The sequence below is a fragment of the Pinus tabuliformis genome, chromosome 5_2 (assembly GCF_031772625.1).
Source record: "Pinus tabuliformis cultivar Carrire ecotype Pingquan chromosome 5_2, CPIR1, whole genome shotgun sequence".
NCBI lineage: Eukaryota > Viridiplantae > Streptophyta > Pinopsida > Pinales > Pinaceae > Pinus > Pinus tabuliformis.
The window spans coordinates 602,612,216-602,756,394 of NC_142306.1; positions in this window are offsets into that span (position 1 = coordinate 602,612,216).

Below are 144,179 nucleotides of genomic sequence, written 5' to 3' on the forward strand. Positions count from 1 at the left end.
AATCTAAGAGTCACTAAAAGGTGTCCATCAGAATGCACAAGTTAACATTTTCTAGCTAAATACATCATGATTTTTAAAGACTTAAGTTTCTCTTAACGTCCAAATTTTATAAAGCAAAAAAAATTGATGTCACACGGTTATTTCTAATATAAATGCATGCACGTGGAATATCATTCAAAATCCATGCGGTTGAAGAAAATGATGACTCAACGATTCAATACTGCTCCATACACTTGGGGCCGATTCTTTGACATGAGCTTAGTCTAGTACAATCGAATTCGAGTCACCCTGAAGATATGCAACCCTGAATGGAATCATCTTGTCCTTCTCATGTGTCATTATCATGCAAGAACCAAGAGGGGGAATATGGATTCAAAACATTCTATATAAGCAGGCCATGGGAGAGCCAAAATATGAGACATTTTTATGCTGGCCAAATTTCTATCAGAGCAAACCACCATTCCATTGTTGAAGGCAAAGAAAGGAAGAGCACTAGCATCTTAAAAACATTCCTTCTAATCAATCCATCATCCTAGTGGGAAAAGAGGAATCCACCATTGGAGACTCTTCATACTTGTTTGAGAGATAGGAGAAACTTGCAAATAGATTGAGGAAAAGAAACCCCCTTGCTGAGGATATTTGGTCACCATAGCTCAAAGAATTCTCTCCGAGTTTATAAGTTTCATCTATTGTATTCAACCTTTGCTACCAACAGTCAATATAGGGAGATTTTTCCATTATTTTATTGAGTTGTTTGCTTCATTTGAGCATTGTTTGTGTATCTACCTCTTTGTTTAGTTTATGTTTAAGTAGCATTGTTTCCACTATTTATAATGTTGTGTTTATTTAAGTTTGTCCACTAACAACACCAATTTTTCCTGTGATATTTTGTAGGGAACAATCAATTGCTAAGGAGGCATCTTTTGGTACACCATTGCCACAAAACCACTACCACACATAGTAAGAGAAGAAAGTACATTACATAACTTCCAATTACCTAACCATTTAACAACTATTTTCATTACAAATGAAGTAATTGTCATTACATTGCTTTATTAGTAATACTTTTTTGTGTGCCTAAATCATAATTAATAGGTCTAATTTTTAATTATGATTGTATTTATATCACCCTTTTATAATGGTCGTTTTACATGTTTTCTTCCAATAGCAAAAAATAAAATCTTTGAATAAGAAAGATGTTTGTAGCCTACTCCAAGATAAGGTATTCATCCAGTCATTAGAAAGTATCACCTTTTGGATAATGACAATTCACTCACTGAGAGACACCAACAACTCCACACAGCTATCTCCTCCTCACACTAATGGAATACAATTTTTCTGAGATGAATTCACCTTTTTGATGGCCCACTTTGACATTGACTCTTCTTCTATTCTTAGCCACAACAATTCCCTTATTTTTATTAGATCTAAGAATTTTGTGATCCATATTGTGAACAAATGTCTTCCGGATTAATCACATCATTAGGATTTGATCGATGTTTTGAACCAACCAATGTGGTTCATCCTTGGGACAAGGATAAAAAGTCAATCGATCTTCAAGAATAAATAGCATGGATGCATCATTGCCTAGAGTTATATGTTGAAAATAAAGCGTTAGTGAATTAGTTATTAAGGTAAATAAAATAATATTATAAATTGGCGGTTAGGATTTATCTATTAAAATGTTATAGATTTAGTTATAAAGTAGCTGTTAGGAATTTATTTATCATAATTATATCTAGTAGTTTTTAATATAGTAATAATAATTCTTAAATTAATTAAAATAATACTACAAGGGTTAAGAATTGGTTACAAAATATTATATATTTATAAAGTAGTTGCTATGAGTTCATTTATTTTAATTATATTAAATAAAATAATTTATAATAGTACAAAAATTAAATAATAAAAAATTATCCCTTATTTATTCCCAGGTATTCACTCCTTTTTCTCTTTTTTTTACTAATTTCCACACACACACCTTATCTGATATGATACCAGATTGCAATACAAAAAAGACTTACTTATCTTCATCATCAATATGTCTCACGTTTTTCCAGCTGTGTGTGTGAGTGGAGTCCCTCAACACCTTCTTGATCGCAATGATCCTTCAACTCCTTCACCCACTCCCTTGGCTTATCCTTACTATGCCTTTGATAACATGTGAGTTTTACACACATAAATCATGGCCAAGAATACACATAAATATGATAAATATTGAATTGATTCATTCATTATTAGGTGATGCATGCCTCATTACATAGAAGGAGAAGAAGAGTAAGCTATGTAGCTCCCAAATACCTACCATTTAAATACTACATTAAAAAAATCATCATTACATCAATTAATCAATAAGACTTTATTATATGCCTAAATCCTAATTCATAGGTCTATGTATGACCATTATCTCTAACAATAGTGATGAGCCCTAGTAGTTCAACAAGAATGTTGCAACTCCCAAGGTTACCAACTTAAATTATCAACCCGGGGTTTCTACAAACTTAATAGGGGTCAAAAATATATGTGCAACAAACACCTTCCACTTCCTAGTCTAGCTCCATTTGATGCAAGTGAAAGAAGACAATGAAACAACTTCAAATGAGAAAATATCTAGGCAAGACGCCAATCCTAAGTTGCAAAAGGTAAATAACAATAAGGAAATCTATTCTACTTTTGCTTGAATGTAAATCTAAACTAATTGCATAAATCAACATTCAAGAAGCAAACAATGAAAGAGATAAATGATGACCTAACCAAGCCTCAACTCAACCAAAGTGGTCTCGTAACATTCTTAAGCTATAAATCTATTTCTACTATGAATTTGGAGAGAATATGGGAAAGGAAGATCTTGAAAACAAACTGCTACATGATTGTTGTTTCTCGAGTTAACTTTCCAAATGCCCAAAAAAATCAAATGAAAATGATATGGGGTATTTTTTTTTATTAATTAGGATGTACTAGGACTGAAATCCAAGTGGAACCACTCAAAAAATACCCTTGCTAACATGTGCTAAAAAATAGCAGAGAATTATTACTCTAAAAATCGGAAATTCTAAAATTAGTGAGCTAGTTAACCTACAATGCCTAACTTGACCAAGTGAAAATGCTATCGGGTACATTTTTTTATTAATTATGATGATTTTAGGACTCAATACAAGTGGAATAAAATCAAAAGAACTTCGTTAAAACATCTTAAAATTCAGCAGAAAATTATTACTAAAACCAGAAATTTCAGAGCAATGAACTAGTGAGCTAATCCAAGTACCCAGATGCCTAAGCTAATCAAGTGCAAATTTTGTGGGGTGTTTTTTTTTCTTTATTAATTTGAATGCTTTTAAGATTCAATAAAAATGGAATCAACTTGAAATAATCTCATTAACATGTGATAAAATTTAGCATAAAATTACTACTATTTTGCTACATGATACTTCCATAAATTCTAGAATTGTGAACTAGTAAACCAATGCAAGTAGCACAATCATGAATATGATTTTGAAAAACTGATATAAACATGCATAATATTGAATAAATGGTTTTAAAAACCAATTATTTCAATAATTTAACCAATATAACCTACAACAAATGAAACATCAATATTAAGTGCAGAAATAGGAAATGCAAGTGAATAAGAAGTGCAAATAAGATAAAGAAATTGTACAAATGGGCTCTGAGGCTCCTAGGGTGTCCAAGCCTGAGGATAATTAGAGTACTATGAAGGAAACCAATATTTTGAAGCCAAAAATGGAACCAAACTTCATTATTAGAGTTAATCAAAGTACATCCTTGCTAGAAATGAAAGTAGACCTACTAAATGATAAGTTTTCTTCACAAGAAGATTAAGAAAATCATGCCCCTAGAGGAAATTTCGACAAGTGAAAGTTTGAGGGATTTTAGGAGCTTAAAAAATTATTAATTATTGACTATTCAATGACCACAACCAATGATGAGTTCCATTCCACAACCCCATGGGGTTACTAACTTCAAACACGAATATCTCTTAAACCATGAAGCATACGTGGTGTGCCATATATCAATGAAAACATCGCGATGAGTAGAATCCATCTAGAAGATATTTGACTCATAATAGAGTAAGTTGTCAAGTCAAAATTCCCGTGCAAGATCGGGGTAAACCCTGGTGTTGCTTAGGTTGACATCAATGACAACCACTTATCAACAATATTCCCCTTTGGCATTGATGGCAACACAAGTACTCCCCCTACGATCATGACATCTCTTACTATTGCCTTCTCTCCCCCTTTGTCATCAATGGAAAATGGTAACTCCCCCTGAAAAACTATCATCCTCCAAACCTGTACACACCTCCACACACCCCTTTCTACTTAGTTAGATAAGAGAAAGAGTCTAATGAGAACTTGTGAGAATTCCAAGATTTTGACAAAGATACTCAAATGCTTCACAAGGTAATAGTTTGGTAAATATGTCAGCAATTTGTTCCTTTGTGCTAACATATTCAAGATTGATATTCTTTTCTACAACCTACTCTCTAACGAAATGATATTTTATAAAAATGTGATTTGTTTTGGATTGAATCACAAGATTCTTGGAGATACTGATGGAACTGTTGTTATTGCAGAAGATGGGAATAGGCTCATCAAACTTGAATTGAATATATTGCAAAGTTTGCTTCATCTGGAGAGCTTGAGTACAACAAGCTGCCGTCGCGATATATTCTTCTTTCGCTGTGGATAACGCGATTGAAGACTGATTTTTACTTAACCATGAAACAAGGAAACGACCTAGATAGAATCATGCTCCACTGGTACTCTTTCGATCATCAACACTTCCAGCCCAATCTGCATCTGCATAAGATTGGATAATTAGATCATTTCCTTTGGGATACCATAAACCATATTCTGTTGTGCCCTTAAGATATTGAAGAATTTTTTTGACGGCAATAATATGAGATTCTTTTGGTGCTGCTTGAAATCTTGCTACTTGTCCATTCCTTAAATTGTAGCATCTATATGTCTTTCTTTTGCGTGAATAACCAACGAAAATACCTTCGTCAAAACAGGAATTGAACTTGCCCAATTTTTGGTCTTCTCTTTTGATGTAGCATTTACTTCCAAATATTTTGAATTATTTGACGTTAGCCGGTCTTCCCTTCCATAGTTCGTATGGATTCATGTTACAATTGTTCCCGAGTAGACCTCTATTTATAATGAATATGGCTGTATCAATTGCTTGAACCTAGAATTTATCATCCCATTTTGAGTCATTTAACATTGTTCTAGCCATTTCCTATACTGTTCTGTTTTTTTCTTTCAGCAACTCCATTCTGCTGTGGTGTTCTCGCTGTTGAGAATTTCCTTCTTATTCCATTTTCGTCACAGTATTTCTGAAACCATTTGGAAGTGAATTATTCACCATTATCTGATCTCAGACTTTTTCTTTGAGAAGTTGACGACTGTCATTCTGGTGTAATCATCTATCATTAGCATCAAGTATAATTTACCGTCGAAACCTTTTGTTCTCATAGGAGCACATAGATAAATATGTATTAATTCCAATTGGCGTGATGCTAAGTGTACCTTTGTCTTGAACTCAACTTTTTTCTATTTTCCGTGCCAACAAGATTCACATATTGTATTGGTAGGTTTCGAAATTTTAGGCATTTCTCTTACTACTTCCTTTTTGATGATCTTAACAAAATTCTCGAAATTTATATGTCCCATTCGTTTGTGCCATAGCCAACTTTCATATTCTTTTGCCAAAAAGCACCCTTTAGGTGATTCATTCGAAATTTATATGTCATTTGGAGCTCTGCTTGCTGTAGGCACAATTTTTCCAAATTTTCCTTTCCTGATTTCACATTTATTAGAGTTGAATAACATCATGTGTCGTTAATCACACATATATCCAACACTGAGTAGATTGTGATTCATATTTTCAACCAACAACACATCGTTTGCTAATGCATCCTTACTTCCAAGTGTGACCATACCTTCTCCTATAACGTTCGAAGACCTGTCATTTCCAAAAGACACTATTCCATCCTTCTTTTCTTTCAAGGATATGAACTTATTTTTATCTCCAGTCATATGCGTTGAGCAACCATTGTCAACATACGAAACATTTATGTTGCTTTGAGCCTTGAGAGTGATAACACATTTTTCAGTCTTCTTTTTCCATTATAATTTTTCATTCTATTTTTGCGATAATTCCCTTGAAGAGGTTCCAAATCTGCAATCTTTAGCCAAATGTCCAAAATTGTTACATTTGTAACATTCGACATCATCTCTCAAATAAACAAATATGTTAATATTCTACTCAATTTTGGAATATCCATTTCTGAAAGATCTCCTGGAACTATATTCATTCCAAACATACATGTGACATTCTACAGCTCTATGTCCAAACCTTCCACATAAATAACAATGACCATAAAAGATAGTTTTATACCTGGGAAGAAATCTTCTTCGAGGAATTGTTTTCCATGGTTCTTCCTGCGAGTCTTGATCTCTTGATTTCACTGAGAGATCTACCTGCTTCGTATATTTTGCATATCCATCTTCTTTTGTTGTCATAAAAGGACTTAACTCCTTTTTGGATTTTTCTTTATAATCAAGACCACTCTTGTCACTGCATGATCACTGATTTTTTATGAGTTCTTCCAATGTCTTTGAGATTTTGGCGTAATTTTGATGAGCTTTCCCATTTTTTACTTCCTTTCGTAGAGAGAATATTTCAGCTTCCAATGCCTCTCTTTCCTTGTTGCTTTCCTTTAATTACTTCTTGAGCGATTCTTCAATTCGTTGGTATTCTTCAACCTTGATTTTTTGATTTAGGACATGTCCCCTTTCTATCTTTAATTCATCTTCAAGAGTGTTGACATGCTTCTCTTCAACCTTGAACTTTTTGATAACCTTGAACACTTTGTTTTGAAATTCAACCTCAGTCATCTCTTCTTCTCCTTCTTCATTAGATGCCTCTTGCTTATTGTGCTTGGACATAAACAATACTCTTCCATTGATTTCTTCTTCATTATCACTGCCTTCATTAGATGATGAGTTATCTTCTTCGAAGAAGAAACTCTTCTTAAACCATTTCTTCTTGCCTTGCTTTTTGTACTTCCTAGGACCTTTCTTTCCCTTCGTAATGGCCTAATTTTTGTGAGGACACTTGGCTGCAAAATGCCCAACCTCACCACAATCAAAACATATTAATGGATTTTTACCTTTAAATTTTCTCATACATGTTCTCATTTTCCGCGTGAAGTAGGCAATTCTTTATCTGAAAATTCTTCTTCATCTTCTTCCTTTTATTCATCCTTATAGCTCCAAGTTTTTGCTTTCGGAGTCTATTTGTCCTTACTAGTCTTCTTTGATGTGGAAAATGTTGTTTCTAAGTGAGATGTGTCATCCTCTTCTTCAATCCTCATTTCATATGACGTAAGAATTCCATGCAATTCATCTATGCTAAGATTGGTTAGATTCGATCTATCTTCCAAGACAGATACTTTTGTGTTGAATCTTGTTGGTAAGCATCTAAGGATCTTTCAAAAAATAATTTTTTTGTTGATAGGTTCTCCCAAACCTTCCAATGTATTTTCTACTTCATCAACATGATGAAAGTATGCAGCAATATCTTCATCTTTCTTCATTCTCAGTTGCTTAGAATTTTCCCTGACAATTTGAAGATTTTCTTCTTTCACCTATGAGTCACCTGCATACATATTCTCAAGATTTCCCCATACCTCTTTCGATGTTTTGCAATTCAATACCTTAAGATAGACATACTCGATAAGCCCATTGATAATAAGATCTTTAACCTTTGCATCATATACATATTTTCTTACCTTGTTCATCCAGGGTCAATGTGAAGCCTTTTTTCAACGATTTCACATACTTTGTATCCTTGTGCTGACAAATGAACCTCCATTCTTCCACTCCAAAGTGCATAGCTATTTACATTGAACAAAGGAACTCTATTCTTGGTGTATTCCATGATCTCCTTCTAGTTATTAGACTGCTATTGAAGGAACCAAGATCTGATTCCAATTGTTGGAAATACTAAGAGGGGAGGCAAATCAGTACTCCTTAGAAATTGGCACTTTTAAATATTTTCAGAGCATTAGTTAATCTTCAATTATTATTAATATTTATCCAGTAACAATAGTAAACAAAAGAACACAATAGGCACAAGAATCTTAGGTGGAAAACCCCCTCCAGTTCAAAAACCACCGAATGCTTTTCTAATAAATTCTTTAATGTTTATCCCCAACTGAAATGAAAGTTACAACTTCCTAGAATTCTAGAAAAGCATTCTTCTCCAAATCCCTTTAGAAGGATGCCCTAACGCCTTGGTTTCTTCAGTAGTCAACTGAATGGATGCTCCAACATCCTAGACCAACCTACCACCCTGAAGTGTTCACAGGATCCAACCTGTAGGCGACTTCATGCACCTACCTAGCATCTACCTACCACCCTATAATGATCAAAAGTGAGACAAGAGTGTGGAATCACGTACCATGGACAATGATACACAATAAAATATGATTTACAATTATTTTACTATACTTGATTGAATACCCAATCAAACTATGAATTGCAACCCAACCATGACATCATCCCAACAGTGACCCATATACTCGACACTTGGCAGATTGACTCTTTTACAATGATGACTCTTTTACAACATTGAATTTTTGACAAGACCTGACACTTGACTTGACATTGCTTATTGGATCACTTGCAATTGCTGAGGTACTATTGTGCTTTCTTCAAGTAATGGTACTTTGGTGCTACATGTCCTTCTAGTATGTGTCTGAGTTGTCCTGAAGTGCCATCCTTCCTGCACATGCATTAACAAGCAAGACCCAAACAAATACAAACAATATACTTAAGTTGTCTTGCAAAAACATATGTCTGAGATGATACTCAAAATTAAAATGCAAACACTAATCATACTTACCTTTCTGTAGCATACTTACCCTTGACTGTTGTTGTGTGGTCCTTACTACAGTGATCCTTGAATGCATACTTTTTCTTGCCTTCTAGGAGCTCAATATTGAATTTGTTGTATATATGTAATTTAGAATCTCCAAGATATGAAATTTAGTCCTTTGGTAGCCCTATGAATCCTCTTTACAACCCCACATGTTTGATCGAGATTGGAATCTTCAAGAAACAGCTATGCCCAATCTCCCATGATGACCTGATTATAGAATGATTCAGTAGAGCGAAATTGTACGAAGTGCCACGTGTAATTGTTTCAACTTTTAGTCCTAAAAATAATATGCAACAAACTACATTTTATCCTCTTTCTGTCAATTTTTACAAAATTTTAATCTAATGCTCAGAGATACGGTTATGATTATTTTCCCGAGGTCACTTGTTTGACATGGAATTCAGGAGCCTGCAAAAACCCTAACTTCCTCATATCATATCTCCGAAAATATAGAGAACCAGGATCTGAAATTAGGTCACGAGGTTCATCAATATTTATGCTCAAATGGGTTTTAATTTACGCTTCCAAAGCTTCTTAGAAAAAATTTATATTGAAAATTCCATGATGACTTGTTTGAAGCAACGAAATCCTAGATTCCAAGGCTCTAAACATGCTTCAAAACCATCCTTCAAACTTGATCATAATTTTGTGCCCTAATCAGATCTCAACAAAGCCTTAAACTCCCTAATATAGATCCTGCATTTGAAGTTGATGAGGGCGAAAAATTTATAGAGGTCTTCTCACATGATAGTTCGTTAAAAGTGCTTACATGAGGAGGATATGAGGGTCACAATTTATAGAAATGACTTGAATTGAGAGGGGCTTCAACAAGTGAATGTTGGAGGGATTTTAGGATATTAAAACATTATTAATTATTGACTATTAAATGACCAAAACCAATGATGAGTTCTAGGCACAACCCCATGGGGTTTTAGCCCAATAATTTGGTTACTAACTTCCAACACAAATATCTCTCAAACCGTGAAGAATTACCTGGCCTACCATATATCAATGGAAACATATCAACTAGTATAATCCATCTAGAGGATCCTTGACATAGAATAGAGTAAGTTTTCAAGTAAAAATGTCCATGCAATATTAGGGTAGCCCGTGGTGCTTCTTTGGTTGAAATCATCGACAACCACTGATCAACAACTTGAGCCTCATTACCATTACCTTGGTTGATTCTTTGGCTACTGGAAGGCGTTTCCAGTTCTTTTAGGGAATTTCCATAGGACACCTCAAAAGAAATATTCGCAAGGCCGCCTGACTTTGAGAGTGGTAAGGATGATTAGGTCTACATAGGATCTTTCATCATATGCAAAAAAAAAAAACCTTTTTCTTGGTTGCTTGATCACATAGCTTAATTGTAAGAGGAAAATAACCATTTATATTTTCACTTTTTTTATGTATGTGATATTATTGCATTGATACTTACCTCTTTCCCTCACCATACAAAGAGTATCACACACTCTAATCAACACCATAGAGGATCCCATGGTTCCCTATTTATCTAGACACTTTTTAAACCTCCCCCCATTACCAGGAGGTGTGTCAGGACTCTCACCATTTAGGCATAGAGGACGTCATGCAGACACCATTATTGGATCTTCCTTTATTGGTGCATCATTGCTCGGGACCCCTCCTCATAAAAGTACACCCTTCACCACCCCAGAAGCATCCCCATATCCTACCCCCTTAGGGAGCCCACATACCACTCCTCCAGAAAGTCCCCGAGACACCCATCGAGGTAGTTCTCCTACAACTTCCCCATAGAGGACCCCTTTGCATATAGTTATCCAAAATCATTTCATGATGGTAGGTAGCTCACAGATCCCATTTTTAATATCATTAAATCTCCCCGATTTAAGCAAGATAACCAATGAACCAATCTCCCATGGCTAGAATTGGCTTGAAATGCCCACCAAGATCCCTCCAGACGTTCCAAAGTTCAAAGGGAAATAGGGTGAAGAACTAGGAAACCATGTCATGAATTTTCACCTGTGGTGTTTTTTCTAATAATATCATTGATGATACTATTACATTACGACTATTTTAATGCACCCTAACTGGGCCTGCAGTGAAATTGTATGTTGAGCATCCTTCGACATCACACAGAAACTTTATCTCTCTAGCTACATCTTTCCTCACCTTCTTCCATCTCTCGTTTCGCCATGATTTGGGTCTGGAACTCCTCACCCACTTCAAACAAGAACCCACTACCCACATCTTGGATCATCTAGATGAATGGCAAAAATGTTGTAGCCTGTGTAAAACCCACTTTGAAGATAAAGTCCTGTTGGACTTATTCGTGAGATCCCTCATATCTTAAATCTCTAAGGACGTGGAAAATTCATCCACGAAGACCTAGGAACAAGCCATTAGTAAATCCAACAGTTGGATCTTATTTACACCTAGTCTGGGTACATTTATCATGCTCTTCTGGATGCCCCTTTCTTGCAAACTTATAAAGAAATCCTAGGCGCATTCAGTGCTACTAATGGATTAATTGGGTCCATAACCCAAAATCAGCACAAAAATAACTACCAATACCCTAGATATTCATTCAATGGCCATGAATTTGATGCTACACAAAATGCACCACCATTGCAACATACATGATATTATCCTGATCAACCCACACCTATGTATAATATGATCAACAGGTTTAACCAATATCAACCCCCTTAAGGGGACTCATATCCTCTCCCACAAGGAAACCAATACTCCTCTAGGAATAAATACATAATGTCCTTTTCCCATAATCCATACATTAATTAGGGACAAGGAAACCATTATTCTGCTTTCCCCGCACAACAACAGAATAACCCACCAACGCAAAATAATGCAAGGGTGAATCTAGTGCAACCTTCTCTTGCTTCACATTAGCAGTCGGAGGAACAACTAAATCCAGCTAATCCTTTGAATGTTGCTAAGAAAAAAAATAAAAAGTAAGCCAAAGGGAGAACCCGAACAGGTGGGAAAGAACCAACAACAACCCCCACTAGCACTAGGAAGGGGCAACCCCAACCATAATCAAAACCATGGATTGACCAACAATAACCCACCAAAACAAGGCAATAACAAAATTCCACAAACTAATCATTCATGTGTTACCTGTGGGGATTACAATCATTATACTGACCATTGTCCTCAACTTCCTCACGTAAAAAGGATACAAGACAGTAGGGGAAAAGAAGGTCAATGAAAGGCAGTAATGCAAGACCCCTTCGCTCATTAGGGAGGGGTTAACACTCAACAACAATCACCCTACTCTCATCCATTTGGAGGTAACCCCATAAAAATCCTAATCATGATATTTTCATGACACGAGAGGATATCCTCTTGCAAACATGGAATCGAAGTTATGAAGCTCCCCTAGAGCCCAATCCATCCACCTCGACCACAATAATACCTATAGGGTCGTTGACCATTCCTCAACCTTCTATAAAATATACACCCAAAATGGTCAAAGGACCTTTACGATATGTAGGACACAACTCAGAAGCTGCTCATAGCTACAACATACTCAAAGACTTAACACAATCACCATAAGGCATATCAGCATTAGAAGTCTTGCAAACATGCCCAACCCAATGGAAAGCCTTACTTTTCACTCTAGGTGCAATCAACGCATCCACTTCTTGCCTAATGGTCTTCGACTTGGATAAAGACTCCATGGCTAGCATCAAATGTTTGTTTCCAAATTCTAGTCTCAGTCCAAAAAATTAATCTTCATCATTGCATCATCGATGAAGGGGCCTCCACATGTATCATGTCCAAATATGTTTGGAAGAAACTAGGATGCCCCAAACTCAAGCCTTCTGACATTATGCTTAAAGCATACGACGAGCGCCCTTCTGCTCCCGTTGGCCTATACCCTAGCGTGTTAGTTAAGTTGGCTGGGAAAACAGTGTTAATCGACATCGAAGTACTAGATTCCTAGTTGGAATACAACATCCTACTAGGCCGAAGCTATATGTATGAGATGCTAGCAGTCACCTAATTAGTGTTTAGAATAATTATGTTCCCCCACGATGGAAAAATCATTACTATCGATCAACTCACATACTATGAGAAGGCAACCTTGCCCACACCCAACAATGTGCTACCCTTAGTCTCATATTCCCATGAGTTTCTCACTACTTACACTAAGATCATCCCTCACCAATTTAAACCATCAACACTCCTAGGGACATTCCCAGGAGACCCTTCAGTGCTACAAGAACTTTTCCCACACACCAGAGCTCCGGTGTGGATGATGACCTCATCAAACTCCACCCAAAGTTAGGAACCAGTTTCGGATGCTAGCAACTATGTTGTTACTAATCTTAAATTCCTACCTAATTCCATCACTAATTTTCCCTTCTTATATTCTGACCTTGATTTGTCTCACACCAAGTCATCAAAACACTTTTTTTCTTGATATAGCTCTCACAATACCGGTCTGCCATTTGGCCCCCATAGGCCACACCAGTAATCACATGTGTCATTACAATAGGGGTCGGCCCTATTACTCCTACGGAGAATGAAACACCCCAAAAAATGACTACTCAGGTAGCGTTCACACCACAAGTAGTGCTTGCACTGACACCAGTTGATGTAAATACAAGAGATAATAAAAAAGGTAAAAGGGAAGATGCTTCAAACACTCCATCCCTTAGGGTCCCTCAAACTTGCGCATTTTTTGAAACAATAGGGCACAACACCAACAAGTTCGTTGAGTTAAAAGAGCTCAAAGCTCTTCTACATGCCCCAAAAGAGCTAGTGAACCCTCCTCCCCTTGTTGGGAAAAATAACACACCCACACATCTTAAGTCATTATGCACCAAACACGCATTCACCATCTGTGCAAAGTATGAGAATTATACCCATCATTTCCCCAAAATTACTTCATATCGGGATGTATTAAGTGTTCTCACACAATCTAATACTCCATTACTCTCCATAGAGGATGGCTCCAAAATTTTTTTTTACATCGTAACAGAAGAAGCTTTTTGCTCTTATCCCCCATCTGGTTCATCAACCTCTCACCATGATCGAAGGCAACCTGAACCAACAACCACCTTACCATCACCCACTTATGCATTTTGCAGCACACAAGATCATTTGATCAACCAATGCCCTTAATTAATGGAATTTAATCGATTATATCCGATACCCCATGTCACCCAAAGCACAAGACCCAGTTACAGGCATCACAATTGTCATATTTGTGTAGGAAATCACCATGTGCGACACTATCCCCATATTTCTTGATTCCATTCTTTATTAGGATTCATGCGGTGATTCATCACTGAGAATTCTGATTTAGTCAGATCATATATTGAACCATCAAATCATTCACCACCCTGTCAGAATGAACCATCTAGTTAAGTTCTATGTGTGTTTGAGGAGAAATGATAGCCAACAACTAGGTAGGGCCCCCGTCATTTCATCTCTCATCACCACCATCAATATAGATGGAATATTCCATCTTGTAACGAGGTATCAACATCTGATACTATGAGAAGTACCACTTCCCATACTATCTACTCAGTTAGTTCCAGACCGGTATGTGGAATCTGTACCGATACTGCTCATAACACTGAGGCATGCCCCATGTTACACACATTTCAGTAACTTAGGATTCACCGTCAGCATCCTATTGAATAAGATACCTTTTACCCTTGTACACTGATAAGAGCGCAAGAGCTTCCTCCCAGACAACCCCAACCCACCATAATCAGAATTCTGCCACCACCCAATGTTGACGACATGCAACATCATATGTGATTCATTTCCTCATCTGTAGGAACCATGATTCGTGTTGTCTCCTCATAATTTTTTGGTGTCGAGACCTTAAAATCCACCTAAGCAGTGGCGTTAACACCCTAAAATTGTACACATGTTGGCACAATCTAGAAGACACTAAAAGATGTCCAGCAAAATGCACAAGTGAACATTTTCTAGCTAAATACATATGAAATTTAAAGAATTAAATTTATCCTAAGTTCTAAAGTTTATAAATTCAAAAAAAATGATGTTGTGTGTCTATTTCTTTGAAAAACGAGCGCGCATGGAATATCCTTCAAAAGTTGTATGATTGCAGTAAAGGATGACTCAGCAATTCAAGACCACTCCACATTCCTGGGGCCGATTCTCTGACACGAGCTCAGTCTAGTACAACCGAATTCGAGCGGCCATGAAGATATGCACCCCTCGATGGAATTATCTTTAACTACTCACGTGTCATTATCATGCATGAACCAAGAGGGGAAACACGGATTCAATTTTTTTTATATAAACAAGCCATGGGAGAGCCAAAATATGAGACATTTTTCTACTGGCCAAATTTCCATTAGAGAAAACCACCATTCCATTTTTTAAGTCCACTATTGGAGAATCTTCTTACTTCTTTGAGAGAGAGGAGAAGCTTGCAAAGAGATTGAGGAAAAGAAACCCCCCTGCTGAGGATTTTTTAGCACCATAGATCAAATAATTCTCTTCAAGTGTCTAAGATTCATCTATTGTATTCAACTTCTACTACCAACACTCAATAAAGTGATCTTCTTCCATTGATTTATTGATTTGTTTGCTCCATTTTAGAATTGTTTGTGTATTTACCTGGTTGTTTAGTTTATGTTATGCATTGTTTCCACTATTTACAATGTTGTGTTTGTTTAAGTTTGTCCACTAACAACACCATTTCTGCATATGATCCTTTGCAGGCAACAATCAACTACTAAGGAGGTGTCTTTTGGTACACCATTTCCACAAAAACACTACCACAGGAATGGCGACCATATTAGTGTCTTTTCATTAAATCTAAAGATTGTTTTTGTAGGACTTTCTCTTCGCACAACCCTCCTATAGGGTGCTCAACACCTCTCTAGAATTTAGAGAACTTAGAGACTTGTTCTGAGCCTACAAAAGTGAAAATTTTCTTTTCATTTCTCGCCCGCATGAATTTTTCTTTGATAGATGTGAGGGGGCGTCTATGTGTGTCTAAATACTCGTGATCACCAAAAGATGAAAAGGAGCCTTGTATTTTCTCTTTTCTCATGTGATGACGGCCTTTAGTTAATTTCCTTCACCTCTCCATTCTACATTTTCTATTTATTATGCCTGGTTTCTTTACTAACCTCAATTGGTGGAGAAATTAGAGTAGTTTTCATGTTGTATTTGCAATACACACATAACTTAATTAGGCAGAAAATTAAGTGGCCAAATTCCAGATATATTTTTCAAACTAATTTGCTAAATTTTTCTACAAATCACATAGCTCAACTAGTAAAGGATTAAGTGGCCCATCAACCACAAATATTACTATGGACCAACACTTTTATTTCTCCATTTTTGGGACTAAGAGAAAATGTTATTAGATAAAGTAAGTAATCTAGATGAACCTGGGCTTGAATATGAAAAATATCTCAAAATCATTTGAATTTCCATCTCCTTTGTTAAACTCCACATAGTTTAAAGGGAAAATATTAAGTTGCCCATAATCCTCAATATATTTCCTTTGCAATGCAAGGAAAAATCAACACTTAGTGTAATTAGAAGGAAATTGTAAAGAATCACCGCATATTCACATCTTATCACACTTTGTATGCTCACTTGCATCACACACTTTAGTTTCCATATGCTTTGTACTCAAGCGCATCCATTTTCCGGAGCTTTGGGTACTTAGTCTATTTTGGCTTACAACCTCACTCCATAAGTGAATTAATACTCCTTAAAAACAATCATAACTTGAACCAACTAAGTTTCCCAACAACGGCCACTAAAAATGTATAGTTTAGGTTAGAACCATTGGGGCTAGGAATCCCATAGGCCTCCATGGTCACGTTACACATTAGAAACATAGTTGTTGAATTTCTAGGGAGCTTAAAATCCTTCAATCATCCCATGTAAAAGAATACCCAAGCATGGGAGAGACCCGATTCAGAGGGACTTTGGCTTAGTTCTAGTGCCTGCAGTATTCTTTGGGGTTACCTGATCCATCTAGTGCTTAGTACTAGTAACTAACTACCAAGAAGATAAAGACTCGAATGCTTACATGGGACGAAGGTACTTTAGTGACCAAAATATAGGGCATCCTTTCCCTATAGGTGACAGTGTAGGCAACACTTGAGCCTCATTACCTTTACCTTGGTTGATTCTTCGGTTGTTGGAAGGTGTCACCAGTTCTTTCAGGACGTTTCCCCAGAACCCATCAGAAGAAATATTCGCAAGGCCCACTTACTTTGAGAGTGGTAAGGACGATTAGGTATACATAGGATTTTTTTCATACGCAACAAACAAAAAACCTTTTTCTTGTTTGCTTGATCACATAGATTAATTTTAAAAGGAAAAAAACCATTTATATTTTCACTTTGTTTTATGTATGTGATCTTATTGCATTGATACTTATCTCCTTCCCTCGCCATACAGAAAGTAGTATACACTCTAGTCAAAACCATAGTGGACCCCATGACTCCCCATCAATCTAGATGTTTTCTAAACCTCCCCGTCAATCTAGATGTTTTCTAAACCATAGGGGACTCCTGCCATTTAGGCATCGAGGACATCATGCAGCCACCATTAGTGTATCTTTCTTTATTGGCACATGTTTTCTTGGGACACCTCCTCATCAAAGTACACCCTTCACCACTCCAAAAGGGTCCCTATGTGCTACCCCCTTGCGGAACCCACATACCACTCCTTTGGACAGTCTGTAAGACACACATCGAGGTTGTTCACGTGCAACGTCCCCACAGAGGACCCCTTTGCATATAGCTATCGAAAATCATTTAATGATGGCAAATAGCTCGTATATCTCATTTTTAGCTTCGTTAAACCTGCTAGATTTAAGCAAGCTAACCAATGATCTGATCGACCATGACCAGAATTAGCGAGCTATGCCAACCAAGCTCCCTTTAGACATTCCAAAATTTGAAGGGAAATGGGCGAACACCGAGGAAACCATGTCATGAATTTTCACCTATGGTTTTAGTCTAATAGTACATCAACGATACTATTAGATTACAACTATTTCAATGCACCTTGACTGGGCCTGCAATGAAATGGTATGTTGACCAGCCTTCTGCATCACATGGAAACTTTAGCTCTCTAGCTACAACTTTCCTCACCTTCTTCCAAATCCCAATCCACCATGATTCGGATATGGAACTCCTCACCTATTTTAAAAAATACCTGCTACCCACATCTCGGATCATATCCATGAATGGCGAAATTTCCATAGCCTGTGTAAAACCCAATTTGAAGATAAAGTCCTCTCTTACTTATTCTTGAGATCCCTCACATATGAAATCTCAAAGAATGTGGAAAATTCATCCCCAAATATCGAGGAAGAAGCTATCAGTAAATCTCAACAATTGGAGCTTATTTACACCCAGTCTGAGTACATTTATCACGTGCTTCTAGAAGCCCCGCACCTACAAACTTATAAAGAGATCCTAGGTGCATTTAGTGTTGTTAATGGATTAATTGGGTCCATAACCCAAAATCAACACAACAATAAATACAAGTACCTTGGATATTCGTTCAATTACCAAGCATTTGATGCTATGAAAAACACACCACCATTATAACAAACATTATATTATCTCGATCAACCCACACCTATTCAGAATACGGTCAATAGGGTTAACCAGTATTAGCCCCCTCAGGGGGGCTCATATCCTCCCCCATAAGCAAACCAATACTCTTCTCTAGGAATAAATACATGATGTTCTCTTCCCAAAATCCATACATTAATCAAGGAGAAGGAAACTAGTATTCTAATGCAAAATAATGAAAGGGTGAATCTAGTGCAACCTTCTCTCACTTCACATCAACAGTTGGAAGAACAACTTAATCCAGCTAATCCTTCGAATGTTCCTAAGAAAAAACTAAAAATAAAGCCAAAGGGAGAACCCAAACATGGGGGAAACAACCAACAGCAACCCCCATGGGAACCGAGAAGGGGCAACCCCAACTGGAATCAAAACAAGGGATCGAACAATAATAACCCACAGAAAGAAAGGAAGAACACATGTCTATGAACTAATCATTCATGTGTTATCTGTGGGGAATAGAGTCATTATACCCATCCTTGTCCTTAGCTTCATGACTTAAAAAGGATACAAGGAAATAAGGGACATTTATGTTAACAAACAACAGTAATGCAAGACCCCTTCTGTCATTGGGGAGTGGCTAACACTCATTAACAAACACCTCACTCTCATCCATCTAGAAGGAAGCCCCATAACAATCCTAATCATGATATTTTCATGACAGGAGAGGATATGCTCCTGCAAACATGGAATCAAAGTTATGAAGCTCCCCTAGATCACAATCCATCCACCTCGACCACAACAATACCTACAAAGTCGTTCACCATTCCTCAACCTTCTATAGAATCCATGCCAAAAATGGTAAAATCATCTTTACAGCGCATAGGACACAACTGGAAAGTTTCTCATAGCTACAACATAGTCAATGACTTAGCTCAATCAACGTTAACCATTTCATCATTAGAAGTCCTGCAAACATGCCCAACCCAAAAAAAGACCTAGTTTCCTTTCTAGGCATTGACCTACCCATCCAATTCTCGCCTAATGGTCTTCAACATGGATAAAGCTACTCCATGACTACCATTAACTGTTTCTTTCCAAATTCTAGCATCAGTCCGAAAATTAAAATTCACCATTGCATTGTCAACGAAGGGGCCTCCACATGTATCATGTGAAAATCCATTTGGAAGAAACTAGGATCACACGAAAAAAAGCCTTCTAACATTATTCTTAGAGTGTACATCGGGTGCCCTTCACCTCCCACTGGCTTATACCCTAGCATGCCAGTTAAGTTGGCTAGGAAAGCTATGTTAATAGACATCGATGTACTAGACACTCATTTGGATTACAACATCCTACTAGGCTGAATCTATATGTAGGAGATGCTTGCAGTCACCTCATCGGTGTTTAAAATAATCATTTTCCCCCACAAAGGAAAAATCATTACTATCGATCAAATCACATACTATGAGAAGGGAAACTTACCCACACCTAATGGTGTGTTTCAACTAGTCTCATATTCTCATAAGTTGATCACTACTTAAACTGAGTTTAACACTAGCTAGTTTAAGCCATCAACACTCCTAAGGACATTCTGAGGAGACCCTCTGGTGCTACAAGAAATTTTCCCACACATCGGAGCACTGGGGTGCATGATGACCTCATCAAACAAACACACCCAAACTTAGGAACCAGTTCTTGACACTACACACTCTGAAACTATTGAATCAATGTCCTTACCTCATATCATTACATAGACACCTGTTTTGTGCCCCACACTCGACTTTTTATTGCGTTAAGTTATGGAAACCCTTATGTTACCAAATATGGCTATTGCGATATTGGTTTGGTATTTGGTTCCAATGACCATGTCGACTGATCCAAGACATATCCTGATAGGTAGTCTTCCCATGCCTCCAACTCAGGAAACCATCCCTACTCGAAACATTCCTGCACTGACACTAGTCGGGGCCGACAAGAAGGCCAAAAAAAAGGTAAAAGAGGGGAAACCTCAAACTCCTCCAAGGCTCTACAACCTTGCGTGTTATGTGAATAATTTGGGCACTTGACTCACATAGGCCCCGAGTTATATGAGTTAAAAACCCTTATGCATGCTTCCAAAACATCATTAACCCCACCTCCACCAAAAGGATCAAAGGCTATACCTTTACGTAGTAAAGAATTGTGTACCAATCATCCATGCGCTATTTGTGAAAAACATGGGAACTGCACTCATCATTGTCCTAACATTCCTTGATATTGAGAGACATTAAGCACACTCGTTCAAGCCATCATTAATCATCCAATAGTACGGGCCAAGACCCAAGTGGATGATGGATGCAAAAAAATGTTCTACATTCAAGAGGAACCAACTTCATGCTCTAGAAAACCATCCCACAACACACGAAGGCAACATGAACAACCAATCCCCTCCCTCGAATTACAATGTGCTCTATGCGATGACGCAACTCATCCAGTTAACCTTTTCCCTGAATTATGGACATTTAACAAAAACTACCCAATCACCCAGGTCGCTCACAGTAGCAAATCTAGATGTAGAAACCATACATGCACTATCTGTATGGGAAACCATCATAACACAAGGTACCCCCACCTTCCCAGATTCCATAAATCTTTGCATTTTGTACATCAATTCATGAATGAAAAACTCTTCTCTACTAGACTCAGATATTGAGTCCATAAAACCCATTCCCCCACCAGTGGAAGATGAAACCCTAGATGTCTTATGTGTGTTTGAGGAGGAACAGTAGCCAGAAACAAAGCAGGGCCCCTTCATTACATCTCCCATCACCACCATCCATCTAGATCGGAAATAAAATGATCCAAAACCACCTGCCAAAGAAAATCACCCATCACATGCGCCCTATGTGATAAACCCAACCATTTGTTAAATAAATGTCGTGAACTGAGTAAGTTTTTATCTTAGTGGTCCAAATTCCACACAAGTGTCTCTCCACCCAAGATAAAATCACACATTGTTATTGTCACATTTTCTCTTAATTCCACTACATAAGGAATTGTCAATATCTTCCATGTTTTCACACAACAAGAGCAACGCTAAAGCCACTCCATACAAGGAAGCCACATCACACCAATACCACAACCTAGAGATGGATACCACCATAGGATATTCCATCTTATGACATCAATGAGGCATCAAGATACCATACTATGACAAATACTACCTCCCATACAATATACTCAGTTAGTTCCAGACCCGTATGTGGAATTTGTACCAATACCTCTCATAGCACTGAAACTGCCCCTATGACACACATATTTGGCACAACAATCCCTCAAGAATAATGAAGCACACAAAAACAAGGTCAAAGCCTGATTCAATAGCCACATCACCCCTCAGACATTTACCGAGGGGGAGTTAGTCCTCCGCTATGATGTTGCCCAAGAAGCGGTAGGACCTAGAAAGTTTGAAACCTTGTGGAAGGGCCCATACATCATCAAACACTGCCTCCTCAAGGGGGCATACATATTGTTAGAACTCGATGGGACTTTCCTGGAAAATCCCATCAATGGTCTCTACCTCAAAAAATTCCACCCATAAAGTGCTAGAGTAGACATATATACACTCTGACTTATTTTTTATTATGATCACCACATCATGGATTCACTCTAAATATCATTCTCTAATCATGTGTCAGTAGATGGATCCTCTACCAGCTTATCATCATGGGTTTACTGATGGTGCATCTCGATGGTCAGAAAACCTCAAAGCAATAGCCTAGGCCATATACTCTCCTAATCGGATAGCTTGTCTCTTTAATGGAATTTGTATCAGATCATCAACCACCAAAAATCAAGTAGAATACGACATAGTCATAGCCTCTTGTCCAATGCCCACCACCTCAGTATCCATCACTTGCATGTATTCGTTGATTCCCAACTAGTTTTATCATAGTTAAACAATACCTTTCAAGCCCGCGATACACACCTTTTCTAGAAGTATTTGCATGCACAAACATTAGCTAAACATTTTGATCATATCACGTTTACACATATGCCAAGGGATCAAATTCAAATAGCTAATTGGATCGCTAATCAAATCCTAGACTGGCATGCATCACATATATATAATCATCAAGAAACATCAACAAGATACATCTCAAACAAAATGTAGAAATACATCAAAAAGTATAGGCGCATGTGACATATCATGAGAGTCGTAAAAAAATAATCTCATATATACATAAAAAAATATCACATAGTCTACTGGCCCACGACCAAGAAGAAATATGTCAACAAAATATAGGGGAGCATCCTCATAATGGGTGCTTTCCTTGGTACATACATAATCACATCCAAAAAAATCAAGACCATCTAGTCTATCTAGGGCCCTGGTGGCCCAATGTTTACATCTGGAGCCAAAATCAGACCAACTATAGCCATCACCATGGCTATACAACGTAAAACTAGTTGGTGTGCTCACTCTAGTGACATCATCATCTCTACGATGACCTCCACCAGCCCTACCCATCCATCGATAGGAAACCCTCTAGTCAGGGTATCCACCCTACCCCAGGTGTCTCGATAAATTTGCATCCCATCTTATGTAGTTTCCAATATTTCCGTTGTGGCCTTAGCACGCTCAAGCCATCGCTTTGCATCCTCACATGCCGCTGCACTCTTAATCTCTCCAGAGGTCCCTCCAATATTTAACTGGCACCTTTGTGCCAGTTTCTCAGGCCCACCCCAACGCCCAACCGGTGGCCTCACCACCCTCCATCTCTATGGTACGGGGGCATCCCATGCAATGCCCATATCCCTAGGATTGTGGCCTACCAATAGGCCAATGGTCTCCCCCATGGCCCTGCATATGCAAGTAAACAAGAATGGTATCAACATCATCATAAATAAAACATCATAATGATACATGCAAGAAAATATATGTATACAAATGCAGAAATCAAAATATACCTGTCAATCCCCAGGAATCACTCGGATGAAGCCCCATATCTAGATCTACTCGAATGTCCACACCATGGTAGGGATACTCCTGAAGCAACTGAGGATTGGAGTTAAACCAATCCTCTACAATGGCGTGCCAATATCACCCTTCCTCACTAGCCCCAGCTTATGGCATTGTAGCTGCCCAATGGCGTATAAGTAGGTCCCTGGCAGGCCCCGCTAGCACTGCTAATATCAGACGAAGCATAACCGTCCGCTCATACATGATATTGCAAAGTACACCCCCATAGAAAAAACTCCTAAGTGCATCGCGTTTCACCTGCGTCAGCTGAGATAGCATCCCCTGATGCAATAACCGAGACCAATAATAAAAGTGCCCCACTTGTAGCTGTTGAAGAATTGCTATATGGGGCCTCGATGCTCTGTTGGGGGATGCTGATCCCGCCACCCTCATAATCATAGTCAGCGTTGCTATCTTGGCAAGTTCCAACACAACTGAAATATTAATGCAACCCTCCTCATAAGGGTTAGGCCCATAGTGAGCCTCACCTTCTGCCTTTGCCGATCGATGAATTCCATGTTCCTAGCTGGTAGTGGCTAAGGAAAATCCTCCCCATGGGGCAGTAGGCTGGTAACAAAATAAATATCAGTATGAACTGATATTGGGAGATTTGTGAGACGGATAACCATAACCTGTCTGGCGACCTCAAAAGGGGGTTCTGAAGAAACTTCAGAAGTCCACACTGCACTAGCAATGAGCTAGTCGTTGGATCTCCCGCCACATCTGCATGTAGATGCTGTCAATTTCTATCCATTCAAATAATCCTTCCTGTATGGATACCATGTGTCAATTATATAGCCCCTAGGCTATTAAAGAAAGAGAAGAAAAGAGAAAAAATCCCTTTTCTCATCATTGTGTGCCTGTGAGCTTGACAAACGTAATGTCACATGCCTATCTTCCCAACAAATGCGTCGACGCGCATCTTTCATGTCCTTAAGTTGTGGTGTTGAAAGCATTGAAGGTTGTGTGCCTCTTTTTCAAACAAGTGCATGGTCCACACATCTATGTTTTGCACAGACATGCGGCCAACACGCACTCCAACGACCATGCCATGGTGACCCTCATAGGGTTTCGCCAAGACATTTCTGACCTTAGATGCATGAAATGCGAGTCTGAGGATGAGCTTTGTGCAATGTTGCCACACAAAACCCTAAGTTTTTCACAGTGACCGTGCGACTCCAAAAGAATCATTCGCGTGACCCAAAAATTTCAAGCTTAATAGGCCATATAGGGGACCCTTGTATGGCTTGTCTACCCTAAGACTACCAAAATGACAAAGAATAAGGTACAGGCCCTTACCTGGATCTCCCCATGTGCATACTAGGTGCTCTGGTTGACTGCAACGACAATAACTACTCCAAAATCTCACTCTCATGTCAAGAGCTCAACGGTGCAAATGAAGTGATGTTTGGCCCCCTTAGCCCTATCTATCACCCTTTCAAACATTTTTAAGAGTCCATTATAGAAGCCCGGGACATTCATTGACAAAACTGAAGAGATGCAAGGATCATTACCACATCATTTTCATCATGGAACCCTCCATTCCAATGCCCAAACTCATTTTTTGGGCCCGTCGCACACTCAGAAATTCATGTCAAGTTCTCCTCTAGTTCTTTGATTCATAGAATTTAATCAGTCGCAAATTATATGTATGTGTTAAAAAAATTATTTCATTTGGGGTATTGTTCATACATATTGAAGGTACATTACATGTGATTCACTTCAACCAACACCCCGACAGTCAAACAATAGAGCACATACCATTCTCCACTTAGCAAGATAAGGTTCCTCCTAAGCTTTGCATATCCTGATATCATTTCCCAAAAATGCACCATAGGGTCCATCATATCGACCATTTTTATCATCATCTCGCCTTCGCATATGATAAACATTTATGTTGGTCGATATAACACCCCCACACTCATGGCTCACTTCATGTTTGTAGACCCCTCTTCACTGTGAAGAGCCATGACCACTTACCAGCCTGGGAACCACCCCACTTACATGCCTTGAAGTTCAACCTCATTATGTTACACTCATCGCACATGCACCCCATTTCCTGGGCCATCCTTGGTACCTTACAATGGATCAAGACGAATGCACCTCCGCAACCTACATTTTGCCTATCATTCACCCATATTGTGCATAGCCCATCTGTATTGCTTCATCTGCCTCACCAAGCCACCATGGATGCCAACCAATGGGGACCCCAACCTCTACAGAAACAACCACACCTCCATACATATCTCCATCATTATGGGCCACTCATCTCCATGGATATACATCCAAATCACCCTCATATTCTTTTGGAAAGTGTACAAAGATTTTTTTTTATGAAAGAGACTCCCACCCACATTTTTTTCTATTTATGTTTTTTACTTGGGGGAAGCTTCTAGTCACCATTGTTTGAAGCTTGCACCTCACCAACAATCATTTTCAATTTTCACACCAGTCAGAACATACTCACACCCATCCTAGAAATCCTACCAACTCTAGGGTCAACACCACCAGTAAACATGTTTTGTCTATTGTCATTTTCACAAAAGCTTTGACCTTAGGCCAGTTGTCCATATCCTCTTATATCGTCAACTCTCACTCTCATCCATTATCTAACCCACATCATTATAGTCTGTTTACATCTCATCTTAATTCCTCAACCCAGCATGTCGAGCAATTAACGCTCCTTTCCTTTCGATTTAAACATTTGTATTCCAGGATAGGGGCAGTACCTTGGATTGTCCCTCTTTGTAGGGATATCCTTGGGCGGCACAATGGGAATCACTATTTCCCACTGATGTCATCGATCCCCTTAACATTCGACACCAACAGAAGCTTTCATTCCAAGGTGGTGTCGTACTTAACTACCATTGCAGTTCTGTCATGTAGTCGAAGACCCTTGCATCCTTAAGCACCTCATCCAACAGGGCTTACACCATGATATTGGGGAGGTACACGAAGTCAAAGACCCAAGCATATTGAAGCACCTCATTCAGTCGTGCTTCACCTCTTTTATGCATGGGGGAACCCAATTCTGTCTATTTGACCAAGAAGGGCCCTTGAGGGCGTCAACATTTATCATCATCAGTTATCAGCATGTCAACCACCATAAGGTTGACTGGATAGGACCATTCTTTGTCTGATTGTAATAATTTAAGGTTAGTTATCATAATGAGCATGGGACACACCCGCCTCGTATATAAACATTTTTTTCATTCTTTAGGTTTTCACTAGAGCATGGTTACGATTTATACTCAGTTAAGGGGTTTCTCTACTCATCTCCATAAAAAATTATCCTCTCTCTCGAAAATTTGATCAGAGCCTCCATCAAAAAATAAAACATGATGTATTTTGGCTATATGTTTTCTCCCAACCTCATACATAAGGGGCCAACTTTTAACACCAGAAAACTGTACATATGGTGGCACAATCTAGAAGACAATAAAAGGTGTCCAACAGAATGCGCAATTGAATATTTTCTAGCTAAATACATCATGAAGTTTATAGAATTAAATTTCTCCTAAGGTCCAAAGTTTATAAAGTCAAAAACAATTGATGTCACATGGCTATTTATTTGATAAACATGCGTGCATGGAATATCCTTCAAAAGAGGTGCAATTGTAGAAAAGAATGACTTAAAAATTTGGGACCACTGCACAAACTTGGGGCTAATTATTTGACATGAGATCATTCCAGTATAGTAAAATTCAAGTCACTAAGAAGATATGAAGCCATCAATGGAATTATCTTGTCCTACTCATGTGTCATTATCATGCATGAACCAAGAGGGGGAAGATGGATTCAAAAAATTCTATATAAACAGGCCATGGGAGAGCCAAAATATGAGACATTGTTATGCTGGCTAAATTGCTATTAGAGAAAACGACCATTCCATTGTTGAAGCCAAAGAAGGGATGAGCACTAGCATGTTGGCCATATTGCTTCTAAGAAATCCATCATCCTAGTGAGAAAATAGGAATCCACCATTAGAGAGTCTTCTTAGATCTTTAAGAGAGAGGAGGAACTTGCAAAGAGATTGAGGAAAATAAACCCCCTTTCTGAGGAGTTTTGAGCACGATAGCTCAAAGAATTCTCTTCAAGTGTCTAAGATTCATCTATTGTACTCAACCTCTACTACCAACAGTCAATAAAGGCATATTTTTCCATTGTCTTATTGATGTTTTTGCTCTATTTGAGCATTGTTTGTGTATCTACCTATTTGTTTAGTTTACATTTATGTATGCATTATTTCCACTATTTACAATGCTATGTTTGTTTAAGTCTGTCCACCAACATCACCAATTTTTCCTGTGATCCTTTGCAGGGAACAATCAATTGTTACAGAGGTGTCTTTTGGTACACCATTGCCACAAAAACACTACTTCATGTGGTAACATCACCTATAGTGCAGAACCATCTGATTTTCACTTTGTCAATCTCTCTTGGTTCTATGACATCAACCAACGAATCATATTCTTGCTTGTTGACTTGCACAACTAGGCCTACACCTCAGCTTCAAGACCTAACATAACCTAATTCAACACTAGATAACCTTTTTCACTCAGATGAAGATATTCTAGAATCCATGACGGAACCTGAATGTCCTTTGGGATGCCATGAACCATCATTCATTTTTTCTAGCTTAAAAAATATTTGTTCCCAACTATGCACAAACACATGATATTTGTGTCATTGAATCAAAAGATTTCCTCCAGCCCAAGAAAGTCGATTGTTTCAAAAATCCTATACCAACACCAGATGCATTTGAGGAAGCAAATATGTCCAACATTTCACCTATCATCAAGGTGAATATTTCAAACAAAACTGGAAAATTTGAAGAGGTCTCCTTGGGGCCAACATTCTCTCCACAAGAAGTAACTGAATATACATCCTTGTTCCAAGAATATAGGGATATTTTTGCATGGGATTACTAAAAAATGCCAAGTATCAGTCCCACCATAGTGGAACATCACATTGACACATGGTCTGATGCCCATCCCATTCGGCAAAAAAAATGTTAATTACACTCTTCTAAGGCATCAAAAATAAACAATAAATAAATAAACTTCACAAAGTTGGGTTCATTTTCCCGATTACTTACACGTCTTGGGTTTCCAACCCTATACTCATCATGAAAAATTAGGGCACCTATTGTAGATTTTTCTAAGGGATTTTGAGTATTATCTAAGGGATTTTTGTTGCACACCATATGTCATGTGATTTGGAAACATATAATTTAGGGGCTTGGCTCAATAGTCCTTCATCAAGGTAAAACCAAGCAAATACATAAATCTAAATACTCAGGGGTAAATATGGCTAATATCAAAGATAAGTTTCTTGGTTCTAGTGGACGACACACAACAATAGGTAGCTTAATATTGGCTTTGTAGTAAAAATGAAGAGGAGGAAAGAAAGGAGGGAGTTTGATGCAGAGGGCTAGATACAACACAAAATCCTAAGCAACAAGTTCTAGTAGAAGTATAGTAGAATGAAGAGGTGAAAATTCATAAATAGTGGAGTGAAAATTAAGGTCTCATTCTCTATGCCTCATGGACACATTTATCACCAAACAACAATTAGTAAATCCGTGTACACACAGGCGCTGAATGCTATAAACTATCACATGTAAATATGTCATTTGCATAGGTATTGTTCACTACTTAGCCTCACCCTCTGCCTCTACCCATTAATGAATATCCACGCAGCCAAACAGAAGTGGATAAGACAAAGCCCCCCACGAGGCAGCCGACTGGTAACAAAATAAATTTCAGGACGAACCGATATCGGTAAACCCGTCAAATGGATAACCATAACCTGCCGGTCCACATCCTAGAATCTAATCAAAAAGTGTAGGAACTTGTCCTGCAACCTCAAAAGGGGGTTCTGAAGAAACTTTAGAAGCCCTCACTACACTAGCAACTGCCTATCCATTGGATCTCCCACCGCATTTGCACGGAGATGCTCCTAATCTCTCTCCCTCAAAATCATCTTTTCAGCCAGGATATCATGTGTCAATTATATATCCCCCCAAGCTATCAAAGAAATACAAAAACAAAGAGAAAACCCTTTTTTCTCACACCCACGTACCTGTGAGCTTGACAGATGCGATGTCATGTACCTAATTTACCAACAGATGTGCGGACATGCATATGTTAAGCCCATAAGATGATATTTCCAACATGCTGAAAGTCGTGCACCTGTTTTCAAATAGGCACACAGTCCACGTGTCTATGTTTCACATAGACACATAGCCATCATGCACTCCACTTTCCAAGCCATGATGACCCCCGCAGAGTTTTCCTGTGACATTTCTCACTTTAGATGCATGAAACATGTGTCTGAGGATGAGTTTTATGTGGAGTCACTGCCCAAAACCCTCAGTTTTGCGTGACGACAACGTGAATCCAAAAGAGTCACATGCATGACCAAGAAAAATTCAACCTTAATAGGTTGTACATGAGATCCATGTATGGCTTGTACTCTAAGGCTACCAAAATGAAAAATAGTAAGGTACAAGCCCTTACTTGGCTCTCGCCACATGCATCCTAGGTGCTATAAATGACTACAACAACAAGAAATGCTCCAAAACCTCACTCTGACCTCTACAGCTCAGCAATGCAAATGAAGTGATATTTCCCCCCTTACCCCTATCTATCACCCTTCTCGCCATTTTTTTGAGTCCATTACAGAAGCTTGAGACATCCATTTAAAACACTGAAAAAGATGCAAGGATCAGTACCACATCATCTTCCTCATAGAACCCCCCATTCCGGTACATGCCAAAACTCATTTTTTGGGCCCATCGCACACTCATAGATTCATGTCAGGTACTCCTCTAGTTCTTTAATTCATAGCATTCAATCAGTGATAGATTATACGTATGTTTCAAACAAATGCTTTCACTTAGGGTATTGGTCATACATATTGCAGGTACATCACACACGATTAGCTTCGACCAACATCTCGACAAGCAAACAATAGAGCATGTATCATTCTCCACTTAGTATGATAGGCTTCCTCCTAAGATTTTCATATCCTAATATTATTTCTCTAAAATACACCATAGGTTCCATCATCTCTACCACGTTTATCACCATCTCAACGTCACATATGATAAAAATCTACGTCGGTCAATAGAACCCCCCCCCCCCCTCGCTGCCCCACACTGATGGCTAACTTCATGTTCTTAGACCCCTCTTCTAACAGGAGACATGAAAACTTACTCTATCCATGGAACCACCCCACTTACATGCCTTGAAGTTTAGCCTCATTATGCCACACTCATTACACGTGCACCCCATTTCCTGGGCCATCCCTGGCACTTTACGATATATCAAGATAGATGAACCTTTGTGTCCTACATTTGGCCTATCATTCACCCATCTAGTGCATATCCCATCTGTATCACTTCATCCACCTCACCAACCCACTAGGGGGACCAACCAATGGGGCCCTCGCCCTCCATAAAAGTTAGAACAACTCTGTACAGCTCATCATCATTATGGTTAACCTATCTTCGTGTTTGTATATCCAAATCACCCTCATATTATATTGGCAAGTGTACAAAGATTTTTTTTAGGAAGGAGACTCCCACCCACATTTTTTTCTATTTATGTCTTTTACCCGACGGTAATTTCTAGTCACCCCTGGTCGGAGCTTGCACCTCACCAAAAATCATTTTTGATTTTCACACCAGTTAGAACATACTCACACCCGTCCTAGAAATCCTACTGACTTTAGGGCCATCACCACTAGTGAACATGTTTTGTCTGCCACCATTTGCACAAAAGCTCCGACCTCAGGCCAGTTGTCCATATCCTCTTGTATCTTCAACTCTTACTATCATGCCTTATCTGACCCACATCATTATAGTCTGTTTACATCTCATATTGATTCTCTGATCGAACATGTTGAGTGGTTAATTCTCCTTTCATGTCAACTTCAACATTTGTATTCCAGGATAGGGGAAATACCTTGGACCAGGGAAAATTTTAAGGATGGAAACTTATCTTAAAGTTTAGAAACCTTGGCAATTCTTACTTTTCTCAACTATAAAATGTTTAGCGATATGTTTGTAAAAATATTCAAATTTCTAATTATTTTATATGGCCATTATAAAAATTTTGCGATTTAAAGGTAAGTAAATTTTATGATATAAAATTTGGACAAATAATTTTTAGGAAAAATGGAAATTGGCGAATCTTTTTTTTGAAAATCATAGAAAACTAGCCCACCTACGAATATTTTCCCCTAAAATTTTCCATGCCTTGGATACTCCCCCCTTGTAGCGATATCCTCGGGTGGCACAATGGGAATCACTATTTCTGACTAATGTAATCGATCCCCTTGACATTTGACACCAACCCAAGATTTCATGTCAAGGTGGTGTCGTACTTACCTACCATTGCAATTCTATCATTAGTTGAAGACCCCTGCATCCTTAAGAACCTCATCCTATAGGGCTTACACCATAATATGGGGGAACTTCTAGAAGTCGAAGACCCATGCATACTGCAACACCTCATTCAATAATGCTTCACCTCTGTTATGCATAGGGGAACCAAATTCAGTTTATTGACCAGGAAGCACCCTTGAGAGCATCAACAATTATCATCATCAACTATCAACACATCCACCACCATAACATTGAATGGACAGGATCGATCCTTGTCCGATTGTAATAATTTAAGATTAGTTATCATAATGAGCATGGGACATGCTCACTTCGTATAGACACATTTTTTCACTCTCTAGGTTTTCACCGTAGCATGGTTACCATTTATACTCAGTTAAGGGGTTTCTCTACTCATCTCCATAACAAGCTATCCTCTCTCTTGACAATTTGATCAAACTCTCTATTAGAAAAGAAAACATGATTTATTTTAGCGATATATTTTCTCCTAACCTCATACATCAGGGGGTAACTGTTAACACTAGAAAATTGTACACATGTTGGCACAATCTAAGAGACACTAAAAGGTGTCCATCAGAATGCACAAGTGAACATTTTCCAGCTAAATACATCATGATTTTTAAAGACTTAAATTTCTCTTAACGTCCAAATTTTATAAAGTAAAAAAAAAATTGATGCCACACGGTTATTTCTAATATAAACGCATGTGCGTGGAATATCATTCAAAATACATGCGGTTGAAGAAAATGATGACTCAACGATTCAATACCGCTCCACACACTTGGGGCTGATTCTTTGACATGATCTTAGTCTAGTACAATCGAATTCGAGTCACCCTGAAGATATGCAACCCTGAATGGAATCATCTTGTCCTTCTCATGTGTCATTATCATGCAAGAACCAAGAGGGGGAAGATGGATTCAAAACATTCTATATAAGCAGGCCATGGGAGAGCCAAAATATGAGACATTTTTATGCTGGCCAAATTTCTATCAGAGCAAACCACCATTCCATTGTTGAAGGCAAAGAAAGGAAGAGCACTAGCATCTTAAAAACATTCCTTCTAATGAATCCATCATCCTAGTGAGAAAAGAGGAATCCACCATTGGAGACTCTTCATACTTGTTTGAGAGATAGGAGAAACTTGCAAATAGATTGAGGAAAAGAAACCCCCTTGCTGAGGATATTTGGTCACCATAGCTCAAAGAATTCTCTCCGAGTTTATAAGTTTCATCTATTGTATTCAACCTTTGCTACCAAGAGTCAATATAGGGAGATTTTTCCATTATTTTATTGAGTTGTTTGCTGCATATGAGCATTGTTTGTGTATCTACCTCTTTGTTTAGTTTATGTTTAAGTAGCAATGTTTCCACTATTTATAATGTTGTGTTTATTTAAGTTTGCCCACTAACAACACCAATTTTTCCTGTGATCCTTTGTAGGGAACAATCAATTGCTAAGGAGGCGTCTTTTGGTACACCATTGCCACAAAACCACTACCACACATAGTAAGAGAAGAAAGTACATTACATAACTTCCAAATACCTAACCATTTAACAACTATTTTCATTACAAATGAAGTAATTGTCATTACATTGCTTTATTAGTAAGACTTTTTTGTGTGCCTAAATCATAATTAATAGGTCTATTTTTTAATTATGATTGTATTTATATCACCCTTTTATAATGGTCGTTTTACATGTTTTCTTCCAATAGCAAAAAATAAAATCTTTGAATAAGCAAGATGTTTGTAGCCTACTCCAAGATAAGGTCTTCATCTAGTCATTAGAAAGTATCACCTTTTGGATACTGAAAATTCACTCACTGAGAGACACCAACAACTCCACACAGCTATCTCCTCCTCACACTAATGGAATACAATTTTCTGAGATGAATTCACCTTTTTGATGGCCCACTTCGACATTGACTCTTCTTCTATTCTCAGCCACAACAATTCCCTTATTTTTATTAGATCTAAGAATTTTGTGATCCATATTGTGAACAAATGTCTTCCGTATTAATCACATCATTAGGATTTGATCGATGTTTTGAACCAAACAATGTGGTTCATCCTTGGGACAAGGATAGAAAATCAATCGATCTTCAACAATAAATAGCATGGATGCATCATTGCCTAGAGTTAGATGTTGAAAATAAAGCTTTAGTGAATTAGTTATTAAGGTAAATAAAATAATATTATAAATTGGCTATTAGGATTTATCTATTAAAATATTATAGATTTAGTTATAAAGTAGCTGTTAGGAATTTATTTATCATAATTATATCTAGTAGTTTTTAATATAGTAATAATAATTCTTAAATTAATTAAAATAACACTACAAGGGTTAAGAATTGGTTACAAAATATTATATATTTATAAAGTAGTTGCTATGAGTTTATTTATTTTAATTATATTAAATAAAATAATTTATAATAGTACAAAAATTAAATAATAAAAAATTATCCCTTATTTATTCCCAGGTATTCACTCCTTTTTCTCTTTTTTTTACTAATTTCCACACACACACCTTATCTGATATGATACCAGATTGCAATACAAAAAAGACTTACTTATCTTCATCATCAATATGTCTCACGTTTTTCCAGCTGTGTGTGTGAGTGGAGTCCCTCAACACCTTCTTGATCGCAATGATCCTTCAACTCCTTCACCCACTCCCTTGGCTTATCCTTACTATGCCCTTGATAAATGTGAGTTTTACACACATAAATCATGGCCAAGAATACACATAAATATGATAAATATTGAATTGATTCATTCATTATTAGGTGATGCATGCCTCATTACATAGAAGGAGAAGAAGAGTAAGCTATGTAGCTCCCAAATACCTACCATTTAAATACTACATTAAAAAAATCATCATTACATCAATTAATCAATAAGACTTTATTATATGCCTAAATCCTAATTAATAGGTCTATGTATGACCATTATCTCTAACAATAGTGATGAGCCCTAATAGTTCAACAAGAATGTTGCAACTCCCAAGGTTACCAACTTAAATTATCAACCCGGGGTTTCTACAAACTTAATAGGGGTCAAAAATATATGTGCAACAAACACCTTCCTCTTCCTAGTCTAGCTCCATTTGATGCAAGTGAAAGAAGACAATGAAACAACTTCAAATGAGAAAATATCTAGGCAAGCCGCCAATTCTAAGTTGCAAAAGGTAAATAACAATAAGGAAATCTATTCTACTTTTGCTAGAATGTAAATCTAAACTAATTGCATAAATCAACATTCAAGAAGCAAACAATGAAAGAGATAAATGATGACCTAACCAAGCCTCGACTCAACCAAAGTGGTCTCATAACATTCTTAAGCTATAAATCTATTTCTACTATGAATTTGGAGAGAATATGGGAAAAGAATATCTCGAAAACAAACTGCTACATGATTGTTGTTTCTCGAGTTAACTTTCCAAATGCCCAAAAAAATCAAATGAAAATGATATGGGGTAGTTTTTTTTATTAATTAGGATGTACTAGGATTGCAATCCAAGTGGAACCACTCAAAAAATACCCTTGCTAACATGTGCTAAAAAATAGCAGACAATTATTACTCTAAAAATCAGAAATTCTAAAATTAGTGAGCTAGTTAACCTACAATGCCTAACTTGACCAAGTGAAAATGCTATCAAGTACATTTTTTTATTAATTATGATGATTTCAGGACTCAATAAAAGTGGAATAAAATCAAAAGAACTTCGTTAAAACATCTTAAAATTCAGCAGAAAATTATTACTAAAACCAAAAATTTCAGAGCAATGAACTAGTGAGCTAATCCAAGTACCCAAATGCCTAAGCTAATAAAGTGCAAATTTTGTGGGGTGTTTTTTTTATTATTAATTTGAATTTTTTTAAGATTAAATAAAAATGGAATCAACTTGAAATAATATCATTAACATGTGATAAAATTTAGCATAAAATTACTACTATTTTGCTACATGATACTTCCATAAATTCTAGAATTGTGAACTAGTAAACCAATGCAAGTAGCACAATCATGAATATGATTTTGAAAAACTGATATAAATATGCATCATATTGAATAAATGGTTTAAAAAACCAATTATTTCAATAATTTAACCAATATAACCTACAACAAATGAAACATCAATATTAAGTGCAGAAATAGGAAATGCAAGTGAATAAGAAGTGCAAATAAGATAAAGAAATTGTACAAATGGGCTCTGAGGCTCCTGGGGTGTCCAAGACTGAGGATAATTAGAGTACTATGAAGGAAACCAAGGTTTTGAAGCCAAAAATGGAACCAAACTTCATTATTAGAGTTAATCAAAGTACATCCTTGCTATAAATGAAAGAAGACCTACTAAATGATAAGTTTTCTTCACAAGAAGATTAAGAAAATCATGCCCCTAGAGGAAATTTCAAATTGATACTTATACGAATTGATGGGAAAGCATTCTCCTTGAAAGGAGGTAGCTTTCCCCTCCAAAATCCCTCAAAAAGTGGATATAGTTCCCAATAGTAGGAATCTTCATTAAATGGTAGGGAGGACATCCAAGATTTTCTCAATCACTAGAGCTCCAAAATTTGTTCAATAATTTCATAATATCTTGTTCATTTATTATCCAATATTGGTCCATCCTATAGAAGGGAGAAACCCCCTATATTATCTCAGTTAGAATTTACTCAATATTCTCTCCATATTCTGCAAAAATAAATAATATTAGCCACATAATATGCAATTATCTCCACACTTTCATAATGAACACATTATAGCTAAAAAACATGTCATCAAATGCAAAGAGAGAGGTTCAATGTACTGAAGGATGGTCAAATGGGCCTTAAATTGTATCTAATTTGAAGGCCCAACAAATAACATCCTGAGTTTTCACTGGATTATATTGTTATTTTCTTTACATTCATGGAATGGTGTTATCGGGAAATCTAGTGTCCACTCGGATCTGCTAGTCCCACTAAGACTGGTAGCTATCTTAGAAACAAACAAACTAAAACCACTTTCGTTTTCCTTTATGAGAAGTAGATAAGAGGGGAATGAAGGACACCAACTTCAGTCTCGCGCTTGGTTCCTTGCTCGGTTCCTCTCCCTTCTGACAGATCTTTGCCACTTCTCCTTCGTCTACCCAGCTTCAAAGAGCACCTATGGAATCAAAGCAACACAATACTATCGAAGAACAGAGATCTACAATCATAGACAATATAGGACCAGATATATACTGACCACACAAATGCATATATCATCAAACATACAAAAATGTGGAGGAAAACTTAGATATCTTTATTAATAATCAAGAATAGCAGAGAGGATTACAACCAATTGTTCTGACCCAGCGTCATGCTCTAGCATGAAAGCCCTTCTTTCACCTCATGAAAAGCTTAGATCACCCAACAATATGATATTCCAACAAGAAACCAAGAACACTTCCTTACAAGATATATAATTCCAGGCTCTGGATCTCTGGGATGAGGGATCCATCTATAGATGATTGCAGGGGGGTGAGTCAGCTTCTGGGATTTTGATTAGTGTCCTCTCTCTGATAGTTCTTGATTCCACTTGGAGATTGATGATCTCTTACTCATCCCTGGGTGAATTCAGAGAGGCAAGTGTCACAGGATGGATGAAACTAGATTCGAGGTCTTCAAACTCGTTCAATCTTCACTCGGAGTACAAGTCGATCCATGTGAAAGATGTTCTGGAGTCGAACATGGAAAGACATCATCTGATTACCAGCTAATGATGTAAGCTGTTAACAGGCGCGAGAGGAATCACCGATAATGATGATGACCCTCAAGGTACTACAGTACAATTCTCATGGTGTGAATAAGGGACTTGGAATCGAGAACCACGCAAAATCTTTCGGTCGAAGGCCATTGATGTAAACCTGTCGCCGGAAGTGAGAAACTTGCCATTAAGGCATGCAAGCTTCAAAGTACTGAAGGGGTTGTTCCTAAGTCGACTTCTTGGATAATGAGCTGATGTCGACAAGAAGCGACCTGCCGTAGGAGGGCCTTAATGAATCCCACATCTACGACACGGAATGGAGTAAATGATTTTGGAGGTGAAAACGATCTGATGATATAGGGTTCAGGGTGACGGTCATGAAAGAATGGAGCGTGAATGTATTGCAGCAGATGAGACACAGGTGAATTCTCTGAGCGAATTCTCTTGAACATACTGGCGACACTGACATGATGGATTGGTAGCGTTAACCCCAAATGTGGATGGTGTGATGGACCAATGGTGATATGACCAGTGAACGGAACAACCCAACCCAACTTGGATGCGGAGTGAAAGTGTCATGTTCAAGAGCAACTTGCTACCAATAAAGTTTCTTCAAGTTTTCTTCCCAATTTTTCCCCAGTCATTGCTGACCAGTACCTCTTTATTTTTGTCAAGATTGAGGAGGATAACATATGCTTGTTCTACAATTTTCCCTTCGGGCGAACCCGTCACTATATTTTAACGAGCTTAGTGGCAATGAAACTCGTTCTCGTCTATACGGACAAGTTTGTTGCTATTCAGTTTTAACGAGTTTAACGACAAAGATAACTTGGTCCTTTTCAATTTTAGAGAGTCTGAAAAGGGATGTAAAGGAAACTCCAATAATCCTTTTTCGTCATGTAATCCCTTAAAGTTCGAAAAAGTATAAAATAATATGAAAGGGATGAATTTTCGGTAATTTTTATGATCCAAACAAGACAAGCGCTCGATCTTTTTGTGTAATAATCCCTCAAGTCGAAAAAGATTAAAATCTAGAAGAGGGATAGCACTTCCGGTCACTTTAACGAGCTGGAAAGGCCAATCGCTCGACAATCTTTTCATATTTTATGAATCAGGTGAAAAGAGCTTAAAGGAGACTCGTTTTTGAAGAACGAGTGATAATTTTAGGTAGCAACTGATTCCAGGTAAGGTTTGGAATTTTCCAATCACGGCAGTGTCACAAGGATGGCTAACAGGATTACACTTTGCAGTGGTTCCTCAAAAGGGGTAAAAAATCAAATGGAGGTGAATGATTGGCTAAAACAGAGTGGAGGTGATGATGAGAACACGACCAAGGCTCAAAAGCATATGAAAATGCATTCACAATGGTTATTTACCAGAAATTGGTTCATTTTTTAATGAGCTTAAACTCTGGGGGAACATTTGCTCATTCCTTATGTTTAATTTTTAACGAGCTTGAACTCCACGTAAAAACTGCTCGTGCCAGTTGTATAATAAGGATGTCTCATCTAAGATGCCATTTTTTATGGAGCTTGCACCTTACAAAGCTTTGCCCTGGATCCTTTCTTTATGCAAGTTAGGAACGACCAATCCCACGAGTTTAAAGGGTTGAGAAACTACAAACTAAGAAAATAAATGGTCGCTCTTTGCTTGCATGCAAAAAGGTTTGCATGCCCCCAAGTATAGCGAAAAATTTCTAGGCTACCATATCAAAGCCCTCCATCTGCATTGCAGACAAAATGCTTCCTTAGCGAAGTCTACCGAAATAGACAAAGGTGAGTGGCGCAGTCGCCTCTACTCACATAAATTTGACGAGGGAATCTTATTCCAGTCTAATCCCATTTTCCTAAACGGATGGGTGTGTCAAACTATTCATATATCCTCCGCGGAAACCTATCCTATACCCAAGGTTTTCCTGCCGAAACAGACTAGGGTGCATGCCCCCTGGGTTTCAGTCATGTCCTCCCAAATCACTTGTGCTCATCAGGTGGACGGGCTGGAGATTGATGAGACATTCCTTGCGTGAAAAGACCATTTAGGGACGGTATTTGACTATTTGCTATGTGTGAACCGGGAAACGACAGCTGGTCTACAAGCTTGACCACTCTGCCTTCATGCGGAAAACACATTACTCTAAAGAGTGAGGAGACAATGGCTCCCATGCAATAAATATAGTCATGCCCAAGGAGTAGATTATAATCCAGAGGTCCTTGGACTACCATTACGTTCATGTGAATGGTTTTCCTTCTCAATGTTATCGGCACATTGGGAAGGATCCCTAACGGTCGACTGGTTCCTTTGTCAAAGCCTGTCAAATTTCTCATCTCAGGTAGAAGCGATGGGGAACCAAGCGCTTTCCAAGTAGTTGAGGAAAGGATACTCACAGAAGTCCCTTCATCTACGATGGTACCGGCCATGAAATTCTGTATATTTGTGTAATGATTCGGAATGGTACACTAGCCAGTAAATGGGGTCTACCTAGTAGGTTCCAATCGAAGGAAACAACTAGGTTGCTTGGAGGTGGGACTGAATAGACAGTCGGATATGACTCTGACGAACTTCCTTCCTGCGGTAAAGGAACGGGTAGACTGCCCTCATGTTCATCGGAGTCTGTGTTTATGAAAAGAATTTGGATGGTGTCATTCTCATTCTCTTCAATGATTGTGTCATGTAAAGATGGACCTTTCGAAGACAAGACTGGGTCGACTGCCACCTCAACCTTTTGACTTTCGTCTGGTGTGGGTTCAGTGGGTTTATCTTCAATGACAGATGCTTCGACCAAACATAATGGCGTGTCAGTTGGATTTTCAACCAGTGATGGACTTGATAAGAGTTTATTATATCCAGGAGGAAGCCGTAACGATGAAACCGGACGGTCATCCAAAACTCTTTTAGCTTCATCCAGGAAGGGACAACAGTGGAGGGCATGATTGCCTTCACACAATCTACAAGGAAATCTACATTTTCCTTTTTGTCCAGGTGCTTCATTTTCACTAGTTGATGGTGTACTTTCAACATGATCATCAGAGGTTGATGACACCGGATTGTGCAAATGAGGAGACCAGTCCCTTAAGATCCGAGGGATGCAGGGACAATCTCGGTGGTAGTGGTCTCCTTTGCAAATGACACATGGTGATTTAGGCCTAGACGGTGCAGTGTGTGGATTTTTGCCAGATGATGCATGGTTGCCCCCTTTCATCTTTGGCTCCTTCGTCTTCTTCTCTTTCTTCTTCTCCTTCGTCTTCTTAGTTACTTGGTTTTGCACCTTACCAGCTTTATCAAGCAAAGAGGAAGGAGGAGAGGGAGAATTGGATGAAGTAGAAGGTTGGGGGGTAAATTTAGTATCATATAGTTGCTGACTCGATTGTTCAGGAATCGCGGTATTCTGAACGACGGAGGTTGAGAAGAGCCATACGGGCAAGCCAATTGTCAATCCCGGAATCGACAATGTGGCCATATGGGGTGCACCAACATCTCCCCAAGAGGAGAAAGGACTAGGATTTCCTCCAAGGGGAATTCCTTGGTTGGTGGACTCCATTTTCCTCAACCTAAGACCAATGCGGGAATGGTGATATTACTCCAATTAAAATAAATTTTAAACGCTTTGGCACAACTTGTTTTTTCAAATTTTAAGAGTCGAGAAAAAACAAAAGATGACTCTAGTTGCCCTCGATTTTTAATGAGCCTGAAGTGACAAGTGCTCAGATGGACCTTTTCCTTTAAGGAGTCTGAAAAGGAATGAAAGAGACTACTCTAGAAATCTAGACAGAGGGATTACCAAACCAATCGCAAAACTGCAGAATACGTTTTACGGTACGGCAGTCAATCTTCCCGAATGCTGTGTTCAGTGCATTACAATCGATAGGGCAGCAGACACGACTTCCTATGGATAAAGGAAATAGCCTATTTTGGTCTCCCAATATATACTCAACGGTACGTGGGAGCACAAGTCCGTACTGGCACTTGTTGTCTCAAAGAGGAGGAATCACCCAACCAACAGTGAAAGCGACAGTTACCAGGCTTTACGATGCCGGAATACGTCTCTAGCCTAGACTTCTAGATGTTGTGTGTTAGGTTCCAAAGCATTTTTAGGTTCATTAAATTTATTTTACAGTTGATCTTTCTTAAGAAATTTTCCTTTCAGGTTCACCGCGTGATGTAGATGTACAATTCTTAAAATGCAATCTAAGATGATAAACAATCGTTTAATCTTCTTTTTGCAATGAAAATCCTAGCTACTAAAGAAAGAGAGATGATATTCTTTCAACATAGAGCAGAGAGCACACACTAGATGCACTGTCCTAAATCAAACCAACAAGCAGTCTAAATGCAAATGCACATGCATGTATTTGTTTTCAACTTTCTTAATGTGTGAATGACAAGAAGAATGCTAAGTACAAATCTGAATTATCTTTCAAAGTGACAGTAGTAACAAATTTCTTTTCAAAACGAAAGGAAGATAATGATGACACTTTACTATTTTGAATTGAAAGCTGCTTTCGACACTTGAAAAACTACTAATTCAAATCAAATACAAGAGTAACTGTATAATCGACCATCAAGAACAATGGAATTCTTTTCTTTGACTGAAAAAGACACTTGCGATACTTTCACATCAAAAGATGACAGTTCGACTATGTTACTACTTTGTAAAAGAGAACTGAGAATGGCGTAAAATACATAAAACATTCACAGTTCTTTGCACAATGGAGGCGGAATGATGGAAAGGAAGGGGGTTTCCACAGTGGTATACTGATCACAGACAACAAAACTCCATAATAGAGCTGAAAAGAGTGAAGAAAAAACCAAGACCTGGAGGCAAAATTAGTCTTTTCTGATCATCACACCTATTACACAGGGAAACAAGGATGCATCCCACCTACTGCACATGGGAAGTGTGATGCATCCAGATTTCCTTGAAGAGAGGGTGCGATGGTACCAGGACGAGACTTTACTTGGCTCTTGGTCACAGTTTGCAGCTCAATTCAGGGATTTAGGCTGAGCAAATGATGTACAGTAAATAGAAATCATAGGGGCTGATCTAATGAGGTTACTAGAGCCACCACTACGGCAATTAGAAGGTTTGAAAATCAATTGTTCAGTTCATAAACAAAACCCGGCGATAGACTGAAGCAGCATTGATTTACTTTGCACTTGCATAGAAAATGCAGTTCGAAGGCTAGCTGGCTTGACTTCAGGCTCCATATGTAAGTTTATAAAACAAACAAATATAGACAAACAAACAATCTATTCGCTCCCCAGCGAAGTTTCCATTTTGTTATTGGGAAATCTAGTGTCCACTCAGATCTGCTAGTCCCACTAAGACTGGTAGCTATCTTAGAAACAAACAAACTAAAACCACTTTCGTTTTCCTTTATGAGAAGTAGATAAGAGGGGAATGAAGGACACCAACCTCAATCTTGCGCTTGGTTCCTTGCTCAGTTCCTCTCCCTTCTGACAGATCTTTGTTGCTTCTCCTTCGTCTACCCATCTTCAAAGAGCACCTGTGAAATCAAAGCTGCATAATACTATCGAAGAACAGAGATCGACAATCATAAAAAATATAGGACCAGATATATATTGACCACACAAATGCATATATCATCAAACATACAGGAATGTGGAGGAAAACTTGAATAACTTTATTAATCAAGAATAGCAGAGAGGATTACAACCAATTGTTCTGACCCAGTGTCATCCTGCAGCATGAAATCCCTTCTTTCACCTCATGAAAAGCTTAGATCACCCAACACTATCATATTCCAACAAGAATCCAACAGCAATTCCTTACAAGATACAAAATTCCAGCCTCTGGATCTTTGGGATGAGGGATCCATATATAGATGATTGCAGGGGGGTGAGTCAGCTTTTGGGATTCTGATTAGTGTCCTCTCTCTGATAGTTCTTGATTCCACTTGGAGATTGATGAGCTATTACTCATCCCTGGGCAAATTCAGAGAAGCAAGTGTCATAGGAGAAGTTTCTGGAAGATTCCATGATCATCCACCTCGCAAATTGACTCTGCCATTTATCCACTCTCGCCCATCGCACCCCATAGAAGGGATTTTCAGTATGCATCGCACCTCCCATGTGCATTAGGTGGGATGCATCGCACTTTGACCATGGAGCAGGTGAGATGGTCCAGTTTTGACCAGTTTTGAGCAGTTTTTCATGGAGAACTTCTGGGAGATGATGTAATCAGCTGACCTTGTTCTTTTAGGGTATGGAACAACACTTTTAGGGACTTAGGAGGCCTTGGTTTATGGACATGTTTGATTGGGGTTGCAATGCCCAAAAATGTCTATAACAGTTGCCCCCTAAAGCATGAGGTCGTTAATCTTTGATGTCGGGTGAAATGCTTTATGAGGATCCAAAGTTTTCTCAAGCTGGAAGGCGACCTGTAATAAGATACAATACAATACATTATCTTCATAATATCTTTCATGATCTAGCTGAGGCAAGCATTCCCATGCTCAGCTTTATAAATTCATTTTCATGTACATAAGACAGACAACCGTCTGTGCGGGAGACTGATGATTCTAATAGAGTCATCATCCTTTGATTCGGATGATCATCTGTGCAGTAGCAATGTACATTTGATGTCTTTATTTTCTTGAATATATCGTAGCCCGGATGGATGAAACTAGATCTGGGGTCTTCAAACTTGTTCAATATTCATTTGGAGTACAAGTCGATCCATGTGAAAGATGTTCTAGAGTCGAACATGGAAAGACATTGTCTGATTACCAGCCAATGATGTAAGCTGTTAACAGGCGCAAGAGGAATCACCGATAATGATGATGACCCTCAAGGTACTACAGTACAATTCTCGTGGTGTGAATAAGGGACTTGGCATCGAACACCACGCAAAATCTTTTGATCGAAGGCCATTGATGTAAACCTGTCACCGGAAGTGAGAAACTTGCCATTGAGGCATGCAAGCTTCAAAGTATTGAAGGGGTTGTTCCTAAGTTGACTTCTTGGATAATGAGCTGATGTCGACAAGAAGCGACCCGCCGTAGGAGGGCCTTAATGAATCCCACATCTACGACACGGAACGGAGTAAATTATTTTGGAGGTGAAAACGATCTGATGATATAGGGTTCAGGGTGGCGGTCATGAAAGAATGGAGCGTGAATGTATTGCAACAAATGAGACACAGGTGAATTCTCTGAGTGACTTCTCTTGAACATACCGGCGACACTAGCATGATGGATTGGTAGCGTTAACCCCAAATGTGGATGGTGTGATGGACCAATTTATCTGTATTTGAAACTACTTGAAATTTGTTTGCAAGGTATTCAATTCAGAATTAAACATGTTTAAAAGATTTCCATGTCTTGCAGAAAGAAAACACATGAAATTTTCAGCTGTTTATGACCCATTTAAGCATAGCAGAGTTATTTCCTTTTATTGCTTAACACATTAAAATGAATTTGTTCTGCAAAATAAATCAACCACAAATGTAAAAGAAGTTGATAAAGCAGTTCACCCCCTCGAGGGCTACGTCTGCTGGGTCCAAAGCTCCCAACCGGGCTTGTCCTTGTTTTTATTAAATGCTCAAATTGAAAATACAGCTGAATAGAAGCATCTTCAGGAGAAATAGATGGTAAAAATGGATTCAGAACACTTGAATCCTTCAGAATTGACTATTGGATCACCTCCAATGGATACCTGCAACCCTATCCAGTCTTCACAAAACTGGGCCCTGGTGGCTCCTAGAACTTTCACGGCTCCAAAACCTCTACAAATGACCTCAGATGGCTGTAAGACCTGCACCAATGGCTTTTGAAGGTCAAAAATACCCAAAATAAAAAAAAAATTTGTCCAAAACCGACTTTCCTAGCCAAAGTTATGGCCATTTAAAGTTTCTCCAGTTTGCCCCTAGAAAAACTCCAGCTAACTTTAGTTAACTCCAGTTAGCTTCGCCAATTATGGCGGGTCTGCCAAATTTGGCGCTCCTGCCAAAATTCCGCCAACTTAACTGCAGTTACATTTAATGTTTGGTGGTTGCCTCGGATTTCGTGCCCGGCAGAATATTCCTTTTTTAATTTTTTTTTGAAAAATTAAAATTTCTAATGTTATGGACAAATTCTTCTTTTTGCCATAACTTCCTCATACGGCGACCGTTTTTCGAACCGTTTACGGCACTGGAATCGGGAAGATGAGCACTTTCCATTCATTCAACTTTGAACCAGTTCCAAGCACTTTAAATTTTGAGCATTTTACGACACTTAGGACATGAGCACCTGATCACGCCTCCCCATTGGGAAGCTTTTGGACCCCAAAAGCCTTCAACTACCTGTTAAAGAGGTGAGGGTACAGCTCCCTCACTCTATCCACCTCCATCCACTTTGCCTTGTTCAGTTTGCTGCCTTTGAAACCAACCCGAACATAATCTACACTGCCCCTTCTTGAAGTGCGTGTCCTTCTGTCAAGGATTGTATCTTCTTTCAGCTCATCTAAGAATTCTGGCAAGAAATATTCTATAAATGGTAGCTGAATAGCACTTTCATGATCAGAAATCAAAGGAGGTTCATACAAACGTAAGTTCTCCACATTGACAACATAATACATTTGCATGTAGGAAGGCAAATCTAATTGAAAAGCATTATTTCCAACCTTCTTGAGGATTTTGAATGGACCATAACGAATAGGCTTCAACTTTTTACCTTCTCCTTGCATCCTTTCCTTACTAATGTACAGCCATACCTCATCTCCTTCTTGAAACTTGTGATCGACTCTATGCTTGTTGTGTCTTTCCTTGTACTTGCCTTGACTCTTCTCAAGTTGTTCTTGAATTTGCTGATGTATTTGCTAAATTCTTTCAATGAATGAACGAGCTTTGTCAATGTCACTATGTCCCTCAATGGCAACATCTTTCTCAAGAATGAAATCAAGAGGTGATTTTGGCAAGTAACCAAAACAAGCTTCAAACGGTGAGGTGTTTGTGGAAGAGTGCTTAGCACGATTGTAAGCATGCTGTATGTAGTGCAAATGTTCATCCCAAAGCTTGGGATGCTTGCTACAATAACCTCTCAAGAGGTGCACAATGGTTTTGTTCACAACTTCGGTTTGTCCATCTGTTTGCGGATGGAAAGCAGTACTTTTCTTCAACTTTGTGTCCATCATCTCCCATAGGTTGGACCAAAAATTCCCCACAAATCTGGAATCCCTGTCACTAATAATGGAAGTAGGCAAACCAAAGTGAATCCATACATGATGAAAAAATAATTCAGCAGTTTGTTCAGCAGTTATAGTTTTCTTACAAGGCATAAGTATACACATTTTGCTGAAACGATCAACTACTACATATAAATAATCATGCTGCTTTCGAGATTTTGGCAAACCTCCTACAAAATCCATAGAGATGCTCTCCCATGGTCTAGAAGGTACCGGCAAAGGAGTATACAAACCAAGCTTTCTGTTGCTAGGCTTGCTTGTAGCACATAATGAACAACCTCTTATGAACCTTGAAACATAATCTACCATGCGAGGCCAATAGCAATACCTCTGTAGATGTGCAACTGTTTTGCTCACACCAAAATGGCCAGCAATAAGGGAAGAATGAGCTTCTCTTATGACATTTATCCTCTCCCCCTGTGGTATACACAACTTGCCCAAATGAAACAGCAAATTGTTATGCATGTGATAGTCATTTTCCTCTACATGATTTCCTTTACTCAAGTTAGCATACACATCTTTAAAGTCATCATTAGATGCATATTGTTCTATGTAACTATCATGTACAATGGAATCATTCTTAAGTAAAGTAACAGCACCAATAATAGGCCTTGAAAGCATATCAGCAACCTTATTCAAAATACCTTTCTTATACCTTATTACCAAATGGAACTGTTGCAAGAAGCCCATCCATCTGAAGTGTCGTGACTGTTGTAACTTGCTTTGTGATTGCAAGTACTGTAAGGGCTGATGGTCGATATGTATAACTGTTTCTTTGCCCATCAAGTAGTGTTTCCACTTTTTGATGCTTTGTACCAACGCATACAACTCCTTATCATATGTAGGATAATTTACAACAACACCATTAAAAGTTTCAGAATGAAAATCAATAGGCTTACCATGCTGTAGAAGAACTGCACCCATAGCATAATCACTAGCATCAGTTTGTATCTCAAATGGTTGTCTCAAATCCGGTAATGCAAGGACTGGAGCTGAACTAATCTTCTCTTTCAAAGATTCGAAAGCTTTTTGCTGCTTGCCTCCCCATTGGAAAGCATGCTTCACACTTGTCACTGCATGCATAGGAGTTGCTATAGAAGAGAAGTTAGGGATAAACTTCCTCCAATATTGAGCTGCACCCAAAAAACTTCTTACCTCTGTTATGGATTTGGGAGTAGGCCACTTCACAATAGCCTCAATCTTAGCAGGATCAATTCTCAAAGCACCTCCTCCTACTATGTGTCCCAAATAAACCAAAGAAGTCTTTCCAAATTCACACTTTGACATTTTAAGAAATAACTAATTCTTCTTCAAAACATCAAGTACTTTTCTAACATGCATGACATGATCTTCTCTAGACTTGCTGAAAATTAAGATGTCATCTAAGTAGACAATAACGAAATCATCAATAAAAGGACGCAAGACATCATCCATTACCCACATGAAAGTTGTAGGTGCATTGCACAAACTAAACGACATCACAAGCCACTCAAAGAGTCCTTGTTTGGTTTTAAAGGCTGTCTTCCAAATGTCACTTTCTTCAATTCTTACTTGATGATATCCACTTCACAAGTCTAGCTTAGTGAAATATCGAGCATCTTTCAGCTGGTCTAGCAAATCATCTATCCTTGGGAGTGGGTAACGATTCTTTACCGTTATCTTGTTCAAGGCCCTGAAATCAACACACATACGCCAAGTGCCATCTTTTTTTGGAATCAATACAATTAGTGACCCACATGGCGAAGTACTTGGCCTTATGAAACCCTTGTCCAACAAGTCCTTGATTTGCTTCTTTATTTTAGCATTCTCCATAATAGACATGCGGTACATGCCTATGTTTGGAAGAGGACAATTTGGATGCAAATGGATTTCATGCTGAATCTCCCTCTTAGGAGGCAAACCTGTAGGCTCCTGAAACATCTCATGATATGCATCAACTACATCATACAGATCTAATTTAAGTTTTGGATCACAATTGTCAAATGACTCATGATTCACATCAACCTTGGGCTTAATCATAATAAGAACAAAATTCTTACTTGAATTGACCAGCCTTTTCACCTGTCCTGCATTCAGCATCGCTATATTTGTATTCTTGCGATGAGCTCTAACAATGAACTCCTTGCCATCTTTGAACAGATGATATTTGTTTTCATGGCGATGAAAGATAGCTTTCCTATCAAACAAGTAAGGACTTCCCAAAACAATTCCTGCTATATCAAAAGGTACCACATCAAGTTCAACTGTGTCAATAAAATGTGCAGTAATTGCAAAGCGCAATGTGCACTTTCTTGAAACTTGTAAATTTGCATCCTTGCAAATCCATCCAAGTGGATATGGCTTCAGATGTGGAACGGTCTCAAGTTTAAGCTGCTTGACCAAGTCCTCTAATATAAGGTTTGCTTGTGACCCACTATCAAAAAGTGTGTCAATTTTAGTATGTTTTGAAATCACCCTCACATGAAACAGTTCAATTCTTTCTTCCTCATTAGGAGCTTGTACATGGCAGTTTGAGGTACTAGTGCTGGCTTGAGTTTCAATTTCTTTTTCCTTCAAATTTTTCAAACCCATGGCTGTAATTTTGGTTTCATCACCTGAATCTTCCCCTAAATCTTGTGGTGTAGATGTAGTAGCAACAGTTTTCTGTTTCCCTTTAGATTTGTTAAATTGAGTCTTCTTTTAGGATATAATTTCCAACAGTTTTTCTCCTCATGGCCTAGTTTAGAACAGTGTTTACAGATCACTTTCTCACTCTCCTGTTTGACAGATGCATTCTTTTTGCTCTTTCCCTTGGAGGTTTTCTCTTTGTTTTTACCCTTGGGGGGCTTGTTTCTACCCTCTTCAATTGTGTTTTTTCCCCTTGCCTCTAAATGGGTAGCTTGGACACAAACCTCGTCCAGGCTAGTAGGGTTAAACATCAAGATGGTGTGTCTAAGGTAGCTATGCAAGCCACCGATGTATTTCAGCAAGGTTTCTTGGGTCTGTAAATCTACCCCTAACAAGAGAGCTCTTCTCCTGAATTCTTGGGTGTAGTCTTGGACACTCTAACCCTTAAGTTGTCTAAAATTTTGCCAATTCATAATGGCTTTCTACATGTGAGCAAGAGGATAAAACTGTTTTTTAATGGCTAATAGAAATTCAGGCCATGTTAAGGTGACCTTACCAAATTTCTTGATCTCCTCTTTAGTCTTAGCCTCCCACCAGACCAATGCTGCTCCATCCATTCTCAAAGAAGCCAACTGAATCTTTGTGGCATCATCATGCATATTTTGGATCCTCAAGTAAACTTCCAACTGCCTAATCCAGTTGTCAAGCTTTTCTACATTCACTTCACCATTAAACATAGGTAATTCGAATTTTACTTCAAGCTTCAAAAAAGGACTTTTTCCAGAGGATCTATGCTTATGAATAGAAGAAGACGAGGATGAAGAGGAAGAAGGTGAAGATGGGGGTGGTGGATCACCATTTCCTCCATGTCCTTTCTTGGAATGATCATCATCCTTCTTACCTCCTGAAGAGCCCTCTCCTTCATGTGGATGTTTGGACCCTTCTCCAGCCAATTTCTCATTTCTTTCTTGGTACAATATCCTCACCATTTCAGTGAGGTCCAAGAAAGCCTTTCTGAAGACTCTTTCTTCTTCTCTTGGATTTGTCTCTGTAGGAATTTCTCCTTCATGTGTAGACATTCTTGAAGCTTCTGCTGAGACTCTTGAGGGTGAAATTGAAGGTGGAGGTGATGGCTCTCTGGCTTTCCTTGACTGAGGATTCTCTCGTTCTCTAGTCAACTGCCCTTCCCCTCTTTTGAGTTTCAACCTGGTAAGCATCAATAGTTTGCAAGATAGTTAGAAGATCTTTGCACAAAACCCTGTGCTCTGATACCAACTTGATCTGTATTTGAAACTACTTGAAATTTGTTTGCAAGGTATTCAATTCAGAATTAAACATGTTTAAAAGATTTCCATGTCTTGCAGAAAGAAAACACATGAAATTTTCAGCTGTTTATGACCCATTTAAGCATAGCAGAGTTATTTCCTTTTACTGTTTAACACATTAAGACGAATTTTTTCTGCAAAATAAATCAACCACAAATGCAAAAGAAGTTGATAAAGCAGTTCACCCCCTCCAGGGCTACGTCTGCTGGGTCCAAAGCTCCCAACCGGGCTTGTCCTTGTTTTTATTAAATGCTCAAATTGAAAATACAGCTGAATAGAAGCATCTATAGAAGAAATAGATGGTAAAAATGGATTCATAACACTTGAATCCTTCAAGATTGACTATTGGATCACCTCCAATGGATACCTGCAACCCTATCCAGTCTTCACAAAACTGGGCCCTGGTGGCTCCTAGAACTTTCACAGCTCCAGAACCTCTACAAATGACCTCAGATGGCTGTAAGACCTACACCAATGGCTTCAGAAGGTCGAAAATACCCAAAATCAAAAAAAAAATCGTCCAAAACCAACTTTCCTAGCCAAGTTATGGCCATTTAAAGTTTCTCCAGTTTGCCCCTAGAAAAACTCTAGCTAACTTTAGTTAACTCCAGTTAGCTCCGCCAATTATGGCGGGTCTGCCAAATTTGGTGCTCCTGCCAAAATTCCGCCAACTTAACTGTAGTTACATTTAATGTTTGGTGGTTGCCTCGGATTTCGTGCCCGACGGAATATTCCTTTTTTAATTTTTTTTTGAAAAATTAAAATTTCTAATGTTATGGACAAATTCTTCTTTTTGCCATAAATTCCTCATACGGCGACCGTTTTTCGAACCGTTTGCGGTGCCGGAATCGGGAAGACAAGCAATTTCTAGTCATTCAACTTTGAACCAGTTCTAAGCACTTTAAATTTTGAGCATTTTACGACACTTAGGACATGACCACCTGATCACCAATGGTGATATGACCAGTGAATGGAACAACCCAACCCGACTCGGATGGGGAGTGAAAGTGTCATGTTCAAGAGCGACTTGCTACCAATAAAGTTTCTTCAAGTTTTCTTCCCAATTTTTACCCAGTCATTGCTGACCAGTACCTCTTTATTTTTGTCAAGCTTGAGGAGGATAACATATGTGTGTTCTATAATTTGCCCTTCGGGAAAACCCGTCACTATATTTTAACGAGCTTAGCGGCAGTGAAACTCGTTCTCATCTGTACGGACAAGTTTGTCGCTATTCGGTTTTAACGAGTTTAATGACAAAGATAACTTGGTCCTTTTCAATTTTAGAGAGTCTGAAAAGGGACGTAAAGGAAACTCCAATAATCCTTTTTCGTCATGTAATCCCTTAAGTTCGAAAAAGTATAAAATAATACGAAAGGGATGAATTTTTGGTAATTTTAACAAGCCGAACAAGACAAGTGCTCGATCTTTTTGTGTAATAATCCCTCTGGTCCAAAAAGATTAAAATCTAGAAGAGGGATAGCACTTCCAGTCACTTTAACGAGCTAAAAAGGCCAAGCGCTCGACAATCTTTTCATATTTTATGAGTCAGGTGAAAAGGGCTTAAAGGAGACTCGTTTTTTAGGAACGAGTTATAATTTCAGGTAGCAATTGATTCCAGGTAAGGTTTGGAATTTTCCAATCACGGCAGTGTCACAAGAATGGCTAATAGGATTACTCTTCGCAGTTATTCCTCAAAAGGGGTAAACAATCAAATGGAGGTGAATGATCAGCTAAACCAGAGTGGAGGTGATGATGAGAACATGACCAAGGCTCAAAAGTTGATGATAATGCATTCACAATGGTTATTTACCGGAAATTGGTTCATTTTTTAATGAGATTAAACTCTGGGGGAACGTTTGCTCATTGCTTATGTTTAATTTTTAACGAGCTTGAACTCCACATAAAAACTGCTCGTGCCAATCATATAATAAGGATGTCTTATCTAAGATGCCATTTTTTATGGAGCTTGCACCTTACAAAGTTTTTCCCCAGATCCTTTCTTTATGCAAGTTATGAATGACCAATCCTACGAGTTTAAAGGGTTGAGAAACTACAAACTAAGAAAATAAATGGTCGCTCTTCGCTTACATGAAAAAAGGTTTGCATGCCCCCAAGTATAGTGAAAAATTTCCAGGCTACCATATCAAAGCCCTCCATCCACGTTGCAGACAAAATGCTTCCTTGGCGATGTCTACCGTAATAGACAAAGGTGAGTGGCGTAGTCGCCTCCACTCACATAACTTTGATGAGGGAATCTTATTCCAGTCTAATCCCATTTTCCTAAACAGACGTGTGTGTCAGACTAGTCATATATCCTCCGTGGAAACCTACCCTATACTCAAGGTTTTCCTGCCGAAACAGACCAGGGTGCATGCCCCCTGGGTTTCAGTCATGTCCTCCCAAATCACTCGCGCTCATCAGGTGGACGGACTGGAGATTGATGAGACATTCCTTGCGTGAAAAGACCATTTAGGGACGTTATTTAACTATTTGCTATGTGTGAGCCGGGAAACGACAGCTGGTCTACGAGCTTGACCACTCTGCCTTCATGCGGAAAATACATTACTCTAAAGGCCTTGAGTGGGCTCACAACACTAGGAAAAATGCCCTCCTTTTAAATATTGGTTTTGATAGTCTATCATAGAATCAAATTGGACTCCATCATTTGCATGTTATATTGGTTGGGATTTGGCTCTATGTACCATTAGTTTATGGAGACAATATTCTAGTGATATTCTGATTGATTCAATGTGAACAATGTGCTATTATGAGAGTTTGTGGTAATGCAACAGTCCATCCAACAAGGGTGTATGTTGGCAACGTATCTCTATGAGATTGCAGTGAATGTTATTGGTTACTTATGGGAAGTAGAAACAATACAAAGGAAAATAATAGGTATCTACGTACCAGATGATAACCAACTCCTTGTTGTCCATTTTGTTGAGGACTAGGATCTCAAACCTAAATTGACCCAATAGTGCATGGAGGGTATGAAGTTATACTTGGATAATTTTTGAAAAATATGTTGCAGTAGTTGCTAGTGAGGAGAATCAGAAAATATTTTTTTATTGGGAAAGAGGATCCCCTGCACTTATTAATCTTGAAGTGGTAGTGTATCAAACCTATGGTGATCATTTTATATTTGGGCATACCCTTTAACATCCAAGTTTTTTTATGAATCAACAAAGAGGGATTACGGGAAAATTTGAAAAGAAGCTTTTGGCTTGGTCTATTCTCAACTTTATCTTACTTGTTGAATCTCAATTTTCATCAAAAAAATTGCATAAGGAGATTTGTATTCCTCCTCACATCTCTTTCCTTCTCACTCAAGCTATAATGTTTTGGAGCATGTACCAAGAAACCTATTATATCTATGAAACTAAGCATCTTTATGAGTTGGCTATGAACCCTTCTAATTTGGTTCTTATTCAATAAAAGTTGGAGGTTTGAAGTTATGATGGAGTGTTGGCTAAGGAGGTGTCAATCCATTTGGAAGGATCATGTCTCCTTGAAACATATAAACTTTGTGGGGTTACTACTTCATCAATGTTTGGTTGTGAAGATTTAGTATCATAAAGTTGACATTACCAATGTGTGCATTGTGTGATAAGTACAAAACAATTCTAGACTCAAGGGATAACGTGATAGGTTGGTTGGCAGAATATCTTGTGTGAAATTTCAAGGTCTTAAAATCAAATCTCATGGAGCCCCTTGGGGTTACTAGCCAGTAATTTAGTTGGTGGCTACTACAATGCTCCATCCGATCCAGATTGGATCATTATATTGTTTTTCAGTCATCATGATTATATTAGAATTATGACACATATGTTGTCCTTGATGGAAACCTACTTATTAAATATGTCAACATGATGGTAGAAAGATGAGTATTCAGACCAGTATAGATGTGACATAAATATTGGACAAAGGAATATCAAGTTAGAGATAGAGGAATGATACAGATGAAGTTTGAGGAAATATATGTGGGTTCTATGAAGCAAAGTTGCATACATACACACGTTTGATGAATAAAAATCACGTATGGTTTCCACACCATAGTATTCTCAATACCAGGGGTCTTTACCATGGTATTGTCCCATAGTAATGAGTACGAAAATGGATATTTAATCCCATCAAAGAATACCATCAACATAACTATGGAATTGGCCTAAGGTATTGGCTAAGGCCTAAGCTATATAAGGAGATGGAGATCAAAGTGTTAAGTGTGCATGATATGGGTTATTGATGAATTGTTTGATTTGAAATAAGTGTGCACCTATGAGTGTGATGTTGGATAAGATATTATAGATCTAAAATGACTACACATTGAATAATCTACTTATGGGTTGACATCTTTTTGATGATGATGTTATGATGCATGTCTTTTACAGTATGTATCGAGAATTGGGTTTGAATAATGATATATTGTGCAATGAAGGTATTATTCAGTAGTTACAGATCTATACGTAGTTTTTCTTCAGAAAGTTTTTGTACATACGCGAATCAATTTTTGGGTAGTTACGTATCAATTCTGCAATATGGATAGATTTATACGTGGGTATGCTTCTTGAAAAGTGCGTACATACATGGAAGTGTCTTATAAGGGATCCGTACCTATGACAGGTTTTTGCTGAATATGATGTCTGATTAGTTTTGTTGTGTTTGATGTTGTCTGTCGATGAAGTCTTTCATGATGATCTGTGTTTGACAATGTTGATTGAGGTTGAACTGATTATATTATAAAATGTTGAATTGTAATGATGCGGCTATGAGATGATTTGTATTTGTCTCAAAGATATATGACAAGGTCAATATGTGTTTAAGTGATTGATTTTGGTACTGCAATGATTCAGTTTCATGGTTTAGCGTTTTTAGATTTTTATGTGGGTTATCTAAATAGAAAGCGCATATATATGCAAGTATTGTAGTGCTAGGATCTAGTTTCTATGATGAACAGTAGGTGGTCTGACATTCTCATGAAGAATATACAGTAAATTGAAATGATATAGCTACTTTGGTTGTTTGATGATTTGGTGATTAAATTAGTTTAGTGATTTGATACAACTATTGGTTTCAGTATTGTTGTTTGATAATTGGAATACATCTAGTTTGAAATATTCTGAAAAGTGATCCACAAAGAAAAAAAGATAAGGGGGCTGCATCTCCCTTCTAGTAGAAGATAGAAAATGAGAGAAGGTTCTAGCCTTCTATAGGTGGGTTCCTGTGTACTGGTTTGAGTTTGTGTTAGTACAAGCATTTTAAGAAATTTCTCTTTATAATAAAGGAAGAAGACAGAGATGACAACAACGGTGGTTTTTCCCCACATTGGGTTTCCACCTAAAAATCCTGGTGTTCATGTGTTCCTTGTGTGTGATGACTTATTTTGTTCTTACTGCACATGATCACTATTTAATTAATGTTTAATGAAGTACTAATATACTAGTTCAAGTTAAATATATGATGAATTAACTGAAATATTTAGTGAAATGGATATATTCTACTTGTCTTCATCAAAGTCATGTACATATGCAAGTTTGCTTCATAATAGTCGTGTACATAAATATGAATAATAAAAGAAAAGTTTATGTAGTTTAAAACACTAATTCAGCCCCCACTCCCCCCCCCCACCTCTCAGCATTTTTATAACAATTGGTATCAAAGCAAGTCCCTCAGAAGAAGCTTGATCACTTGAAGGAAGATCCATCAAGATGAGCAACCAAGAAGGATCAACATCTATCAGGCCACCATTATTCAATGGATCTCTGGTTTTCTAGAAAGTTAGAACGAGAGATTACTTACAATCACTTGGAGAAGATGTTTGGGGAATCGTTGAAGGAAACTAACAATATCCATCCTATATTCCCACAAATGAAGCATAAAAGAAAAAATGTGAGACCAATGAAAAAGTTGTCAATGCTCTATTATGAAGCTTGGTAGAATCAAAATTTGTCAAAGTCATGCAACTGAATACTGCAAAGGCTATATGGGACAAGATCATCCAAAGTTATGAAGGTCACACTAAGGTAAAAAGTGCCAAACTTCAAACTCTTATAATTCAATATGAAACTCTCAAAATGCATAATGATGAAAGTATTGCAAGTTTATTTCTTAGGGTAGATGAGATCATGAATTCTATGAGAAATATTGGTGATGAAATAAAAGAATCATCACTGGTTGATAAAATCTTAAGATCTCTAACTCCAAAATTTGATTTGAAAGTCTTTGCCATTGAAGAAATGCAGGATTTGAAGAGTCTTACTATTGAACAACTTCATGGCATTTTAATAGCCTATAAAATGAGAAGAGTGGGCCCCTAAGATATCATATAAGCTACATTCAAATCTAATTCTAAAGGAAAAGAAAAGGAGGACCTCAAGGAATCATGTTATGTATCAAATGAAGAAGAGGAAAATTTCGTAAAGAAACTCCAAGTAGGTACTGGCAGATTTAGAGGTAAGCTTCCTTTCAAATGTTTTGCTTGTGGAAGAGTTGGTCATTATGCTGCTAAATGCCCTTATAGAGAAAACCATGAGAAAGGAAAGGATGATACAAAAATGAAGGTTAGAAGAAGGTTCAAAAACAAGAGAAGCTTCTACACACATGAAGATAGTGATGGTCTTTCAAATGGAGAAGAAGGTGAGTATGATCAAGAATATCAACTACTTATGGAATTTGAAGATAAATGTATTGATGAATATGATGATGTTTTTATGGATTCCTTAGAAGAAAAGGATAATATCATAGAAGAAATAACTTAGCTTAATTTGTTTTAGAAGAATCTAAATTAATATAAGATGCTCTGAAGAAACAAATTCTAAAAAAGAAGAGGCATAATGAAAAGTTAGAACTAGAAGTTGTAAGTCTAAGGAAGGAACTTGAAAAAGAAAGAAAGTTTAAACCTTAGATTTTCTAAAGGATCTGATACCTTAGAATATAAAAATACAACTCTCTCCTCTTATAAAAATAGGTCTCGGATATAGTGGAGAATCATCAAATACTATAAAATCTTCTAAAACAGGTACAAGTTGCTATCTCAAGGCAGTAAAAGGAAGCAGTCAACAAAATTGCAGCTCTCATTAAAGGAGTAAGGGATCAAATGTTTCTTAGGTAAATCATCCTTATCATAATCAAAGGGAAAGCTACAAAATAATGTATTACACTCCCAAGAACTTTTACTTTAATGGTCAATGCTTCACTTGTCACAATTTTGGTCATAAGGTTGCTTAGTGCGTTGTTTATAAAACTATCATGACTAGAGAAGTAAGAAAACAAAAGAATGAGATTGTGCTAAAGAAATACTCTTACAATACCTTCTCACCTCTTCAAGATGAATACGAATGTTCCTTTTGCAATAAATTTTAGCATAGAAAAGTTGAGTGCAAAAGAAAAATATGATCTACTCTTCATAATGAACACAAAGGAACAACATCTAAGATATGGAAAGATAAAACCATAGAATCTGAGAATTGTGGTTTAGATTTTTATGTAGGAGATCAAGAAAATTTGTGGTACGTTGATAGTGGATGTTCAAAACACATGACAGGTCATAAAGAAAAGTTGACGTCCTTTAATGAAACAAATAAAGAAAAGAATCTAACATTTGGAAATAATTCACCTGCTGCTATCAAAGGAAAATGAACTGTTTTGTTGAAAGAAAAAGTTAAAGATGGAAACGTTTTGTTTTTGATGGATTAAAACATAATTTATTGAGTGTTAGTCATATGTGTGATCAAGGGAATGAGGTGGTTTTCAGATCAAAGAATTGTGTGGTACGAAATATCGATATAGGTAAAATCATAATAAAAGGAATGAGAACTCCAGGTAATGTTTATGTCTTGGAAGATGGTTTAGAACATTTTTACTTGAGAAAATCAGAATAAAGTTGGCTCTGGCACATAAGTTTGGGACATATAAGCTTCAATCAACTACATAAGTCAAACATAATGGGAGTAGTTCACGACTTGCATAACATCTATCTACCATAAAGTACCATATGTAAATCATGTCAATTCGGTAAGCAAACCATGGTGCAATTTAATGCCAAATAAGGTACTTCAAGTAAGCCACTTGAACTTGTTCATACTTATTTGTGTGGCCCTATGAGAAAGAAGTCTCCTTGGGGGGAACAATACTTCATATTATTCATTGATGATTTTACTCACATGTATTGGATTGGCTTATTAAAACATAAAGATGAAGCATTTAATAAATTTAAAGTCTTAAAATCTCTAGTAGAAAATGAGTTAGATTTGAAAATCAAATGTCTTAGATCTGATAGAGGAGGATAATTTATATTAGATGAGTTTTTTGACTTTTGTGAATAAAATGGCATCAATAGGTAGTTTTCTATAGCTAAAACTCCTCAACAAAATAAAGTGGTAGAAAGAATGAATAGAACAATCCAATAAATGGCATGTGTGAGGCTTGATGAGTCTAGAAAACCTCATACCTTATGGGGGGAATAAATACATACAACACTAAATATTCTCAACAACGCTTATATTCAGGTAAATAGTGACAAAACTCCTCATGAACTGTGGTTTGGTAAACCTCCAACTGTTAAGCATTTTAGAGTTTTTGGAAAAAAATGTTACAGAGAAAATAATGATGATAAACTTGGAAAGTTTGAAGCTAGAACTAATGAATGAATTCTCCTTGGATAATCCTCTAGAAGAAAATTATATAAACGCTAAAATAAAAGACTTCAAAGTATTGTTGAATGCATTTATTTTGTGATTGATGAAGCATCCACAGGTACAAAAAGGAAGGACCAGTAGATGACGAATATACTCCTACAACAAGCCAAAATAATGTTGGAGAAGGAATCAATGTAGCACCAGAAGGAGGAATTGACAATACAGAAGCATCAGAAAAGACTCCATCAAGTTATGTTTAGAAAAATCATCCATAATCTCAAATTCTAAATGATAAGGAATCTGGAGTAAAAACTAGAATAGCTCTTGTTGGAACTTCTAGTTACCTAGCCTTACTATCCACAATTGAACCACAAAATCTAAATCAAGATAGGAAAGATGAATGTTGGGTTAAGGCTATGGATGAATAACTTGACCAAATAGAAAAGAACCATACATGGGAATTAGTACCAAGACCTCATGATAAAAATCTTATTTGGACATAATGGGTATTCAATAACAAAGTAAATGAAAATGGAGAGGTAATTAGAAATAAAGCAAGACTTGTATACAAAGGCCATGTGCATCAAGAAGGGATAGACTTTGAAGAAACATTCACACCTATAGCTAGACTTAAATCCATATGAATGTTCCTTGTATTTTAAATCTTCCATAACTTTAAAGTATATCAAATGAATGTTAAATTTTCATTTCTGAATGGGGATCTAGAAGAAGAAGTTTATATTGAACAACCTAAAGGGTTCATTCTAGGAAATGATAAAAAAATTGTTTGCAAACTCAAGAAGGCATTATATGGGCTAAAAAAATCTCATCGTGCATGATATTATCACCTTGATAAGTATATTGAACAACAAGATTTCACTATGGGATCTGCAGATAGAAATCTATATATAAAAATGGATGATGGTAAACTTTTAATAGTTGTTGTTTACGTATATGACATCATATTTGGAAGCAATGAATATTCTATGAGTCCAATTTTTTTCCTCAGTTATGCACCAAGAATTTTAAATGTCATTACTTGGTGAACTAACATACTTTCTTGGTCTTCAAGTTCAGCAAGCAAAGAATGGTATATTTCTCTCACAAACTAATTACCTCAAAAAGATTTTAAAGAAGCATGGAATGGAAGACTGCAAACCTGTATGCACACCAATGGTAACAGGTTGTAACCTCAGTTCACATGATGATTCTCCCTTAGTAAATCAACCAAAATACAAATCTATGATCAAGAGCTTACTCTATCTTACAGGCATAAGACCAGACATAGTGCATGCAGTTGGGATTGTTAGACGATTTCAAGAAAATCCTAAAGAAACTCATCTCTATGTAGTCAAGAGAATATTCAAGTACCTATAATGCACTCAATATTATGGTCTAAGGTATCCCAAACATACAAATTTTTCTCTTCATGCTTACATAGATGCAGATTGGGCAGGTAATGTTGATGATCAGAAAAGTACTAGTGGAGGAGCATTCTATTTGGGACCCCGCTTGGTATCATGGTTCAGCAAAAAAAAAAGCTCCATTTCTTTATCTACTACTGAATAAAAATATGTTGTTGTTGCATATTGATGTACTCAACTTCTATGGATGATGCAAACATTACACGATATTCAAATATCTTGTCCTCAACCTATACCTATTTTGTGTGATAATACTAGTGCCATCTGTATTTTTAAAAATCTTATCATGCACTAAAAAATAAAGCATATTGCAATAAAATCTCACTTTCTGAGAAAAAAGGTACATAATAAAAGGTCAAAATGGAGTATGTTGTAATATCCCTCCCCTTAATAATAAATAATAAATAATAATAAATAATAAATAATAAAATAATAAATAATGCAAAAATAATAATTAATAATAATAACTAAATCACTTAATAATAAATAATAAAAATAATAAAGATAATAAATCATAAATGTTAAATAATAAATGATATTAAAAATATATACAAGAAAATAAATAAAAATAAGAAAAATAAAAATAGTAATAACCATACTAAAACTCTAAATAAGAATAAATAGAAATAAAACAAGAAAACTATCAAAAAGAAGGAAATAAAACAAGAAAGCTAAAAATCAAAAGAAAAGTAAAGAAATAAAACAAGAAAGCTAAAAATCAAAAGAAAGTTGCAATGTAGACACATGGAGTGTGTGCATGTGGTACCCCTTCCAATGTTTTTCTATTTAATAGATGGTGAGGAAGATGAGAGGCATGTACCCCTTCCAATGTTTTTCTATTTAATAGATGGTGAGGAAGATGAGAGGCATTCCTGCGTTCCATCATTCCAAGATTCTATCTTTCATTCTCTTGGGAGAATGGTGTTTAAGACTTAGGAGTCACTGGCAGTGGTACGTTGATTGAGGGCTCAGGGGTGGCCAGTTGTAGCAAGACTTTGGGCAATTGAGCCTACGGTTTGGTGGAGAGTCGTCCCCAAAACCTTGTTGCGGTAAGCCTACTTCTATCACAGGTAAATAGGTAAGCGCTATTCATTAAATTTGAATTTAGTTAATTAATTACATGTTTATTTGGCTAGGTAAGTGCCACTCTTATTTTAAATTTAATAAGTTAATTAGATATTTATTTTGGGCTGTTACATATGGTATCAGAGCAAGGTTCAAACACTTAGGGCCTATGGGCATTTTAATGTAGAGAATTTTGATTATTTCTTGATATTTATTACTTTCATGAAAAATTTTATGGAGAAAAATCATATTATCATTTTCTTTTATTATTGTTTACAATAATTATCAATAATGTTATTTTATTGAAAAAATAAAATCAAAGATTCATAAAAATATTTTAATTGAAAAGCCAAATCCAAAGCAGAGCTTAAATCTCAGTTGAATCTATATACAACAGTAGGATATATAATAAACCCTTGGTTTTGCATAAATAATTGATTTTTTAGGAACTTCTTTAAAAAAAACCGATTTTTTTTGGTGTCCGAATTTCTGGAACCCATTTGCAAATCTTCTAAAGTAAAAATCGAATTTCTGAAACCGTTTTCAAATTTCTGGGAGCCCTCGTCAGATTTTATGCCTATATGATTCTTCCTTGGACGTCCAACAATTGAAGCAAGAACCCTTTTACAGAGATCGGATTTGTTTTGAAGGGATTCAAGTTTTTTTTTCTGGTTCGCTCTTGGAAGAAATCGATTTTAAGTCCTGCAAAATTCAGATATATTTTTGGGAAGCCGTCCTCATTTTCCTTTGAGCAGAATCGTTTTCTTTGGTAAGTCGTCTTCAATCTTGAGCCTGCACAAAAAAATCTCTAACCCGCAGTAAAGCGAAATTCCTTAAATTTGAATCGAAATTGTATTTTGGAGGGCCTAATCAATTTCAGAGAGAAATTCATAATCGATTGGTTACTTAGGACCTGGAAAAAAAAAACTTCAGATACATAATTTTGATTAAAGCCATGAGCATCAACGAGGTTTTCTGGGCCATCTGGCATATTTGACGTGAAAAATCGTTGAAATTTTCTGAAGTCATCCTAGTGGAAGCCGCAATCTAAAATCCTTTTGCAAGGAACATTTAATTTTTCACCCAACAGTTTGACCCACAGTTTGTGGATAGTATCCCTAGTTTCTCTGATCTACGGTAATATGAATTGGGCCCCTGGCTGCAATGAAATCCAACATTGGCACACAACAAATCAAAACATCTAAAGTATTTCTAACAAATTACAATACAATAGATTATTTCTCACCAGTCAGCCTACAGGCGTATAGTAATGATGTAATTGATATTTAGAAATTCCATATTTTTCAAGAAATTGCTTGTTTTTAGTGAGGGCACTGCTGGACCATGTGCTCAAGGATAGTTTGTTTCTTTTTTTTGGCATTGAACCGTAAATCGTAGATCATTTTTAAAGCGATTTTATTCACAGGATGTGCTTCCATGTCATTAAAAACATACTTCTACTGACAAATCATAATACATGTCAAGAGGTACTTAGTTACTTAGTTGCTCTAACTAACCCTTTTCATAAAATGCAGTGAGCATATTTAGAAGATATATATGAACACATTTTTGGCCCTTTTCTAATGCAATCTTTTCAGATTCTGTGTAAAATCAGTTTATTCACAAAATTATCGTTGTGATGATCATCTCAAAACCACAAGTCACATTTTCAAGAAGGCCACGTCATTTTTTTAATGGTATTCATGCTGATTTATTAGGTTCGTTATTATGGCTGAAATTATTACTGGGACAATGTTAAAGTTGTAATTTATGAAAGAGACCATATGTTATTAAGATGAATAAAGTTGCCTTTAAAAGAGCCTAGGAAGACTGTAATTTAGTGGATAAGACAGGTTCAGAGTCAGTTTTGTTTTTTTAAGAATAGATATATGTCCATAGTGCCTGAAAAGGTGGAACAATGTAAATTCGATTTCACAATGGAAATACTGAATATAAATATTAAAGACCTTTTTAAACTGGTTGTCACCAATGTGTCTGGACATTTGGCTGCTTCTACGCCAGCAAGTGCCCAGTTCAAACTTCAAATCCCTTTAATGAGGTGCACTAATCCACATCCTCAGGTTTGCTAGGGGAGCTATAGGTTGCACATTAAATAAAGCGACTTGTTTTTTTTTAGCTTATTTTAAGCATTAGTCGGTATCCTTGAATAATGAATGCAGTCCTTGTCAAGATTTTCTGTTTATCTTTGCTTAATTCATCAGGGCTTGCATTAAGGTTATTGTCCTACTCTTCAATTGATAACCAAACATGCAGAAAAGTTTTAATTGACAACCAAAAAGAGGCTCTTTTGTGAGTACCCTTTGTTGTCATTGCCTCTAATATTCCTATCATGCAGGTACCCCTTGTTTTACATAAGATAAGAACAAAATTAATCCTAAGTAATCATTCAATTCAATTCTATAGCGAGAGTTCTTATTTTTCTCTATGAGTGGGCGCACAAGTGTCAAGGCATCAATCCAAGTAGGGTAGTAGGTTCCAACCGCACCGCATTGGGCACAGATGTTGGCATTATGATTCAAGTGTTGTCCTTGATGGCAACTCACTCAGAGGTTGGCACAGATGCTCAGAAGTTGGTACAGGTGATGGCAACTTACTCAGAAGACAGATCCTAGTACAGCTTGCCAAGGAAGTTCATACACGCAGGTTTGTTAAGCCCAAGTCGCGTGTACACGCAGGTTGGCTTCAGAAAAAGCGCGTGTATGTGGAAAAGCACCTTTGGTCCATGGCGGTTAGTCCTTGGAAGTTGTGCCTATGGTTTCGGACCATTGTGTCTCGACGGGCGTGTCGATCCCTAGTTTTGAAGTTGATGGTATTGTGTTTCTATGGTTTTGGCTCTTGGTATTGAACAAGGCCTAAGGCTATATAAGGAGAAGATCACTAGGCAAAGGGTATGCGTGTGGGTGTCTGACGCAGTGAGAGGATCTGGTATTGCTGGTTATCTGTTCGGGACGCTTGACAAGGGTCGGATCTGACAGCAAAGGCAGAAGTAATCATTTCTAGATCTGCACGCGGGTTGCCTTTGGAGAAAGCGCGTATACACGCGGTTTTGGTACAGTGAAGTAGCGTATGCATGATAAGGGTTGATATTTCAGGTTGTTGCTGATTCTGGTGGTTGTTGCAGAGTTCTAGATTCTGGTTTGGGTTCTGTGTTCTTGATGACAGGGTTTCAGTGATTCGGTATTGGGTTGTTTAATGAATTATGATGCAAGTATAAGTTGATGATTGTATTGCGGTAATGTTTGCTTTGTACTCTTGGATCCAGTCTGAAAATTGATGAAACGTGGTCCCTGAAGGTTGTAGGGTCAGCACCTACGTACTAGTAAATGGATCAGCTAGTACAAGAGCTGAGGGGGTTGTAGTTCCCTTCCAGAAGTAGTTGGAAAACGAAAGAGAGGGTTGTAGCCCTCTGCAGGTTGTAGCCTGCATACTGGTAAAGGACTGCACCAGTATATTGTAAAAGAAGTTTCTCATTAAAGAAGAAAGAGACGAATTGCAGCAGGTGGTTTTCACCCACATTGGGTTTCCACCTTATATCATGGTGTTCATGTGTGTGGCTCTTGTGTGATGTTCTGTTCTGTTATACTGCACCTGTTTACTGTTAAATTGCTTAATAATGTTCTGATGCATTTACTGAAGATAAGATTAACTGAATCATAAGATATCTGCATATACGCTAGTTGCTTTAGACACAGTCGCGTGTACACGCGGATTCACTTAACTGAAGTCGCGTATATGTTTCTGAGTATGAAATTGAAAAGGTTTTGTTGATCTGATAATACTGATTCACCCCCCCCTCTCAGTATTATTTCCAACAAAAGACGACTAGCTCCACTGCACAAGCTCTCTCTTAGATTATAATAATATTTCTCAGACACTTCATAGTTTTTCAATATTCTTCAGTCTTGAGATCTCGTTCGCAACGATTTTAGAAGTTCTCTTTGAAATTGATGACCACGTCACACAGGTCTCGAATATCAACAGCTAAACAAAAGTCATGAAAGAGTATATGAAGTTTCCATGGATAGAAAGATAACAAATACTCATGAACCTTGAGACCTCTGCTGTCGAATACAAAGCCGATCAATTAACTTTCACAAGGCGGCACAATGCATAATGTGCAATGCTGATTGGGGGTTGGGTTTCTGTAAACATGCAGGCAATTTAATGTCTTATCCGGGAAATTAATATGGCTAAATGTATTGTAATTTAAGGGTTTTGACATGGTGTTGCCTTTGCAGGTGCGCTTGCAGGCAGGCCATCCTATTAATAAAATGATTTTATTTTGTGTTTTGGGGAAGGATAACCTTCCCAGTCATCCGATCTAGTTCTGGGTCGGGTGGCGGTGTCTCTTCTTTATGGTGTGGAATAATTCCTTGGTTATTTGATTTCTTAAATTCCTTAGAGTAATCGTTTAATAGCCATAAGAATCTCAAGATACATTCAATAAATTTGTTTAAACGATTTATTTTGTTAAAAGCAGTCCATTTAGTTCTTCTAACATAAGTTATGATTGCTTAAACAGATACTTAAATATTTCACTTTACAACCCAAAATTTCAATCCTTAAAAATCATGAATTTGTAGAATTAATATTGGTGTGACATATAATGATGAATAAATTTTCTTTCGAAGAGCAAAGTACCTTTTTAACACAATAATGCCACCAACATTGAGACAATTCTCTAAGTTTTATTCTGACATAATAGACCGGAGAGTTGTGTAAAATTAAGAGTCACTGGCAGTAGTACATTGATTGAGGGCTCGGGGGTGGCCAGTTGTAGCAAGACTTTGTGCAATTGAGCTTATGGTTGGGTGGAGAGTCGTCCCCAAAACCTTGTTGTGATAAGCCTACTTCTATCACAGGTAAACAGGTAAGCGCTATTCATTAAATTTGAATTTAGTTAATTAATTACATGTTTATTTGGCTAGGTAAGTGCCACTCTTATTTAAATTTAATAAGTTAATTAGATATTTATTTTGGGCCGTTGCATATGTTCCCTCAAAGGAACAAGTTTCAAATATATTTACAAAGCCTCTTCCACGTGATTCCTTTGAATATCTCAGACATAAACTAGGAGTGATCTATAATTCATCACTACATTAATTATTCTAACAGATCAGGGGAAATACATATGTTGTATTGATGATGTCTCCCATGATTGTTCTGATGTTAATTTTACTTATATTACTGACAATACATCTGATGTAGTAACAATGAACATATGCAGACAGTACAGGCTCAGGGGGAGTTGTGGTTATGAAAAATTCAACATTTTTCCTTTTGTATGTGGATATTATGAAGGACAGTCACATATATACACGAATTATGATATAGAAGGTCATGTATGTCTATCTATGTTGAAGAAACAAGGGGACAGACTCAGGAAACGACTCTTACATGCTTAAGACAATTATTATTTGGCATTCTGGTCCTGATATTAATTGGTGATGCTTAAAATTTCATGGGGAGCCATGCTTCTAATAGTACATTTCTTACATTATTATTTCTTTAGCATAATGGATAGTTATATATGATGGATGATGTTGCTAAGGACACATATGTTGCTAAAGTGGTTGTTGTCACACTTAATGCCTATGGTTGAGATTACATATGGTGTATGATAGTTGTTGATGACAAGCACGATTTTATTGAGGTGTTTTGTTTCGGTTATAAATTCCATATTTGTCTCTTGATGTAAAGGTCATGTAAAGACCAATGTTATAAATCATTCTAAAATTAATGTATAGATTATTGTGGTCAAGTCATGTAATCCCATATTTTTGGGCATGTGATGTAATGTCGAGTCAAATATGTAACCCCACTGTGATGGGTGATCAATGTTAGCATAAGTCATTGGTGATAGGAAAGGTTATGTCTAGTTAAATCATAGAGTCATGTACTCCTTTGTATATATTCATAAACTTTAGCATGTGCTCAGGGGGAGCATGGTCAACATTCAATGTTCATACTCAACAGATCAATTCTACAGTGCTCATGTCAACAAAGGGAGAGAAACCTTCATTCAACATTGGTCAGCCCTTTTCCCTTGATGTCAAAGGGGGAGATAAGCTTGGTGTTTAGAGAATGCTTGGTGACTTGTTATATCTACAAATGTGTTTACAGGTGGTGGTGACCAAACACCAATGTGGTTTCCATCAAGTCCAAATGGGGAGATTTTTGTCATTATGACACATATGTTGTCCTTGATGAAAACCTACTTAATAAAGATGTCAACATGATGGTAGTATGATGAGTATTCAAGCCATTATAGATGTGACAGAAAGATTGGACAAAGGAATATCAAGTCAGAGACAGAGGAATGATAAAAATGAAGTTTGAGGAAATATATGCAGGTTATGTGAAGAAAAGTTGCGTACATACACACATTTGGTGAAGAAAAGTCACGCACAGTTTTTGCACCATAGTATTCTCAATACCAATAGTCTTTACCATGGTATTGGCCCATAGTAATGAGTGCAACAACATATATTTGATCTTGTCAAAGAATAGCATTGGCATAACTATAGAAGTTGCTAAGGTATTGGCTAAGGCCTAAGATATATAAGTGGATGAAGATCAAAATGATAAGTGTGCATGATATGGGTTATTGATGAATTGTTTCATCTAAAATAAGTGTGCACCCAGGACTGTGATGATGGATCAGATCTTATAGATTTGAAATGACTACACATTGAATAATCTACTTATGGGTTGATAGATTTGTGATGATGTGTGTCTTTTACAATATGTGTCGAGATTTAGGTTTGATTGATGATCTATTGTCCAAATGAAGGTATTATTCAGTAGTTATAGATATATAACAATTTTCTTCAGAAATTTCGTGTACATATGTGGATCAATTTTTGGGTAGTCACATATTCATTCTGCAGTATGGATAGATCTATACGTGGGTATGGTTATTGAAAAGTTCATACATATGTGGAAGTGTCTTATAGGAGACGCATACATATGCCAGGGTTTTAATGAATATGATGTCTGATCAGTCTTGTTGTGTTTGATGTTGTCTGTTGATGAAGTCTTCCATGGTGGTATATGTTTGACAGTGTTGATTTAGGTTGAACTAATTATATTATGAAATTTTTAATTGTAATGATGCTGCTATGATATGATCTATATTTGGCTCAAAGATCTGTGACAAGGTCAATATGTGTTTATGTGATTAATTTCAGTACTGTAGTGATTCAGTTTCAGGGTTCAGTGTTTTGAGATCTGTACACAGGTTATCTGAAGAGAAATCATATATATACACAGGTATGTCTCATAATAATATCATATATATTCTTACATAAGTTTGACTATGGTTTGCGGTGGCAGAATCTTGTTTTTGTGATGAACAATAGGTGGTCTGACATTCTGATGAACAATATACAATAAATTGAAATGATCTAGCTCCTTTGGCTGTTTGATGATTTGGTGATTAAATTAGTTCAATGATTTGATACAAGTGTTGGTTTCAGTATTGTTGTTTGATATTTGCAATATATCCAATTTGAAATATTTTGAAAAGTGATCCATAAAGAACAGAGGATAAGGGGGTTGTAGCTCTCTTCTAGTAGAAGATAGAAAATGAAAGAAGGTTGTAGCCTTTTGTAGGTGGGTGCCTGTGTACTGGTATGAGTCTGTGCCAGTACAAGTATTGTAAGAAATTTCTCTTTATAATAAAATAAGAAGACAAAACAACAACAATGATGGTTTTTTCCCACATTGGGTTTCCACCTAAAAATCTTGGTGTTCATGTGTTGCTTGTGTGTGATGACTTATTATGTTCTTACTACACATGATTATTGTTTAATTAATGTTTAATGAAGTATTGATAAACTGGTTTAAGTTAAATAAATGATGAATTAACTGAGATAGTTATTGAACTCGATGTACACTACTTGTCTTCAGCACAATCACGTACATACACAGGTTTTCTTCATAACATTCACATACATAAATCAAAATAAGAAAATAAAAGTTTAAGTACTTTAAAATACTGATTCACCTCCCCTCTCAGTATTTTTCTAACAGATTATACTATTTATATTAAGTTAACCTTATTGAATTGGATACTTCATGTTATCACGTGAGCCCCTATGTTGGCTCTAGGAGGTTGGTGCTCCAAGGGCCTATTGGCCCTTTTTATGGCTTGGAGGATGCCTGGATCTCTCGAGTAGCATCACCACTGGGTTAGACCTTGGAACTTTCATCACACATTCAAATTTGGTTTAATTTTTATCGAAGGATTCTTATATGTGTCTTCGAAGTAAGACCCATGATAGCTCTTGATGCCAAATTAGTGATCAATATACCTTCACGTAACAATGCACATTATATAAATCAAATAAAAACATTACTAGCATGTCATTGTGGATTGGAAAAATTAATGAACCCATGATTAGATATAGTCTTGTTGGGCGCGGGATTCCCCAAGCTAAGTTTTAGGGCTTAAAGCCCAAGTCTTTACTAAGTCTGATGAAAAGACTCCACAATTTGTGGGTGCAAAGCGCAAAGTTGTAATTGAGTCATAGGGTTGTCTGCCCTTACTTTTGTAATGTAATGTTGTCTTGAAAGATCTACCCATGGTTTGCAAACCATGGGATTGTATAAATAGAGTGAGGCTCTAAGTGTAAAGAGACAGTAAAGAGACATCTAAGATCAAATAATCTAAGAGATGATGAAGCATTGAGTCTAAGTGTAATGGCGAGTCTTTGGGTCGTAGAGTAGGACAAGGCTCTGTAGTTGAGTGCGCAGAGGCCTAGTAGTCCGCAGATGAGTGTGCAGGGCAGGTTGAGTCTGTACTCGATTGAAGCATTAATAGAGGAGTTTTACATCAATTATGTGTATCTTTTATTGTTTTCTACATTGAATGTATTGGGTATAATTTCCATTTCTGTTGTTTATATGATGCATGAACTTATATGAATGTGTTGGTAACGCAAACGTAAGATAAAGTATCTGTTTACGCAAAGATAACTAAATGTTATAAGAAGATAAGTAAGATCCATGTGTAACTTGGGGAAATAACGTAGATCACTGCTTTAGTAGCGCGAAAGCACCTCAGCCCCTAGCTAGGGCTGCACAAAGGTGAGTATAACAAAGCGCAAAAGCCTCACAGGTCAGGATAGTGAGCGAAGTAATCTGCACGAAGGTATTCAAAGTTGGACTAAACCGACCCCTCAGACATCTCAAGGGTGTGGAAAATTGGTTCCAACATCCCCCCATACTTCTTCAAGTGAGACCTCAGTCTGCGCTTTGCGGGCTATTGCCGAAAGGGCCCATAGTACAAGGATTTGTTTGGCTAAATAAATTTGAACCTAGGTCAAGCCCCATCAAGCCAAAAAATGGTTCTGTTGCTAGGACTAGAATCTGCATAGAGATGTCTGATGTCGTATCATTGGAATCCAACTAAGAAGTAAATTTAAGGTTGGTTGGATAAGAGAATTCACAAGTTCGTGGCACAGGAGAACAAGAATCCACGACTGACAAAAGAAGAGTGGTTCAACTGCTACCTGTACACAAAGATCCATGAAATTTTCTTTGCATCTTTTCCTATTAAGCTGTACGAGTGGATCACGAAGCTAGAAGATAGCCAAGGAAGGTGGAAGCTCGAAAATCCTATTGTGTGGACACCAAAGTTGGTGTACAGACTAGAAGCATTGGAGGATAAGATCGCGTGCACTATTGATCACTGGCTCGATCGGATTATAGGAGGATTCATTACTAAGTTCGTAGTAGATACTTTAGTTAGCTATAGCGAGGCTGAGCTACACTTTCTCAAAGGATTGTGAGGTAAGTACGTAAAGTCTCTGAATACTTAGACTAAAATTTTATTGCATGAAAATAGGGTTATGCAATTACCTTGATGTTTGGAGCCACGCGAAGTGGAAAAACCTATAGAAACGAAGGTGTAAGAGATCGGAGAATAGCCCTTTGCTTTCACCTCCCCGAGGGGACAAGGAAGAGCTCGCGAAGGTCTCGTCGTGAAGTGCGATCAATTTGATAAGGAAGAGGATTCCGCACATACCACCCCCACCCACACCACCACCATCTTCACTGCCTTCACCTCCATCTTCGCCCGTACCACCTCTGCCACCACCGCGAGTTAATATGGCAAGTGCGATAAACTATGTTCAAGGGAGTAGGAAATGAAGATCCAGACCAATTTTGGTTTGTGATAAGAGCCATATGGGAAGTGTAGGAGGTTACAGATGATAATATAAAGAAAATGACGTTGGTCAGTGCTCTGCAGGATCACGCGTTGACCTGGTATACTAAGAATTCTAATGACAATCCAAATGCGGGGATCGTAGATATCCAAATTGCGCTGAATAGAGAATTTAGCGGGCTGAAGTCAGAGGCGCAGTCGATCATTGGATTCAAAGAGATCAAAATGCTACCAGGTGAGATGCATTTGGAGTTGGATCAGAGACTGAAGTACACAATTTGTGAAGCTAATATGACTTTGACGGATGGACAACACCGCGAATGGTTTGTAGCATCACTAATGCCGCATTTGAGGAACGCGTTGTCACAATAGAGGTTAACAACACAAGAAGAGGCCTTGGAGATCGTGATGAGGCTGCATGAGACCCTGATACAGGATCCTAACATGGGATTTCAGCAGATCCATGTGCAATTGAAAAACTTATGCCTTGAGATGTAGAGTCTGAAACAGGTTAGGAGGACCCGACCAGAAGTGCGCGAAGAGGTATGATGCGTTAAATGTAAGGGTCGGGGTCATGACAAGGACCACTACCCGGTTTTCGTGAATTACCTTGCGGGAGGACAACCGATGCCGTTAAGACCGAAAGCACAAGCATGACCTAGTGTTGCGCCTTCTTTGTGGTGCGTGATTTGTCAAATAGGAAGAAAGCATGCTATAGACAACTACCATTTGTTACAGAAGTACACACAAAATTTGCAAAAGTTTTCTATAATTTTTGTAGATCGGTTGGACACGATGAGCACACTTGTAGAAGCTATGAGCTAATGATGGATAGAACTGCCACCTACAAAGTTCGGGCCGAATCGCAGCTCCTTGACTAGAACGCAGGAGTGGTGCGAATTGAATTTCAGGGGCGCGGATGAGGCCGAGGTGGAGGAAGACCTGGAAGAGGTCGTGGACAACTGATATGTTACAATTGCAGAGAGCCATGACATTATGCCCGTGATTGTATGAATCCAAGGCATCCACAATGTCTGTATTGTACCTTGTTTGATCATGAGATGGAGGATTGTCCTACGCTGATAGCTAGGATGGGCGACAAGGGAGCGCTACAACCTCCCTCGACTTAGAACCTACATATGATGAGGTATGAGCCGAGGGAGAAAGATCAAAATGTGAACATTGTGCTCCGAAGTGGAATTACGATGGGAGATGATAAAGGCAAACAGTGCGAAGATAGTATGTGGGTTCACAAGGCTCCGATGAAAGAAGCAAACTTTGATTTGGAGTGTGCTAAGGAAACCTTCATGGAAGCTAAGAAGAGATTCGCTGATGCCTCCACTTTAGGAAGCAAAGATAGATCAGAGCTAGAAATGGACCCATCTATGCTTATGACATTCCTAGAAACATGCATGAAGCTACTACGTTACAGTAAGGCTATAAAGCGATAACAGGAACTCATTAAAAGATGCATTGGGACTGCGCTAGGAGAGTCACGCATAGTCTAGAAGATTGGAAAGCATGCGACGAGGACAGGAAGAGAAATGAGGTTGACCACGCAGACTGGAGAATATGAGATGGACCAAGTAATTATGGACCTAGGATCGAACGCGAATGTTATGCCGAAACAAACATCGGAGCACATGGGAAGACCTACGCTGCAATGGTCTCCTATCCAGTTATGAATGGCAAACCAACAAAAGATAATACCTATGGGGAGATTGCAGGGAATCACCATGGATATTGAAGGGGCGAGTGCACTAGCAAACTTTGAAGTGATAGAGATTGTTGATGACAACAATCCCTACCTCGCACTCTTAGGAATCGATTGGGCCACTGACATGAATGGGGTGATTAATCTGAAGAAGCGCAAGATGATTTTTGAGAAAAGGTCTTTGTGCGTAGTCGTACCTTTGGACCCTGAACAAGGATCGCGCTATACAGAGCCGGTGCATGACTATGAAAGCGACGACGATTTGGACTGCATCTACAAGATAACCACACGAGAGCAAGACTAGGAAAATCCTACCGTAGATGGACAAATCTCATGGGAGCGCAAAAGCTCTTGTACATCAGATTCAGATGAAGAGATAGAGCGATGACAGAACCAATTACATGAGGTAACCATGATGAACTGTAACATGATGACAAGATCACTGCAATGTGTATCAATGGAAATGAGAGATTTACCTACTTATGATGGATTAGGTGAGGTAGATGCTTTCTTAGATAGATTGAAAGGGAGGTGCCAGAAAAAAAACGTCTCGAAGCCTTGAATTGGGTACTACGTGCTATGCCTGCAAGGTGGTGGGGTATGCACAAAGGAAACTTTGAGGACTGGTGCGAATGTAGGAGAATGATGTGCATGTGTTTTGGGAAGCCTAAGATGCGACTAACAGACAAATATGACAGATGGGATGATCCACACACACACCTGGCAAAGTGGACAAAGGTCTATGGAGAAGAGCCACAACCTGAGTGGGTGCACCTGTTCTATCATACCCTAGATGTTATACCCATGAACTAGTATATAGAGACGGAGTTCTGCCATGGGACAAGTGAATGGGATATCATGCGCAAAGGGTTCCTGTTAACCTTCACTTTTGAGGATCGTTGGTGGGACACCATTGATGATGCGCTACAAGCGGTAAAAGCAGCTACCTTTAGGATACCACATGAGCTGATAGAATCGATTCAATCTGGATGAGCTACTCAGCTGAGCTGCACGCTTTAGTGTTATAATGTAAATGCTGAAGAAGACGTCGAGGACCCGCGGAAAATTAACATTCCAGAAATATAAGACCATCGCAAGGTTCAAGGACCACAAATTGAGGACCTTGACATAACTGCACTGGTAAAGAAAAAGTAGGTGAACATTGGTACAGAGGCTAAACCTAAGTATGCAATGCTCGATGACTACTGGGATGATGCAACAGTGGATAAGGTCATTGAGTTACTTTGCGAGTACCAGGACTTATTCCTGACCAAGTTCATGGACTTAAGAGGAATCATTAGAGATTTAGGAATGATGAGGATCACATTAAAGCCCAACGCGAAGCCAATTAAGAAAAGGCCTTACTGCTTGAATTCAAAATACAAGGAGAAGGTCTGCGTAGAACTAAACAAAATGCTCACAGTAGGAATCACTGAGCCAATGGAAGAATCTGATTAGGTAAGCCCTATGGTGGTGCAGGAAAAGAAGCAGAAGGGTGAGATAAGAATATGCATGGATCTCAAGAAATTGAATGACGCATGTGTTCATGACCCATTCCCAACTCCATTCACAAATGAAGTATTGGAAAATGTTGGTGGGCAGGAAGCATATTCTTTCACTGATAGGTTCTCAGGTACCACCAAATCAAAATCGCGCTGGAAGATAGGAGCAAGACAACCTTCGTGACTGAGTGGGGCCGCTTTCAATACACTGTTATGCCATTTGGGTTGAAGAACGTGCTAGCCATCTTTTCATGCGTAGTTGTTGCAACATTCAAGGAATATATCCACAATTTCCTAGAGGTTTATTTTGATGATTAGATTGTGTTTGGGATGGTTACGCACCATGTAGCGAGCTTACGCTTGATTTTGGATACTTGCCGAAGATACCAAATCAAGCTGAACCTCAAGAAGTGTATGTTCCTCATTCCTTTTGGGAACCTATTGGGACACGTGGTTTGCAGATAGTGACTGATGGTAGACCTCATGAAGATTGTGGTGATTCTGAATTTGGAAGCGCTGTGAAGTGTTAAACAGCTACATGCTACCCTGGGACATATGGGGTACTACAGGAATTTCATCAAAAGCTATGCCCAGATCACCACGCCGATGGAGAATCTATTGAAAAAATATGTCACATTTTGCTGGAACGATGACTGTAAGAAAATCCTAGATGTACTAAAAGAAAATATGGCCTCTACATCGATCCTGGTCTTCCTGAAATGGGACGAGGATTTTGATGTCCATGTTGACACATCGTGTATAGCGCTGGGAGTGGTACTAACACAGGATGGTGGAGATGGATTGGATCACCCTATTGCATTCACGAGTCGCAGATTGTCTAAAGCTAAAAAGAACTATTCCACCACTACACGCGAGGGATTGGCTATGGTGTACGTGCTGCAGAAATATCAGCACTATTTTCTAGGGGGACACTTCAATATGTATACAGATCATTCCACGCTGAAATACTTGGTCAATAAGCCTGTGTTGAGGGGGCGCATATGCAGGTGGCTTTTATTGTTACAAGAATATGATTTTGAGGTCGTTGTGAAGCTTGGACAACTGAACGCGGGCCCGGATCACCTATCACATATTAAGACAAGAGAGGAACCTACAAGTCTGTAGGAAGGATTACCTAATGCAAAACTCTTTGTTGTGTGTGTAGCGGATGAAAACTTTGAAGATATAATCCACTTTCTCATGACTGGAACTGCGCTGAAAGAGTACTTCGTCCAGCAGAAGAAGGAACTAGTGGTGCACGCGGAAGATTTTTCTATCATTGCGGGTCACCTATATAAGATGGGCAATGATGAGATACTGTGAAGGTATGTAATTGAATTTGAACGAAGCCATATCCTCACAGATGCACACGGGGGCACTGCAGGAGGACACTATGCATGGGGAGCAACCACACAAAATATTATCCTCGCAGGGTTGTAGTGGCCGACCCTTCACCAAGATTCAAAAGCACATTGCAAGGCCTATGATGTCTGTCAAAGAACAGGTAAACCATCAAAGAGGGACGAGATTCCTTTGAATCTGAAAATGATGTTGCAGCCCTTTGAAAAGAGGGCGATCGACTTCGTAGGACCTATCAAACCTCAAGGAAAAATGGGTGTGAGATACATTATAACTCCGACAAAGTACCTGACTCGTTGGGTAGAAGCACAACTGGTGAAAGATTGCATGGCTGCCACAGCGGCGAAGTTTCTATTTGAACACGTATTGACATGATTTGGATATCTGAAGATCTTGATGAGCGATCGCGGTACACATTTCCTGAACAAAACAATTAGCGCACTGAGAGAAGAGTTTCAGGTGTATCATCAGAAAAGCACATTATATCACCGATAAGCCGATGAGACAGTAGAAGCATTTAACAAAATAATGGAGACTACACTGACCAAAGTATGCAATGCTCAATGAAGTGATTGGGACCTATGCATACCTGCAGTATTATGGGCTTATAATACGACATGCAAGAAACTTATGGGACAAACACTTTTCCGGCTTGTCTATGGAGTGGAAGTCGTAATGCCAATGGAGTATATCATGCCTATTCTACACATAACAATGCTCACAGGTATGACGGACCGCGGAGCCCTAGAAGGGAGGCTCTTGCAGTTGGAGGAACTCGAAGAGGAATGATTTTTGGTTGGATTCCATCAGCAGATACAAAAGCAACGCAAAAAGGCCTAGCACGACCGACATATTAAGTTGCGCACCTTCAAGGTGAATGATTTGGTGTTACTATATGATAGTATGTTTGATAAATTCCCGAGAAAGTTCAGAATGCATTGGCTGGGACCGTATGTTATTAAGGAGGTCACAGACAGAGGCGCAGTGCAGTTTGTAAAGCTAAATGGAGAACCCTTCCCAGGCAAAGTGAATGGCAGTTGGTTGAAGGCAAACACGGGTGGCCCGGTTACTTGACTAGTCAATAGAAGCACAGTCTTAGCACTCATAGCAGCTGAAAGGGGGCACAGGACTATAAACAAATGTAGGGAACGCAGAAGCAAATACAGGGAAGCAGTTTAGATACAACGATCTCTGAATAGTGCGTCTAGGAGATACAACAGGTAGCGGCTCAGTGCGCTGCCGACCTTGCAGCAATCCGAGCAGAGTTGGAAGGTCTCCACGCGAAGATCTCCGCACCGACAAAGTGACTCGAGGGTGAATCACGATGTTTGTGTTGTGGGCCTATTGGGTGTGGGATCCCCCAAGGCAACTTTTGGGGCTTAAAGCCCAAGTTTTGACTAAGTTCGATGTAAGGACTCCGCGATTTGTGGGCGTGGAGCGTGAAGTTGTAATCGAGTCATAGGGTTGTCCGCCCTTACTTTTGTAATGTAATGTCAGCTTGAAAGATCTACTGATGGTTCGTGGACCATGGGATTATATAAATAGAGCAAGGCTATAAGTGTAAAGAGACATCTAAGATCGAAGAATATAAGAGATGATGAAGCATTGAGTCTAAGTGTAAAGTCGAGTCTTTGGGTCATAGAGTAGGAGAAGGCTCTGCAGTTGAGTGCGCAGAGGCCTAGTAGTTCGAAGCTGAGTGCACGGACCCCTGCAGCTAAGTGCGAAGGGCAGTGTTATAGACATTTTTGGGCCCTACAACCCCAAGCATGAAATGTACATAAACCAAGGGCTCCTAAATCCCTAAAAGTGTTGTTCTAACCCCTAAAGGAACAAGGTCAACAGATTACAGCTTCTCCCAGAAGTTCTCCATGAGAAACTACTCAGAATTGGTCAAAACAAGATCATTGTAGCTGCTCCACTGGCTAAGTGCGTTGCATCTCACCTAAATACACTGTGAGGGTGCGTTGCATTTCAAAAGTCCCTTCTGTGGGGTGCGATGGGCAAGAAATGACAAATGGCAGTGTCATTCCGCGAGGTGGAGAGGCAATGGAAGCTTCCAGAATCTCCTCCTGTGACACTTGCCTCATTGAATTCGACCAAGGATGAGTAAGAGGCCCTCAGTCTCCAAGTGGAAGCAAGAACTGTTAGAGAGAAGACACTAATCAAATCACAAGCTGACTCATCCCCCTTACAGATATCTATATATGGATCCCTCATCCCAGAGATCCAGAGGCTGGAATTTTGCATATTGTAAGGAATTGGTGTAGGTTTCTTGAGACAAACATCAGATTGTTGGGTGATCTAAGCTTTGTTTGAGGTGAAGAGGGGCTTCTTTGCTGGGAGGTTGATGCTGGGTCAGAACAACTGGTTGTAACTCCTCTTGGCTCTTTTCTTATTTGTCAATAAAAGCTATTCGAGTTTTCCTCCATGTTTTTGTGTCATTGATGCTTGTTACATTTGTATGGTCAATTTACATCTGATCCTAGATTGTTTATGATTATAGATCCATGTCTTTGTATAGTGCTATGCTTCTATGATCTTACAGGTACTTTGTGAAGCTGGGCGTGCAAGGGAGCAGGTAGCTAAAAACTATCAAAGAAGAGAGGGATCAAATCAGGAGATTAGCGCAAGACAGAGGTTGGTCTTTCTGTTCCTCTCTATCTATAATTCATAAAGGAAAAACGAAAGTAGCTTTTCTCTATTTGTTTCTAAGGCAGCTGTCACACCTTAGTGGGATAGAGCAGTTCTATATAGACACTTTTCCCTGTAACAAAATGGCGACTCCACTGGGGATAAATTAGTTTGTTTGTTTATCATTCTTTGTTGTCTATTTCATAAACTTATAGGTAGCATTCGAACTGCATTTGCCATAGCAAATGCAAAGTAGATAACTGCTACTTCAGTCCATCTACTGGATCTGTTTATGATTTAAACAACTGATTCACAAACTCTCTGATTGCCCTTGTGATAGCTCTTAGATCCTCCTTAGATCTACCCCTGATTGTTGCATTACTGATTGCTTTTTTCTCGGCCAAAACCCAAGAACTGAACTGCAAACTGTGACCCAAAACCCGGACAGAGTCTCGTTTCTGGCCCAGCGCAGGTACTGTTCAGAGATTCTGAACTTCAGCGCACTTCCCGAGTGGCCAAGCTACGCTGCATTTCAGATTCTCTGTGTTACAGGTGCGCTGATCAGACTAGCTCTGTGCAGTTGTGGCTCCTGTGATTCATTTTTTCCAGTTCTATTCTTGAATTTTGCTGCCTGTGATTAGTATATGTCTGTTTGAAACCCCTTTTCCTTGCTGTTATTCCACCTCCTTTGTACAAAAGAACTGCAGATGTTTTTGTGTGTTTATTGAGTCATTTACAATTCTCCTTTGCAAAAGTAGCATAATCGTACTGTCGTCCTTGGATTTGAAACTGTCGCAAGTGTCGATTTCAATCGTAGGAAAGAGTTGGATTGCTGTTGATGGTCGATTATCCTGTTACTATTGCTTTTGGTCTAAATTTGTAATTTTCTAGTGTCTAGAACAAGTATTCATTTCAAAATCGTAAGGTGTTGTGATCGTCTCCATTTTTTGATTTCGAAAAGAAACTTGTTGATATTTGTCGCTTGAAAAGAAATTCAGATTTGTGCATCAACTTTCTTTTTAGCATTCATATACTAAGAAAGTCGAAAAAAAATACATGCATGTGCATTTACATATAGACAGTCTGATTGGCTTGATTTAGGCAAGTGCATTTAGAGTGTGCTCTTTGCTCTTTGTGAAAGAATTATGTCTTTCTTTCCTTAGTAGCTAGGATTTTCATTGCACAAAGAAGATAAAAAGTTTGTTTATCATCTTAGATTGCATTGTAGGAATTACATCTACATCTCGTGGTGAACCTGAAAGGCAAACTTCATAAACAAGATCAACTTAAAATAAATTCAATGAATCTAACAACGCTTTGGAACTTAACGCACAACATTTAGAAGTCTAGGCTAGAGATGTATTTCGGCGTCGTAAAGCCTGGTAACTGTTGTTCTCACTCATGGTTGGGTGATTCCTCCACTTTGAGACGATAAGTGCCAGTATGGACTTGTGCTCCCACGCACCGTCGAGTATATTTTGGGAGACCCCAATAGGCTTAATCCTTTATCCATAGGAAGTCGTGTCTGCCGCCCTATCGATCGCAATGCACTAAACATAGCATTCGGGAAGATTGACTGCTGTACCATAAAAAGTATTCTGCAGTTTTTCGATTGGTTTGGTAATCCCTCTACCTAGATTTCCAGAGCAGTCCCTTTCGTTCCTTTTCAGACTCTTTAACGAAAAAGGTCCATCTGAGCACTTGTCACTTCAGGCTCATTAAAAATCGAAGGCGACTAGAGTCATCTTTTGTTTTTTCTCGACTCTTTAAAATTGAAAAAACAAGTTGTGTCAAAGCGTCTAAAATTTATTTTAAACGAAATAATCATCACCTTTCCCTCGTTGGTCTTCGAAGTTAGTCTCCCTTCATCGCAAGTTCTTGTAGAATCGCTAGAAAATATTGTGGATAGACTAGATATGTCTGAACAACCGTCAACATCCAGGACTGTGTCTTCCGACACAGTAGTGGCAGAGCCTCCTGCTGCTAATCCAACGATGTTCAATGGTATACCATCTGTCCCAGCAAGTTATCAACAACAAGCCGGAGTCCAATCAGGGACTGTTTCGATGACATGGTCGGTTCCTATTTCTTCGTCCGGATTATCATCTGGTATTTCTTATGTTGAAACTCAACAAATTGATCCAATGTGTCTTCAAAGGCCAATTTACCCTTTAAGTACTAGATTGCCACCATATGGAGGGCAATATGCTTTTTCATTGTTCCCTCCTGGAGAACAACCATATGGGAGTTTACAACAAAGTTCAGGTCAAACTGGAATTACATCCAGCGGTTGGGTACCAATACTGCCTCAACAACCAAGGGTTGTATATTCAATGCAACCAATCAACCCTGTGTCGAATATTCCCACTATACCTGCTATGGTGACTGCGTCGCAAGTACAAGCGCTACCTATTGTATGTCAACCCCAAGTTTCTCAGGTTGCAATACAACAGCCTCTTGTCTCAACGACTCAATCACAACCTCAGGTTAGTGCCTCCTTATCTGGAGCGACTCAGACTCAAACATGTACTATGACTCCTCATCTTGGTCAATCATCCAGTATTGGGCAACAGCAAATGGTCCAACAACCATGGCTGGTTCAATCTCAACAACCACAATTCCAGCAATCATATCAAGGACCTGAGCAACAAGTCTTTGTAAGTAATGGGCAACCACATTTCCAAAGCGATTATCAACAACCATATTATAATGGTTATGCCCATCAACCTTGTCAAAGTTGCCAGCATCAAATACATTATGCTGGTATGCAAAGACCCACTACTCAGGCGATTCCATCTTATCTTGGGTATGCTTCGCCTAACCTGAATCAACAGTTTCCCTTTGTAGCAACTCTAAAATTACCGGATCTAAACCGGCTGACGAATGATCCAATTGCTTATGTCCCTTGGTGGCCAGCGATTCCGCATAAACTTCCGTCAGATATTCCTAAATTTAATGGAAATCTGAGTGAAGACCCGTTGAATCATGTGATGACATTTCATCTGTGGTGTTCATCAAACACCCTAAACGATGATTCGATTAGGCTTCGCCTTTTCTAGAGGACGTTAACTGGTCCGGCAGCAAAATGGTATATCGAGTTACCCAGAGCTTCATTTGACAACTTCAGTACCCTAGCCACAACCTTTTTAACCCATTTTCATTTTCCAATAAGGTACGAAACGGGAACCGAACTTCTTACCAACTTCAAACAAACGACGGCCACTCACATATCTGATCATATACATGAGTGGTGACGTCGTCGTAGAATGGTGAAAACGTATGTTCTCGATCAACTTTTAGCTAAATGGTTTATTAAGTCATTATTGCCTTCCATCACGGAAGATGTGAAAAAAGGGGGGGTCATCACAGAAGAGCAAGTTATCGCTCGTGTGCAATATTTGGACTTGATTTACACTCAGTCCGGCACACTCTACGATAAAATACTTGACGCTCCTAGACCGGAATTCTCAGTTCCTCCTCCTCCTAAATCAAACAATGACCCTCATGCCGGCGATGGCGTGATTGGTGCAACAGACACGAAATCAACAAAGGCTACATCTAAAAAGGCCCGTAAGATTTCTAGTCAAAATGCAAATGAAGAACTTCTTGCCTCGGAAGTAATTGCCGTGTCGACCGACAAGGGCAAACAACTGAAGCAACCAGGGGGCAAGAAGAAAAAGAAAGGGAGAAGAAAGAAGCAGGATGAGGCATCTCCTGAAAAACCTTCTGCAAACCCTTCTGGGCAAAGGAAACCCCCTGCGGGGTGTCACATATGCGATGAAGATCATTGGACCGCAAGTTGTCCACACAGAGCTGAGGTTAAAAAATTCTTCAAGAATTCAAAAACCTTCGCAGTGTTAACTGATCCGTTTCCAAATCCAGGAACAAATCTGGTTGAAAGTGGAAATGCTTCCTCGTCTCAAGTACTAATGTTGTCGGTTTCAAAACAGCTAAATGATGCGTTGATATCGACAAGGAACAAAGATTATGGGAATCCACAGCTGTCGAACAACAAGGATAAAGATCAACCTAGTAGTTCGACAACAACTTCAACAGAAGTTGCACCACCCATCATTCCTGAATTGACAATAAAACCGCCAAATGGAGTAGTACACAAGTCGACGTTTAATCCCCGCGCTAGAGCGGCACAGCATTATAATATAGTGGAAGATTTGGCCCAATCGCAATCCGCTATGTCGACTCTTGAAGTACTGCAGAATTGCCCATCCCAAAGGTAGGCTTTATTATCAGCCATTGGTGGGATTGACCCAAAGGATTCCAATCTTGTATCCTTCGATCATAAAGGATACGATCCTCAATTACCAGCTCAACTAACTTTCCTTGTTCAAGTGAAAGCCCTCAACAAAACTGTTCATCGAACAATTATTGATGAAGGGGCATCTACATGCATTATGTCGATGAGTTGCTAGAAAACTTTAGGATCTCCAACCTTGTCGCGATCTTTGACGACATTAAAAGCATTCGACGGAAGGACATATACCCCATATGGTATTCTAAGTAACTTGAAAGTCGAACTAGGAGGTAAAAAAGTAGAAATAGATGTTGAAGTAATCGACGGAAACCTCGATTACAACATTCTACTGGGAAGGCCCTGGATATATGCCATGGCCGCAGTTGTGTCAACCTACTTCAGGAAGATTGCATTTCCCTTTCAAGGAGGAATTACAATCGTCGACCAACAAACATTTCTCCCCAACAGTTCACAAGTTACGGGAAGCATCCCAATGATCCATGAAAGCAATCATTCGCTTCAAAACATCGGAGTAGGTCTCCTAAAAGACCCTGCCTTAATGGGTACTTTTGCCCTACCACCTCTGAGTAATTTGGCGGAAGTAGCCACAGTGGAAACCTGCAATATGAAATCTTCTATATCTAATGGATTCGGAAGATTCCTAAACATTTTGTCAGCATGGATCATCGCCATTATAGAAATATTGTAGCAATCAATTTTCTTGGCTTGGGGGTCAAATCAACGCTCATCGAGTGTTTGGATAGATAGATCTAAGGAATATGGCACCTCTTCAGATCCTTGGTCGCATGTACATTCTACAGATGAAGGAATCATTCAATCAATGATGATAGGAGAGGCACCATGGGAAGATTACCACCATCGCTCCCATCTTCCAGACTACCACGAAGATTATTCCAGCAACCTTAATCGTCCATCAGTTTTTGATTTTCTATCAAATACTGTAAATACGGTGGATTTCGAGGATGGTTCTTATCTCGTGCCAACCTCATTAAAAAATTAAACGAGGAGTCATGAGGATAGTTCTTTTACTGTGTCAACCTCATTAAAAAATGAAATGACTCCCTTTCCAAATCGAGTCTTTGATTACGATCTCGTAAAATCAAAGTCGAGTCTTTCGAAGATCTCGAAGGTAAACCTTCATTCCAACCACCGAGTTGAATGCAATGAAGCTTGGGGGGCATGCACCTCGATTTGCGTTATTATGCTGGGGGCATGCAAACTTATCACGAGCAGTGTTACTGCAGGGTTCAAGCTCGTTAAAAAATAAACCCACCTCGAGCAGTGTTACCGCAAGGTTCAAGCTCGTTAAAAAATAAACCCGCATCGAGCAGTTTTAGCACATAGTTCAAGCTCGTTAAAAAATAAACATAAGACATGAGCAAATTTTTCCCCCTACGTTTAAGCTCATTAAAAAATGAACTATTCCCTGGTAAATAACCATCGTGAATGTAATACTTCAGCCGTTAAAGCCTTGGTCGTGTTTGCACTGTCACCTCCACTTTTTCATTGGCCGATCACTCACCTCCATTTGATTGTTTACCCATTTTGAGGAACAGCTACGAAGAGTGATTTCACTAGCCATCCTTGTGACACTGCCATGATTGGAAAATTCCAAACCTTACCTGGAATCAGCTGCTACCCGTTTTATCACTCGTTCCTCAAAAGACGAGTCTCCTTTAAGCTCTTTTCAACTGACTCGTAAAATATGAAAAGATTGCCGAGCCATTGGCCTCTCCAGCTCGTTAAAGGGACAGGAAGTGCTATCCCTCCTCTAGATTTTAATCTTTTTGGACCTGAGGGATTATTACACAAAAAGATCGAGCGCTTGTTTTGTTCGGCTCGTTAAAAGTATCGAAAATTCATCCCTTCTGTATTGTTTTATACTTTTTCGGACTTAAGGGATTAGATGACGAAAAAGGAATTTTGGAGTTACCTTTATGTCCCTTTTCAGACTCTCTAAAATTGAAAAGGACCGAGTTATCTTTGTAGTTAAACTCGTTAAAAAGATTAATAGCGACAAACTTCTCTATAGACGAGAATGAGTTTCACTGTCGCTAGGCTCGTTAAAACATAGCGATGGGTTTGCCCAAAGGGCAAATTATAGAACAAGCATATGTTTTCCTCCTCAAGCTTGACAAAAATAAAGAGGTACTGGTCAGCAATGACTGGGGAAAAATTGGGAAGGAAACTCAAAGAAACTTTGTTGGTAGCAAGTCACTCTTGAACATGACACTTCCACTCCGTGTCCGAGTCGGGTTGGGTTGTTTCATTCACCAGTCACATCACCATGGTCATGCCATACCATCCACATTTGGGGTTAATGCTACCGATCCATCACATCAGTGTCGCCGATATGTTCAAGAGAAGTCATTCATAGAATTCACCTGTGTCTCACCCACTACCATACATTATACTCCATTCTTTCATGACCGCCACCCTGAACCTTATATCACCAGATCATTTTCACCTCCATTAAAATCATTTGCTCCATTCCGTGTCATTGATGTGGGATTCATTAAGGCCTTCCTGTGACGGATCACTTCTTGTCGACATCAGCTCATTATCCAAGAAGTTGATCTAGGAACAACCCATTCAGTACTTTGAAGCTTGCATGCCTCAATGGCAAGTTTCTCACTTCCGGTGACAGGTTTACATCAATGGCCTTCGACCGAAAGATTTTGCGTGGTGTTCGATGCCAAGTCCTTTATTCACACCATGTGAATTGTACTGCAGTACCTTGAGGGTCATTATCATTATCGGTGATTCCTCTCGCACTTGTTAACAGTTTACATCATTGACTGGTAATCAAGCGATGTCTTTCCATGTTCGACTTCAGAACATTTCTCACATGGATCGACTTGTACTTCGAGTGAAGATCGAACGAGATTGAAGACCCCGGATCTAGTTTCATCCATCTGGGCTACGATATATATTCAGGGAAATAAAGACATTAAATGTACATCATTGCCGCACAGATAATCATCCACTCAAAAGGATGATGGCTCTATCAGAATCATCAGTCTATACTCAGACGATTGTCTGTCCTATGTACATGAAAATGAATTTATAAAGCTGAGCATGGGAATGCCCACCTCAGCTAGATCATGAAAATAGTATGAAGATAATGTATTGTATTGTATCTTATTACAGGGCTCCTCCCAGCATTGAAAGAACTTCGGATCCTCATAATAAAGCATTTCACCCGACACCAAAAGATTAACAGCCTCATACTTTAGGGGGCAACTGTTACAGAAATTTTTGGGCCCTACAACCCCAAGCATGAAATTTCCATAAACCAAGGGCTCCTAAGTCCCTAAAAGTGTTGTTCTAACCCCTAAAGGAACAAGGTCAACAGATTACAGCTTCTCCCAGAAGTTCTCCATGAGAAACTACTCAGAATTGGTCAAAACAGGATCATTGCAGCTGCTCCACTGGCTAAGTGCGTTGCATCTCACCTAAATACACTGTGAGGGTGCGTTGCATTTCAAAAGTCCCTTCTGTGGGGTGCGATGGGAGAGAAATGACAAATGGCAGTGTCATTCCGCGAGGTGGAGAGGCAATGGAAGCTTCCAGAATCTTCTCCTGTGACACTTGCCTCACTGAATTCAACCAAGGATGAGTAAGAGGCCCTCAGTCTCCAAGTGGAAGCAAGAACTATCAGAGAGAAGACACTAATCATCACAAGCTGACTCATCCCCCTTACAGATATCTATATATGGATCCCTCATCCCAGAGATCCAAAGGCTGGAATTTTGCATATTGTAAGGAATTGCTGTTGGTTTCTTGAGACAAACATCAGATTGTTGGGTGATCTAAGCTTTGTTTGAGGTGAAGAGGGGCTTCTTTGCTAGGAGGTTGATGCTGGGTCAGAACAACTGGTTGTAACTCCTCTTGGCTCTTTTCTTATTTATCAATAAAAGCTATTCGAGTTTTCCTCCATGTTTTTGTGTCATTGATGCTTGTTACATTTGTATGGTCAATTTACATCTGATCCTAGATTGTTTATGATTATAGATCCATGTCTTTGTATAGTGCTATGCTTCTATGATATTACAGGTACTTTGTGAAGCTGGGCGTGCAAGGGAGCAGGTAGCTGAAGACTATCAAAGAAGAGAGGGATCAAATCAGGAGATTAGCGCAAGACAGAGGTTGGTCTTTCTGTTCCTCTCTATCTATAATTCATAAAGGAAAAATGAAAGTAGCTTTTCTCTATTTGTTTCTAAGGCAGCTGCCACACCTTAGTGGGATAGATCAATTCTATATAGACACTTTTCCCTGTAACAGGCAGGTTGAGTCTGTACCCAATTGAAGCATTAATAAAGAGAAGTTTTACATCAATTCTATGTATCTTTTACTTTTTTTGCATTGAATGTATTGGGTATAATTTCCATTTTTGTTGTTTATATGATGCACGAACTTATATGAATGTGTTGATAAAGAAAATGTAAGATAAATTATCTATTTACCCGAAGATAACTAACTGTTATAAGAAGATAAGTAAGATCCGCGGTGTAACTTGGGGAAATAGCATAGATCGCTGCTTAAGTAACACGAAAGCACCTCATCCCCTGGCTAAGGCTACGCAAAGGCGAGTATAATAGAGCGTAAAGGCTTCGTAGGTTAGGATAGTGCACGAAGTAACCTGCGCGAAGGTATTCATAGTTGTACTAAACTGACCCCTTAGACATCTCAAGGGTGCAGAAACTTGGTTCTAGTATTCCCCCATATTGCTTTGGGTGAGACCTCAATCCGCGTTCCGCGGGCTGTTACCAAAAGGGCCAATAGTACAAGGATTTGTTTGGCTAAATAACTCTAAACCTGGGTTAGGCCCCATCAAGCCAACAAGTCTACTAAAATCTTTGGCCTGAAATGTCTTCTAGCTTCTTGCATATCATTATAATCATAGAGAAAAGGAAAACCTGAATATTTCATTTATTATATTAATGTATTATCTAGAATTCAGATGAAGGATCACAATGGTGTGCCAAAATTTTAATGAAAATCATCTATCTATATAGATATCCCTTCTCTATGATATTGCAACATTTGCAATATCTACAACATCTACTCTGCATAGGAATATATCAATGCAACCCTAATGAACCACACATAAGATCATGCACATGACTATTTTCTCTAAATGGAAAATTGTTAGGGAAACAAAATTTCTTATCATCTATATATTTTCTTGGTAATGAGACCTGAGGTACCCCTATGAAGGTATCCATTGTTTCCATTTGAATTGGAGCAATAAAAACTAAAAATACACAAATTGTTGAAGCTAAAGCTTTCTCCAAATGTAATCCAAAGTAAAACACAAATATATCCTTCATATTTAGTTTCTAACATTGGTTTCCATTGATAAAAATATCCTAAGAATTTCTCTGGGTAATAATATAGTGTTTTCTTAACTTAATATATGTTTGATCTACATTAAAGGCCCTACCATGTTCATATTCCTCTCCTTTTGAATATTCTACTGGTGTTAGATCTTCCCACATCTTAAGCCTTGGGATGTGAGGTAGTGTACAATAGAACTGATATTAAAGATATTGAATTTCATGTTCCTTTCCCAAGTATAACATTTTCTAAAGCCATTGATCACTATGGATTTGAAAAACTAAACCTACACTTCAAAATAGAGTTAGTATTTTTTCTGAAGTTTGAATCATGTTTTTTCCTTGCTGATCAGGTCCCTTTCAAAATTCTCATAACGAGCACCTCATTTCTTGTATAATTGACCTCATTGTGATGTGTGATCAAAAAGGGAATATAGAGACCACTTGTGAATTGTGTGATCACATTTTAGCATCAATTAACAAGCCTATGCCAAACATGAGTCTCTGACAGGGGGAAAACTCTTACAGGACCATATAATAAAATTTGGATCTCAACATGATGCTTCTGAAGGAAACAATCTTATTAGAGCATGTATCTCAAATTTTGGTTTATGAAGTATGTTATAAATGTGTTTGACATAATTCCTCAATGACATAGCCTATACTGAGCCTACATGGGTTAGCGATAGAGCACATAAATGAAATTTGCAGTGTAATCCTTCAAACTACTTGAAAAAGTACCTCAATCAGGTGTGATTCTTGGACTTATCTAATATTAGAAGAAGGGAATGATATATTTGACAATATATTTGATTGAGATATTACATAGTTGCAGGACGCTAAGTCTTTGGGCCTAAGCAACCATGAGCAACCAAAAATCAAAGCTCCTAGAACCCATAAATTTCCTAGTGGGTAACCACTTGGGTCTACAAATTGTTTGAGAAAACTCCTAGGTGATTCATTTTTGGAAATTCTAGCTAGTTTCCACCTTTTCTTGAAATATGGAAAGAATCATGAAGGATATTTATCAAAACGATGAGCTTGGGAAATTTAAAATGCAACACTTTATCATTTAACAATGATTGGAAATGTGCTGGAATATATTCATGATAAGCCATTTGATGTGCGTCGATGTGCATTAATGGAGTAACATGAGGCAAAGGATAATTTCAAATATATGAGGTGCATAAAAATACCTCACAATACCATCGTGTATTCTATTATTATAAATGGATATGCCAAGCAAGCCAAAATGGATGATGCTTTCATAATGTTTGATGAAATGGTGGATTGTTATATTAAACTCACGACTATTATTTATATGGCACTCATTAATGGTCTCTCCAGAGGAGGACAAGTGCTAAAATAAAATTCCCTTATGGAGGAAATTATTCATCAATCCATGTTCCCAAATATTGTTGCTTAAAATGCTACTCATTCAAGGATAGTACAAGGAAGGGGACACTGAAAATGGATTCAATTTCCTTTCCAAGATTGCAAGAAAAGGTTCTTCATTTGATATTGTAAGATACAACACTCTAATACATAGGTTTTGTAAAGAAGGTAGATTGAGGGATGGACTGAATATATTGAACGAAACGGGTGATCTGATTCCAAATAATGAAACATATACTACCCTGGTTGATGGTGATCGTAGAGAAGATAATATGATTGGGGCTTTCAAATTGTGGGATGAAAGGGATAATGCCATGAATAATGACATACAATGTCCTCCTCCATAATTTCCATAAGGTAAATTGGAAGAAGCCAATAATCTCTTGCGTGAAATGGTGGAGAAGGGTCCTGAACCTAAGAAGTTCACATGTGATATGTTGATGAATTCATATTGCAAGAGAGTTAACATGGCTAATGCCTAGAAACTTCAGAACTAGTTGTCACAAAGCAGGATACTTTTTTGTGTGTATACTTACAAGGCTTTTATTCATGCCTTTTGAAAGTTTGAGAAAATAAATGAAGAAAAGGAGGTCCTATTTGAAATGATGATTGTAGGTTTATGCCTAATTTTACTATTTACTCATGGATAATTGATGGTTATTGTTTCCAACACAATGAAAAGGAAGCTCTGAAGCTTCTTCATGAATTTTTTAAAAGAGTTTTATTTGAAGGCAGTTTCCTATATAGTAACACCATTCGAGGTTAAGCAAGCTCAGAAGTGCTGAAAAGGCATTCAATAAAATGTTTGGAGGGGTATTTTTGGCGATTCCCTTATATATACTACTCTTATTTATACATACTTGGGAGTAAGTGAGAGAAGTACAGCTTCAAAACTTTGTGAAGAAATGGCATAAAAAAGGATTCTGATCAATCCTAAAAAAAAAAGAATGTTTTTGATGTATTCTATAGATATAGATGAAAAACTTGAGGTTTCTTGGAATGGGATGATAGAGAGAGGCTAGGTTATCAAACATGTTTCTTAGAATGTGAGAAGTATTGCACAAAATTCCACTTCCAGTATGCTATTTTGATATGTAAGTTGTAAAATTAAGACTCTATGATCTCTTTTGAGTAAAATATTTGAGGTCCTATAGCTTGGGATGCCTCTCTAGAATTTTTTGATTGGTGTTTCCAACACAAAAAGAAAGTACTTTAATATTGTTGAAAAACAAACTAAATGGGATTATAGAAGAGAATTGTAACTAATGTTGCACTCAAAGGTTCCTTCAAAAATGAGATACATGGACTTGGGATTGCAAAGAATATCATAATAAGTCCATGCCATCCACATCTCAGAATTTGATATGGGGCACCTAGGTCGCCCCATTTATGGTGCCTAGTTCCATTGAGAAAATACCCTTGTAGAGATGGTACTCAAATATCCAAGATAATTTCAACTAGATTTAAAGTGAAAATCGTCAAAAAAAAGCAAGGTACTTTGAGCGCTAGATATCCCATGTGCCATTTATCAGCTTCATATGTAGAAATCAATGTGGTTTAAGTTTACATAGAGGTTGATCTAGTGTTTAAAGTTCTAAAGCTTGTGAAATTGCATTTCATGCAATGTAGAAATGAAAGTTGTCAGCAAAATTAAATTGTAGCATGCTCTTTAGGCTAGTTTTAGTCTTTCTTGAGTTAAAAATAAGAACTTTCACAAATATAGGAGGTTGTTAATGAAAAATGCAAAAAAAATTCAAGGTTATTCTGTGTGTTTTTTTGTTTTCCTCTAATAAAATAAATTGTAACCTAAGGAAAGGAGTTGCACAAAATACCCACAAGGAAAAATCCCCTAAAACAAGGGTGAAGTTAGCGAGCAAAAAACTGATGTGAAGATTCTAGCAGTCAATTTCCCAAGTGTAATTTTGGATACCATAGCCAGAACGGAAGGTTGTATCTGACTATTCAAAGTATGTTCTCTCAACTACACTTGGTATGCTAATAAATGCTTATGGGAAAAATGCACAACCCATTTTGCATAATTCACTAGAAAATGTATTCATTGAACAAGTATTAATTAAGAAATTCAAGGCCTGATCACCTTTTCTAGTTCAAGAGCATACAATAGAAGCCCTTGCTAGCTTGTATGGAAATAGCTAATTAAGTAGAAAGATCCAAATTGCAGAATAAAATGTTTTCTAGTGGGTTTAATTATAATGGTTGAAAATTATGTTCAGGAAGAACACATAAGGCCTCTTAAAATTCTCTAAAACAATGCAAGTAATATGTGGCATGCCAATCAAGATAGGGAAGGAGTAGAACTATTGATTTTTCTTCTTGGCCTTTCTTCGAATAGAAGTAGGAATGTGCAGTGGATTTGATTTATATGTTGTCAAATGAAAATGATGAAAGCAAGTGGGAAATTACTATTGCAAGTAGCATACCTCCTCTAGTTTGCATTCTAGAGATTATATCTTCAAAAGTGAAAAATAACTTTGCAAATGTTTTTGGGAACCTCTAAAATCATAGTGAAGATATTCATTCATGTGTTGAAAGTGTAGATGTACCTTGAAAAATGTTAGTCCAAGCGGAAATAAATTACTACAAAGGCACTAAACAATCTCACCCATTAATCAATTAATAGCACTATCAGCCAACGCACAACTTTTCTAACTTGTGACTTGCCAAAATCAAAAGTTCATGTTTTCGAGGCCTTGAGATCTACATTGAGGAGAGTAATAGAAATGAAACAATGACTAAAATATTTTGTTCTACTAATGAAAATACTCAAGCTAAATTTTCTTTAGTTATTCTGCATTATTTAACTGGAAGAATTATTTACGTGAAAGAAATATTGTAATTGAAAACATTGGACTAGTCTTAAGGCTCCTCAATGCGTAATGAAAATAGATTTTGATTGAAGCAACATGTTCTCTTACTGCTATTTTTTTTCATTAAAAAAATATAGGAAGGTGTGAAGTTGTTGCTAACCATTAGTTAGCCTTGCAAAATCTTTTGTGATGTTTTTCAAAAATATGACTTGAATTTTCCCATATATAGGGTTCTCATATTGGTGTGAATAAGGAAATATTTTCAGAGCTCTTGGAGATGAGATGTTCAAGTTTTCCCATCTTTTTGAGCAAGAAATTTATGCTTGTTTCTTTAAATGTTAATATATAACATGATATTAAGGAGAGAATCCTTTTTCCTAAGCCCAAGAGTTTCCATATGCTAGTTAAATATTGTGCAAAAAATGGAAACATGGATTATGCTATTCAGTTAGTCAATGTCATGAAAATGAAAAATTTCATGCTTGATGAAGATTTGTATTGCATCCTTATTCATGATTACTTGAAGAGAGGTTTTGATACAATGCATATCATGAAATAAATAGTTTGAATGTCTATTGTTTCAAGCTACACTGCCTTGGTTTAACATATTTTAAGTGAAATATAATACAAAGAGCCTAATAAATTAATAAGAACCTTTGGGAAATTCAAGCATATGGTTGTGAACCTGATGCTCTAATTATCGTAGCAATGATTGTTGGAGAAGTAAGCTAGGGTCAAATTTATAAAGCATGGGAATATTTCAATGCCACAAAATACAAGGGACTAAACCCTACATGGAATCCTATTCCATATTCATTAAAGATATTAATAAATCTAGGAGTATAGAGGAATCTTGAAATATTTTTTGGAGATGAAGTATAGAAGTATAAATCCTGGTGTCGAGATCTTCCAACATGTTGATTATTCTCTAGAAAAGGAAGGGAAGTGAGACAAGGTTGTTGGTGTGGTGAGGTTTATAAAAAAATCATTTAATCTTGTTTAGGAAGAAAATAGGTGTGAAACAAGAATTAATCAGACTAATGTTCCACATTTCAATACTGAAAATTCCATAAATGAATACAATCAAAATCTTTCAAATGATGGTCATGTTGTTATGCTTAATATTCATCCAAAACAAATGCAGTTTGATTCTAATGTAGAGGAAATATGTATAAAGGGTCGATGACTCCATGACTGGATAAAGGTGTCTTGATGAAAAGGTAATGTTATAATATTATAAAATTAAGATAAGGAGAAATATGTTTATAAAAGTGGGAGAAGTTGGTTACCTAGTCATTCATTCAATGAATGATTCATGGTTCATTAGTCAATGAATCTTGGGCTTGGATTCTATAACTAATGGAGTAGTCAGTGAGTCCTAGGCTTGGACTTTGTAACCAATTGAGGCATGGTTATTTAGTTAATCATGTTATAGATCTTGATGCATCCTTTGATGATGTGAGCCCTTATGCTAAATCTAGGAGCTTGGTGCGCCAAGGGTTTGTTGGGCCTGTTTATGAGCTGGAGGATGCTTGCAACCTTGAGGCAACATGGCTGTTAGGTTGGCACCATGGAAATTATCCAGAAGGGTGCCTATAGCTCTGGAGTAGCATGTCTACTAGGTTGGAAAACTTGGCCATGGATTTGAGTATATTTTCAGTTATCATAGTCATGGAGTTGAGGCCTTGGCTCGAGGGTGACCAACTAATGGAATATAACAAATAGTGCACTCTATGGCTAGGTGGAATGTTAGAGGTCTGAAATCAGCCACCAATTCATACAGACAAATGTTTAAAACTGTTTAAGTGCACATTTTGTTCCATTGTACTTACAAGTGCACTAGTATTCTAGTGATTTGATTGTGCTCATACTTTGTGTTAAATTTAAGTTATGTCTCTGATATTAACACATTAGTATTATTGGTACTGTTACATGGCTATGCATTTATTGAATTACGTTCTGGTTTATGATTTTTGCATTAGCGTTAACTGTGCCTAATTTATTTATGATTTTGTGCAATTGTGATGGAATTATGCCTATGTTTTCGCTGAAATTGTGAAATTTGGAGCTTGGGTGAGTGATGTCCAATATAACCATAAAGAGATTGTCTCCCATTGAAGAGAGAAAAAAGTTCTGTTAGATTATTAGATGACTCTTCTATATAATGTTTGAATAGACAACATCTCTAGAAAATATAAATATGGACATTTTGTTGCGAAAAACTAGAATTAAAAACAAAGATTAGAATGCTCTCAGTTGTTGACTAGATTGATAAGTACACCTTATCAACAAACAAAATAATTCCACTATTTAATATAATATGCATTGTTCAAAAGAATGTTTTCATACGTAATACTAACCTTTTTAAATCTAGTTTCCATGCTACCTAAAAGCACAACTACAACTGGTGATTCACTTCCTGTGATACACATCAACCCTTCCCATATTATCAAAGTTGATGTGACAACCATTCCTGTGAAATAGTCAAAAGATGACATCCTATAAGTCAAATTGCAGATATAGTTTAGCATATTCACAAGTCTGCAAAATATATTCATTAGAATTTTAGAAACAAAGACAATATTATAAAGAAAACATGATATATTATCCATATGGTTAAACTAACTAGAAATTTAATTAATGTTGATTAATGACCACAATAGGTCAATGGAACTGGAAAAATACATCAAATAATAACAACAAAGTAAGAAATCATAGGGAGTTTCCTTAATATACAGATAAAGATAATTTAACATAAGATAATTTGATCAATGTCCAACAAATGACTAGAAAAGTAGCTCTATGGGACTAAAGGAAACATCATGCATCCAATGTGAGTACAATGTGGGAATGCAAAAATAGCTCCTATATATCGTGAGAAAGAAAGATACAAGAAAACCAAAAGTAAATTCCAGGTAAATACTTGAAAAGGCTAAGCAATAAGTCTATCTAAGACTAAAAATAAAGTGTATATAATGGTAGCATAGGTATAGTGATATTAGATGAGAGTGTCCAAGGTAGGAGTTTGATAACTCGATATTAGTCAATAAGGAGAGAGAAATATCTAATGATGGAGCCAATGAGATCAATGGATTTGATGATCAATGTCAAGGGGGCAATGTGAGTTCCATTGGTTCACTATTGGAGTTCTTGAGTAGCATAAAGGAATCAATCTATATGATTCTAGGGATGACATAGGAATAATGATCTCCTATGATCCAAGGTAGAACAAAATAAAGTCTAAATAGGTCTTTGACTACTTCGTTGGGGTTGGGAGGTAATCCAACATGTGAGAGGTGCCTTGCTTTAGATCCATTTGGAGCTAAACCATGTTAGTATGAGGATGTATGGTCCTGCACCTTCAAGCCAATCTCAAACATATTGGTCAATCTTCTAGGGGCAAGGCTAAGAGGGATGTCTCACAACTCTATGATCTAATTGTTATGAAACCGGCTCACAAAAAGATAGAAAAGATAGATGAACACCTTAGAAATAAGCCTCTTCAAAGGGGCAACCTCCTTTACATTACACAAATGAACAATTCTTGGATGATACAAATGACAACACCTCCTTTATTATATAGGAGTCTAAGGGGTCATAATATAATCAGAGCCAAAATAACAATAATAATGTAAGGGCACAATAATAACAATAGTGGGCTTATATGGGGCACAATAATAACCATATGGGGACTACAAGGGCACGACAATATAATAAGGAGGTTGTACTAATAACAATAAGGGGTTACACTAGTAGTATAGGGACCTAACATGCCCCTCTCCTTCAAAAGGTATTGTCCTCAACACTTGAGTAGTTCTTGATGCTTCTGTATAAAATTCTTGTCCTCCCATGTGGAATCTTCAACGGGTAAGTTCTTCCACTTGATGATATACTCTGAAATTGATCGATTTTGTCATTATAGGGTTCTTGTTTCTGTGACTGCTCGAGGTTCCAATATGATTTTTCCTTCCTCGTCAAGTTTTGGAAATATTGTTTGAACTGGGATCTTTTGCAACTTTTGAATGAGTGGCCACACTTCTTTGTACTTCTTCCATTGATCTCTTGCTTTTTTTATCCAATCTGGTTGGATAATAGAAATAACACAAAACAATGCTTCCACATCCTCATCCTTTCTTGAGAGTGCATCTGCAACAACATTTTTCTTCCCTTTTTTGTAGATGATTTCAAAGTCATAACCCAACATATTTGTGACCCATTTTTTCTGTTCTTCTAAAGATAATATTTGTTCTAAAAAGTCTTTAAGACTATCATGATCCTTTTTTACCTTGAAGTGTCTTCCCATTAGGAAAGGTTGCCATTTCTTAAGTTCATGTGGTATTGCCAACATTTCCTTCTCATAAGCTTTCTTGATATGTAGCCATAAAAATACCCAATCACCTCCATCAAAACTTCTTTCACTGTGATGTTGATCTGCCTGTTGCTTCATTTGATTCTGCATCAAAGTGGTGTTATCCTTTAAAATTTGGAGAACTTGTTTTTGATGCTCGGTGTGATCTTTCACTACTTGAATCTTTTTCTTCTTGATATGTCCTTCTATCTTGAGAGTTTGACAAGTGGTAATTTCTTCCAATGCATTACAAGATATGGTCGGATTCATTTCTTGATGCTCAATGTGATCTTTCACTTCTTGAACATTTTTCTTCTTGATATGTCCTTCTATCTTCATAGTTTGAGGAGTGGTAATTCCGGCCAATGCATTACAAGATATGGTCGGATTCATTTCTTCATTCTTGATGTCATATTTCACTTCTTGAAACTTTTTTTTTTATATGTCCTTCTATCTTGAGAGTTTGAGGAGTGGTAATCCTTGCCAATGCTTTACAAGATATGCTCAGATTCATTTCTTGATGCTCGATGTTGTCTTTCACTTCTTGAACATTTTTATTCTTGATATGTACTTTTATCTTGAGAGTTTGAGGAGTGCTAATTCTTGTCAATGCTTTACAAGATATGGTCAGATTCATTTCTTCTTTCTCTGGGTTTGGTTCCTGGTGTATATCCTCTTCTTTTGACGTTTCTTGATCCTTTTATTCCTCCTTTTCACACTCAATGTAAAATAATTTCTTCTCAGAACACTTATGACCTTTAATATATTTGTTATCACAATTGTAGCAAAGCCCTTTTGCTCTTTTTTCTTCCAATTGTTGTGGTGTCAATGTTGTAGGTTGTGGAAGGCTAGGAGAAACAACACTTCCATCTTTATAGTTGTGAGGGGTAGACTTCCTTGTTGCCATAATTTTTCTTTCCACTTTTCTTTCCAACCTGAATGCATTCTCCAATGAATCAAGTTCCCAAAGACAAACCTCATGTTGAATGTTATCCTTTAAAGTCCCTATGGAGACATCAATCCTCCGCTTCTCTAGAATATCATTTTCTCTTATATTCAATTTTTGAAAGTCCTCAATGTGCTCTTCCATTGAACACTTTTGTTTGAGATTTATCAATTGGCTAAAGAAGGTGTTTCTCTTTGTATCCTCATAATGTGCTATCATTTCCTCCGTGAAAATTGACCACGTAACAAGTGATTTACGAGAAAAAAGCCCTTTATACCATAAAAATTGATCCAGTTCTAAATATGAAGATGCAATACGTACCTTTTGCAATAGTTGCACCTCATGTAGATCAAAATATTTCTCCATTTGTAGTATCCAATTTACCGGATCCTTTCCATCAAACTTCCTCATATTGCGTTTTCTTGATTTTAGGGGCTCGATCTTGAAACGATTGTAACTCTGTGATTTTGGATCTCTTAGTTCTAAAATTGTGACCTGTGGTAGCTCGCTACGTCCTCTTTCCAATGCCACCAGTCAAATCGAAATTGGATTCTCCAAGAAATAGTTATGCACAATCTCCCAAGATGACCTAATTATATACCTTTCAGAAGAGCGAACTTGTATGAAGTTCCACGTGTCCCTATTTCGACCTTCGGATCTAAAAATTATACCCAAAAAACTACAGTTCGTCCTCTTTCTGTAACTTCTTACGAAAATTGAATCTAATGCTCAGAGTGAAAGTTATCACGATTTTACCAAGGTCACCTATTTTGAATGTAATTCGGGGATTTGCAAAAACCCTAACTTCCTCAGATTATATCTCCGAAAATATAGCGAGACAGGATCTGAAGTTCGAGCCCGATCTTCACAACATTTTTAGCTCAACTAGTTTTTAATTTCTGAGTCTACAACTTCGTAGAAAAACAATTATAGTGAAAATTCCATGATGACCTGTTTTAGATGAAATTCTGGAGCTTGCGAAAACCCTAACTTCCTCAGATCATATCTCCAAAAATGTAGCGAGACAAGATCTGAAATTTGGAGTCAAGGTTCAGAGCAATTTCTTCTCAAATGGGTTTTTTTGTAGCTTCTTAAACATCGCAGAAACAAATTTATAGTGAAAACTCCACGATGACCTATTTTGAGCAGCGAAACCCTAGAATCCAAAGCTCTGATACCAAATGTTATGAAACTAGCTCACAAAAAGATAGAAAAGATAGATGAACGCCTTAGAAATAAGCCTCTTCTAGGGGGAAACCTCCTTTACATTACACAAATGAACAATTCTTGGATGATACAAATGACAAGACCTCCTTTCTATATATAGGAGTCTAAGGGGTCATAATATAATCAGAGCCGACATAACAATAATAATGTAAGGGCACAATAATAACAATAGTGGGCTTCTATGGGGCACAATAATAACCATATGGGGACTACATGGGCACAACAATATAATAAGGGGGTTGTACTAATAACAATAAGGGGTTACACTAGTATAGGGACCTAACACTAATGTACTTTAGAACATAGTTTGTCACTTATTGCTCCAATGTGATGGAAGGACATTAATAAACTTAAAGTAAATATAAAATGTAATATCATAATAGAGTGGAGGTAAATCCATAATGGATAAACAATATACAATATAGTATAACCTTGAAGGTATAAATACTAACAAATGACACCTTAGAAAAGAGAGAGTGGAGCCACTGGAGAATAAGTAATGTGGTTATTTCCTTTCAAATTTCTAACACACTTTCCTACATATATAGAGATTCCATTCTCCTCTTCCAAAGTAAAAAGGAAATTTTAATCTCATAGTAAATAGAAGTTTTTTACCAGACTTAACTCTTGACATCACTTACACTATTTTAAGCTTTAACCTTTACAATGAAGACATCCTATGCACCTTAAAAAAAATCAGTAAATTTATACAAGGAAAGAAAACTCAAGCTACTTATGGAAATCCATGCATTGATTAAACCAAAACAATTGTTGATATCACTAGGATTTTCCCAATGGTTCTTTAGTGTGACTTTAAACATTTCATTAATTTTCTCACAATTTTACCAAGAAAGACACATTGTGAAAATTAGAAGGCAATTCAATCTCCTTCAAATAGGACTGTCTAGCTAGCTATAAGGGTACTTATTCAACTTTATGAGGCTTGATTTAATGCCATTAAACCTATAGAAAGCTAGTATATAGGACCTTTCAAATCTACCTAGGCCCTGTCCTTACTATATGCCACACCCCTCTTGAGATCATTAGAGAAATTTAAAGGTCAAAAGTGGGCCTCCAAACAAAAATGTACAATAAAAATCAATGTTATAAGGCCCAATAGGATTCAAAATGATGATGTTAGCCATGGGGAATGATTCACCACTTTTCGAGTAAAAAAGTAAAAAAAATTCAACTCGCATTTTCAACTTATATCCCTATGGTTTTATGGGTTTTAACCCTATACAAAGATTACCTACAAACAAATTCTTCAAATAGAAAAATAAACAATACATATATATACATGTCAAAGCATTCATAAACCCCAATCCATTAACCCTAGATTAGAACATAACCATAGTTCCCTTGACAAGCTCTACAAAATACCATGGGAAGAAAACTATCATGCCAAAAATAATATGCAAAAACCATGGGTAGGTTTGGCCACCATCTTTGGGTCCGCCACCCATCCTTAGGTCCGTCGCCTATCCTTGGGTCTACCCAACTAGTATTGGGTTCACATAATTTTTTTTTCTTGGGGCCCGTGTAGGGTGGCTACTGCCCCCCCATGACCCCCCACTATGACTGACACAACATACAATGCGTGGGGCTATTCGTGGAAAGAATATAACACACACCCAACATTCTCCCACTTGTTATTTTCTTTCCACATAGGGGGTCACAAGAGACCTTCGTCATTGGTCCATCCCTACAGTGCCCATTGTTTTTCTACACCAATAAAACTTCTCGATGCTCACAAACTTCATTAATGCATCTACAACATTCTTAAAAGTGTCTACCTTTACCAACAACACATTTTTGTCCTCAACCATATCCATCACAAAGTGATACTAAACATCAATTTTTTTTCTTTGAATGATAAGAAGGGTTATTTGCTAAGAAAATTGCACTTTTGTTGTCACAATCTATCCTTACAGCTTGTTGTATCAACCCCATACTTGAACACAATCTCTGCAACCAAACTTCTTCCTTGCTTGCATGAGTGGATGCCATGTATTCTTTCTTTGTAGTTGAAAGTGCCACTACATACTCTCTCTTGCTCATCCAACTCATTGCTCCTCCAAATAGGTTAAACACATACCCACTTGTAGATCTTCTCCGATCCATCTCTCCATCCCAATCTGCATCAACAACGCCATGAATTTCCAAAACTCTGTCCAATCCTAGTCTTCCTTATAGCACAAGCCATAATCATTATTGCCAAGAAATACTTGAAAACCCACTTCATTATTGTCTAATGCTCCTTCCCTATTTTTGACATAAACCTGCTTAATACTCCCACTACATGTGTGATTCTTGGTCTAATACAAACCATTGCATACATCAGGCTACCAACTACACTTGCATATGGAACATGGGGCATTCCCTCCTCCTCTTCTTGTTTTTCGGTACATTGTTCAACAGATAACTTTACACCTACATCAATAAGAACCTTCACCAATTTACTATCCTACATATTAACTCCCTACAATATTGTCTTGACATACTTCCTTCATTTAACTAGAGATTCCTCCTTTCTTGATCTCGTTTAATTTCCATGCCCAAAATATAGTTTGCAGCACCAAGATCTTTCATGTCAAATTTCGAGGACAAATGGGTCTTCAAATCCTAGATAATTTGTTTGTCCTTTCCACTCAGCAACATATCATCCACATATAAGACCAAATAAATAACATGGTCACCAATTAATTTACAATACATAAAGTGATCCACTTTTCTCCTTGTGAAGCCAAGTCCCTGTATATATGTATCAAATTTTTGATACCACGTCCTTGGTGACCATTTTAACCCATACGAAGACTTTTAACCTGCATACAAGTTCTTTTTTACCCTTCACCACAAAGCCTTCTGGTTGCTTCATATATATCTCTTCTTCTAGATCCTCGTGAATAAATATTGACTTCAAATCCATTTGTTCTACCTCAAAATCAAATGAAACAACGACAAATAAAAGCAATATAATAGAAGCTAATTTTGCAATAGGAGAAAAGGTATCACAAAAATCAATTCCTAGCACTTGGGAATAACCTTTTGCTACAAACTGAGCTTTGAAATTCTCCACCTTTCCTTCTACATTCATATTCTTCTTCTTCTTAAACATCCATTTCTTCCAATGGGTTTCCTTCTAGCCAGCAACTCCATCGAATCCCAAGCCTCATTTTTGTCCAAAGATGCCATTTCATCAACCATGGCCTCTTTCCAGAGTTTCCCATCCTCTTAATCTATTGCTTCCCTGACAGTTCTGGGATCATCATCGATAATAAATAAAGAAAAAATCGAATAGAAAGTAAATGGACTATACGTTTCTAGTTGCCTTCTCTCTCGAACTGAGCTTCTCAAAACTTCATTTTGTGGTTCATCCTCTTCTGATTCCTATTCTGTTGTAGAGTCTGATTCTTCCTCCTTTAGCTCAAAATCTATCTTCTTAGGTTCCTTTGGTGATCTAGGTGGATTTTTGTGGCCACCGGCCTATTCCACATGGAGCCCCATTGTTGTATTTTTTAGTTTTTCAATTTCCTTAATTGTAGCACAATTTACTATTTTTGGCAGTTTTTCAGGTTTTGAACTTTTGGAGCCATTTAAAGGCCTTAAATGACTTTTTTTTTGGGAAAAACAAGGAAAAACAGTTATTTGGATGATGATTTTCACTCTAAAGTTGTATTCCTCGGATAGATCTTCCTAACAAGGTATTGTGCGCATCAAATGAAGATCGTATGCAAAAGTTACGATCCCGGGAAGTTGATGTAGCAACTTGCCCAAACGTAGCCCATAGTTTTGGTGATTCATCTCCATGGGTTATGTTTTTTGATGTCTAAGGTTTTGCATTATTTCTCAATAATAAATAGGCCTTTCAGCCTCATTTTAACATAGTTCAGAGGCATGTAGCCACCACATCTCTCCTTAGAGATAAGCTACCGTCGCCCGAGCTAGCCTTATTTCCATTATGTTTGTAAGCATATTTCAATATTTGATATTAATGAAATGAAGTGTTATTTTTCTTGAATCTTTGAATTTATGGTTATATCTATGATTTTTTTCTTTACTTTTGAAGTTCATATTAGTGGTATTAGAGGAATATTCTCTTTCTGTATTTTTCTTTGCATACGAGGTCAGGATATAAGGAGTTAGGGCTCAAACTGGTCGAACCTTTGCAAGACCGGCCTCACAAATCTTGATGGCCTCCCATGGTGGAAGAGAATAAATAAGAGGGGGTAGCAGATCCTTTCAAAATATTGCTTGAAGAAGCCCTCAAGTGATAGAGGAACACATTGATGGAAAAATTTTCTCAAATTGTTCAGCAGCTACCCAAAGGCAACACATCTCCTTCAAGTAGCTACTGTGGAAGTGCCATACCCTTTAAGGTATAAGTCAACTTTTACATCCCGTATTTGAAAGTCAGATAGATGAAGACGTTGTCGATAAATGGTTAAATATGCTAGAAGTATATTTTTCTCTTCATGACTTTTCTAGTTGGGAAAGATCACTTTTTCACTTCTCAAAGCCACCCCTCGCGTCAAGGACTGGTGGAAAACCTACTGCGAAAAGAAAGTCAAAAGTACACCCTCATTATTTTTAGATGCACCCACTTGGAATTCATTCCAGGATGCCATCAAGGAGCAATATTACCCTATTTGGAGCTATGAGGATAAATATATATAGTGGACCACGCTGTGGAAAGTAAGGGACCAAGACTCGCCAGAGTTTACCAATGTTTTTGATAGCATCACATGAGGTTGGGTATCAAGGATTATGAGTGACTGAAGTACCGCATATGCCTACAGAGATAAATATAGGATGAGATGGAGTTCATGGACACCTCCTCGCTCAACATGACATACCAATATGTTGTTAGGATTGAGAAAAAGTTTAAATAGAAGCAGAGAGACTTTGGATCTACGAATCCAAAGCAAGGGAAAGGTGCCCCTAAACTGCATAACAAAGGAGAAAGCCAAGGCAGGGTGATGCACGATGACCCATAGAAGCTGCAAGAAAAGAAAAATACCATGTAGCCAAAGAAGGACACGGGGAATGGTTTAAGTTCCATAAAATCTCCACTCACAACACGAGTGAGTGTTGGGCTAAGAAATTGCTAGTGGCCAACCTGAAGGCTTTTGATTTAGACACATGTTCCGACTCTAAGTTAGAACCTGAAAAGGGAAATGTCAAAGGAAATAAAATCACTGATGTATAGCCTATTGCCACCATGGCCACCACCAAGATCTAGAATAACGATCCTGAAGATCCAAAGGAAGGGGAACACTTCTTCCAGTCACAGATGTGGGTGAAGGGTTCTCTGCTACAGTTCATTATCGATAGCAAGAGCCAAAAGAACCCCATTTTAGCAAAGGGCGTTAAGCGGCTGGGCATACCGACTACAAGACATCCGCAGATGTACACCATCGAGTGGCTTCAACAAGGATTAAACTTTTGCATCAACCAGTAGTGCCACCTTGATCAAAAATGGATCCTAAAAACCCTCTAAGTCTTTAAAGATCAAAAACTATCGTGAAGGGAAAACCTTCACAAAAGGCATATTACACTATTGGGAGAGAAAAAACACGAAAAATGGCAAAAAATAGAGCCTATTGGAGGTTGAACAACTTTGCACAGGAGCCGTCGGATCTAGCCGATCAACGGTCCAGATCTTATTGGCATATCACAATCGGCGATGGCAGGTGAAGTTTATTGGAGGCGGCTTTATGGGAAGTGTGATAGTGATCAGCACGATTAAACGAGGACCATCGATCAAGCGCACAAATCAATGGTTGAGATTCAACCACGCTATCGCATTGCTAATATATATATATATATATATATATATATATATATATATATACATACATACATACATACATACATACATACATACATACATACATATACATACATATATATATATATATATATATATATATATATATATATATATATATATATATATATATATATATATATATATATATACATATACATATAAGGACTTAACTACGGCCCGAAGGATCAGCGATATGCGATTGTGATATCGCAATATCGTCGCAGCATTATAAGGGGTGATGCCAAAGAGGCCAGTGACCATGTGATGTGCCGATAGCCGATAAGGTTGATCGATGCAATCGATGATCGGAAGCCAAACAGGGAGATGCAACATGTGATATGGCCGCACCCGAAAGGGTTATGAATGTGATATTAAAATATTTTAAGTCCGAAATTAAGCCATTTTGTCGGGATTTTCTTTGTATTTTGGATTTTTCATAATAAACCCAAATACAAAGGAACCCACGACCGATCAACTTACGATAGTGATACAAAGGCAGACCCGATAGATTTTAGGGCAGATTTAATAACATTTTAGGTCCGATAAAAGGAATTTTTATGGATTTTACAGCGGTTTATGCGTATTTCTCTGTGTAAATAGAGAACGAATGTTTTGAGATTTTTAACATGCCACTGGTCCCTTTCATTACAAGACAGGTGGCCACCATCCTTGAAGACGTTTAATAGTGATTTTTTAATGCTCAGAGGGGATTTGAACAGACAGAGGCCGGGAGCTAGAGAGCCCAAAGGGGAAAATGAATAGACAAACACCAATTGGCTTAAAAGACACTAAATGATAGAGACAAGAACAGGCAATGCTGAGACAGAGAGAAAATAGAGACAGAGAGTGAGAGGGAGAGTCCGTGTACTCAAAAAGACTTGGGGGATCCAAGTAAAGCCCTGTTGGTTTATTCATATTGTGTTGAGACTCAATTTGAGCTCACATTTGTAAAAAAATTGCATAATAGAGAGGTCGCCACTGAAAGCTGGACCAGGAGACGTAGCCTAAGAGTTTTGGGTGAACTCCTTGATTTTTTGTTGTGTTATGCATGTATCTGTTATGTTTTTCTAATTGCTTCATTGTATATATTATTCGCAATCTTTTCTATCCATTTCACTAAGTAATATAGGCAAATCCTGCACATGAGTACGTAATACCTTAATATTAGTCTACAATCTCATTTTTATATCAAGTGGTATTAGAGCTTTAGTTTTGCTAAGGTTATACAAGCTTGTGTTGGATCCTTGAATGCTAACTAGGTCAAAGCTCAAACTGGGAAAAGGAGAACTTGTTGAGGCCAATCCAGAAATTGGAAGAGTCTATCCTCGGAGGAAAATGGCAGAAGAAACTCCCCTGGGAGTAGAATCTCAATTTATGGAAGGTTTTAAGGCACTTCAGGCCATGGTGGAAGAGATGTATTGGGAATTTAAGAAAGGCCGAGGTGAAAGCACTTCAACATCTCAACCAGATAAAGGAGCAGAGGAACCTCTTCTAGATGCACATCCAGAAGGAAAAGGAAAAGAATAGAGGCCTTCTCCACCATCTGCTCCATCATCATCTTCATCATCGTCATCATATTCTCCACATAAAACTAGCCCTAAAAAGAAAAATAAGAAAACTTCAGTGATTAAATTAGATGTGAAATTTGATTTGCCAATTTATGATGGAGAATTAAATGTAGAAAAGCTAGATAACTGGATTAGACATATTGATGTATATTGTAGGGTGCAGAACATTAATTTAGAAAGGAGAAAGATTCAGCTAGCTAGCCTTCGCCTTGGAGGAACTGCACTAGTGTGGTGAGAAGGCAAGACACAAGCTGATCTGAAGAGACATGGTAAAATACTTTCTACCTGGAATGAATTTGTTTCTACCATCAAAAAACAATTCTATCCTCTAGCTTATATGCAGCAAGCAATGATGAGTTGGAAAACTCTTCGCTAATTAAAGGGAAAAAGTGTACAAAGCTATACCTAGGAATTTAGAAAAAGAGCTTTAACTCTAAGCATATCTCTAGACTCACTTGAAAATTTGTTGAAGTATATAGGTGGTCTACATAGCTATTTGAAGCACACCATTATAATGTTTAATCCCACTAGCCTAGATGACGTATCAGTTCAGGCTACACATCTAGAAGCTAGAGGAAAGAATGTGAACCCAGAGATTGGGGGATCATCAAAACCCTCTACAAGCAAGAACAAGGAAAAGAAGAAGCTGAAATGGAAGGAGAGGAAGGAAAATGTTGTACAGAAGGACAAACCTTCATGCACTCACTGCAAGAAGGATGGACATGATGATGAACACTACTGGTCTTTGCATCCGGAGCTGAAACTTAAGAAGTTTGGTGGTAAGAAGAAGAAGATTGTTGCTTCTATTCAGAAAGACTTGGGATCAGACTTAGGTGATGAAACAACAGTCATAGCCATAGGTATAAAAGGTAAAAATTCTGAAGCATCTACAAGTAATTCTACACAATCTATTGATAATGAAGATAATGAGAGGAAAAGACATGAGCTTTTTCATATTAGAGTTATTTCCAAGCACCAAAAGATTGATACTTTATTTGATAGTGGTTCACAAGTAAACTTGATTTCTGAAACAATTGTAAAGAAGTTGGGCTTACTAACAACACCTCACAAGAAGCCATATCCATTAGGTTGGGTATGTGATAAAGCAAAGCTACAAGTGACTAGACAATGTAAACTTAGGTTTGCTATTGGGTCAACATTTGTAGATGAGGTTGAGTTAGATATAGTTCCCTTGGATATATGTGGTATTGTTTTAGGAAGTCCTTACTTGTATGATAGAAAAGCTATTTTCTATAGAGCCAAAAATAAGTATCAAATCACTAAAGATGGAACAGAATATATTGTAAGAGTTCATAAACTCAAAAGTAACTACTCTCTCATAAACTCAGGGCAGATGAAAAGAATTGTAAATTCATGTAAGCAATTTTTACTAATGGTTGTAAAGGAAAAGAACCCTAATAAAACAATGTATTTGAAGGCTGTGATGCTAAACAGAAAGCTGATTCAGTTAAAGTTGTTTCAGAATATGATATCCTATTTCAAGAACCTAAAGGGTTGCCACCCAAAAGGGAAATAGTACATGATATTCATTTGCAGCAAGATGCTCCATTGCCTAACATCAGAATCTACAAGTTATCTGCTTTAGAGAATGTAGAGATCAAGAAGCAGGTACAGGAGTTGCTCGATAAAGGGTTCATAAGGTCAAGCACATCACCATGTGGATCTCCAATCATACTAGTGAGAAAGAAAGATGGTTCATGGAGGATGTGCATTGATTATAAAGCACTGAATAAAATAACAATCAAGAATCGTTATCCTCTTCCTCACATTGATGATCTATTAGATCAGTTGAAAGAAGCAGTTTGTTTTTCCAAGTTATACTTACGTAGTGGCCATCATTAGGTCAGAGTAGCAAAACAAGATGCATGGAAGACTGCTTTCACAACAAAGCAAGGGTTGTATGAATGGCTGGTTATACCTTTTGGCTTAACTAATGCTCCTGCCACTTTCATGAGAGTTATGAATGATGTACTTCGACCTTTTATTGATGATTTTGTAATTGTATATTTAGATGACATTCTTGTTTTCAGTAAAACATTGGAAGAACATTTGAAGCACGTAAAGAAAACTTTAGATGTTTTCAAAAGAGAAAATCTCTATGTGAAGTTATCAAAATGTGAATTTGGCAAAACATCTTTAAATTATTTGGGTCATATTGTAGGGGGTGGTGAATTGAAGATAGATCCCTCTAAGGTTGAAGTCATTATGAACTGGCCTAAACCCAAATCTGCTACAGAAGTTAGGAGCTTCCTAGGAGTAGCACACTATTGGAGAAAGTTTATTGCTAACTTTTCCTTGATTACAGCTCCCTTACATTCTTTAATAGGATTGAACAAGGTGTTTTAGTGGGGAGGCAAACAATAGAAAGCCTTCGACAACTTGAAAGAAAAAATTAGTATAGCACCAGTACTAGCACTGCCAGATCTTCAACGTCCATTTGAGATTGAAACAGGTGCCAGTGACTAGGCCATGGGAGCAGTGTTGATGCAACACAGTAAGCCCATATGCTATCATTCTGAGACATTTAATTCTATAGTAGTTAATTATCCCACATATGATAAAGAATTGTATGCATTAGTACAAAGTGTGAAAAAGTGGAAACATTACCTAATGGGCAAAGAAACAATCATACATACAGATCATTAGCCACTTCAATATTTGCACTCACAAACTAAATTGCAGCAATCAAGACATTATAGGTGGATGGGTTTCCTACAAAAATTTCATCTTGTCATCAGATATAAGAAAGGCATATGCAATAAGGTTGTAGATATGCTATCAAGACCAATCATAAATGCATCTACTATACTTAAGCATAACTCAATAATGCATGAAAGCTACATTGAACAATATGCTCAAGATGTAGATTTTAAAGATGTATATGCAACCTTAGGTCATGGCAAACAAGTAGAAGAATTGGATTATTATGTTAAGGTGCAACTCTTGTATCATTTGGGAAAGTTATGCATTCCACAAACTGAAAGAGTTAACATAATCCGAGAAGCACATACTTCTCTTATATCAGGTCATTTTGGTGTAAGTAAAACAGTTGCACAGCTACAAAGGTTCTATTATTGGCCAAGAATGCATGAAACAGTTTCTAGATATATTAAAGGGTGTACTATGTGTGCTAAAAGCAAGCCCAGTAATAGAAAATTAGGCTTGTACACTCCACTTCTAGTTCCTTCTCGTCCTTGGGAAAGTGTTTCCATGGACTTTGTTGGGGGATTGCCAAAATCTAGAAAAGGTCATGATTATTTATATGTTATTGTGGACAGGTTCAGCAAAATGTGTATTTTAATACCTTGTAACAAGTAGATTATAGCTAAACAAACAGCGAAGTTGTTCTTTCAGCATGTATAGGTTCATTTTGGGTTACCCACTTCCATTGTATCTGATCGAGATTCCCAATTTGTTGGGAAGTTTTGATCAAGTCTATGGGAGTTGATGGACACCAGATTGAAGAAGAGCACATCATTTCATCCACAAACAGATGGTCAAACAGAGGTGGTCAACAGGACAATGATCCAGTTGCTCAGAGGCTATTGCAGCAAGCATCCCAAGCTTTGGGATGAACATTTGTGTTATGTGAAACATGCTTACAACTGTGCCAAGCACTCTTCTACTCAGAGATATCCTTTCGAGACTTGTTTTGGTTTTACACCAAAGTCTCCCTTGGATTTTGTCTTTGGTAAGGACATAGCAGTTGATGGACACAGTGATGTGGACAAAGTAACCAAGTTCATTGAAAAGATCCAAGAAATTCACCAAGCAGTGCAGGAACAGCTGGAAAGAAGCTAGGCCAAGTACAAGGCAAGGCATGAAAAGCATCAAATTGAGCATAGCTTCCAAGTTGGTGATCAAGTCTGGTTGTACATCAGCAAAGATAGAATGCAAGGTGAAGGTAAGAAGTTGAAGCCAATAAGGTATGGGCCTTTCAAGATACTTAAGAAAATTGGTGAAAACGCTTTTTGCCTTGATTTGCCAGCTTATATGCACATCTATTCAGTCGTTAATGCAGAGAACTTGAGACTGTTTGAACCTTAATTGATTGAAGATCTCGAAGAGAAAGGTCAGTTGCCTTCTATTGATGATCTGTTGCCTGAATATCTCAATGAGCTATAGGAAGACACAGTTCTGGACAGAAAGGTGAGAACTAGATGCAGAGGGGATATTGAGTACCTCAGAATCAGACTCAAAGGTTCAAAACCAAGCAGTGCACGATGGATAGAATTTGGACAAGTGAGGAAGCTGTATCCTCACTTGATCGATGCTTAAGTACCAACTTTTGGTGGTCCAAAAGCTTTTCAGTGGGAAGGCGTGATAAAAAATGGATCCTAAAAACCCTCTAAGTCTTCAAAGATCAAAAACTATCACGAAGGAAAAACCTTCACAAAAGGCGGATTACAATATTGGGAGAGAAAAAACATGAAAAATGGCCAAAAATAGAGTCTATCGGAGGCTGAACAACTTTGCATAGGAGCCGTTGGATCTGGCCGATCAAAGGTCCAGATCTGATTGGCATATCGCAATCAGCGATGGTAGGCGGAGTCTATCAGAGGCAACTTTATGGGAAGTGCGATAGTGATCAGTGCGATCAAATGAGGACTATTGATCAAGCGCACAGATCAATGGTCCAGATTCAACCATGTTATCGCATCACATATATATCCATATCTAGATATATATATATAGATATATATATATATATATATATATATATATATATATATATCTATATATATATATAGATATATATATATATATATATATATATATATATATATATATATATATATATATATAGATATATATATATATATATATATCTTTATATATCTATATATATAGATATATATAGATATATATATATATATATATATATATATATATATATATATATATATATATCTATATATATATATATATATATATATATATATATATATATATATATATATATATATAAGGACTTAACCGCAGCCCGAAGGATCAGCGATATGCGATTGCAATATCGCAATATTGCATCGCAGCATTATAAGGGGTGATGCCAAAGAGGCCAGCGACCATGCGATGCGTTGATAGTCGATAAGGCCGATCGACGCAATCGACGATTGGAAGCCAAACAAGGAGATGTGACATGCGATATGGTCGGACCCGAAAGGGTTATGAATGCGATATTAAAATATTTGAAGTCCAGAATGAAGCCATTTTGTCGAGATTTTCTTTGTATTTGGGATTTTTCATAATAAACCCAAATACAAAGGAACCTGTGACCGAGCGACTTGCGATAGTGATACAAAGGCAGACCCGATGGATTTTAGGGTAGAGTTAATAACATTTCAGGTCTGATAAAAGGCATTTTTATGGATTTTATAGCGTTTTACGTGTATTTCTCTGTGTAAACAGAGAACGACTGTTTTGAGATTTTTAACGCACCAATGGTCCCTTCCGTTACAAGACAGGTGGCCACCATCCCTGAAGATGTTTAACAGTGATTGTTTAACACTTAGAGGGGATTTGAGCGGACAGAGGCTAGGAGCCAGAGAGCCCAAAGGGGAAAATGAATAGACAAACACTGATTGGCTTAAAAGCCACTGAATGATAGAGACAGGAGTAGACAGTGCTGAGACGGAGAGAAAACAGAGAGAGAGAGTGAGAGGGGGAGTTTGTTTACTCAAAAGACTTGGGGGATCCACGTAAAGCCTTGTTGTTTTATTCCTGTTGTGTTGAGACTCAATTTGAGCTCACATTTGTAAAAACTCTGCTCTTGAAGACATAGTAGAGAGGTCACCATTGAAATCTACACCAGCAGACATAGCCTAAGAGTTTTGGGTGAACTCCTTGATTATTTGTTGTGTTATGCTTGTATCTACTATGTTTTTATAACTGCTTCATTGTCTATATTATTTGCAATCTTTTCAATCCATTACACTAATTAATATAGGCAAATCCCACACATGAGTCTAAAATACCTTAATATTAGTCTAAGATCTCATTTTCAGAACAAACCTTCCCTACAACATCAAGCCCTTCACGAATGAGCTACTATGTGATATTATTCCTCTTGAAGTTTGTGATGTATTATTAGGAAAACCATAATTGTGGAAGCGTCATGTTGTATATGAGTCTAGACTTTGCTCCTTTATTATTTCTTTGGGTAATAAGTTATATACGATATCGGAGGTAGGCCCGCCTGCCATCATCTCTTTGATCTCTGCTAAGCAATGTAGAAAGATCATCTCCCAGACTAGGAAATTTGTCTTCTTTTTTATTCGCTCTCAAAGTAAGGAGAATATTGTAGCCACGTCGATTTCCCCCAAGAAGGGTTCCTCCACACATCAGAAGCAGGTGGATATGGTTGTGGAAGAATATAGGGACATTTTCTCATCACCCACAAGGGTACCCTTGCACTATTGGGTCAAGCATTCGATTGATCTGACTCCAAGAGCACCTTTACCCAACGGATCGATATATCACCACTCCATTATGAAAGATGAAGAGATCAAGTAGAAAATCTAGGATTTTCTACAAAAAAGGCATATCTGACCAAGTTCCTTACCTTGTGGGAGCTCGATTGTACTTGTACAGAACAAGGATGGGACCTATAGGCTCTGCATTTATTATCGAGCACTAAAAAAAATAACTATCAGGAATAGGTATCTAATTCCACGAATTGATGACCTTCTAGACCAAATCAAGGGGACAAAGTATATCATCAAGATCGATTTGATCTCTGGCTATCACTAGGTTCCAATAGAGCCCATAGATGTATGGAATACCACCTTCAAATCCAAGGAAGACATTTTTGAAAGGTTGGTTATGTCCTTAGGGTTGACAAATTCCCTTGCTAATTTTATGAGGCTAATGGATGACATCCTGTGGCCCTTCACCAAATCCTTCATGGTTGTTTATATGGATGACATCCTCATCTTCAATAAGAGTTGGGAAGAACACTTGCAACACATTCGACAGGTCCTTCAAACTCTTCGACAACACAAATTGTGTGCCAACTTGGAGAAATGCACCTTTGGCATGGGTCAAGTCCAATATCTAGGTAACATCATAGATGAGCGTAGCATGCATGTGGATCTAACTAAGATCCATGTCATTTGTGATTGGCCAGCCCCGACCACTCTAACAGAGCTTCATAACTTTTTGGGCCTTGTAAATTTTTATCAAAGGTTCGTGTTGGGATTCTCCCATATCACTTGGCCTTTGAGTTAGATTACTAAGGGTGGGGCGAAAGCAAACTATTCTTGGTCCATGATCTGAAAATCACCCTTGAGTGACCTCAGTTAATTAATTGTTGAATGAAGGTATTACAGACTCATGTGCTAGTGTGTGTCTATGTTATTTTAGGCAACGGATCGATTAGACCACAAAATACACAGACACTGGAAAATGGAAAACAACAGAGAAACACAGTAAGCAAATACAAGAACACAACAAATTAATAAGGAGTTCACTCTATCCTCCAGGGCTACATCTCCAGTCCAGCTTTCAGTGGTGGCCTTCTTTTATTGTGTCTTAAAGTAGAGAATTACAAGAGTAGCTCAATCTAAGTCTCCTGAAACAGAATTGCTTGGTAGGGTGGTTCTTGGATTCCCCAAACCACTAGAGTGCATAGACTCTTTTCCTTACTAGCTCTTGAATTTTTGGTCTTTAAGGGGAGGAGCCCAATATGGTACTTGATTCTCAACAGATCCCCTCAGGGGTGGCTTGAACTTGTCAAGCTCTTTGGTGCTCGATGCTGTGGGTGGTCAGCTCAGCCCTCTATCTTTTTTCTTTTTGCTTCACTGTCTCTTCTTTTCTTTGTCTTTGTCTTCTTCTCTCTGTTTCTTCCTCTCGGCATCCTCTCTCGGTGTGTTTTCTATTCTCTGTTATTGGCTTTAAAGCTAGTCGATCTCATGATTGTTCGATTCTTCTTCTTCCTCCGTCAGGTTGCTTGCTGCTGCTCGCTCGGAGTTCCCTGTCTTGGCATCATCATCAATGGCTCACAAGGAGTGGCCACTTGTCCTCTTGCGAACTGCACCAGCTCTTCCTCGTCGGTTCAGTTCTTCGGTTTCATCGGGAAATGACTCATCTACCACCTCAATAGTCAAATTGGACCTCAAATCCTCATAGATCTCGGCTTAATCCCCTATCAAATCCATTTCTTTCATCGGGCGCGTTCTTAGCCGTTAGATCTAGAGCCCCCCAAATCCAATGTCATTCGCACATTTCACGCGGTTGACTTGCTCGACTGTTAGTGTGTGATGAGCAGCAATTTTCTCTCTCCTCCACCTGCCACACGTCGGGCGCTGAATGGAATCACTAGGTTTTAGCCAAATCTGATTACCGCCCAAGGGTGCCCACAATATACTGTCGATTTTGGAGTGCGGGTCCCGCCTTTGGCCTTTTGCGCTTTTCCCCACAGTTTTCTGGCTTCCATGTGACTGAGCACTTCAGGGCCTTTCCATTTTGAGGGGTTTTGCCTAGCGATGCACGATTAGCACTAATCGTGCATTAGAAACTGCCTCCTTTTCCCGATCTGGGCTTCCTAGGTGTTAGTTTTGCCTTCTGCACAGTCTCCATGGGCCTCGGTCAGCGCGCTTTGACCGAGGTCCTCGTTGTTCCATGTTGGATGCCCACTACCACTATTCAGAGGTTTTTTTGATCACTTTGTACTCTTGAATTCGAAGTTTGTCCCGATCTGATACAGTCATGGTAATTTGATTATTCTTCATGGATCCAATTCAGATCACGGACTTCCATTGAAAAAGCTTTTGAACCACCAAAAGTTGGTTTTCAAGCATCAACTAAGTGAGGATATTGTTGTCTCACTTGTCCAATCTCAATCCATTTTGCATTGCTCGGTTTTGAACCCTTGAGCCCTACTCTAAGGTACTCAACATCTGCTCTGTGTGTTGTCTTCACCTTCCTATCCAAAACTGTGTCTTCCTACAATTCATTAAGATATTCAGGTAGCAGGTCATCAATAGAAGGCAATTGACTTTGCTCTTCGGGATCCTCAATTAGAGAGGGTTCAAACAATCTCAAGCAATCTGCATTTACAACTGAGTAGATGTACATGTAAGCTGGTAGATCAAGGCAAAAAACATTTTCACGAATCTTCTCAAGTATTTTGAAAGGTCCATACCTAATGGGCTTTAGATTTTTACCTTCACCTTGCATCCTGTCCTTGCTGATATACAGCTAGACTTGGTCAGTAACTTGGAAACTATTCTCCATTCGATGCTTGTCATGCCTAGCCTTGTATTTGGCTTGGTTCTTTTCCAACTGTTCCTGTATTGCTTGGTGGATCTCCTAGATTTGTTCAATGAACCTAGTTTCCCTGTCCACATCACTGTGTCCCTCAACTGTGGTATCTTTACCAAAGACAAAATCCAAAGGAGACCTTGGGGTGAAACCAAAGTAGGTCTCAAAAGGAGATCTCTGTGTAGAAGAATGTTTTGCTCTGTTGTAAGCATGTTGCACATAACACAAATGTTCATCCCAAAGCTTAGGATGTTTGCTGCAATATCCTATGAGTAACTGGATCACTATCTTGTTAACTACTTTTGTTTGGTCATCAGTTTGTGGATGAAAAGCTGTGCTTTTCTTTAGTTTGGTGTCCATCAGTTCCCACAGACTTGACCAAAACTTCCCCACAAATCGGGTGTCTCGATCAAATACAATGGAAGTGGGTAATCCAAAATGAACCCATACATGATCAAGGAATAGTTTTCTAGTTTATTCAGCTGTAATCTGTTTATTACAATGTACCAAAATACACATTTTGCTGAACCTATCCACAACAACATATAGATAATCATGACCTTTCCTAGATTTAGGCAGTCCTCCAACAAAATCCATGGAAACACTTTCCCAAGGGTGAGAAGGTACTAGTAATGGAGTGTAAAAGCCTTGTTTTCTGTTGCTGGGCTTGCTTTTAGCACACATAGCACACCCTCTTACATATCTAGAAACTGTCTCAGTGATTTTTGGCCAATAACAAAATCTTTGCAGCTGTGCAACTGTTTTACTTGCCCCAAAGTAACTTGATATCAGAGAAGTGTGTGCTTCTCTAATTACCTTTACTCTCTCAATTTGTGGAATACAGACTTTCCCACAATGGTACAAGATTCGGTCCTTTACATGATAATCCAATTCTTCTACCTGTTTGCCTCGACTCAAAGTTGCGTATACATCTTTAAAATATATATCTTGAGCATATTTTTCAATGTAGCTTTCATGTAGCATAGAATTATGCTTAAGTATAGTAGATGCATTTATAATGGGTCTAGATAACATGTCTGCAACTTTATTGTGTATGCCCTTTTTTATATCTGATGACTAAATGAAACTGTTGGAGAAAACCCATCCATATGTAGTGTCTTGAATGCTGCAACTTAGTTTGGGAGTGTAGATATTGAAGTGGTTTATGATCATTATGTATTACTGTCTCTTTGCCCATTAAGTAATGTTTCCACTTTTTCGCACTCTGAACTAATGCATACAATTCTTTATCATATGTAGGATAGTTAACTACTACAGGATTAAAAATCTCAGAATGATAACATATGTGTTTACCATGTTGTGTCAACACTGCTCCCATGGCATAGTCACTGGCATCTGTTTGGATCTCAAATGGTCTTTGCAGATCAAGCAGTGCTAGTATAGGTGTTGTACTAATCTTTTCTTTCAAGGTGTCGAAGGCTTTCTGATGTTTGCCTCCCCACTAAAACACCTTGTTCAATCTTGTTAAACCATGTAAAGGAGCTACAATTGATGAAAAGTTAGAAATGAACTTCCTCCAATATTGTGCTACCCCTAAGAAGCTTCTCACTTCTGTAGCAGACTTTGGTTTAGGCCAGTTTACAATGACTACCACTTTAGAGGGATCTATCTTCAATTCACCACCCCCTACTATATGACCCAAATAATTTAGAGATGTTTTTCCAAATTCACATTTTGAGAGTTTAACATGAATTTTTCCTCTTTTCAAAACATCTAATGTCTGCTTAACATGCTTTAAGTGTTCTTTGCATGTTTTACTAAAAATCAGAATGTCATCCAGATACACAATAACAAAATCATCAAGAAAACGTCTGAGTACATCATTCATTAATCTCATGAAAGTAGCAGGAGCATTAGTTAAGCCAAAAGGCATAACCAGCCACTCATACAACCCCTGCTTTGTTTTGAAAGTAGTCTTCCATGCATCTTGTTCTACCACTCTGACCTGATGGTATCCACTGTGCAAGTCTAGCTTAGTGAAATAAACAGCTTCCTTCAATTGATCTAAAAGATCATCTATGTAAGGAAGGGGATAACGATTTTTGATTGTTATCTTATTCAGTGCTTGGTAGTCAATGCATATTCTGCACGAGCCATCTTTCTTTCTCACGAAAAAAATTGGTGACCCACATGGTGATGTGCTAGGCCTGATGAACCACTTCTTGAGCAACTCCTGCACCTGCTTCTTGATTTCAGCATTCTCTAAAGCAGAAAACCTGTACATTCCAACGTTAGGTAATGGATCATCTTGCTACAAAATAATATGATGTACTATTTCCTTTTTGGGTGGCAGACCTTTAGGTTCTTGAAACAAGATATCATACTCTGAAACAACCTTTTCTAAATTAGCTTGTTGTTTATCATTACAGCCCTCAAATACATTGGTTTTATCAGGTTTCTTTTCCTTTACAACCATCAGTAAGAATTTTTTGCATGAATTTATCATTCTTTTCATCTGCCTTGAGTTTATGAGAGTATAATTTTTCTTGAGCTTATGAGCTCTTAAAAAGTATTTGATTCCATCTTTAACAAGTAGATACCTGTTCTCATCTCTATAGAAAATAGCTTTTCTATCATACAAGTAAGGACTTCCCAAGACAATTCCACATATATCCAAAGGAATTATGTCTAACTCAACCTCATCTACAAATGCTGACCCAAAAGAAAATTCGAGTTTGCACTGTCTGGTCACTTGTAGTTGTGATTTATCATTCAACCATCCTAATGGGTATGGTTTCTTGTGAGGTGTAGTTGACAATCCCAATTCTTTACAATTGCTTCAGGAATTAAATTTACTTGTGAGCCACTGTCAAACAAAGTATCATTCTTTTGATGTTTGGAAATAACTCGAATATGGAAAAGCTCATGTCTTTTTCTCTCATTTTCTTCATCAGTAATAGATTGTGCAGAATTACTAGTAGATGCTTCAAAATTATTACCTTTTATACATGTGGCTACAATGGTTGTTTCATCTCTCGAGTCTGACCCCAAATCTTTCTGAATAGCTACAACAGTCTTCTTCTTCTTGCCCTCGAACTTCTTAGGTCTCAGCTCTGGATGCAGAATCCAACAATGCTCATCATCATGCCCATCCTTTTTACAGTGAGTGCATGAAGCCTTGCTTTTTTGTGCAGTGTTAGCCTTCCTTGCTTTCCACTTCTGCTTTCTTTTCTCCTTGCTCTTGCTTGCAGTGGGTTGGGATGGTCCCCCAACTTATGGATTTCCATTCTTTCCTCTCGCTTCTAGATGAGCAGCTTGTACAGATACCTCATCTATATTAGTGGGATTGAACATGAGGATGGGATGCCTCATGTAGCTATGTAGACCACCAACGTACTTCAATAGAGTCTCTGGTGAGTCTAATGAGATTCCTAGAATCAATGCTCTCTTTCTAAATTCTTGAGTGTACCCTTGCACACTTTGCCCTTTCAACTGCTGAAGAGTTTGCCAACTCATCATGGCTTGTTGCATGTAGGCCAATGGATAGAACTGCTTTTTAATTGCAGACACAAATTCATTCCAGATAGAGATAGTCTTACCGTGTCTTTTCATGTCAGATTGGGTTCTGCCTTCCCACTAAACCAAGGCAATGCCTCCAAGGTGTAGGCTTGCCAGCTGAATCTTACTCTTGTATAAGTCGATGTTCTGAACTCTGCAATACACATCACTTTGTCTAATCCAATTATCCAACTTTTCTGCATTTAACTCTCCATCATATATAGGCAAATCAAATTTAACATCTAGCTTGATCAAATTCTTGTTATGTACAGGGCTGTTAGGAGGTGTGAGAAAGCTTTCCTCTTTCCCTTTTCCTTTTGAGTGGTCATGGAGATAAGATTAACCTTCTCCTTTGTCTTGTTTAGAGCCTGATGAATCTTCATCCTTGTGCTTTCTAAAGTTCTTATACATTTCTTCTACCACGGACTTTATGGCTAGGAAACATTCTATGAATTGAGGGTCTGGACCCATAGGACCTTCCTCTAACATTGTCTTCCGAGGATAGACTCTCCCAATTTTAGGATTAGTTTCAACCAACTCTCCTTCTCCTAATTTGAGCTTTGATCTAGTGAGCATTCATAGCTAAACCAACACAAGCTTGTCTAACCTTAACATCGTAAAGCTTTGATACCACTTGATCTAAAAATCACCCTTGAGTGACCTCAGTTAATTAATTGTTGAATGAAGGTATTATAGACTCATGTGCTGGTGTGTGTCTATGTTATTTTAGGCAACGTATCGATCAGATTGAAAAATACACAGACACTGGAAAATGGAAAATAACAAAGAAACACAGTAAGCAAATACAAGAACACAAAAAATTAATAAGGAGTTCGCCCTATCCTCCAGGGCTATGTCTCCGGTCCAGATTTCAGTGGTGGCCTTCTTTTATTGTGTCTTAAATCAGAGAATTACAATGAGGAGCTCAATCTGAGTCTCCTGAAACAGAATTGCTTGGTAGGGTGGTTCTTGGATTCCCCAAGCCACTAGAGTGCACAGACTCTTTTCCTTACCAGCTCTTGACCTTCTGGTATTTAAACGGAGCAGCCCAATATGGTACTCGATTCTCGACAGATCCCTTCAGGGGTGGCTTGAACCTATCAAGCTCTCTGGTGCTCGACGCTGCCTATGGTCAGCTCGGCCCTCTGTCTTTCTGCTTTTTGCTTCAATGTCTCTTCTTTTCTCTATCTTTGTCTTCTTCTCTATGATTCTTCCTCTTGGTGTGTTTTCTATTCTCTGTTCATGGCTTTAAAGCCAATCGATCTCATGACTATTCGATTCCTCTTCTTCCTCTATCAGGTCGCTTGCTGCTACTTGCTTGGAGTTCCCTGTCTTGGCGTCATCATCAATGGCTCACAGGGAGTGGCCACTTATCCTCTTCCGAACTGTGCCAGCTCTTCCTCGTATGTTCAGTTATTCGATTTCATCGGGAAATGACTCATCTGCCACCTCAGCGGTCAAATCGTTCCTCAAATGCTCATAGATCTCAACTTAATCCCCTGTCAAATCAGGTTCTTTCATCGTGCGCGTTCTTAGCTGTTAGATCTGGAACCCCCTAGATCCAACGTCATTCACACATTTTGCATGGTTGAATTGCTTGACCGTTAGTGTGTGATGAGCAGTAGTTTTCTTCCTCCTCTGCCTACCACATGTGGCGTTGAATGGAATCGCTAGGTTTCAGCCAAATCCACTTACCGCCCAAGGGTGCCCCCGATATACCGTCAATTTTGGAGCGCGGGTCCCGCCTTTAGTATTTTTCACTTTTCCCCGTGGTTTTTCAACTTCCATGTGACCGAGTGCTTTAGGGCCTTTCCATTTTGAGGGGTTTTTCCTAGCAATGTGTGATTAGCACTAAGTGCTAATCGCACATTAGAAACTGCCTCCTTTTCTCGATCCGGGCTTCTGAGGTGCTAGTTTCGCCTCCTGTGCAATCTCCATGGGCCTTAGTCAACGCGCTTTAACCGAGGTCCTCGTCATTCCACGCTGGCTGCCAACTTCCACTGTTAAGAGGTTTTTCTGATCGCTCTATATTCTTGAATTCGAAGTTTTTCCTGATCTAATACAGTCATGGTACTTTGATTATTCTTCATGGATCCAATTTAGATCAGTCCAAGTCCCAACAGAAGGTGTTTGTTGAGGTGAAGCACCACCTCTACTCTGCACCGATACTCACAGTGCTAAACCTGAATTAGCTATTTAAAATTGAGATAGACACCTCCGACTATGTTATTGGTGTAGTCCTCACCCAACACAAGCATCTAGTGGCCTATCATAGTGAGACACTTTTCGAAACAATTTGAAAGTAGCCCACCTATGATAAAGAGATGTATTCCATAGTGCAGACTTTCCGACAATCGAAGCATTACATTCTAGGGAAGGAGATGGTCATCCACACCGATCAATGATCTCTTCAGTTTATAAAGACACAAGGGAAGTTGCATTATGATTTCCATCAGAAGTGGTCTACATATATGAAATAATTCCACTTGAACATTAAATAAAAAAGGGTAGCACCAATCATGTTGCAAATCACCTCAGCTGACCCCCATTGCAGCATTAACTACTGTTATTAACTCTTGTGGCCATGAGACCTATGTATGGCCACAACTATACAAAACTGATCCAGAGTTCTCCTCCACATACCAGATGCTAGTAGATGGAAATAAATTTCTTGATTTCCACCTCTAGGACACATTATTATGCTACCTGGGCCACCTTTGTGTTCCTTCAAGTGAGCGCTCCACGCTGATTTGGGAGGCACACTATAGTTGAGTTGCAGGACACTTTGGTGTGGAGAAAAATGTGGTTGTACCACAAAATTACTTTTATTGGCCAAAGCTCTAACTAGATGTTGGGAAATATATCAAATCCTGCACTACCTGCACCATCTCCAAGCCAACCGTCAAGAATCAAGGCATATAGACTCCTCTTCCTACTCCCATCTAGCCATGGGAATACATATCCATGAACTATATGTCTGGCCTCCCTTCTACCAAGCATGGTAATGACTATGTATTTGTGGTCATGGACAAATTTTCTATGATGTTTATATTGGCAGACTACAAGAAGAGTATCACAACATAGGACACTACCAAACTCTTCTTTGAAAGAGTGTGGGTACATTTTGGGATCCCCCAGACCATTCTATCAGATTGGGATAGCAAGTTCCTGAGCACATTCTGGTCAAGCCTCTGGACACTATTGGAAACCAAGCTCACCAAGTCGGCTGCCTTCCATCCCCAGACTGATGGCCAGACAAAGGTTGTCAATAAGATGATAGTGCACATACTCTGCATGTACAACTCCAAGCATCCACGAAACTGGGATGAGAGTCTTCCCTATGTGCAACATATTTATAACAGAGCTCTCCATAGCTCACGTAGTCGTAGTCCCTTTCAAGTGGGTCTAGGGTTTCAACCATTGTGTTTGATTAATGTTGACATGCCTCATGCAACTACACAGGAAAAATATACACATGTATTATCCGAGGCTGATAAAGTGACTAGATTTATTGAACACATCTAAAACATCTGCCAATAGGTTCATGACATATTGGAGAAGTCAAATGCCATGTACAAGAAGTGACATGAGTAACATCGGGTGCCACACAAGTTTCAGGTGGGCGACAAAGTTTAGTTGCATTTTTAGAAATAACACATAACCAGAGCCCATTGGAAGCTCAGACCACTCCAATATGGTCATTACACCATTACCAAGGTTGTGGGAGATAATGATTTTGAGCCCAATATTCCCCCATTCCTTTGCTTGCACCTAGTTTTCAATGTGGACTGCCTTTAACCATACTTCCCACCATTATTGGACACATCAAACATTGCAGAACAACTCGCACCAATAGAGTTAAGCCCATATTGAATAGAACAGGCCACAACTAATCAGATTATGGACATACAGATCAAGAACACTCGACAGTAGAAGATCCAACTATATCAGGTTGTCAAAGCTGGCCAACTCCTGCACCAAGGTAAGTGGCTCACCAGGGACCAAGTTCAGCAAAAGTTTCCCCATCTCATGGAGGAACTCAACACAATGGGGAGCATTGCTTCCTAAGGGGGGAGGACTGATCTAGGTGGATGTTGGTTGCCACCCGCCTATTACACATTGATTCCCACCACTATCTCTTTCAGTTTTTTAGTTTCCCTAACTGTAGCATAGTTTATTATTTTTGATAGTTTTTCGGGTCCTTAACTTCAAGAGCTGTTTTGAGGCCCTAAATGATGTAGGTTTTCACCCCGTACAGAAATTACCTACATACGAATTCTAAAACACATAAAATAAACAATGTGAGAGCATAACACATAAAACACATATACACAGAGATTTTCACCTAGATCCCAAAACCAGGACTACCAGCTTGATTTTTCATTATGTTCCTTTCAATGTTATAATACATATTTATACATGTTGAAGCATCCAATACCATGGATCGAAAAACATTGCGTCCAAAACTATGGACCGAAAACCATCGCGTCCAAAGACATGTGCAAAAATCATGCACAAAACCATAGGTGGGTCCGCCCAACCTGCACCCCTCAAACCCCCTGTGACCCCCTCGCTACGCAATCGGCACAACGAAGGGGGGCTCCGCCCCCCCTCTAACCCCCACGATTAACTACGTGGGCTAGTCATGGAAAGAATATAACACAACCCAACATTCTCCCACTTGTTGTTTTCTTTCCACAGGGGGCCACAAGAGAGCTTAGTCATTTATCCAGCCCCACAACACCCATTGTTTCTCTACACCAAGAGAACTTCTCAGAGCTCACAGATTTTGTCAATGCATCTAGAGTATTCTTCAAAGTGTCCACCTTTACTAGCAACACCTTTTTGTCTTCTATCATATCCCTCACAAAGTGATACTGAACATCAATGTGCTTTGTATTTGAATGATATGCAGGGTTCTTTGCTAAGAAAATTGCACTTTGGTTGTCACAGTCTATACTTATAGCTCCCTGTACTAACCCCATACTTGAACACAATCTCTGCAACCAAACTTCTTCCTTGCTTGCATGAGTGGCTACTATGTATTCTGCCTCTGTAGTTGATAGTGCCACTACAGATTGTTTCTTACTCATCCAACTAACTGCACCTCCAAATAGGCTAAACACATACCCACTTGTAGATCTTCTTTGATCTAGATCTCCAGCCCAGTCTGCATCAACAAAGCCACAAATATCCAACACTCTGTCCAATATTGGTCTTCCTTGGTAGCACAAACCATAATCACTAGTGCCATGCAAATACCTGAAAACCCACTTCACTGCTGCCCAGTGCTCCTTTCTTGGTTTTGACATAAACCTTCTCAATACTCCCACTTCATGTGCAATATATGGTCTAGTACAAACCATTGCATACATCAGGCTACCAACTGCACTTGCATATGGAACACGGGACATGTCCTCTTCCTCTTCTTGTGTCTTGGGACACTGTTCAGCAGATAACTTTACACTTATAGGAATAGGAACCTTCACTAGTTTACTATCTTGCATATTAAATCTCTGCAATATTGTCTCGACATACTTCCTCTGGTTTAACCAGAGCTTCCTCTTTGCCCAATCTCTTTTAATTTCCATGCCCAAAATATAGTTTGCAGAACCAAGATCTTTCATGTCAAATTTGGAGGACAATTGGATCTTCAAATCCTGGATAATTTCTTTGTCATTTCCAACCAGCAACATATCATCCACATACAAGACCAAATAAATAACAAGGTCACCAACTAATTTAAAATACACACAGTGATCTACTTTACTTCTTGTGAAGCTAAGTCCTTGTATAAATGTATCAAATTTTTGATACCACATCCTTGTTGATTGCTTTAACCCATACAGACTTCTTTAACTTGCATACCAGTTCTTTCTTACCCTTCACTGCAAAGCCTTCAGGTTGTTTCAAGTAGATTTCCTCTTCCAGATCCCCGTGAAGAAATGTTGTCTTCATATCCATTTGTTCTACCTCAAAATCAAAAATAGCAGCAACAGATAAAAGTAATATAATAGAAGCTATCTTGGCAATAGGAGAAAAAATATCACCAAAATAAATTCCCAGCACCTGGGAATAACCTTTTTCTACCAACCGAGCTTTGTATTTCTCCACCTTTCCTTCTGCATTTGTCTTCTTCTTGAACACCCGTTTGCTGCCAATGGGTTTCCTTCCAGCCGGCAACTCCACCAGATCCCAAGCCTCATTTTTGTAAAAAGATGCCATTTCATTAACCATGGCCTCTTTCCAGAGTTTTCCATCCTCTGAATCTACTACTTCCTTCACGATTCTGGGATCATCATTAGTAATAGATAAAGCAAAATTTGAACAGAAAGCAGATGGACTATACCTTTCTGGCTGCCTTCTTTCTTGAATTGATCTTCTCACACTCGAAGTTTGTGGCTCTTCATCTTCTGGTTCCTCCTTTGCTGTAGAGTCTGATTCTTCCTCCTTTAGCTCAAACTCTATCTTCTCAGGTTCCTTTGGTTGGACTTCATGTTTAATAAAATCTTTCACCTCTCTGAACACCACATCTTGGTTGTACACAATCTTCCTTGTTAATGGGTTCCAAAGCTTATAACCATTTAAACCATCCTTATACCCAATAAAAATGCACTTTTTAGATTTACTATCCAACTTGGTCTGTTTCTCCTTTGGAACATGTACATATGCATCACATCCAAATACCCTCAGATGTGAAAGAGAGGGTTTCTTACCAGTCCATACTTCTTATGGAGTTTTATCCTCCAACTCTGATGAAGGTGATCTGTTGACCAGGTAACATGCTGTCTCCACCGCCTCTGCCCAAAATTCCTGTCCTAACCCAGCACCACTTAGCATGCTTCTTGCCCTTTCCATCAATGTCTTGTTCATTCTTTCTACAACTCCATTTTGCTGAGGTGTATATGGAGTAGTCTTCTACCGTGCTATACCACACTTCTTAAAGAATTCTTCAAATTCCTTGCTGCAAAACTCTCCACCGTTATCTGTCCTCAGCACCTTTATTGTTAGAAAATTATATATTACGGAGCAATGGAACACATAAAATATTGTAGAAATATAAACACAGAAAACGCATAAAACAAGAGAGACACAGATATACATGGTTCACCCAGTTTGGGCTACGTCCACCCCAAACAGCCAGTCCTTCCTTTCTATTATCCAGCAAAATGAAGAGACACAACCTACAGCAGATCTGCTGTAATATCCTCTGTTTTCTCTCACAGTCTCACCTCTCTACTTCTCGCTCGGAGAATACACATATATTACACAGACTCAATATAATGCCCTCATACAAAGAGAGGGGTTGCCTTCTAGGGCAAAAAACCCTAAACTAAACATAAGTTCTACTGTCAGATCATCCGCCTAATGAACGACCCAGATTGACTAGAAATTACTATACTTTTACAAGGCAATTTTACATCTGTTTTTAGCTTTGGGGGCGCTGCCCTCGAGCCGCCCCCCCTGGACCCCCCTGCAGCGAATATTTTATGGGCGGTGTTGCCGCCCCATTTCAAACTGGGGTCCAATGTAGTGATACCTTTGAATATAGAAGATAATTAGGCTCCACACCCAACAATCTCCCACTTGGAGACTGATTATAGCAACTGCACCCCTGCTTCATTTGCTGGACAATGACTCCTCTTTGGACCTGGCTATTTCTCATCTTCATCGTCATCCTTGAAGACCAATTGAAACTGAGCATATTCTCAGTTTCTCCTTAGTTACAACTTTTGTTAGCATATCTGCAGGATTCTGGCTAGTGTGTATCTTTTCCAGCGTCAACTCTCCATCTTCCAACACTGACCGTATGAAATGGTACTTGAGCTGTATGTGTTTAGTCTTGGAATGAGATGTTGAGTTCTTTGCAAGATGAATGTCACTTTGGCTATCACTGTATAACATGCCCATATCATGCTCCTTACCCAATTCACCTATAAACCTTTGTAACCAAATCATTTCTTTACTAGCCTCTGTAGTAGCAACATACTCTACTTCTATTGTTGAAAGTGCAACAACACTTTGGATTTTTGAAACCCAACTGACAGCTGTTCCACCAATAGTAAATACATATCCTGTAGTGCTCCTCCTGTTATCTCTGTCACCTGCCATATCTGCATCAACATATCCCTGTAGAGAAATGTTTGAACCACCAAAGCATAATGCTTGATTTGTGGTAGCTTTCAAATATCTGAGAATCCATTTCACTGCCATCCAATGTTCCTTTCCTGGACTGTTCATGTACCTGCTTACAACTCCCACTGCATGTGCAATATAAGGCCTTGTGCAGACCTTTACATACATTAAGCTTCCAACTGCTGATGCATATGGAACTTTAGACATATAATCCATGTCTTCTTGGGTCTTTGGGCACATTTCCTTACTAAGTTTGAAATGGCTAGCAAAAGGTGTACTAATTAGTTTTGCATTGTGCATATTAAATCTTTTCAACACCTTTTGTATGTACTCATTCCGAGACAATGTTCATTTACGATTTTTCCTGTCTCTAGTTATTCTCATACCAAGGATTTGTTTTTCAGCTCCCAAATCCTTCATTGCAAATGAATTTGCCAATTTTATTTTGAGCACATTTATTTCCTGCATGTTAGACCCTGCAACAAGCATGTCATCTACATACAATAACAATATAATATAGCTGCCATCATTTTGCTTTTTCGGATAAACACAATGATCAGAGTGACATCTAGTATAACCTTGTTCAGACATAAACTTGTCAAATTTTAGATACCACTACCTTGGAGCCTGTTTTAAACCATACAGGCTCTTCTTCAACCTGCACACTAGTTTCTCCTTCCTTTCACTTCATATCCTTGTGGCTGCTGCATATATATCTCTTCCTCCAAATCCCCATGGAGAAAGGTTATCTTTACATCTAATTGCTCAAGATGCAAATCTTCAACTGCTACTAAACTTAAAATGGTTCTAATTGAAGTCATTTTAACAACAGGAGAAAATATTTCATCAAAATCAATACCTTTCTTCTGTGCAAACCCCTTCACCACAAGTCTAGCTTTGTACCTCTATTTTCCTCCATCTTCTTCCTTCAGCCTATAAACCCATTTATTCTTCAATGTAGTTTTTCCTGTAGGCAACCTGACTAAGTACCAAGTCTGGTTATGCATTAAGGAGTCCATCTCTTCTTCCATGGCTACCACCCACTTCTTCCTGCTTTCAACCTACATTGCTTCTTCATAACATTCAGGTTCACCAGAATCAGTCAACAATAAATAATATAATGAAGGAGAGTATCGTTCACGGGGTCTACTTATCCTGGTAGATCTTCTAACACCACTTTCAGGTGTTTGGGGTGCCTATTGCTATTGTGGTGGTTGTTGTTGTTGTGGTTGTTGATTATTATTATTTTCAGGCACCTTTACTTTTTCAGTGATTTCATCAAGAACTACATATTCCTTGTTTTCTTTTTCCTGTTTTTTTTCCTGCAACTGATTCTTATACAAGACCTTTTCATTGAATATTACATCTCTGCTCCTAATGATTTTGTGATTTTCGTAATCATATAAGCGATAACCAAAATCATTAACACCATATCCAATAAAGGTACATTTCTTTGACTTTGCCTCAAGCTTTGTTCTATTTTCTTTATCAATATGGACAAAGGCCTCACAACCAAAAGGCTTTAAAAAATAGTAGTTTACCTTTTTACCTGTCCATGCTTCCTCTGGAACACCACCATCCAAGGAACTTGAAGGCCCTCTGTTTATTAGATAAACAACAACATCTACAACATCTGCCCAAAATTGTAAAGGCAATCCTACATGCAATATCATGCACCTTGCACACTCCATGATTGTTCTATTCATCCTTTCTGACAGACCATTTTCTTGTGGTGTTCTTGGAACTGTCTTCTCTTTACGAATTCCATGCTCTGAACAATACCTATCAAACTCTTTGCTGCAATATTCACCTCCATTGTCTTATCTAAGACACTTTAATTTCTTTCCTGTCTCAATCTCAACCAAAGCTTTCCATTTCTTGAAAGTATCAAATACATCAGATTTATTCTTAATACAATAAATCCAAGTTTTTCTAGTTGCATCATCAATAAAAGTAACATAATAACGAGAGCCACCGAGAGATGATACCTGAGCAAGTCCCCATACATCTATATACACAAGCTCTAATTTTTCGCTCTTCTTTTCTTTCCCAACTCTAAGAAATCTTTCTTCTGTTTTCCATAAATTCAATTCTCACAGAAGTCCAAATCAACATTCTTCAAACCCGGCAACAAATTCCTTAAGTGAATAATCTTCATCCCCTTTTCACTCATGTTTATGAGCCTGTGATGCCATAATGTTGCATCTACTCCTTTGGAAGTTAAAGCATTAACAAAGTTAGAAATACCATTTCATAAATACAATGTACCAACCTTTTTGCCTTTTGCTATTACCAGGGCTCCTTTGGTAACCTTCCAAGATTTATATGTGAAAGTTGTCACACAACCTTCACCGCCTAACTACCCTGTTGAAATCAAATTTTTCTTTAGATCTAGAACATGCCTTACCTCCTTTAGTAGCCATTGGTTTCCATTCTGCTGTTTTACAAGAACCTTATCCATTCCAACAATTTTATACGGTTTATCATCACCCAAATGAACTTGTCCAAAATCTCCTTGAACATAGTCATGAAAGTATTTCTTATCAGGTGTGGCATGGAATGAGGCCCCTGAATCTACCACCCAGGAATCAGTAATATTTTCGAAAGAAAGAATCAAAGCATCTTGTAACACCTCACCTGTCACATTTGCTTCATGATTGTTTTCTTTCTGTGCATCTCCTTCTTTTCCCTTCTGAGATCTACAATCTTTCTTTAGGTGTCCTTTCTTTCCACATTTTCAGCACACTATCCCTGATCTAGAATTGGATCTGCCTTTCCTTGATTTACTGTGATATCCTGAGCTCTTTCTTCTTTCCATTTTTCTTACCCTAGACTCTGCACTCAAAGCATTACCTGATGTCTCACCGGAGCTTTTCCATCGCATTTCCTTGCTAAGGATAGCACCGACAACATCATCAAACTTTAAAGTACTAGATCCAGAAACAGAGTTACTAATGGCCATTACTAAACCATTCCAACTTTCTGGTAATGAGCACAAGAATAACAGAGATCTAACTTCATCATAAAAGTTTACCCCTATAGAACATAACTGACATGTAACAGTATTAAAATCATTTAAATGGTCTGCAACAGATCCACCTTCCGACATCTTCATATTAAATAACCGTTTCATAAAAAATACCTTGTGTGAGGCCGAGGGTTTTTCATATAGTTTCTCCAATGCCTTAATCAAACTCTCTGTCATTGTTTCCTTTGAAATGTTGAAGGTGACTGACGCTGCGAGGCACAACCGTACTGTTCCAAGTGCCTTTCTATGGAGAAGGTTCCATTCTTCATCTATCATTCCTGTCAGCATCTTTATTTTTCCGCCCAATGGTAGGTACAGATCTTTCTGATACAGATAATCTTCCATTTGCATCTTCCACAGCAAGAAGTTTTGGCCATTAAATTCCTCAACCCTAAACTTACCATCTTCTGCCATTGCTTCCACTCGAACAAGAAACCCTTCTTTCTTGTGAGTTTATCAGCCAAACAGACCTTCGGCTCTAATGCCAGTTATTAGAAAATTATATATTATGGAGCAATGGAACACATAAAATATTGCAGAAATATAAACACAGAAAATGCATAAAACAAGAGAGACACAGATATACGCGGTTCACCCAGTTTGGGCTACGTCCACCCCGAACAACCAATCCTTCCTTTTTATTATCCAGCAAAATGAAGAGACACAACCTACAGCAGATTTGTTGTAATATCCTCTGTTTTCTCTCACAGTCTCACCTCTCTACTTCTCGCTTGGAGAATACACATATATTACACAGACTCAATACAATGCCCTCATACAAAGAGAGGGGTTGCCTTCTAGGGCAAAAAACCCTAAACTAAACATAAGTTCTACTGTCAAATCATCCACCTAATGAATGGCCCAGATTGACTAGAAATTACTATACATTTACAAGGCAATTTTACATCTGTTTTTATCTTCGGGGGCGCTGCCCCCGAGCCGCCCCCCCAGACCCCCCCTGCAGCGAATATTTTACGAGCGGTGTTGCTGCCCTATTTCTAACTAATGTCCAATGTGGCGATACCTTTGAATACAGAAGATAATCAGGATCCACTCCCAACATGTATCTTCTTCTATGTCTGGTTTTCCACTAAAGCCTTGAATTCTTTAAACCTGTCAAAGACTTCATATTTCTTCTTAAGGAAATATATTCATGTATTCCTTGAGCAGTCATCTATAAGTGATACATAGTACACAAAATTACCTAGTGATGGAACCTTCACAGGTCGAAACATATCACTATGCACAAGCTCTAATATATGTTTCGCCCTCTTACCACCAGAGGGGAAACTCACCCAATTCTACTTCCCATATACACAATTTTCACAGAAATCAAAATAGAGAGAGCTATTACTCATACCTTCTACCATACCTTTACCAAGAATTATTCGAAGGCCCTTCTCTCCAATATGTCGAAGCCTTTGAATATACAACATGGTCTTCTCTCCAGAGACCACTAGATTTTCTGCTCCACTTTCAGGAACCACAGAACTATTGCACCCATCAACAACCGTGCTACCTTGCAGCTTGTATAGAGTTCCAATCTGAACTGCTCGCATCAATACCAATGCTCCCCGAACAATCTTGTAGTCATCCTTCTCGAACACTGTTTTTACACCTGCATCATCCAACTTGCTTACAGAAATCAGATTTCTGGCCAATGCAGGAATATGCAGAACACCCGAAAGTGTTCTAACCCTTCCATCTTGCAACTTCAACTTTACTTTTCCGCAACCAATGATTCTAGCCTTCCTATCACCCCCTAAGAAGACATCACCACCATCATATTTCTCATATTTGCAGAACCACTCTCTATGGGGAGTGAAGTGAAAGGATGCAAATGAGTCAATCAACCATGCCTCATGATCTACATGTGTACTTGAAGAAGCCAAGTACACATCCCCACCTTCATCTGAGGTGGTTTTCACCTCTTCAGAACGAGTATCATCAGATCCCTTTCCTTTATAAGGAGCTTTAGATTTACAGCCCCTTTTGTAGTGCCCTTCCTTTCCGCATTTCCAACACACCACCTTTATAGGTTTTCCTGGAGATTTAGATCTCCCTCTAGATTTAGATCTCCCACTCGATGACTTATTTTTGTTTCTGTTCTGGGATTGTCATCATACAGACAAGGCATCACCATTCTGGCTCTCCATATTTTTCCATCTCATCTCCTTCATCAGCAAGGATGAGACTATTTCATCAAACTGCAAGGTCGTTGCATTTCTACCTATTGCAATAACTAGACTATCCCATGAATCTAGTAGAGAATACAACAAACTGATGCACTTATCTTCATATGAAATTTTAATATCAACAGATGCTAACTAACTTACCACATTATTAAATGCATTCAGATGATCTATCACCGAGTCTCCATCTTTCATCCTCAGGTTATACAACTTTTTCCGCAGGAACAGTTTATTCACCAGAGATTTAGATTGGTACAAATTCCCTAACTTTTCCCACAAAGCCTTCACCATAGCTTTCCTTGATACATTCAGCAATACTGAATTTGAGACACACAATTGAATTGTGCTCTTTGCCTTCCGATCCAACTTCTTCCATTCTTCATCAGACACTCTCGTTGGCTTAGTACCCAGATCTACCATGATCCACTAATCTTTATCCACCAACAGATCCTCCATCTTGAGTTTCCACAACTCAAAACTCTGACCATTAAATTTCTTGATCTCTATCTTTCCACTGCTCGCCATCTTCTTTCACCACCAAAATCGATCTTGCAGATCTCCCACTGAACAGGGTCTACCACAGGCCCGAGCGAAACCCCTCAGCAACAAAGGTGTCCCCTTGAAGCCAAAAACAACTACGATACCAAATGTAGGTTTTAACCCCATACAGAAATTACCTGCATATGAATTCTAAAACACATAAAATAAACAATGTGAGAGCATAACACATAAGACACATATACATAGAGATTTTCCCCTGGATCCCAAAACCAAGACTACTAGCTTGATTTTTCATTATGTTCCTTTCAATGTTATAATACATATTTATACATGTCAAAGCATCTAATATCATGGACCAAAAACCATCGTATCCAAAACCATGGACCGAAAACCATCGCGTCCAAAAACATGTGCAAAAATCATGCACAAAACAATAGGTGGGTCTGCCCAACCTAACATAGGTTCCAAAACCAAAATTTTCCGGGACGCTGCCCCGACCCCATAGAGTGGGGTTACCTGCACCCGTCAAACCCCATGTGACCCCCCCCCCGCTATGTAATCGACACAATGAAGGGGGGGCTCTGCCCCCCCTCTAACCCCCCGATTAACTATGTGGACTAGTCGTGGAAAGAATATAACACAACCCAACAAATGATGTTTTTTGGGAAACCTGGGGCAAACATGATGCCTCAACTGATTTTTTTCGGTTGAAAGTTGTAGTCCTCATATAAATATTTCTAAATAGGTATTGTGTGCATCAAACGAAGATTGCATGCCAAAGTTATGACCCTAGGAATTTGATGTACCAATTTACCCAAACAGGGCCCATAGTTTTGGCGCTTCATCTCCTAGGGTTAGGTTTTTTTATTTTTATGGTTTTGCATTGTTTCTTAATAATAAATAGGCATTCAATCCTCATTATAACACACTTTAGAGGCATGTCTCCGTTGATGGGCCTCCAAATTAGACATAAATTAAGGCCTTGTTGATGGTGCTGGACCCGTAAACATGTCAAGGGATCTCCTTGGTAAGAAGTCCCAATCAGACCTCAGACCATTTGGTGTAGGAGTCGCAACAGTGGGTCAAATGGTAATACCTTAATCGTGATTACGCATAGAGGCAAGTAAGATAAATCTGTTGGTAGCAAGGGTGTGACATATGCAGTGAGCCAAGGAAGGTGCATGAGAGGTTCTAACACATGGGGGTTGAGATGAGTGCGCCCCTTGGAAACTTGTGATAGCACGGAGTTAAGAAGGGAACACACAAGCAAAGATGCATCACAACATGGAAGGCAAATTAGATAGCAATCCAAAGTGATGGTTAAACCAACAACACATTTAAGAAAGATTCATATATACATACACATAAAGCTATGCATGCATGCGTAAGCAAACAGATACATATATCATTTAGAGTACACTAGATAGCATAGAATACAATACAACATATGCATGAAACATGTTGGCTCTTGTTATATTAATAAGTGTAAGTTCCAGTCATACAATACATCCATGTCCAACCACTAGTTCTGACAATGGAACGTTACAGCCACAATCACCTGCTCCTCCAAAGAGATATACTAGGTCTGTGTAGTGGAGAAGCCAAGGATCATTACAATACCATCCAAGCTCTTTCCAAGATAGTCTTATCAGAAGCTCGGCTGACCAAAAGCCTATGCAATGAGTTATGAGGGACTATTTATAGCAAAGGGCAGGGTGACCCTTGACAATCCCCTTTGTGACAGTTCATCTAACCTCATAACTCTTCATCTACTCTATGACTGATACATCCAACTATCAACACTTCAACTTACACTTGACAGGACATTACATTACAATGCACATGTAACCATGAGACAAAATAGCTTGAGCAAGCCAGGCTAGATAGCACTATGACTCGGACAACTATTGGAAGACCAACTCTTCGACATCTTCATTGTGGTTGATAGTAGCATACTGATGCCAGTATCAGTAGTCCACGATGATGCCGTTGTGCTCCAAGGTAACATCTTTCTGGAACCTGACTCTTGCCTCCATAGCATCTAGGTACACTGCTCGAGCTCCTCTGTCCAACTCATCAGAAATCATGCGCACCATTGTCTTCAATGTGGCCGGACCAGCAACATACTTGTGCATGGTGTTTGCATTAATCAACAAGTCTTGGCTGGTGGCAATGCCCATCAACTTGTCAAAGTAAAATTCAAGTTCTAGTCAGACCTGTGCCTTTGTCTTCACATAGGTGAGAGTCCCAATAGATGGGATCACATCTGCGCACACCACAACATCCATACTCTTGAATACACGTGCATGGGAAGACTGTATACTAGTGATGAGTTGTGGGAGCTCTTCATAGTTCTAGATCTAACTCTAGATTCATGCCTTCAGCTCGACCACTCTGGGCTTCATCATCTTAGGCAAGTGAAGTGGGGATCCCTTGTATCTCACCATCCATGTTTTCATGTAATCAACGACAGAATGGACATTCACCAAGATACGTGCTCTTCTAACACATTGCTACTACCATCCGTTGAGATGGACGACTGCCTTGTGCATGGTACCAAACTTGGAATACAATGCCCGCATGACTATGTCAAGGGACAACACTTCCTCTAGTATTTCCTTCTTTAGTTCTAGTTGGGCGGATGCTGTAACCAACTCTCCTCCTTGCTTGGCTATTTGTACTTCCCTATCCATTTACTCATTCTCAGCTATCAAAAATTGAACTCTTGAGCTAGTGGCTTTGGCATACACTCTGGTAGCATCAACTAATTTTGCTGGATGTTTACACACGTTAGACACAATCAACCATTCGTCAACTTGTGCAAGAGATGTATGATCATCCAAAGTCGACACTCTACGAGACTGCACAACTCTATGTTGAGACTCGTCGAATGAGATGTTATGCATCTCTCCTTCCGGATAATATCCAAGGATCTCAGTGCCCCCTTGGTCACTTGAGAATTTCTCATCTTCTGGATGTGGTGAAGTAGGTAAGTCGACCTCTTGGTGATGAGGCATGAGGTCGATGTCTTGTTCCAATTCCTGTTGCTCGATATCCATATCCAACTATTGAAGTTCTTGCTCTATCTCACGAGCGAAGTCCTGCTCTTGCGATGGTTCACCTTGTCTGCCTGATGCCAGCTGTTCTAATGAGTGCACTACCTATACGGGTGTTGTTTCATCTGTCTGCACGTGTCAAGCACCGTTCTACACCTGTTGTTTCTGCACTTCTGTTATGAAACCAACTCACAAAAATATAGAAAAGATAGATGAACGCCTTATAAATAAGCCTCTTCGAGGGGGCAACCTCCCTTACATTACACAAATGAACAATTCTTGGATGATTCAAATGACTAAACCTCCCTTCTATATATAGGAGTCTAAGGGGTCATAATATAATGAAGTCGACATAACAATAATAACATAAGGGCACAAAAATAAAAATAGTGGGTTTCTATGGGGCATACTAATAACAATATGGGGATAATAGGGGCACAATAATAACAATAAGGGATACAATGACAATAGTAATGGGGGAATCACTAGTATTATAGGGGCCTAATATGCCCATCTCCTTTAAAAAAGCGTTGTCCTCAATGCTTGAGTAATTCTGGATTCTTATGTATAAAATTCTCATCCTCCCATGTGGAATCTTTAGCAGATAAGTTCTTCCACTTGATGAGATACTCCGAAATTGATCGATTTCGTAGTTGTCAAGTTCTTGTTTCTGTAACTTCTTCCGATTCCAATATGATTTTTCCTTCCTCTTCAAGTTCTGGCAATTTTGTTTGAACTGGGAGCTTGTCACGTGTAATCTTCTTTAAACATGAAACATAGAAAACTGGGTGCACTCAGGAAGTTGCAGGAAGCTTCAATTTGCATGCCATAGTACCAATCTTTTGTAACACCTTGTACGGACCATAATACTTTGGTGATAATTTATTATCCTTCTTAGCTTGCTTGAGGGACATTTGTTTATATGGTTGTAGCCGTAGGAATACCCAGTCACCTACATCAAAACTTCTTTCGCTGCGATGTTGATCTGCCTATTATTTCATTCTATTATGTGCCAACGTGAGGTTATCCTTTAAGAGTTGGAGAACTTATTATTGATGCACGATGTGATGTTCCACTGCTTGAACCTTAGAATTTTCTCTTAAATTTGATGTGATGGATGGTGGATGATATCCATAAAGTGCCATAAATGGGGTCAATTTTGCTGCAATGTGGAAGGAAGTGTTATACCACCATTAAGCCAGAGGCAACCATTTGACCCATTATGTCTATTTATCAGATGAAAAAGCAATGAAGATATCCTTCCAAACATTTTTTTACTATCTCAGTTTGCCCATCAGATTGAGAATGATAAGAGAAGCTATGAGCTAACTGAGTACCAAAACAAGAAAATAATTATGTCCAAAAATTTCCAGTGAAAATGTGATCTCTGTCACTTACAATAATCTTTGGGTTTCCATGTAGCTTTTGAATTGTTTCCATAAATGTAGTAGAAACTGTACTGGCTTTAAATGGATGTGATAATGCACAAAAGTGTGCATACTTGGTAAGTCTATCAACTACCACCATGATGACACTCTTTCCCTCGGACTTGGGTAAACTTGTGATAAAATCCATTGAAACCTCCTTCCAACATTGGCTTGGAATGTATAAAGGTTCTAATAAACCTGGGGTCTTAATTGTTTCAACTTTATTTTGTTGGTAAACCAAACATTTCACGAGAAACTTTTGAATATCCGATTAATGGCCATCCCAAAAAAATTCCTTCTTAACCCTGTGGTAAGTTTTTAAAAATCCTGAGTGCCCTCCTAAGGTGGAAGTGTGCAATTCCATAAGAATATTTTGTTCGAGTTGGGAATTCTTACATAGGTATAAGCAATCTTTGTACCATGATGAATCATTTTTCCAGCTAAATGTATCAAATGCATTGGGATCTTGTTGTATCTTTCGAATGAGTGCCCACACTTCTTCGTCATTCTTCCATTCCTCCCTTGATTCCTTTATCCAATCTAGTTGGATAATAGAAATGGCGCACAACAATGCTTCCACATCCTCATCCTTTCTTGAGAGTGCATCAGCCACAACATTTTGCTTCCCTTTTTTGTAGATGATTTCAAAGTCATAACCCAACATCTTTGTGACCCATTTTTGTTGCTCTTCAGAGGATAATCTTTGTTCTAAAAATTATTTAATACTATCATGATCCATTTTTACCTTGAAGTGTCTTCCCATTAGGTAGGGTCGCCATTTCTTAAGTGCATGTAGTATTGCCAACATTTCCTTCTCATAAATAGCTTTGTGATTGGACGACTTTCAAAAGCAGTGGGTCTTTCATCTTGCATTAAAACCGCACCAATTACATTTCCTGAAGCATCACATTCCACAATAAAGGTTTTTGTGAAGTCCGATGTAGCTAAGTCTGATGCTTGGCACATTGCCTTTTTAAGATGTTCGAAGGCCTTTATTGCTTCTGGAGTCCATGAAAATGCATCTTTCTTCAATAATGTTGTTAGAGGTGCTACTATTCTCCCATAATTCTTAACAAACTTGCGATAATACCCTATCAACCCGATAAATCCTCGCAAATGCTTTATGGATGTGGGGATTTTCCATTCCTTAATGGCTTTAATTTTGCTAGGGTCTACCTTAACACCTTCATGAGATACAATATGACCCAGATATTCCATCTCTTATACTCCAAAGAAACATTTGGAGCTTTTTGCATATAGTTGTTTCTCCTCCAGTAGTTTGAGCACAATGTCAACATGTTCAACATGATCCTTCCAAGACTTGTTGTAGATTAGTATATCATCAAAAAATACTAACACAAATTTTCTAAGGAAGGGTTTGAAAATGGAATTCATCAAACCTTGAAATGTAGAAGATGCATTGGTAAGGCCAGAAGGCATGACCAAAAATTCATAATGACCCTCATGAGTTCTAAATGTTGTTTTCAGAATGTCTTCAGTCTTCATTTTGATTTGATGACATCTTGTATGAAGATCCAACTTGGTGAAGTAAATTGATCCATGCAATTCATCCAATAATTCATCAATAAAAGGAATGGGAAATTTATCTTTAATAGTGAGCTTGCTGAGCTCCCTATAATCTAGACATAGTCGCCATGATCCATCCTTCTTGTGCACCAATACTACTGGAGCAGAGAAATAACCTTGACTAGGTTGAATTATACCAACCTCTAACATTTCTGCAACTATACGTTCAATTTCACTCTTTTGGGCATAGGGATATCTGTACGGCATGATTTTTGGAGGAACACTTCCTGGAATCAAATGAATAGCATGATCATGATCATGAATAGGTGGGAGACCTTTGGGAGTCTCAAATACCTTGGAATGATTGTCTAAGAATTTTTGGAGATCTGGAGAAATAGATGATTTCGATGTGGGAACCTCTAGCGAACATAATTGTGCAATTACACCTCATTGTTCCTTCTTTAGAAGCTTTTTCATACCGTTAGAGCTGATTATCTTTCCCGGTTTCCCTATAATACCCCTTAATTCAACTTCCTTTCCTTCCGCACAAAATTTCATGAAAAGTTCTTGAAAAATAAAATCTATTGTACCCAAGGATTGTAGCCATTGGAATCCTAGTACAACATCAACACCACCCATTGGAATGGAAAGCATTGAGTTATTCAATACATATTCTCCCATGGATAGCTTGATATTATGGCACTTTCTAGAGCAATTTATGGTTCCTCCACTTGCAACCGTCACTTGACACTCTAATGCTAGATATAGGAAGCAATTCAATTCCTTTGCTATCTTACAATGAATAAAATTATGGGTACTTCCCGAATCAGTCAACACTATTACCTTTTTCTTCTTGATATGTCCTTCTATTTTGATAGTTTGAGGAGTGGTAATTCTAGCCAATGCATTACAAGATATGGTTGGATTCGTTTCTTCTTTATCTAGTGTTTGTTCCTGTAGTATATCCTCTTTTTTTGAAATTTCTTGTTCCTTTTCTTCCTCCTCTTCACAATCTATGTAGAATAATTTCTTCTCAGCACACTTATGACCTTTAGTGTATTTGCTATCACAACTGTAACAAAGCCCTTTTGCTATTTTTTCTTCCAATTGTTGTGTTTTCAACCTTGTAGGTTATGGAAGGCTAGGAGCAACAACATTTCCATATTTATAATTGTGAGTGGTAGGCTTTTTGGTTGCCATAATTTTGCTTTCCATTTTTCTTGCTAACCTGAATGCATTCTCCAATGAATCAGGTTCCCAAAGGTGAACCTCATGTTGGATATTATCCTTTAAAGTCCCTATGAACACATCAATCCTATGCTCCTCTGAAATATCTTTTACCCTTATGTTCAATTTTTAGAAGTCCTCAATGTGCTCCATCATTGAACCCTTTTGTTTGAGATTTATCAATTGGCTAAAAAAGGTGTTGCTTTTTCTATCCTCATAATGTGCTATCATTTCTTCCGTAACAATTCCCCAAGTGACAATTTATTTACAAGAGCAAAGCCATCGATACCATACAAACTGATTTGGTTTCAAATATAAAGTTGCAATACATACCTTTTGTGTGTTTTGCACATTATGGAGATTGAAAAATTGCTCCATCTGTAGTATCCATGTTCTGGGATCCTTGCCATCAAACTTCCTCATATCAATTTTTGGAACATGGTGGGTCTTCAATCCAACATTAGAGTCTATGAAACCATGATTAACATTTCTTTTGTTCTCATCATGCATTTCCTTTACTACCCTTTCACCATTAGTGACCATTTCTTGTAGCAACTTATTCAAATTTATCTTCAAGTCTTCCATCTTATCGTCCATTCCATTCATCTTAGCATCCAGGGAATTCATCTTAACTTCCATGCCATCCATCTTAGCTTCCATATTAATGTGCATTCCATTCATATTAGCTTCCACGCCATTCATCTTGGCTTCATTTACCTTTAGTGAGAATGAAATTTATTGTACTCGGTCTTGTAATTTTGATATATCATGTTGCATTTCTTCCTATTCTTCATGAGTCATGCTAGAGCTTTAAGCTGCTTACTAGATGTTTCCATTTTCTTTCTTCGGGGCATTAATTAATGCTAATAATTCTTCACTATTCCCTTTGAATTCATTCAAACTAATTTTTCAAAACAATCTTATGCAAAATTAAAAAAAAAAAAACTACACGCCTTTTTTTTTACTTTGTAAGAGCTCAATATTGAATCTATTGTATCTCTGTAGTTGTGGATCTCAAATATATGAAATCTCAACCTATGGTAGCCATTTGAGTCCTATTTCTAACCCTTCAAGTCTGATCAAGATTGGATTCTCGAAGGAAGAGTTATGCCAAATCTCCCACGATGACCTACTTATAAACTAGTTCAATAGAGCGAACTTGTAAGATGTGCCACGTGTCACTGTTTCGACCTTAGTACCTGAAACTAATACACAAAAAACTATAGGCCGTCCTCTTTCTAAAAATTCTTATGAGATTTCAATCTGATGCTCAAAACAAAAGTTGTGGCGATTTTCCCTAGGTCACCAGTTTGGAATGTAATTCGGGAGTTTGCAAAAACCCTAACTTCCTCAAATCATATCTCCACAAAGCTAGTGAAACAAGCTCTGAAATTTGGACCCAAAGTTCAGAACAATTTCAGATCAAATGGGTTTTTTTTGTAGCTTCTGAAATGTTTCAGAAAAAGAATTATAGCGAAAATTACACGATGACCTGTTTGGAGCAACGAAACCCTAGAATCCAAAGCTCTGATACCAAATGTTATGAAACTAGCTCACAGAAAGATAGAAAAGATAGATGAACGCCTTATGAATAAGCCTCTTCGAGGGGGAAACCTCCTTTAGATTACACAAATGAAAAATTCTTGGATGATTCAAATGACTAAACCTCCCTTCTATATATAGGAGTCTAAAGGGTCATATTATAATCAAGCTGACATAACAATAATAACATAAGGGCACAAAAATAACAATAGTGGGTTTCTATGGGGCATACTAATAATAATATGGGGACAATAGGGGCACAACAATAACAATAAGGGATACAATTACAATAGTAATGGGGAGTCACTAGTATTATAGGGACCCAACAACTTCCATCTCCTGTTTGCGCAACTCTTGTTCCTTTTGAAGTTTCTCCTTCAACTCATGCAACTCCTTATTTGTTTCCTGCATTCTTCGTTTATCCCTCTGCCTTTACGTGATTCACTTGTTTCACTTTTGTCTCTTAGCCTCTATATCCATAGTTTCTTTCTCTACAAGTGGATCTCCTTGGAACTTGTAGCTTTTCTCTTCCTCCATGCGATTGATAATCTTTCTTGTGCCCTTGTCACGCATTGGTGTCTTCACTTCTATTACTTTTGGTGCTCTCCAGGATGCTTCTTCACATTTCTTCACTAACCACTCCACAACGAAGCTAACCTGTTCATTGGGTCTAGAGAAACTGTAGCAATATCTCCATGGGTCCTCCTCCACCCAATGAAATGCCCCGTGGATCCAATTGAATTGTACTCTCGTGCAGTGATCTTTCACAAGACAATGTGGGTCATACGGATTGTAACTTTGGAGGTTGAATGGATACTTCTTCATCTACTTTGCTTCAACATCTGCATGCTTGAAACTTTGGATCTCATATAACCCAATGCGCAGTGGAAGAGTAGGCCAAGGTGCCTTCTTCTTCTAGTGCAGTCTAGTTGTCAATCTTCCTGAGTTGTGATATGCTACTTCTTGCATGACGAGTATGTCCAAAGAAAACTTTGGTAGAACACGCAGAGACTTCTCTGCACTATATATATGTATGAAGGTGTCAGATGGTGAGGCATACAAATCAGCTATGTCTATCAGTGCCTCCATTGCTGCCTTCAACATGCAGGGTGGATCCTGTTCGAATATGATCTTGTAAATCAGGGTGACAAAATGATCAGATAGTTGTGTGATAACTCCTCTAAAGCTGTATACGAACAACAACGTACAATAAGTATTCACAACAGTCTTTGCTGGTGACCATGCCCACTTCAAGCTCGAGAACTCTTGTTGGGTAGACACTGCATCCAAGATGTAGGAGGACATGTAGATTTCTGCTTGCATACCTTTGGGTAGCTGTCAAGCCCTTGTTACCTATTCCTTCAGTTGATGAGACAACATGCCGGACTAGTCACAAGGTTTTCCCTCTCTGGCCAATTGGTCCAACGCGATCACCCAACTTTGTGGGAAGGTTTCTGTGCTTTCTTGGCCATACAATCAACATGCAAAGATGACCAAGTATTGATATGCCTTCCACAGTATCTTTGTCTTGTATATCTGGTTGGGTGTCATCTTGAATCTAGTCGGCTTCTTTACCCATTTCTTCATAATGTATCTAGAGTTGGCATTGTTGCTGGTTAAGCTGAAGGGAATCTCCATGATAGTTACGGGCTCCGACATCTAATACGTATCATTATAATCCTCTGCCCTGAAGTTTGC